The sequence below is a fragment of the Strongylocentrotus purpuratus genome, unplaced genomic scaffold, assembly GCF_000002235.5.
Source record: "Strongylocentrotus purpuratus isolate Spur 01 unplaced genomic scaffold, Spur_5.0 spur5_scaffold_2, whole genome shotgun sequence".
Classification (NCBI taxonomy): Eukaryota; Metazoa; Echinodermata; class Echinoidea; order Camarodonta; family Strongylocentrotidae; genus Strongylocentrotus; species Strongylocentrotus purpuratus.
Window position 1 is genome coordinate 41,821,803 of NW_022145605.1, and position 137,059 is coordinate 41,958,861.

At 37.6% G+C, this 137,059-nt stretch overlaps 4 protein-coding genes across 14 annotated transcripts in view; 2 read left to right on the forward strand and 2 right to left on the reverse strand.

Annotated features, from left to right (window-relative positions):
* The window catches only part of LOC756725 (5-hydroxytryptamine receptor 1A-like), a 30,512-nt gene extending 15,879 nt beyond the window's left edge, over positions 1–14,633 (reverse strand). Inside the window, exon 1 of the mRNA XM_030991317.1 lies at positions 13,008–14,633. Coding sequence (XP_030847177.1) covers positions 13,008–14,109 — 1,102 coding nt within the window. The 5' untranslated portion in view covers positions 14,110–14,633. The remainder of the gene's footprint in view (positions 1–13,007) is intronic.
* Positions 14,634–18,572: 3,939 nt separating this feature from the next.
* On the forward strand, positions 18,573–88,929 carry LOC756734 (neurofibromin). 5 transcript variants are annotated; one of them, XM_030992470.1, is made up of 57 exons: positions 18,573–18,723; positions 30,306–30,449; positions 31,630–31,713; positions 33,624–33,811; positions 36,382–36,488; positions 36,821–36,888; positions 37,362–37,437; positions 37,912–38,057; positions 39,244–39,483; positions 40,028–40,216; positions 42,581–42,700; positions 43,938–44,069; positions 45,072–45,268; positions 45,885–46,068; positions 46,541–46,727; positions 47,061–47,134; positions 47,821–47,982; positions 53,311–53,384; positions 53,798–53,893; positions 54,378–54,435; positions 55,030–55,143; positions 56,487–56,632; positions 58,122–58,203; positions 58,500–58,633; positions 59,028–59,144; positions 59,955–60,136; positions 60,791–61,002; positions 61,825–61,914; positions 62,744–63,021; positions 63,665–63,789; positions 64,641–64,812; positions 65,214–65,360; positions 65,851–65,949; positions 66,420–66,587; positions 67,843–67,966; positions 70,360–70,494; positions 71,147–71,317; positions 72,015–72,116; positions 72,395–72,529; positions 73,024–73,089; positions 73,478–73,681; positions 75,275–75,372; positions 76,195–76,369; positions 77,437–77,553; positions 77,765–77,882; positions 78,359–78,499; positions 79,095–79,300; positions 79,965–80,026; positions 80,658–80,895; positions 82,010–82,150; positions 82,697–82,823; positions 83,354–83,441; positions 84,004–84,595; positions 85,281–85,378; positions 86,235–86,371; positions 87,225–87,271; positions 87,636–88,929. In XM_030992470.1, the coding sequence occupies exons 1-57, from the start codon at positions 18,664–18,666 to the stop codon at positions 88,005–88,007; spliced, it is 8,346 nt and encodes a 2,781-aa protein (XP_030848330.1). In that variant the 5' UTR covers positions 18,573–18,663; the 3' UTR covers positions 88,008–88,929. The 5 variants fall into 5 exon arrangements, with proteins under 5 accessions (XP_030848330.1, XP_030848331.1, XP_030848332.1 ...); XM_030992471.1 differs by having other exon boundaries at positions 61,825–61,908; XM_030992472.1 differs by lacking the exon at positions 61,825–61,914 and having other exon boundaries at positions 18,574–18,723.
* Positions 88,930–91,799: 2,870 nt separating this feature from the next.
* On the reverse strand, positions 91,800–101,384 carry LOC756740. Of its 7 annotated transcripts, none has more exons than XM_001196442.4 (8): positions 101,187–101,384; positions 99,392–99,576; positions 98,952–98,991; positions 97,986–98,094; positions 97,317–97,388; positions 96,822–96,897; positions 93,323–93,399; positions 91,800–92,648 (listed from the first exon to the last, which is right to left on the reverse strand). In XM_001196442.4, exons 2-8 carry the CDS (start codon positions 99,512–99,514, stop codon positions 92,570–92,572), a joined length of 576 nt encoding a protein of 191 aa, XP_001196442.1. In that variant the 5' UTR covers positions 99,515–99,576; positions 101,187–101,384; the 3' UTR covers positions 91,800–92,569. The 7 variants fall into 7 exon arrangements, with proteins under 7 accessions (XP_001196442.1, XP_011673394.1, XP_011673393.1 ...); XM_011675092.2 differs by having other exon boundaries at positions 99,392–99,553; positions 101,187–101,317; XM_011675091.2 differs by having other exon boundaries at positions 101,091–101,314.
* Positions 101,385–101,435: 51 nt separating this feature from the next.
* LOC115926883 (ADP-ribose pyrophosphatase, mitochondrial-like) lies at positions 101,436–134,354 on the forward strand. Its single transcript, XM_030992475.1, has 8 exons — positions 101,436–101,644; positions 117,171–117,805; positions 126,611–126,868; positions 127,516–127,614; positions 127,993–128,079; positions 128,544–128,655; positions 132,134–132,277; positions 133,012–134,354. The coding sequence occupies exons 2-8, from the start codon at positions 117,186–117,188 to the stop codon at positions 133,240–133,242; spliced, it is 1,551 nt and encodes a 516-aa protein (XP_030848335.1). The 5' UTR covers positions 101,436–101,644; positions 117,171–117,185; the 3' UTR covers positions 133,243–134,354.
* Positions 134,355–137,059: the final 2,705 nt, after the last annotated feature.

The window sequence follows — 137,059 nt, forward strand, 5'->3', positions numbered from 1 at the left end:
CAGCTAATCTTTAGTTTTGACAACGGAATTGAATTTCGGAAGAAGCTTGCTGGTATTAATTTTGAATTGTTTATTATACATGGTATGAGTTGCTTGGAGAAAAAAAAGCTATACAAGAAAACGATGTATTGGACATGTTGGTGGAAATTAAACTGAAAAAAATCCAATGAGGTCACATGCACATGCGTCCAAACTACACTAGCTGGATATCCATGTCTCTCTCTAGGCATACTCATTACCGAACTCATTTTTTTTCTTCTATATTTCTGCAAAAAATCCTTTTAAGAGATTGCAATTGTAATCTTGAACATTAAATATAAGTTCTGTTGCCAGCTGGAATTTGTTTGGTTTTGTTTGCAACTGCCAAGAGACGGTGGAATGTAAATGATTTAAGTTAGGACTCTTCTGACTCTCAACAGAATGTCTTATCAGGTTGGGTCGAAAATACATTCAGAAAATTTAAGGCGAAATACGTCAAACGAGAATGCTTTTCATCTAATAACGAAAGATGTATAATGAAAAGTAGGATACTCTTAAATCGTCAAGCCCCTCAACTCTGCTACATGTTTTTGTTTATCCTGTCATTGCGTTTTGGTCTCGTTTGGCTTGGTTTCCTCTCTATTTCAAATTTGTTTGTTTGTTTTCTTTTTGTTTATGTGGTTGGTTTGCTCATTTAGGTGGGGATGAACGCACGCAGCATTGCATGCGAATCGACATTATCTCAAGTAACTTTAACCAAAATGCAATGAAAAATTGTTTACATGATAATGACAAGTTCCTGATTACATTAGAAATGTCAGATGTGTGACGTCTCATCAAATTGATAGGATATTGACCGTCCGCGAAGTTGGAAGGTTCAAGAACTTTGGAAAATCATCAATTGTGAATTTTTCAGAACATAGACGAATATCGAGTGTTCCTATTGGAATCGTGCTAACCCATATGCCATTTTAGCAGTCTGGAGTTATTCTAGGAAAGAAATGGAGCGGGAAATGAAAATGTCTTCCTGTATCATTTTTCAAAAGTTAAGTAATGAAGAATAAGAAGGGGTCGAAGAAAGAGTGAGGGCGAGAGACTGAGAGAGGAAGAGAGTGGGAGAGGGAGAGAGAGGGAGACAGAGATATGACAGACTCAGAAAGAGAAGAATAAAAGAGATAGAAAGATAGATAGAAAAATGAAGGGGGCGAAATAAAGAGAGTGAGGGAGATGGTGAGTAGATGAGTTAATGAGAGAGTAAGACAGAGAAAGAGAGAGAGATAGAACGAAGCGATCACGGGATGAGAGAGCGGGATGGGAGACATACGGAGGGACGGAGACGGTGGCACCTCTAATGGATGGTAATCTCGAGGGCCATTATTCTGTCAGACTTTAGCTCAGATATCGATATAACGTAATGACATCAAATGACACCACATTCGTCTCGAGACACAAAGAAAGTACATGATAGCAAAGAATATGACAACTTCTTCAGGTTATCTACCCTTTCCCACATTAATGGGGGACGTTCCCGCCAGTGTAGTTATCGGAACATGCCATCTGCGTAAGAGCCGTATTCTGTTGGTGTCAATAGGCAGCTATATCACCGTCCGCAAGCGCGTACGTATTTTGAACGCCCTCTGGAATATGGGCAACATGCCCCTTTAAGATCATTTCGAACAATCCCTCACAATCCCTTCCCCTTTGTTTTTCTACCCTTGCGGGTTCTTTGCTCGACTCATGGAAGAATCCCTTCATTCTCATCTCATCTAGTCCTCTGAAGATGAAGATGCGATCCATTGCACATGGAATCATCCGATGTAAAACGATACGACTGTCACCAGATAGGGATTGTATGACTGCTCACATGTCGTTGAATATTGTTTACTTTTACCCGGAGGTGAAGAATGTAATAAGACAGTTTTGAATTCTGCAACATTCTTTCAATCAAAGAAGATGAAATACGTATTGACATTGGTGTCGACATTTCTTTGGCTCGTCGCGTTAGGTCTTATTGGTGGCCCAAGGCTGATCCAGGGGTAGACAAAAGACGGCCAGGGAGCGACTAGGGTAGCACCCGGTAGATGATAGGATGCTCAGAGACCTTTATACAGCCTCTTTATATTGTTATCATGATTATTAGGACATGATAACTATGAACTTGCAATAAAATCGCCATTTGTACAGTATTCCGGGCAAGATGGACAAACTCCCTTCTCATCATTTCAATAAATTACTATTTTACAAATTAAAAGTACAATATACTTGACAGAAAGACTGTGCAACACCATGATGAAACGAATTTACATGATAATCTAGTTTCATTTAAGAAAAGAAAGAAATAGGCTACACACCTTTGAGATCCCTACCCATGAACATGAAGGGCAAAGGGGTTTTGGTCGTGTGTAGGCTTGCTATCCTATCTAGAAATAACCCTTGTTCCCTCCACGAGCGAGGTTGACAAAAAGCACATTTTCTAACTCTGGCATTAAATTAACACCGCAATTCTAAGTTATTCAGAAAAGAGAATGAGAATTAGAAATTGGCTAGACAGGCTCTTTTTATTGAGTAAAAATGTAATGAATATCGATATTGAAATGTTTGTTTTGGGCGCGTCTAGTGTAGATCCTCTTACATCAATGTGTCTGGTCTGTAAGCGATTTCTTTTTCTTTTCTTCCGTTTTTTTTTTACTCGTTCTAAGTTTAATCAAGTCCGATATCACTTTCAGGGTCGAGCAATGGTCACATGACCGAGGTTCAAGGACATGGTCACGTGACAATTGGCTGTCAATCTTCATGATTGGTGTTCAGGAGTACTGCAAAACAAACAGACTTCCTCTCTCTCTCTCTCTCTCTCTCTCTCTCTCTCTCTCTCTCTTTCTCTCTCCCTCTCGCTCTCTCTCTCTCTCTCTCTCTCTCTCTCTCTCTTTATGTCTCTTGTTAGTTTATTCTTCGATATCTCGCTTTCCCTTGTATTTTGTCGCCACCAAATTATTCATGTAGTAGCTTGCTATTTTGCTGATCATTCACAAAATCATCGTTGTATAATTTTCATTCCTTTGTAAAAATTTTAATTTTAGAATTGACTCTATCAATCTAAAACATACACACACAATTTTACGGATATGAGCGTCATTTTCACTCGTACTTGAAAGAAATGGCCCCTGTGTTTAGCCTATGATAATGAGATTATCTAGAAGTAAGCGTGTTAACCTACTGTCAGCAATTGCTGTTTTATTGATTAATAAAATCAAAGAAAGAGAAAACCAAAGAGAAAAACGAGATCATGATAGCTTAGATTGTTGATCATAGCCATTCAAATATATAATAGACTGGGTACGGACGCAGCCTCTTGACGTAGAGGTGCACTGGCCTTGCGTCAAGCCCACGAGTACATGATGCGTTATTTTGCTGACGCAAGGCTGTGGCATCTATTTGGATGGTCTCTGATGCGTCATACAAATGTGACAATGCAAACAAAAGTGAAAGCTTAATGAATCAGTGAGTGGAAACACAGCGCTGAAGTGCTGGCGTGGATGGGATATTTAACTTCACGGACTTCATTAGCGCAGCTAATCAAGTAACGAACGGTAAAGGTAAAAGACGGTTCGTGTGTCACAGGTAAGGTTTTGGTGTTAGTCCAGAAAGCGGTGTTGACGGGACGATGACCTCGTAAGTCAGTGAACCTTCCAAATCAAACTGCACACCGAACAAACCAAATATTGTGGCGGATAACGTGGTTTGGGTTTGTGGGTGAGATGATGATGTGTAGCTGTTGATACGTAACTAGAACATGGGGCGAGTTTGTGGTGTGATAGAATCACAGGGGCGAACCTGGATATCGCATCGCATCTCATTCCATCGCCCTCATGGCAAACCGTTTTGCTATTTAAAACTTTTTTTTTTTTTCACTAATTTCATTTCGTGATATCCCGAATTCGAATTTTTGATATCACGAAGTGAAATTAGTGATATCAAAATATCATTTTAAATAGCAAAACGGCTTGCCTTACGTCCTCATGTTTCCGTTCTCACACACTCCCCTTTTCCCGTTTTTGGTAGCGAGCGGTCCGTTAGCAACAGTGGGCAGGAGATTAGTGAATTATAATTTATTATACGACTTTATGTTACTCCACAATGAGGATAATGAGACAATGGTTAATGGATAGCGACAGTATGCATAGGTTTCCATTGTCTAAGATTTAGAAATCCCTTTTATTGTTAACTTCCATTTTGCTCTTGGGCTCATGTCACCTAGGGACAGTATGCAGAGTGGAGGTCTGAAAAATTGGTTAAACCAATGAAAATGAAAACTGTCCCTCCACTCTCAAAAGAGGGCTTCGTGCTTTAAATTGCACTCCGTTACAATATTTAGCGTAATCTTTATAATTATGTTTACCGTTTACTTTCCATGAATTCTTTTGAATCAAAGAACGATTGATGCTTAACGTCTCTTGTGTAGCTGGCATCGACGTAATGAACAAAATGTAAGATTTCTTCATTTCTATCAAACCTTATACATCGGGGACGTCACACCAATCAACTCAAAACCACAACCTCCTCTCCAAAAATTAGGATGCATCAATGAATAATGATTTCTTCCTTGTTCATTACCTTACGTATACATTTCCTTCTTTTTTCTTCTTCAAAAATGAACGTGTACCTCCCGCAGCGAGCTAGCGATCACCGACCTCCTGCTTGTTTTCCCGCCATGATAAGTATTCCTGTAACCAACTGTCGCCTGTAATTGTTCTCCCCGAGCCAATCGCTTCTCTCTCCGCTCTCTTCCCCATCTTATTAATCTTATCTCGCCGGTCCCTCGCTTCGTCTGGACTCCGTCATATCGATGTCACTTAAAGCCAGTATCACTGCCTTGTGAGTGTGTATTATCCGCCACTTATTCTTCTTTAAACTCCCTGATCAATCACATTAACCATCCCTTCGTCTTATCATCAGTCCTCTACACAGTAAAAACGCTGCTTAAAAAAGTGATGTTCACTTAAAGTTGTACCCTATCTTAAACAACAGTTGAACAAATTGTAAACAATGTTGCTCGAAACGAAAGTAATTTTGTTAAACATTCGCTGTTTAAAATTTAATGACTGCTTTATTTACTATACGAGAGCTTTTAGACAGTGTTGTTTACATATGACGTCATGTGTCACGTGCCAGTAAAGTGCGCGTTGGCTAAAAGATTTGTTTCAAATCATGGCCAACCAAGCTGTAGACGTGTCGTGGATGAGTGGAAACGTCGCCGGACTGTCGATCACAAGGTCCACGGTTCGAGTCCCGCCGCGGAACTAATGTCCTATGGCAGCCTAGCATAGCCGGGTAATGTTGGAGCGCCTTGAGGACCTTGCAAGGTCGATACGTGCGCTATATAAGAATCCAATATTATTATTATTATTTAACAACAGCTCCTTTTTAAACAACTTTCTTTAAACAACCCAGTTGGTGTAAACAACCCCCACTGAACAACAGCTCCTTTTTAAACAACTTTCTTTAAACAACCCAGTTGGTGTAAACAACCCCCACTGAACAACAGCTCCGTTTTAAACAACCGTCTTTAAACAACACCAGTTGTTTAAATTGTGATTTTAAACAAGTTGTTCAAAATGTTGATCAACTAAGTGTTTAAACTTTAAACAACTCGAGTTGCTTAACATTTTAAACAACTCTTAGATCAGGTCACCCGTTAATCAACAGTTGTTTAAACTTTTAAACAACATGTTCACTAAATTTTTAACTGTGTACAACAGGGCAGGTCTTGATGACGTATATTCAATTACCGTTATATAACGTTTATTACCCAATAGTCATTGTGCTGTCATTCTGGGGGGGGGGGGGAGTTTCATGAAAAAATTAGTAGGTGGTTTTCACCGACTAATATCATGTTCACTGACAATTCTTTTGTCACCGACTATTTTCCAGGACTGTGATTGGTCAAATTTAGTCAGCACTGACTAAATTGTGGGTGAACATGATATTAGTCGGTGAAAACCACTGACTAATTGTTTCATGAAACGCCCCCTAGAGCATACCTCGCAGGGTCGCATGTAACAGGGTTACCACACTTGTTTCATTTTCTGAAGAATGAGATGGGTCCTCGGAGAGGGGGGGGGGGGGGGGGTGATGAGCAAGTAAGGCCTAGATCCGGTAGTTTGCTTATCTTCATGTCTTTTATCTTTTTCCCTGTTCTTAGTTGTCCGTATTCCTATCCTAACTAGTCGTCGTCCCGTCTGACGCCATCGTGTGTAAATGTTCTACTTATCAGCCTATAAAAATACGCAACTACTAAATTTATAAATTATGGAGTCCTCGGCCGCCCGTGGCCGGGTGTTGAAGCCAGGCGCGGATCCAGGATTTCTTAGGGGGGGGTGGGGCAAATTTGAAATTGTGCGAGCCAAATATTGGTAGGTAATGGTGACCAGCAGTGCGTAAATGGAGGTGGGTGCAGGGAGGGGCGGGTTTTTCCCCTCCCTCCTCTGCGGAGCGCGGAAGCTTTGACATTTCAATAATTATTAGAGAAAGAAGACAATTCGTTGTACCGTTCCCAAAAATAATCCTCGTCTGAATTATGTTTCCCCCCCCCCCCTCCCGCGCAAAGCGCGGAAGCTTTTACGTTTCATTAAATCATTAGAAAAAGAAGACGATTCGTTGTGTCGTTATCGACTCTTAATCCTTGTCTAAATTCAATTTCCCCAGGTCCAGTGTATGTATAAACTCTGTGAACAAAAACCCTACGGAGCGGATTCTTAAAATAATACAGAATAATGAAATTATAAAGATAATAGGCAGAGTACCGCATAAAGATTCATATATTGTTAATGTATCGAAATACCTAGCTTGTACATTAGATAAATATATATAAGAAACGGGCACAAATATCAAAACAGCTCCATAAAAGAAATATGGTCGTGTATCTTCATATGTTTGATACAGAGAGAGGCTTGATTAAAACATTGGCAACTGTTTTTAAACCAGATTCTGTTCACAAGTTGCTTACAGAATAGACACTCATGTCTTTGAGCACGGCGATTATTCATAAAGTCAGAATACTGTCTGTGATGTTATGTGTAAGGGTGCGTGTGAGACAAGGGGGGGGGGGGTCAGAGAAAAACAATGGGAGAGGAGAGGGGGTTGACAGAGGCCAAGGAGAAGAGAAAGAAAGAGAAAGAAAGAGAGAGGGGGAGGGGAGAGAGCAAGATGAAAAGCTTCCACAGTGAAATATAAAGACAAAATATGCATGGGCATGTATTTATGGATGGAGACAGAGAGTGCCATTGCATAGGAAAGTCATTACATCAGTAGTAAACAAATTGTTATTTGAATATATCACCCAGTGAGTGAGTGAGTGTACATTGAACAGAGATTATACAGCGCTCATATTTAAGTCATCAGGAAAATGCTCAACTGAAACTTGATCCTAATTTTGAAATCATACACCACTGCTTACATCTGAGATGAATGCCATTTTCTTTCAAGAGGAGAAACAGGTAAACATCAGATGAGAAAAATAAGAAAATCCAATGGAAGAGGGAAGGTATACAACTGGATATAATTTAAAATTGGACACGATATTGAACCACGCAACCTTTTATATCATGAAACATGGAAGAAAATAAGAGTCGATTTTCTGGTGATGTTTATAGATTATTTGCATTGACAGATAATGTAGTATTCTACCAATATAGCCAACGTCGGCAAAATAATGATTGGTTTCTTATTGTATTATATATATTGATAAAGTAACTCGGACAAACAAGATTCTACCGCCTATAAGGTCTGGGAGAAATACCAATAAAAGAAAATAGCATTATAATAGAGATGACCCGGGTTGCACAATATTGTCAACCTGTGCTTGCTTGAACACAACGAATATAAGGCTCACTTTATTTCTAATTCAAAGTTAATGAAGCTCATTTTATTCATCAAAATCATTACTACGTCTATTTTTAAGTTTTGACCTTCTCCATATTTCTGTTCTATTCACTTTGGATTAAAAAAACTGCGGGGGAAGGGGGACACAAACACAAGTTTGTGCAATTTCTTCGCCGATTTTGCATAATGTTTCTTAGCCCCCCCCCCCCCCTTTCTCTCCCTCTCTCTCTCTCTCTCTCTCCTCCTCATATCTTTCTCCCTCTCTCTTACTTTTTGTTATCTCATTTACTCACTAATCGTTATTTTCTGGCTATACTGGTGCGTACGTTCCCCAATATCCCTTAACAACTCCACTGTTTTTCACTGCACAAGCTACATCAGGTGAGGTTGCACGAAACATGTTCAAATAAAAAGACATTCGCAAACATTCGAAAATATTCGCAATCTATCACTATCGTGCAAGCAATCCGATCTCTTATTTGGAGACGAACTCAAGACCTCATCCACCCCAATCCACTTTATGTCAGCACATCCATCTACTCTCTCTCTCTCTCTCTCTCTCTCTCTCTCTCTCTCTCTCTCTCTCTCTCTCTCTCTCTCTCTCTCTCTCTCTCTCTCTTAATGGGGACTATAGGTCATTAGACACAAACATCGAAAGATAGTGATCAGTATGATGGGGTTGGTATTAATATGCTCAACTGACAAAAGAAGCATCCACATTTTGTTTTGCTAGAACAGAGACGTCGCGCAGAGACGTCCAAATATGAACTACCAGATTGCATGCAGACGAGAGGGAATCTTAGGCAGTTAACCGACTTCAACAAGACAGATATCTCAGGAAGTTAGAAGTCCGACCGATATTTATAAATGGGTAATCCTAAGGCATTCTAAAAGCAGAGTGATTCATCTAAACAGACTGGCGTAAATTTCGTAGAGCTCTCCGAGTACATCGAGACACTCGGTGAAAAATAAGGATAGCAGATATAATATGTGGCCAATCCGCCCTTAATGAAAGCATCAGACATCAGAGGGGTTTGTTATTCTGACTTCGAAGTTCGTTCATTGCTTATAGCCGTAGAATGATGAATGGGTAAGGAACAGTGGCATGGAATAGGGATGTGTGGGGTCGCGTGTGCCCCCCCCCCCCATCGAATAGGAAAGAAAACTGACAAATTGAAGGGAAGGAGGTAAGAGGGTAAAGGTAACGTAAAAAGGTGATATGATCCTTTCCTTCATCCTCCCCCAATCGATGGCCTTCTTCATTCACATTCATCCACCAAATAAAAGAAGCCCATTACCCCCCCCCCCCCCCCTCCCCTCCCCACATCGAGTCAGTGCATCCTTGATGTCTGGTCCTACGCTACGCCACTGCGGACTCAAGACATCCTTATCAAACCGTATGTGAAGCATCAGGGGTTTATTGTTCCAATATCTACATAAAGAGCATGCATGGCTCTTGGCTGTTGGATAATGAATGTGTTAGGGTAGGCCATCAGGCTATGGTGTCTGATTATTTTATTACACTTCAATCTCTTAAATCATAAAATGTATGCATTGCAAATGTTTTTCGTTTTCACCCCTATCATTACCCATGTACCATTTTCTACGTCATTTTTAATGCAAAATAAATCGAAGACACGGCTAAATTACGTTTAAATAGCCGGATAAAATGTGAGTATAACTCCTTCCGAAAAAGAAAAAAATTAGTGTCTTTTATCACAAAAGGTCACCCAAAACATATAGCACCGTCTCTCGCTTTCAGGGGCTTGGAATCACCATAAAGAAACGGGCATTAGGTTATAGATACATTTTTAAAATTTCTATTTCCAATATCTGATTCAGTCTCAATCTGTGATTCATACAATATTTCCATAGAAATTTTAGTAAATTCTGAAGCTTTGGAAGCATGTGGTTTGCACATGGTCCCATTATTTTTAGGTTAATGAGATGACATATGGTGACAGCCGAGAGTAATCATTGTACATCACGTGATGGATGAATGATTGTCCTCGTAGACAGGGTGTGTGGATTGATTGAGAAACATGGAGAGATAGAAAGGAAATATAAGGGGGAAGAAGGAATAGAGAGAAAGAAAAAACCGAAACACAAAATAAAAACAGAATTTTCCAATGATCGAAATATGATTATCTGTTAAAAACAAAAACAAACAGATGTGACAGTAACAGTACAATTAATACTAGTAATAACAGTAGAAGTAGTAGTAGTAGTAGTAGTAGTAGTAGTAGTAGTAGTATAGTAGCAGCAGCAACTGTTTACAGTAAAATTAGTAGTAGTATAGTAGTAGTAGTATCAGTAGCAGCAGCAGCAACAGTAAAATTAGTAGTAATAATAATAGTAGTAGTAGTAGTAGTTGTAGTGTAGTAGTAGTAGTAGTAGTAGTAGTAGTTGGAGTAGTAGCAACAGTAGTAGCATCAGCAACAACAGCACATCGGCGATAGTAGTAGAAATTGAAGGATGAATATTACGAAAAGAAGACCGATCATCAACACATAATGAAAAAAACTTACTCCTGTTTGGGTAATACTTTAAATTCATAATAATATGTTATAGAAATATCAAGTTTCGTTAAATTATATGTACATTTTTTTTTTTTAAATGACATGAAGTTATCTCATAATTTGTTTGTATATCTTATATTATACCTTATGTTTATATGTTCTTTGTTATTCTGTTATTATATTTGGAAAAATGCAGAAATAAAATAAAATCAAATATCTAATATTTGCAATGCTTGTGTGTATCATGATTGTGGCATATCCAGACGGAGCTAGGATTTTGAATCCCCCCCCCCCCTCCCCCTCCCCTTCCGAATCCCCTTATCGGAGAATCTTGGTTCCCACCCTTGGTATAAAATTACCTTGAATCGTGTTTCATAATAATCACGTGATTACACAGTACTGCTTCAGTAGATGTGAACCTGTTATAATGATGATGTCTTGTTGAGATGTGATTACGTCACCATTCACAACTTATTTGAAATGGAAATTAGTTTTCATGGAATCTCGCACTCGAACGTACACCTACGTGGCTAGACCTATAATCTATTGAAAGCCATGATGACTTTAAAGCCAGTTATTTAATTGTATATCTAATGACAATTTGTCCCGCAGCCGTAAAACTGGAGTGTAGTCCCTCAAACAATTACAGATGAAAATAAATCCATATACAATAACACGTAACGTGAGCAAAACAACATACTTAAGATGATAAAACTGTATGCAATTAGGCATGGTAAAGATGACTTAAGTACGTTTCTCCTCCAATAATTGTCTCATTTTCCGCCCGAATGAAAAGAGAGAAAGAAAAAGAATAGCCAGTGACGTAGTGTTTGTCCATCCACGGACTCGATTTGGGGGGGGGGGGGAGGAGGGGCATTGATGGAATCGTGGACGTAAGTCTTGAAAGGCAAATGAAATGAGAATGGACAATACTTTCGGGTAGAGTGAGTGTGTAAACGGGTATGAATCACAGGGTTTTACCGCTATAGCACTTTCTTTCTCTTTATTCTCTCAGGTTTCTCTTCGTTTACAATGTTAACTTTAATTCGCTGTTCGACTAGGAAACATATACCCCTTCCCCCCCCCCCCCCATCAGTTACGCAGCAAATGATATCAGTTACAACTGCATATGATGAATAATAACAAGAAATCTGGCGGACTAGGTACACGACTTGTAACTGATGCACGAAGTTACATCACATTGAGTTAGCTGAGAAGATTAAAGGAAGCATCACCCTCGGTTTACTTAACGATCCTGCTCATTATGGCCCGAATTCACAAAGGAGGTTTGTCGACAAACCGAGGTTTATGTGCGTCATACGACGCGTTTCGACCCGTTTTTACAAACCTTGGTTTGTATAAAAAAAAGGAGGTTTGTCGAAACAAAAGGAGGTTTGTGAATTCGGGCCTATATGTCTATTCAGTCTCTCAATCTATCACTCAATACAATAAATCGTTTAAATAAGCCGTTTGCTCGTGTGACATTTTCTAGTGTGACATATCTACACCTCGAAGAGGGAGCAGTGATACAAACAAACATGTTTTGCTCATTAGCGTTAGCCTGAAATGTTTGAAGGGATTTAATTGCTACGATCAATTAGGTTAGAGATTGTTGTTGAGATTCAACGCGATGTTATTTGTATGCAGAGAAACGAAAAAAAAGCACTTAATTGTGATGTTTTGATTTGTTACCGAAATATTTATTTAAAAAATGATGACTAGACTACTGTAGATAATGGGTTAGTGATTTCGGTTTTACTCAATGAGAACCGTATGAGTATACACGATGCAACTGAAGAAAAATTAAACTATTATTTACATTCTTTATATATTTGTATTTTTTCTCTGTACCTCAGTCTCTCTCTCTCTCTCTCTCTCTCTCTCTCTCTCTCTCTCTCTATTTTTTCTCTCTCTCTCTCTCTCTCTCTCTCTCTGTCTCTCTGTCTGTCTGTCTCTTTCTCTCTCTCCTACTCTCTGCAATTCTCTCTCCTTCCCTCTCTTTCCGTCTCTATCCCACAAATGATCTTAAGAAGAAAAAAGAGTCATGATAAAGAAACGTTATCCATGTCCTTCGAATTGAAGTTGGCTCTTAACATGCTAAAAACGGGAAAATAATTGCAAGGGTGTATAGTATTGCGTAATTAATACAGAGAACACAAAACTGTCCCAAGCATAATGCAACCTGGTTATTTTTTTATCCCCCGTCTAGTGGTGATCGATGTCGTCTGTTTATGCTCAGCCTGATGAGTAATATAAATTCGATGATCTTCCAGTACTCACAAGGTGACAGCGGTGGGATATGATCCAGTGCCCTCACTTTGACTGATGGCTCAAATATCAGCTAATCACAGTAATAACAAATGATGTCGTGCTATATGTTTCCAATACGTCATAGGTGGTTTATCATGTTTTTATCCAAAAGCAATCATCAAACGAAATAAAAATGATATGGCAATTTGAATAAGACGGTGGTGTTACCAGAATAAATCATTTAATTACTAAGTTGGCATATCAAGAGGCTTTCATTTTGAATGATATAAATAAGACCTGACTGGCATACAAGACATTATTGCACGAAATTAGTACTAAGTAAGTGCTCTGAATAATGCAAGAATGACCTTGATAACTTACCTAAAGTTTTGACCGTCTTGACCTCAGTAAACCTCTTCTTGTTGTCACATCGCCCTTGTGGATGGAATGTAAATATCGAGGTTCGTACTCTCCGTAACACTGGTTTAGTCACTTGCACATCCTCAGGTTTCGAATATCCTGTGCAAGCAACCTCAGCAGATGCCGCTACTGTTGAGTTTGCCCTTCCGGTACAACGTGAATTGTGTTCCATCCTGTATAGGTCTGGTCGCCTTCTTGAAGGGGGACAAGAATGGACCTGGTCGTAGTGGGTGCGTGTTTGATAGAGAGACTGGTTATTGATCTTTTGTTGATTTTGTTGGTGGTGGTCATTTAGTTGGGGGGCAGAGTTTCGCCTGAATTCGGCGCCTCGTCGAGACACTTGGTAAATCCTAGTGTAGACAATCACCATGACTAGAAGTGGTATAAAGAATGATCCACACGACGAGTACACAACGTAGAGTTTGTCGACATCATACTCACAGAGTTGCGCTGATCGATTTCGGGAATGTGGCCATCCGATGAGGGGTGGACACGCGATCAAGAAAGATGTTATCCAGACCAGAACGATCATGACCGCTGCTCGACGAAAGGTCTGTTTCCTGACGTAATGGAGCGGAGACGTGATCGAGCGACAACGGTTGATTCCAATGGTACACAGATGTAGGATTGATGCAGTACAACAAGCAACATCGGTGAAGATAAAGAGATCACAAACTCGAGGTCCAAGATCCCATTTTCCGCCTGATAGCTCTACCCGAACAGACAACGGGAGAACCAACATGGCAATTGACAAGTCAGCAATAGCAAGCGAAGCGAAGAAGAAGTTTTCAAAGGTCCTTAGCTTCTTTTCCAAACACACAGCTAAGACTACGAGAGAGTTTCCCAGCGTGGTTAAAGCAATCATCAAACACAAGATGGCTCCTTCAAAGATCTGCTCGGCCGTATCCAGCGAGGTCCATTCTGATCCTGTGTCATTGTCGGATCTGGCTGTGGTGATGTCCAGTGTGATATCTGACATGTCTGACCATAGAGCCTCGGTGTAGGAGACCGCTAGGCCAGGCTTATTGGTGACGGCCAACAGGGTGGGTGAATCCATTGCCATGATTGACGATCATGCGTTACTTGAGGAAGGTAGTAATGGATGGAGCAATAACTAAACATGTACAGAGGTCATCGTGAAGGAATCATCAATATTATCCCTTTGAGATAGGCTTGGGTGGCTAGCAAATTAAGTGTCAACAGCACTTCTCTATTCTGATCACAATCTATTCCATCTACATTAAGTTATGTTTAAAAGAAGTAATCATGGTAACAAATACCAGGAAGATTGGATTATACTATAAGATCTTTTCCACCTCCATTTACAAAAGCACTACTTCACTAGATAATTGTAAACAAACAACACAAACCATTTTCCTTGGTATTATGAAGACGATCTGAGTAGGATATGAAAAGATTTGATCTCCTCCAAACACATCACAGCAGTATTTCGATTAATTAGTCTAGGCTGCACTTCAATATAAGAATATATGAAGATAAGTACTGGCATTAACTCCGAAATGACTCGACCTAATGGCAATGGACCTCAAATGTTAATCATCCACAGTAAAATTGATGATTATAGCGAACGAATCACGGATGAACACAATTAGTCGTTTTATTCCTTTTGTATGTCCTGCAATAAATATCTACACAGTAGATTAACATTAATGTTCCTCTCTTAAGACTGTAGATAAATCAATTCGTGAAGATGGATGTATATTCTGGCGCCAAGGAGAATGCTAAATCTAAAAATACGCTTTCTGGATAACTTTTGTCACGAAAGACTGAGCGGACCTCGTTTCACAATGATGAGGAAGTTTTGATGCTGTTTTTGTTTGGTTCCTATTCACAAGTCATGTAACTCATCCGTCTTGACTTATCGACTGACTAGCGTACGTGGTTGGTCAGTCATCTCGTTGATATGACGACCAAATACCTACCTCCTCCTCCTCCTCCTCCTTCTCCTCACTCCGCATCATTGATAAGCATGAATGACATTGTACACTGCGGATCGAGCAGACGATGAAGCCGAGATTTATTTTATGCAAGCAAAACTACAGCGTGTTGACCCGCTCTAGGCAAGGACCACTATTATGTTAAGATCTATCCAGCGCCCTCTTTTGAAAGCAAAATCATAATTACATGTGGGAAAGTACACTTTTTAAAAAGGCGTTTTATAATCCATAATCTGATTTAAAATTATCCATGATTTCGTTTCCTCTTGCTTATTTTGCATTTCCCTCCCTCTGTAGTAATTTCGGTCTGTTAAACCGTCTTTCTGCGAGCTGTCTGTTTTCCCTCGGGTACATGGGGGGGGGGGGGGGGCGATGTTTCTGTCTCCCCTGGATAATAGTCCCTTTGTGGCAAGGTGTATTTTCATCATCATTAATTGAACACTCTCTTCTTCACCACCACCATCTTTATCACAATCTTTACCATCATTACCTTCATTATCATCATCATCATCATCATCATCATCATCGCTTTCATTATCAATAACACCATCATCATAAGGATCATCGTCATCATCATCACCGTTATCAACGTCACCATCATTATCACCATCATTGTCTTCATCATCATCACCATCAACGCAATCATCATCGTCATCATCATCATCGTTATCACCATCACCCTCATTATTCCCATCATTATCATCATTATAATCATCATCATCTCCTTTATAACCATGATCATTATAGTCGCCATTATATTCCCGTCGTTCAACCGATCAGGCTTTGCATTGAGACATTTTTAGTCGTATCATCCCTCTTTCAGAGACTTGTTTGGAAAGAGGATGACTGCGGGAGATTGCGGGAGGCAGGTCCGTCACTTTGGCATCCTTAATCATGCTAATAGAAGACTTCGGAGCAGGTATAACAACAGGTGAAAATGTTAAAATATCAAAGAGAGGGGGGGGGGGCGCGGGTCTTCATTATAGGATGTGAGTAGCAGAGTAATAATCATTCTATGTTCCCTATAGCAACACCTTTAGTGACAGGGACAGTTTTTTTTTAACCCGCTCATAGATTTATTTCCTTTTCTGAAATCAACATAATCGCAAAGACAAATTGAAATGAATTGTTGCCTTTAAGTCTTCCTTACATCACAGTTAAGCCCACTTTTCAATAAATATAAATAAGCATCATGGTTCAAGGCATGGCCACACAGAGGATTTTTTTCTGTTGGGGACCGGGGGAAAAGGACGTAGGTCCCCTAGTTGGTAGACATATAGTAGCATACACATGCTTTAGCAGTCACGCAAAATAAACACTCACCAATTATAATTTAATAGAATCTGAGAAGGTATACTTTTATCTAGATCTTTTAGGAATAAATCATTGTCAAAATTATTCTATAAAATTGGGATAAAAAACACAATTTCACCTTGATATAAACCAACAGTGTATATAAATGATATCGCTACTTTTAAGAGCACGACACATTTGACCAAGAGATGGCGACATTCATCGAACATATAACTGTCATTACAGACCCTCTGTCAGTGAATCGAATGACAAACAGGGTTTTTTTTATTGATCAGAGGGGCGACTAGAATTTGAGTGTTAAGAAAAAGGACGGAAAGGACATGTATCTTAGAAATACGCCATAATTAGCTTAATGTAATGATATCGCACTCAACTATAAATCTGTTAATTCATTTTAAGTGTATTCTTTTATGTCATGAATATTTTAAAGAATGCTCTTATTTCATTATTTTTGGTTATTAATTCATGCTTCGAGATTCCTCAAGATTCCATCAACATTCATTTCCTTCTTATAATCCAACTGAAAATAGAATAAAATGTATATTTACAATTTTAGAAGGAGTTTTTAATTTCTTAATTCATTTTATTTCCATTTATGTTGTTCTTTCTTTTTGGGTCGATTACCAATGTGTGAATAGATTTTGAATTGCTAATCATCCATTGTCGTTGTTACGTGTGTATTAATTTATAATAACAACAACAAATAATCAAGAAAAGAAAGAAGGAAAAAAGAAAGAGAAGAAAAGAAAAGATGGGGTGCCTCGTAAGGTAAATTGGCTAGGCCCCGCCGCCTGTTTTTTTTTTTTTTTTTTTGGGGGGGGGCACCAGTGGCATTGGGGCCCTGGTCCCGACTGGTCTCACTCGATGGATAAAGAGAACAAGGCTGGTGATTGAATGAGGGGATTTACTTTACCTTCCCCTAGCCCTCCCGCCCTTAAGCGAAAACTATATTTATAGGGAAATTTGAATAAAATACTATGCTCGAAAAAATCATTGATTACAAGCTCTTACTCAGATTTTATTGAAGTCAGGATGGACTTTTATTATTATTATTATTTTCTCAATTGAAGTCTGTTTTTAACCTAAATCGACATAGAGACGTAGACATAGAGGCATGTTTCTAAACTGATAGCCACCAACGTAACATATACTGTTTGCAAACCCGAACTTGTTGAATGTAAAACATGGGAAGCAAGTTAGCTAGCTTAGCTACAGGACGTACCCCAGTGGCTAGTTTCTTAACGTGCAAGGGTGGTGACTCTCCTGTACACGGGGCCTCCATTTAACGTCCTATCCGAGGGACGGAGTGTTTTCCACTTGACATAACCTGCATCTATGAACAAGGGAAGGGGCACGTTAACACACAACGCAGGCTTCAGTCATCCGCCTGGGTGGGAGTCGAACCCGGGATCTTTGGTTCGACAGGCAGACGCTTTACCGACTTAGAAACATGATTAAATAATATATTAACCACCAGGACGCAATATATTATACCCTATTTTCATAATATGTTCGTGGTATAGACTACAGGCAGGTAGCCACGGGGGGGGGGGGGGGCAAAAAAAATTCCAAGATCGGTTGAACTTTTTTAGACCCCTCCCCAGGACGTCGATCAATTACATGTATGTGCCCTCCCCCCCCCCCCCCCCCCCCCCCCAAAAAAAAAAAAAAACTCTGGCTACGGCCCTGATAGACTTATGCATGTTTCCATGTCCCAATTCTTTATTCCGTGTTCACTGTTTCACTGGGATGCTCCCCTCACCCGAGAGAGTGGGAAATGAAATAAAATCGCTCCTTGGACAGTTAGACAATAGTAATTGTTTGGAAAGACAACAATTCAAAGAGGAGCCGCAAACGAAAAGCCCTAAGGGTATAATGATAAAGGGGAGGGGGGCAACATTTCACCCATCCTTACGGATATCCCCAAATCTAAAGTTTGAGCCTGCCCTCAAGTATGACTGGCCCAGATTTCTCTGGCCCACCCACTCCTATTCAACATTTTGGGACTTATTGACAAATAAATTACAAAATGAATTATGGCTGGGTCCACGGAGGGGGAGGGGTGGGGTGGGAGGTATTTATCTCCACCATTTAAATGTGTTTATTTAGGTTCCTTTTTTTTCTTTTTCAGAGAACATTCATTTTCGCTCTTTGCACTTCCCCTATAATCTTTTAGGCAAAATCGATTTCTCAATCTATATAGTTTCAAGATCAAGTCAGGATTTCACTTCCGAATACGATTCCACTTTCAATCACAGAGGGCGCTTTATTCTATAAATAATTTTTCTGAATGAAATCACCGCTGCGCTGTCGCCCATGTAGAAATTCGTCAAAATTACCACAGAATGGCCGCCCAAAGGCCGATAGATTGGGTGGCACTGCTCATTCTACGTTTTGAAGATCAGGTAAGATGATTGATTGTATTTATAGTTTGATTTAAGGGTACATTGGAAAACTGATTTTATGTTAATTTAGTCGACATCTTTTTCAGCTACCAATTTGCATTGGACATTGCATTGCCAGTGCAATGAATGGATAGCATCTGCATTGAGATTGTGCACAATCCTGGTCGAACTGACTACACATCATGACATGGACCGTGCAGTGCAGTGCTAGTGCTCTACTCCTGGCTGTAGATCTAGTAAAAGTAATGTTTCAGCAGTATTCAGCTTGCTATGTACAGGGTAAATTCTGCTGCTGGAGTCTGCAGACCAATAAGTCAATGAATGTTAATTGTAATTGACAATGACAATCATTTGATTTGAGTGTGAGTGCAGTGCAGAGAGTGAGAGTCATGAGTATGAGAGTTCACGCGTCCTGGGCCGGCATAATCAAACGTGTAAAATCAGACGATTAATTTAGATTCAGAATCCTTCTTTGCTCCTTGAAAAGTATAAAATTAGGCAATATCGTGAAATAGGCCCCGCAACTTACCCGTCTTGTAATCGATTACAAATTATCTCAGACTTCTAACTTCACTCTTCAGCCAACATTTTCATGACGGTAGGCACATTCATGGGGCACTAGAGGGCGCTTCGCGAGCGTACGAAAATCTGAATGGCCTTGCTGCGGTGGGTCGGCAATAATCAGCCCAAAACTTGGATATGGGAGGGTGGAAGGATATATCTTTTTTATAATGTTATCCGGTCTTACCCCTAACCATCCTATGTTTAATCTATGTAGAAATAACATGCGAGTACGATAAGAGAAACATCGGGCCCATTACTGATGCAACTTTTTAAATATTAGCCTAGAAATGACCACCAAACGGAAAAAAATGACATTTTTTTCCGACAAATCTTCATAAAATCTGAGTTATAAACAACTCACAACTAGGCTCGGTAATGCAAATACGATTTTCTGAAAATTCAGGTGTGATTTTTTAAGTTTCTTTCAAGTATATTTCTGCGCATCGCAGCGCAAATTTTCTTCACTGCTTCAAAATCACCCTTGAAATTTTTTTTTGCAACGAATTTGATACGGGGTCCGCGAGTGTTCCCCGTTCCTTGCGTGTTGAAAGTTTGGTAATACAAAGTTTGCATTGACTCGCGCACGAAAAAATGGCTCGAAAACAAATGTCAAAACGAGAAATAAACAAGCTTTTGTATAGTTATAAGAGATCTACCGAGGTTTCTTTGTCGATATAATTTATTATATAGTCTCAATTAGAATTCAGAATTATCTCACTGAAACCGACGATGTTCTCGATCGTAGTTTTTTTCACTTTGCCAGCAGACGTTCTAGCGTGGTTTTGGCAAAAAGCTAGCCCGCCACCTTCCCACCTCGAACCTTTCGAGTTCCGCTAAAATTGTGCGCTGCGGAGCTCCGAGGGTGCGTTGGTATCGCTGGCAAACTCTCGGCCGGCTAGCTCCCCACGACGGACCATTCGCGGTATGGCGAGAGTGTGTGTGTGAGATACGATTTTGGATTCGAGAACGCACGTACCACAACCGTGCGCGTCATTTTCAGCTGTCGAATGTCTACGACCAATTTTACATGTACGATTTTTAGTACAGATACTTGGTCAGTTTTCTTCTTATATCTTTGGTTTACAACATTTAAAAATATAATTTCTTCAAATTTGCTCCTGACTCGGTTCAGACTAATTGTCTGATGTGTTTTCAAGTCAATTTCTTGAATATATTTTTTTGCATGAATTTGCCTAATGACGGACAGCAATAAAAGGGAAATATTTTTTAAATAATAATTAGGAGGAGGGGGGGGGGGGCTGGCCCCCCCAAACAAAAAATTAAAAAAGGAAAAATATTTAACTAAAAGATAAATTTAAAGAGAGGGGGGGGGGCGGGGGGGGGCCCCCCCCAAAAAAAAAAATTCAAATAAAAGATAAATTCAAAGAGAGGGGGCCATAATATTTATTAAAAAAAACGAAAATATTAAAAAAGGAAAAATATTAAAAAAGGAAAAATATTTAAGAACGTAAAATATTAAAAAAGGAAAAATATTAAAATAGGGTCTACAAGATAAATTTAATCATTTAAATGGAACCCTTTTAATCATTTGCTAGCTCTATTTATTAAACCTCAAAACACCCCCTAAATTATACTTCGATGAAAGAAGCCCCACTACCGTGCTGTCCGTCTTGAAAATGCATAGGATGGGGCCTTGTTCACGAGTATACAGTATAGTCGTGATACAGGCCCCATGTCCGTGTTGTAGAACATGCAACGCCGTTGCGCGGGGCCTGTATCACGAGTATAATATAGCGAGTTGAATAGCAGACTCGCTAATATATACTCGTGATACAGGCCCCGCTGCTGTGTTGAATTGTGCGCGATGCCGTAGCGCGGGGCCTATATAACGAGTATATAAGTATATAGTCGTGATACAGGCCCCGCTGCTGTGTTGAAGTGCGCGCGATGCTGTTGCGCGGGGCTTAGATCACGAGTATATTATAGTGAGTTGGCTGAAGTTAGAAGCCTAGTATAAAATTATAATCGATTCAAAATAGTTGCGGGGCCTATATCACGAGTATGCCTAAAATTATTGGTATTCTAATGAAATTAGCCACACATCATCGACTCTGTACAGTAAAAATTCAGTGCATGCAACTATATTGTAAGCTTACAACACACAGTTTCATGCAACACGCAAAACAACATGACTAAATTATCTTTTTTTTTGCATTGCTGTGAGCAAGGGAAGAACCTTCTTTTTAATGCCAAGCTTTCATGTAGCTTAAAGCTACTTTCCCTGAATATGTAATGTCGGATGTTTCGTCAATCATTTTTGGACAAACATTACAAAACGGCAAGCGTGCTTGCAATTGAGCGAGCAAAAAAAGAAATTAAAGCATATTATCAAGATTATATGGTTTGGTTTCTTTTCCTCACCTCTTTGCACAGTCTTCTCATTTGCAATGTGTACATTTGCACAAAACACTGGACACTCGAGTAGGCCTACGATTTCTCGTACTCAAATACTCGGCCGCCATTTTTTTTTCTCGCCCGTACACCTGGCACTGTCCAGGCCAATGCTTACCCATGCCCAGCGCCCAGGTGAGCGCCGGCATGGTATCGTGGGTAAAAATGTTTCTCAGCTCAATCACTGTCAACTCATCACTCAGAAACTGGGACCAAATGTCAGGATTTCTGTTTGGACTCGGAGGAAAATGGATTATTCTGTCATCTTTAGTTTTTAAAACAGCATTGTTTACTATTGTGCGTGCCCGGTATTGCCAACGAGCGTACAACGCACTGACTCCGTGCGTCTTTTAAAGGCGCATGTGATAAGTGCGTGGTCCGTGCTTACTCGCCACTTCCCCAGTTCAGCTATCCAATAAGCACGCAGAACTCACGTGGACCGTACCGAGTAAGCACTTACAACGCACGTTGTTCGTACTGATTTATGCAGTACATGTATATAGTCTCTTTGGTGGAATGGGCGGCATATTGAGGCAGCAACAGCTGGGACTTCTGGAGAACATCGGAATGTCGTCCTATATAAACACCGAGTTCATCGCACGTGCACGCACTTACAACATGCGAGTGAGTAAGGACACCGTATGTGAGCAGCACTTGTAAGTACGGTCTCCGTACGATAACGTGGCAACCGTACGGAGACCGTACGTTGTAAGCACGTACAACGCACTTACCACGTGCGCAACGTACGATGCACGCAACCGTTCACGGCCAGGCGTGGCGTGCGGGCCACGTACTTACACAGTGCGTGTGATGCGCGTTGCCGGTACTCCCTTCCTGCCTTTGCCACTCCCTCCCTACGTTTTCAGAAAAACGTGGCGGCCGTGGCCTCCCCAAAAACCGTACGGACTAAAAACACGCACGGTGGGATGTGACCAACGCTTAAGCCTGGGAGTGTACTCGAGTACCTCATTACATTACATGCACAGCCTTAATTAAGATAGTGTGCAAAATAACCTATTTCCAGTCTTGTTTCGCTCTATGACAACCTTTTTAAAACCGTATAGAAATCGTCCATTGGAAATAATTAAATTATCCTGAAGCCTTTGGCATCTAGGTTATAATGAATATGAAGTGACACAGGGACATTATTTGTGTGGCATTCAACTAGTTTACTAGAGCTGATGTTGGCCAAAATGTTTCGTCATATTGAGAAGAAAAAAATCTTTCTCCTTGTCATGCTAGACATTGATGTGTGCATGGCTCAGATACATTTACTACAGTGTAGGTATCTTCTTTATAGAAACAAAATAAGTCTCCTGCACATAAAAACCATGACATGAAATGGTGAAAAATACTTGTCAACTTTGACCATCTTTTTCAAATTGTGAAGAATGAGGGTGATTTGAAAAAAAATGTGAATGGAGAAAATGTTAGTCTCCTTGTCTCATTTCTTGTGGAGTTGTTGTTGGTATGATTTATTGGTATTATGAGAGCAATGGTAATGGCTTTCTCAGAGTAAAAAAAAATCTTTGCAATTCAATATTTTCATACAGAAGTAAACTTTCTCACACGAAAAGAGAGGACACTCTGTGAACACTAATAGTGTCTGAGGAGAAAAAATATCATGATCAATAGCAGCACTGTTTTATAAGAAATTTAGTCCCAGGTGTTGGGAAATGTGTTTGGAAATAAAGGTCTGCAAAACAATTACAAAACAGTTGTTGTGAATTGAATCAGAAAGTAACTAAAAGAAGATTTTTGACCGACCGCTTTTTAGTGTCCCATTGTCCAATTTGTTATGATTGAATTCCTGATAAAAGAACATCTCCAATATTACAAATTCAAACCTAAGTTACAAGAGCAATGAGCATGAATGAAAATCATCGCAATGTCCTACATCCGGGAGTTATGAGCATATCCAAAGTCCATGTTATCAACAAAATTCAAAGGAAAGCAGATTTGCCCATTTTTTGGGGTCAATGTGGAAGATCTAGTACATGTACATTGTAGTCAGCAAAGTTTTTTTCTCCTGATATACATGTAAGTACAGGTCTATGTGAAGTAATCAAAATAAATGACAAGAACATTTAAGAGGACACCAAGTTATTAGCGTGTCAATATAAGTGAAAAGTTTAGTTAGGAGAACATTATAACTGTTTGTACCTTTGTAATGCAAGGCACTACAGGTTTGAAATTCATGTGCGAATCCTTTGGAGCACACCTGTACATGCTGCTCTTTGGCAGATAATTTTGTATACTCTACTACATGTATATGAACTTCAAATTTAACCTAATATCTTGTTGTCCTACCTGTACTATAATAATCACTTTGAAATACAGCAAATTTTGTTTCATCTGTGAATGTAATGTTTGCAAGTTACTTGTGAGCAAGTTAAAGTGTTGATAGGGTGCCTGAAGGCACCTTCAAAGATCTAACATGCACAGTGGGAACCGACATCCTGCATAAATGTACATACTAAGGCTGCGACGAGTTCAAAGGTCAAAGGTCACAGGGCTCATTATGTATGCAAAAATAGCTTGTGATCACACTATCATTAGAAGTTTAGAAGTAATCGACAGGTTACTTTCAAACTCAAGACATGTATGTATCTTGCAAAGCCAATAAATTGATTAGATGTTGGGGTCATGAGGTCAAATTTCAAAGGTCATGGGCTCATTATGTACATGCAAAATGGATTACAATCAAACTTGAATTTTAAAAATTGCTTCTGTTTTGGTTTGTAAAATTGCTCCATGGCAGAGGCATCATTTTTTACTACGCGCAGTTGAAGGTCCATCTAGTTAATGTTTGGTTTGCCCGTCATAGGGCTCTTGACTTGACTTGACTGACTTAAGTGCACAGGACGGAGTGTCCCCTTGTGCTCCTACGGGTGGTCTGCCTCCATTCATTTCTGTCCTGGGCTTGGTGTTGGGCAGCCTCCAGGCTTAATCCAGAGTCTTGGCGGATTTGGTCTTTCCACCTCGGGAGGACGTCCTGGTGGCCGTGGCACAGTAAAGTCATTGGTGTGGACTTGTATCGGTAGGCGTCCCTGTGGCATATGCACCACATGTCCAAACCATTTCAGGCGGCGGTTGGATATTTCCTCATTTATTGTCTTGGAGATCTTCAATGACATTCTGATGTCTACGCTTCTAATTTTATCTAGAAGATAGACTCCTGCTATTGTTCGCAGACATCTCATCTCAAAGGTCTCCAGTTTATCCCGGTCAGTTTTCCTTAGCGTCCACGTCTCTGACCCGTAGGTGGCTATAGGACGAATGAAGGCTTTTTAAATCCTGACCTTCAGGGCTCTTGAAATATCTTGGTTGGTCCATATATTGTTTCTCAGTCCACCAAATGCCCAGGAAGCTAGATTTGTGCGTCTCTTGACATCTTTGGTAACCGAGGGGACTACACTTCCAAGGAAGACAAAGTCTCCTATCTTCTCTATAGGGTTGCCATCTATTGAAGTTTCCTCATCGTCGTTTGTCATGATTCTGCATTTAGCTGTGTTGATTTTCATTCCCCATTTACCACAGACTTCCACCAGCTTGTTTGTTGATATTTTGAGTTTGTCATAGATGAGTTCAAGTAGAGTGGTGTCATCTGCATAGCGGATGTTGTTAATGCGTATGCCACCCATCTGAACTCCACTGTCTAGGTTTTTGACATCTGCCATCACGAACTCTAGGAAGATGTTGAACAGACTTGGGGACAGAAGACAGCCTTGCCTGATGCCTGTCATAACTTGAAACCATTCCGTAACTTTACCATTTACGATGACAGCACATTTGGTCTGATCATACATATACATACTTAATGAGGTCAATCAAGTTCTTCTCAACTCCTATTGAAAGAAGGCACTTCCATAAAGCACCCCTCCAGACAGTATCAAATGCTGCTTTGAAGTCCACAAAGTTCAGGAGTCCATAAAGTCCATAAGGCTCTTGAATTATCTCAATGTATAATGCAAAATTTGTGAAAGGATATTTTCTTTGGAGATGCATAGTTTCTGGTTCTACAGTATTATTAACGGCCTAGTTTTCTCATTATTAGTACAGTATATAATTTGCTTACCATTAACCTGTAAGGAGGCAGTGGACTCACTGAACTATTTATGTTTAGCTTACTCTTTCAAAGGAATTCTAAAGATTGTACCTACCGTAAATCTCCTTGTATAAGGCGCACCTGTGTATAAGGCGCACCCCTATTTTGAAGACACAAACAAAAAAACAAAAAAACAAAAATTGGGGGAAAAAGAAAAAAAATTCTGGAAAAAAAAATTCTGTCATCTTTAGTTTAAAAAAAAAAAAAAATTATTACTAGGTCTAACTTAGTTCACAATCACTTCAACTGTGCCTCGTAATAAAATGAAAGTATTTTCAAACACTGAAATGAGAGCCGATCTGATCTGGTTAACTAAAAGCCAAAAGAGCCACTCAAAAGCTTTTGGGGCTGTTTTGGCTTTTTGTTAACCAGATCAGATCCGCTCTCATTTCAGTGTTCGAAAATAGTTTCATTTTATTACGAGGCACAGTTGAAGTGTTTGTGAACTAAGTTAGACCTAGTAACAACGTTGTTTTTAAAACTAAAGATGACAGAAAAATATTTCTCGCGAGTCCAATTTGGGCTAATGTGAAGGCCTTTTAAGGACTTTAAATTTGCAACACGTTATTAACTATAAAATATCCTGCATCATACTGTATTTAAATATGTTACTTTCCTTCATAGTACTCACAATCTATTATCCATTTCAACATCATTTCATCCTTCCTCTCTACTCTCTCATTCTGTCTCTCCTCTCTCTCTCTCTCTCTCTCTCTCTCTCTCTCTTTCTATCTCTCTCACTCTCTCTCATCCTCAATCTCCCCCTCTCTCACTCTTTCTGTCTTTCCCTCTATCTCTAAATCTCTCTCCTTCTCATCATTCCTCAATATTGCTACTGCTTCTGAATCTATTAATCATCTCATTATCCCTTCATCCTCCTTCTCCCTTCCTCCCTCCCCCTCTCTCTTTCTCTCTCTCTCTCTCTCTCTCTGTCACTCCCTCTCTCCCCCAGATCTCTCTCTCTCTCTCTTCCTTGGACTGCACATTTCCCACAGAGCCTGTCAATTGACAGTCGTTAGCATTTGTGTAAACATCCGGCAAATGTCACGTATTGTCCTCTGCGGACGACCCATTTCCGCTCTGTATTCCACCCACACGCATGTTCCAATGTTTCGCCCACTTGAAATTAACTACATGGTAACCGGTCCTCTTGCGTATAGCATACTATGTGCATATAATGTAGATATAATGCACTTGCATGCTGTGTGCAATGACTGTATCGAGCAGCATTTTGTACAGAACATAATACAGAAGTTATTAACTTATTATTTTACAGAAATCCACTTGAACAGATTTGCAGCTGGACACAGATATTACTGGATTTTCGTAAATGTTAAATGTCCACTAACATTCTGTATCTACTCGCAGATCTATCTAAATGATTGTGTAGCATCTCGTTCACAGTTCTTGTGCCCTTGCGAACTGCATTTAGGTGAACAGTTACAAAAAAGAGAAATGTCTATATCGGGAATGCACTTACACTTGTACACGTATAGTAGTATGAGTTCATTAATGTACAATATGCATCAGCGGTGCTTGTTTAGTAGCATCTACAGTGTATAAACTAATTTACGAAGCCCCCTTCAATATTTTAATTCAGTAATTAGATCTACTAGGTCCTATATTGTTAAAGTCAATCAAAACTACATTTGCTTCAGTCCATTACATGTACATATAATACATTGCAGATATTATTTTTGATCTCTCATGGTTTATTGTCCTCTTCATACACATATAAATTTATTGTACATCCCATATCTTTATCATATTACTAGGTTTTAAATTCAGTAAATTGATATCGAATGCATGTTTCCTTTAGGGAATAACCATTCATAGTCATGTACATGTATGTACAGTACATGTATGTAGCCTATATTTGAATGTACATGTACATGTGTAAAGTATGTTCTGCACATGGTTTGTAGATTGACCTGCATAAATTTATCTTGGCCAATTATCATATAGATACATGCACATACAAAGATGACAAGCGAAGATTTTGTAAATGAAATAGTAATAAGTTAAATTTATCATCTGTACGATGCACATTGAGGTGAACTTGATCATGTCGTTTTCATTGAGCTTGGCTAAAGGTACATGGGTGAATAAATAGCGCACTTCCCGTGTCCTTGGGGGATTGACGATGCCATGAGGGAGAGGGAGAAAGAGAGGGGGAGTGAGAGAGAGAGAGAGAGGGAGAGAGAGAGGGAGAGAGAGAGAGAGGAGGGGCGCTTAGATCATGACAATAATAGTGCAACTGTTACCCCCCTGTGGGTGCCGGAAAGCCACATCAATGGAATACCTTGTTGCAGCTGTATTATGCCAGGAATTTGAGCCATGATCACAAGTCAGGTCAATGAACTCTGTAACCTCTCCAATGGCAATATACAGCACTTGAGTGTTTTGGGTCACGGTGATGTGATATATGTTATACATCACTATGCTTTGATTATATATACATGTACAGTATTGTTGATTGTTTAACGTACATGTACATTAGATGTCTTTTGTACGTTACACAATGGTCATAAATATAATACCGGTATGTTATTATTCTGAGTTTCACCTTCATCCATGTAATTTAATAGTGCATGAGAATCTTAATTCAAACTGTTTTTTTAAAGAATTTTAAGCCACTTTTTATACAGATGATAACTAAATTATACTCTGTACATTTTTTCCAAATGAGGGTTATGCATGTACACAAGTACATGTGTACATTAAGCTTAAAAAGATCTACTGTAGTGCTTGTCATCACCTTTTGAAGTTTTTGTTATTTTGAATTATAAAGTTTGAGCATCCAGTTGGACCGTCATAATTGCACAAAAATTGAGAATATTGTATTTGTTTTTAGAATATCAAAGATCTGTAATTTCAGTTCAGTTTTGGCCCTCCCCCCCCCCCCCCCCTCCCCTCAACAAAATGGGAAAAAAAGTAAAGGGAAGGATAAGAAAGGGAGAGAAAAAAGACAGTAAAGAAATGATATCACACTTGTGTACCTATGCAGAAATATCATTATGCATTCATTTCTAATTTACTATTGGGCTTCTGAATTCTGTTTCTGTCATTCCTACTGCGTAATTTAATTGATTACGGTGTGGTTCATACAATGTCAGTTGTAAGTCTGCTTTTAAGATGACTTTCAATAGACATGGGTCCAGTTTCTCGAAACTGTCATCAGTCTAAGTTTGTGGAAATCCCATACATGTAGGATTGCGTGTTTATTTAATAACACACGTTTCAATGGGATGTCCAAGAAGTTAGACTTATAACGGTTTGGATAAACGGCCGTTCATCACTAATTTTATGCATTCGTCTTGAACAAAGATTTTCCTTGACAACTCAAAAGCTTGCCAGGTATAGTGACAGCTATTGTTTACAAAGTATCTATAGAGATGCCAGTACCAAAGGTTACTGGTACTAAACAACAGAGCCTGTGCATGAGGTTTACCATGAACTCATTCAAGCAACAGTCACACTTTGGTACTCTATACATGTAGCAGGTGAATTAACAAGTTTGTAACCAGGGGGTTCTTGAGAGAAACATGCATATAAACACATTAGTAAACAAGTTTCGATAGAAATACTAGATTGTAAGGCTGTGCACAACAGTGTAATGAGGTACCCGAGTACACTCCTATGTTTACAAGCGAATACTCGAGTATTCGGACGCCATGTTTTTTTTTTTTTTTTTTAATTTTTTTTTTTTTTTTTTTTTTTTTAATTTTTTTTTTTTTTTTTTTTTTTTTTTTTTTTTGCCACCACCATACATACCACCGGAGCAGTATCCCAGTTCTGTCGCCGAAAAACGCATGCAATTTTACTTTGAGTTGCAGTTGAAGGCGCCGATTTAATAATAATAATAACAGTGAACAATGCTGTTTTAAAAACCAAGGATGGCAGAATAATCCATTTTCCTCCAAGTCCAAGCAGAAATCCAGACATTTGGTCCCAGTTTCTGAGTGGTGAGTTTGACAGTGCTTGAGTTGGGAAACATTTTTACCGACGGCACCATGCCAGCGGCCGTCGCTCACCCAGGCACGGGTAAGCGTCGGTCTGGACATTTTTTTGCGGCCGAATATTCGGGTACGAGAAATCGTACCCGAGTAGTTGTCAACCGTGCGGGTACTCGAGCATTCGACTACCCTTCACAGCCTTATTAGATTGTAGAGGTGTCGTGGTCGAGTGGAAACGTCGCTGGACTGTCTATCACAAGTTATGTGGTTCGAGTCCCACCGCGGCACTAATGTCCTTTGGCAAGACATTGATCTACATTTGCCACACTCCACCCAGATGAAGTAAATTGGAACCTGGTAGGGATATATTCCTTGAAAAGCAGCGCGCGTGACAGCTGTGATGCTACAGCCAGGGTCATTATGCTGCATTGTTGTAGAGCGCTTATAGACTTCTGATAAAGTAAGTGTTAGGTGCTAAGCAAATATAATTATTATTAATGATTTAACAAATTTCTTTCACTCTACATATATTTTCTCTTTAGCTTCCGGGTCGTCCTGGGGGTCAGGCAAGCCATGCCAGACAGGACTTGGAACGGAACAAAGAATGTCTGATCAGAGTCAGTAAGAATCTCTTCTCTCAGGTCATCAGTGGCCTTGCAAACATCCTCAAGAACCTCGCTTCCATTGTAAGTTCACAAGCTTTGCATAGAACTCTTGTAGTAGTCATTGGTAGGATGTGTATTTAATGGGATAGATGAGGGATGGGGAAATGAAAAAGGTTTAGGATGTGACAAAAAGAGCTAGATCAAGATAAGAATCAGCAAGAATCTCTTCTTCTGGTCATCAGTGGCCTTGCAAACATCCTCAAGAACCTGGCTTCCATTGTAAGTAGACAATCTTTTAATAATAATAACAATAATAATATTCCGCTTTTTCCGCTTCCGGCTGCTATCGACTCAAGCATCTTCGCTTATGATAGTTGGCTTCTGCATTTATCTTGATTATTTTTACTTACCTCCATACTTTCAAGCTTTCAATTATGCATTTTTTTATATTTGTGTGTATTTCAGTTGTCGCTCTTTATGTAAATCAATTATATTATATTCTATTATTGTTATTTGAATGTTTTATATTTGATTTATCAATAAATGCAGAAACATCTGCTAAAAAAAATATATTTCAAAAAAAATATGGCGCCCAATACATCGATACAACGGTGTGCCTAAGCGCTTTACAGATATATTATTACCCGGTCATCGGATTCAGGCTTACCTGCACACAATGTATGCAAATGTTCCAGTCCCTGGGGAGCATTTCAGCCAGTAGCCATATTACAAGCGCATACTTGCTCATTCAACCACATGAACTTTTGCATCCTACCTTCATAGAACTCTTTTGTTTTAGTCATTGGTAGGATGTGTATTTAATGGCATAGATAAGGGATGGGGAATGAAAAAGGGTTTAGGATGTGACAAAAAGAGCATGATCAAGAGTATCCCTAAGTATCCCATCTGCTGTAAGTTAACAATTCCTCTTTGTCAGGGAAAGAACAGTCCACTATGTGGTATTCTCTCATTGCTTCAATAGAATTGGTGTGCTAGCACTAAAGTTCCAGTTTATGAAATCTGCAATACACAATGATGCACACATACTGTAGATGTACATGTACAGTACATGTGTGTCATGCACATACATGTACATGTAGATTCTTCAAAATCCATTTTTTTTTCCTCCTCTAAAATATGCTAGTAAATGTTTAACAAAGTTTTTATGTATGTACACTGTTTAGGTAATGTACCCTCTTTATCTGTACATGAAAGCTATAATTCTCATTTTTCTCTCTTTGTTGTGTTTTTTATATTGCAGAAGGGGCTTAATCCAGACCAAGAGAAATGCCTTTTTCAGTCGCAGCTCATCATTCTGGATACACTGGAAAAATGTCTCTCAGCTGTAAGTTCTCATTTCAATTTTACAACAGTGTACTCTTGCCCCTTGTCCCTCCGTCTTCTGCCCTCCCATCTTCTCCTCCTCCCTCTCCCTTTCTGCCCCCCCCCCTTTCCTCCCCTCCCTCTTCCTTCCCCTCCTCTCTCCTTCCCCTCCTCTCTCCTTCCCCTCCTCTCTCCTTCCCCTCCCTTCCTCCATCTCTTCCCCTCCCCTCCCAGATCCCTTCCCCTTCCCGTCTCTTCTAAATAAAACCACAACCAATGACCCTTTCATTAATTTCCCCCGTTTTTACTCAGTTCATTAGTAGCATTAATTTGGAAACATTATTCAGAAATATAAGTTTTCAAAAACTCTCAATATATTGTAGTATAATCTTGCACTTACAATATGCACCATGTATTATGCTTATATTTGTTTTATGATAATTCAGATTCATGATCTATTTTAGGCAATAAACTGGTAGTTATCTTATATGGGGCACTTAAAACTATTAAAGAATTCAAATATTGACATAACTATCTTTGGAAATACATAACATATAAAGTTAGCGATAATACATCAAGCTTCTGTTGACAAATACATGTAATACAAGTCATTCTTTCATTATTCCCTGCTTGCAGAATGCATTCAAATGTAGTAACTAATCAAACTCATTGCATCAGTGATAAGTGATTGTAATCAGAGAATGGGAGGGAATAAATTGATATATGATGAGTAATCTGTGACCTTGAATCAACAGTGTACAAAGTTTTACAAAGTGAAACTTAGAATACTGGGAATTCCCCCTTTGCTCAATGATGTACTTTACCATGGCGCCATACTCTTAAACCAATAACATAACCACAATAATTGCACACAATTCACTACGAAAAGGAAACTATTATTTATTTGAAATATGATAATAGCATCTAGTTTTATAATTTTAATATCAATTGATACTCGCTTTGTAAACAGACTTTGTACAACAGTTTTGTATTGATCTAACCTATTAAAATGTATGTGTACATATAGAAATTATACAGAAAATAATTCTTGTGATATTTCATTTAAACTTGTGAATAAAAGCAGCATGTTATTGGTCTTAGTTGCTCAAGAAAATGGAGTCATATATTGAAGAAGAAAAAAATGTTTTTCAGTCTCATTTCGTTCCACTATTATTGCCACCATAAAGACACTTGGCAATAGATGTACATGATAATTGTATATGTAAATTGTGGAGTTTATGAAGTGAGAATTTGAAAAATTCAACATTATTATTTCTGCTTCCCCTCCCTTTTCTGCATTTTTTCATTCTTTGCATCTGTTCCCCTTTCTTATATTCCTTTTATTTACAATTGTAATCAAATTATTTTATCTACTTCCGTAATGGAATGGAAGAGAAAAAATGAAATCCATCCCCAATTTGTTTTGTATACGGTAACACCTGCTTTAGCAACCACCAGCTGTAAAGGCCACATTTCTCATTTTCCTTGATCATGCTCTTACTGAAAATAGCCTGAGCATACGTGTCAAGACCACCAGCTCTTAAAGACTGCTTTTCTAGTCTATCTACAGGTTTGACTGTATCTTGTATCCTATAGCAACCCAAAGATGCATCCATCCCAGAAGAAACTATGATGATCAACACCCTTCTGCCCAAAATCTACATTTATGGCTTGTGGTATCTTTATTTAACACCAGTAGTGCCATTATGAAAATGCTCTTTTGGAATAAATGTAAATGTAAATTATTGTCATTTCTTATTGAACCTATAGCAACCCAAAAAGACATTGCGTTCAGACGAGACAATATTAGACAAGTCCCTTTTATCTGTATTTTCTGCGACTCCTGTACATCAGTCTTTCTATGTTAAGTTATAAAAAACACTTTTGCGTAAGAATGTAAATCGTTCTTATCGATTCTAATTAAACCTACAGCAACCCAAAGACACATCGCGTTCGGACGAGACCATGCTGGTCAAATCCCTTCTACCAGAAATCTGTCAGCTTCTGAATGTTATCTCCGAGAATCCTCTCACCCATCAGCTTCGGACATCTGCTTCTAGGGTCCTGTTTGCCCTCAGTCTCAACAACTTCAATGCAGTCTTCAGCAGGATATCAGCTAGGTATGTAGAACTTAAACTTGCTTTAGAAATCACCTGTTTAAAAAGGCCATTCTTTTTGTCACCCTTAAAGATGCAGTTGAGTTCTGGTCATGCGATTGCATTGTGAAAGAAACGATGTGGAATCGATTATAAAAAGTTGATCGTGTAGCAAATAATTATTGGTGTGAATTGCAAGGTTCTTGAATCATCAAAATGATAAGAAATTTGGCCCAGTCTTGGTGAAAGTAACAAGCACTCTACACAGAAAGATGTGGCATAAAAAAATGAGACCCACATTTTTAAACTGTTCATGTCATATTTAATTATGAAATCATTTGAAGAGCCATGCCTTTCAGGGAACATTTTTTCTCTGATGTTCTTCCACTTGCATAATATACAATAAAAACGCTCACAATTTTTGTTGTTGATATAAACTCATAACCCATTTTAGCTACATGGTATTATTCCCCATTCAAGTACACAACCATCAATACTGTTATTATGAAGCACGGAGAGTGGGAAGGAAATGGATCGACTTGTATTGGGATCATGTTTCTTGTGTATTTGTAATGATACGATACTGTGACTGTGAATAGATACTGATGTTTATTCGTAATGATACGATACTGTGACTGTGAATAGATAATGATGTTTATTATGAAATTTAATATTTCCTTTCTGCACAAGCTCAATGTCAATAACTAGTATTACTCATATTCTAAATGGAAATGGAGCTATATATACATGTACATGTATCTCTCGTCTATTGATTTTGGCAGATAAAAAAAAATTGACCAGATGCTTTATTTAATATCACCCATTTATAAGTAAAAAAAAAAAAAAAAAAAATTAAATATATGTGATATCAGGTGGAACCTAAACATCAGTTCTTTTATATTTTCAATGCGTGGGAGATATGAAAGGCAGTATAATTGTGAGAAAAAAAATGAAGGGTTTGGATCGAAACATGAGTTATAGATAGAGAATGACATAGAGAGAAAGAGGGGTGAGAGAGAAAGAGGCCTCTCAAACATCTTGGCAACGTTCTGTTTAGATATCTGGTCTTCCTGGTAACAGGGAGGTAACTGTCCACGTTGAGGAGCAGTGGATATATACTGGGAAGGCTAGTGAGGGTAATACCTGATTGATTTGGGAAGCTTTCATTTATTGTCAGGAAGGAATCAATGACCGATGATGGTGATTTTATGAGCAGATCATGAGAGGTTTTAGGATGTGCGCTGAGAGCGCTGAATCAATGACCGATGATGATGATTTTATGAGCAGATCATGAGAGGTTTTAGGATGTGCGCTGAGAGCGCTGAATCAATGACCGATGATGATGATGATTTTATGAGCAGATCATGAGAGCTTTTAGGATGTGCGCTGAGAGTGATGTCAACTCTCATTATCATGTTCTAATTTGTAATCATGATAAGTTAGTATCTTATATCTGTATGTGAAATTGTGTAGGGTTGATCAACTTGTAATTCAGGACACTTAAAAAAGTTAAAGGAGTAGACATGGGTTTTGTTGTGGAAAGGTTCCCCCCCCCCCTGATTTTTTTTTGGAGTGATATTGATAAAAGGAGGGGGGAGATCAAATTGTAAATGTTTTTGTTTTTTTGTTGTTTATGGTATATGAGAGCTTTCTTATTCTAAATATAGATAAATTGTTGCTGTCTGTCATAAAAACACTAATATCTTGTGACAACTGTACACATACATGTACACACATGATGTACATGAAGAAAACAATGCATATAATTATTAATGCATTATAATACATGTACCGTAGGCATGGAATTTAATCAGAAGGAAGGAACAAATGAATACATTTTAAATTCTGAAAACACGTTTGAATACATGTGGTTTTGACAGAAGTGTTTTGTTGATGAAAAGGAAGGAAACAATGGCCTACTTCGATGCTTGGTTTATTGATAAATTCTCTAAAAATGTGGTAGAATTAAGGATGCTTTAGGAGATGATCTCATAGATTTATATCTGATACAGGCACTTCCTCTTTCATGGTTAGAATATTCATTTTGTGCATTCTTTGTTACAATACAGCATACATAATTATATATACATTGAATTGCAATGAATATAATATGTAAAACAAACAACCCTTTAATATGACTAGAAGTATTTGAATTTATATCACATAACAAAGCTGTGTGTAAGACTCCATAAGTATGTAAACTAATGGACCAACAGTATTATTATTATTTCATGAATCTATTGTGTCAGAATTAAGTTTTGCCTTTTTTGTTTGAGTTTTGTTCAACACATTCCAATCAGTTTGGTTACATACATTTTCTTTTTTACAAATAAAAGTTAATGTATTTGTTGACAGTGTATATTGTTAACTTGCCTTGAAATCTCCACTCATAAAATAATGATGAAATATGGTAACTTTTTAAAGGCTAAACGTTGTTTGCTTACAAAGTCAGTTATATCGATGTAAAATTTTAAAATGACAAAGTTTTATTGTATCATTTGGAAATTGTGTTATATCGTCTTTTTCTTGATATATATATAATTTGTTTCCCCCAAATCTCTATTTTCTTTTCTTTGCCTATTGATTTCCTATAGATTGGATGCATTGAGTAAATCAAGTGATGAAACATGTGATGAGAGTGATATAGAGTTGATACAGCACATCAATGTAGACTGTGCTAGACTCACAAGGTTACTAAATGGTAAGTTTATTTTTTGTGTAATTCATCTATTTTGTGGAAAAATCATAATAAAAAGTGGTTATGCATCAAACATTCACATACAGGTGTACTTACTATTTTCCATTTTGAAAATGAGATATTTCTTATTTGTTTAGTTTCCTAGTATTCCGATGAACGATTATATCTGGTTCAATATATTTGAAATGTTTGTATTTTCATCATTTCAAAAATAATAAAATGCTTGACATGTTTGTATTTTCATTATTTCAAAGTATGGTAAAATGCTCGACATGTTTGTATTTTCATTTCAAGGTATCATTTCGTTTGTTTTGTGTGTGTTTTGTTTTATCTAGAAATCATCAGTAAATTCCACACTTTGAAGAGAAATGCTATGACTGTATTAGCACAGAGCCTTGAAAAGGTAATCCATTATCAATCATTTATTTGGTATTTACTACTTGTGTAATATTGAAGAGATAATGTCTGTAGATACAGGCATGGGATACAATTTTTTTAATTAATATGACTTAGCAAGCAGGATTTTATTCATGTGATTCTATTTCAAAAATCATGAAAGCAGTAAATACAAAAATGTAGAAGTTCAAGAGTGTTATGATAATGCTGGGAATAGAAAATGATTAAATAAAGTTAATCCAAAAATCTTCTTGTCAAACCTTGACACTAGTTATATCAACCTTGACAGCTGTACTTTTGTTCAGCTCCCCCCCCCCCACCCCCCTTATTTATACATTTAAATGTATGCTTCCTATAAGTCTGCCTTCAGTTGTTGTTGTATAATTAAGGGTGATTAACAAAATAGGAAGGGGCATTTTTGTTGATGTTGCGAGAACATTTTCTTTCATATTTGTTTATTTGGCTTATTACATGGTACAGGCCATCTGGAACTGGATGGACAACTACCCCGTGGAATTCATGCAACTTCAAAGGTACCAACACAGAGACAGTGATGGTAAGTCTTTTATACAGTGAAACCTGTCTATAAAGACCACCTAAGAGAGACACGAATAGTGGTCTTTGTAGACAGGTGGTCACTAAATCAGGTTTGACTGTAGATGTATATTATGAAGTGTAGGGTAAATCATTGATGTAAGTAAGTGAGTGAGATGATTGTAATTAAGGCACCATTGTTTTCCTAAATGAAGAAAACAATTATTGTTATTAGATTGAGTATCATTGACAGTACCTGAAATTGATGAATCAGTTATTATTTGCATATAATGGTAGGAAGTAGAGAAGGAAAACAAATTAATTGGGAAGAGCGATACTTATACATGAAAGCAATTTTTCTATTTCATGTATGTTACCCCTGCTTCCATTAATCCATTAAATTATTGTTTGAAATAAAACAACAAAATTAGTAGAATAGACCTAAGAAATGTAAATTCTCAATTTTCCTTTTTGATTTGCTTCATTGATCATACAGGTGTGAACTCTCGGCTTGGACTTACCCCACACCACTGTGCAGAGTGCTGTGAGAAACTCTTTGACTTAGCAGAGAGTCAACAGGAATCAGCCAAACGAAAGAGCTCTATGCTTCTCCTACAGGTCATGCTGCTAGTATTATGCCCTGTAAGTAATACTCACAACTCTCATCAGTTCTGTAACGCATGCTCTGGAAGCTGTTGCTCTGCTTTCAATTTCCTGGGGGGTGTTTCACAAAGATCCTAAGTTGAACTTATCTCTAAGTTGGACTTAAAATTTATGGGAAGCCATTAGCATCCTTGAAAACATTTTGTAATTTTTTTTTTAGAAGGCATAAAATGTTGATTCAAATCATTCATATTTTCTATTATCATGGGAGATTTCATGTTCTTGATGTGGAATTGATGAAAAGTATAAAATACTCCAATTTTTGCTTTTGAATATATTTCATTTTAAGGCTCCAATGGCTGTCCATACTTTTTAAGTCCAACTTAGTGTTAAGTTCTACTTAGGATCTTTGTGAAACACTCCCCAGTGGACTTACTGAATTCCTAAATGTCTATCCTTGGCCCAACTCTACACCTAACCCTTGACCTAAACATTACTTGACCTAAAATCCAATCACAAGCATAACCCATACCTGTTTCATGCTGAAAGTTTGCTCAGAACAAGTTGCTGGAGGGAAGGTCCCATTACCATCTTCTTTTGTTTTAGAAAGATCAGTTGTTTGCATATGAAACACAAACTTTCGTTGACTATGTTGATATTAACAATCTTTCCAATAGAATCTAACACTTTCTGATACTAAACAATTTTATTTGAAGGAGTAATCACATTTAATGACACTGACAGAGAGGGAAAGAGTGATTTCAGTGGTATTCCTGCAGTCTATTCTAATGGGTGCTCCTGTCGATGAAATGCGCCTGTTGATGAAATGCTTCTGTTTTTCTTTGTTCAAAGCTCTTCTATAAAGTAGTATTTCATGCATGCCACTTTTCATGTAAGATCCTTAATTTCTGGCCCTTGCAAGTGTTTTCATTTCATATTTAAGGCCTTTCTATAGTATAAGAAAGGTCATTGTAAATGATTTCCAGGCCCTCTAATTACTTTTGTAGATTGCTTTAAAAATGTCCTCCAAACTCATTTGCTCAAAGCGGCTTTCCAGTAGATTTACTTTCACTTTGTTGTTTCTTCATTTTTTGTGTATTTTCGTGTGCTTGTACTTTATCTTCTCCATTGCGCCTCGAACACATTAGTTATGTGGGGTTGGCGCATTACAAATACTCTATATTATTATTTATTATTATTCTCTTTCCTCTTCTCTCACTTTCAGGGTCCATTAGCTGAAATCCTCCATTCAAATCACTTGAACCTATCACCCAAGCAAATGCAGAAGAAGCAGTTGCTTGACTCTTTACGTCGCTGGCTTGAGTCTCCTAGCAGCAGCAACAGACAGCAGATGGAATGGGCCGTGGTGGCGTGTGTCAAGCTCTGTAAGGCTGCATCCTATCTGCAGAACTCAGAAGGGAACGCACTCTATGATTGGGTGCTCAAGATGCTCACAGATCTAAATGTGAGTAGACGCAATTAAGGATGTACCTTTTAAGAAATGCCAGAGGATATAGACCTACTTTCTAGCATTTTTAAAGAACAGTTTAATCCTGTTATAAAAGACATGTTTTTAGTTATGCCAATGAGTTTTAAAATTTAGGAACCAAATGACCTTTTAGGGTCCCATTCAGTGAAAAAAAAAATATATATTACGGGGTCTCCATTTCCAATGTTTTGTAAATTTCAGGGGCTACTTTTTCATAAAGCTTCTTCTCAATAACAAAGGCTAAAGTTCTACGACAAATTTGCTCTCAGCCAATACAATGCAGTGATTTCTGTAGCTTATAACTGTGATTGATAAAAAAAAATTATGAAACAGGGACACGGTCCAGGTTTCCAGATTTCTAAAGGAAATTATTATCCATTGTATTTGATTAAATCATGCAGTTAATTATTTACTCTGTGTTTGCTGTTAAATTGTACTTGTGTATCATTGAATAGACGTTAATCTTTTTGTTTGAATCAAAGAAAGCGCATTGACAATTCACCCTCTCTCTCTCTTACAGCTCCAACTGTTCTGCCCTTCACGTCCCCTACGCTCTCAGGTAGATGTTGAGCTGCTGATAGACAGTGCTGTAGCTTGTTACAGACTAAGACCGTCAGTACCAGAGCATTTCAGGACCTGTCTCCAGGCTCAATCACCTACTGTATTCCATCTGGTTCTGGTCCAGTCTCTTCATACTATTGTAACAAAGGTATTTATGCCAGCTTATTTAACTTTCAAAGGATGTGCTTGTATATAGATGAGGTGTCAAATCACACTAGACTCTTGTTGGTAAATTTTAGATAAAGTGTTCTTAAATCTGGCGGAAAAGGGTTAATTTGGAGAACCAGCAATATTCAAAAAGTTCAATGATCAAAGTATAAGAAAAGCATTCGCTTCCTTAAACATAGTTGAAACTTGAAGGTTATTCATAGATCTTGTATGACCGTTGTAGACCGTATTAAAGAGAAGGTTGAGTTCTGGGAAGAGGTGAAAATAATTTGTGAGCATTACTCATTCTTATTATGCAAGTGTGGAAGAACATCAGATAAGACATGTTCCCTGAAAAGCATGGCTCTTCAAATGCCTTCATATTCTAAATATGTCATGTACATCGTAAAACTCGGGGGGTAGGTTTTTTACGCCACGTGTTCGTGTAGTCCCATATACATCTTTCTGTGTACAGTGTTTGTAACTTTAACAAGACTTGGCCAATTTCTTGTCATTTTGATGATTCCAGAACCTTGCAATACACACAAATTCTTATATGCTAGATGATCAACCTTTTCTGGTCGATTCCACACCGTTTCTTTCACAATGCAATCGCATGACCAGAACTCAACTTCATCTTTAACCCTTACTGTACTGGGCTATTTCGAGCACTCTCTGACTGGGGGGGGGGGGGCCTCGGAGGCCCCCCCCCCCTATGATCTCGGCCGTCGAATGTCCGATGAACGCGAAAATTTGCATGATTGTAGATATTTATGTAAGGAACAAGATGGTATAATTAGTTTTTTCCTAATATGCAAATTTTTGTCGTTATAGCCTAATTAATTATGCAAAATGCTAATTTTATGCATTTTACAGAAAACTCTACATATTTGTCCGTAGACTTGTGAAGAATCTTGAAAATGTATTGAATAAATGTTTCCTTCATCTCAAATTCATGAGGTTTCATTATTTTTATGATATTTGAAAATGCATAGGTTAATTTGCATAAATTATGAATACGCAAATTACGCATTCATGAATATCTAATCTGGTAATATACAGGGAACTAGAATCATTACAAAAATTGTCAGACTCCACTTTTGTCATGTTGAAACTCATTATTCATATGAATCTTCTTTTCTAACACAAAAAATAGTTATTTGATGTAATTAATAATGATAATTTATGCAAATTTGATGCGATTTTCAACTTTTTATTTTCTTTTGTATTTCATTGTTTTTTATTTGTTATTATATCTATTGTTTTATTTCTAATGTATTCTTTTGTTCTGAAATACATCAAGTTACTTTGAGAAACATATAAAAGCAATTTGATATCAATTCATATCTTCACATTTCTGCTTGTACATGAATATATGCAATTATAGCACTTTTTTGATGACATGCGCATACTAATTGTTATGTAACACCTTACAGGTATATCCGATTTCGACGAAAATGGTATCAAAATGTGTGTAAGACTTGAAGGAAAAAAGTCATGAAACGACAATTCAAAATTCCGAGCGGTTGCGGCGCGATCTCCAAAAATGTCGAGGGGGGGCCTCCCAGGCCCCCCCCCCCCCCAGTACAGTAAGGGTTAAGAGTTAAAGATAAATTTGAGTTCTGGTCATGCGATTGCATTGTGAAAGAATCGTTGTGGAATCGATCAGAAAAGTTTGATCATCTAGCATATAAGTATTGGTGTGTACTGAAAGGTTCTGGAATTTTCAAAATGATGAGGCCCATTCTTGGTAAAGTTACAAGCACTTGGGGTGTTTCACAAAGCTTCTAAGTCGAACTTAATTCTAAGTTGGACTTAAAAATTATGGAAAGCCGTTAACATCTTTGAAAATATTTTTAAAAATTCATTTTAAAAGACATAAGATGTTGATTCAAATCATTCATATTTTCTATTATCAAGGAATTTTTATGTTCTTGATGTAGAATTTATGAAAAGTCGAAAATACTTGAATGTTTGCTTTTGAATAAATTATATTTTAAGGCTACAAATGGCTCTCCATAATATTGAAGTCCAACTTAAGATCTGAGTTAAGTTCGACTTAGGATCTTTGTGAAACACCCACCCTGGACACATAAAGATGTATATGAGACTACACAAACATGTGGCATAAAAATCTGTACCGATTTTTATGATGTTACATGTTACATTTAGAACATTAAGGCATTTGAAGAGCCATGCTTTTCAGGGAACATTTTTTATCTGATGTTCTTCCACACTTGCATAATACAATGATAATGCTCACAATTTTGTTTAACCTCTTCCTAGAACTCAACCTTCTCTTTAACTCAACAGTTTAGAATTGATGACACTTTTCTTGTATGTTCGTTGTTTTATCTTTGCCTAGTCTCACATGCCTTGGTGGCCCAAGATTGCTCAGCTCTACTGCTTCTCTGAGAACCTGAGAAGATTGTTTGAACACTATCGCAAATGCAACCAGAACCACAACACTGCAGTCAGGAACCCGGTAAGTCCCTTCAGAACTAAACTAGTCTTAGGGAGTGTTTCACAAAGACTAAGATCAACTTTAAGTTGGACTTAACTATGGCAGGCTGTTAATACCACTAATTGCTCTCACTATTGGTCTCTCAATTATGGTCTTTAGATAATATTTTTTCCTACAATAATGAACTATCAAAAAATGTAAATCCTGTAGATTTCTGACAACGATTGGGATGTCCCTGGATAAACCAATGCCACTAAATAATAAGAGAAAAAAGTGGTTTGAACAGCTTACCATAGTTAAGTCCAACTTAAAGTCGATTTTATTCTTTGTGAAACACTCTCCTGGGGATACAATCAACAGTGGTGGTGGATGTGAGGTTGCAATGGCAAGAAGATGCAGATTGGGATGAGTAGAGTTTAATAAGCTGGCCTCGATCCTAGCTGCGAAAATAAAAGGCAAGATTTAAAAAGCTTGTGTTAGAACAGGGATGGTGTATGGTTCAGAAACGTTGAATGTGAAGACAGACGAAGAAGGTATCTTGAGGAGAACAGAAAGAGCCATTGGAGAAAAAGAGAGAAATTTTGAAAGGTATCAGACGGGATCAAGCCAATGATATAAATATGTAGTATGTTCACTTCCAAAGAAAAATAAGCTCATAGGAGCAAAATATGGAGCACCCTGCTGGTGAACATTATATGATGTTTTTAGGAATCAAGGAAGCAGATGACATACTGACATGCACATTGTATCTTTGCCACATACATGTACATGTATGAAGATATTGAGATAGTGGGTAGCCATGCTACATATAGCTCCTTAAACTGCTTAAACTTTTATACATATTCAAACTATTTGATATGGGCAGAAAAAGGATGACTTGATGTATCTATTATCTCATGTATGGTCTGTATGACATGTTATTGTCAGAATTCCTCAACCACGTAAATGACCCACTTTGACTTCCCTATCAAAGAATGAGTAACCACGTTTGCTGATTTTTAAAAAAAAACATACATTGCTCCATATGGAGGCATTTTATCTATGCTGTACATGATCTAATATTGTAAGTATGTATTTTATTTTATGTATTTTCAGATGTTTGGCATTTGTGAAGAAATAAATTGAATTGGAATTGGAATTGGAATTGGAATTGGAATTGGAATTGGAATTGGAATTGGAATTGGAATTGGAATTGGAATTGGAATTGAATTGAAATTGAAATTGAATTGTCTTTCCTATATTATTGTACCTGTTACAGCCAAGCTTGACGACACTGAAATCCAAGATGCCAGGATGGAAGTCAAGAGACAAGTCCAGTGAAGACTTCCCCAGCGCTGTCTTACTCTGGCTCGTCAAACTGGTCCATGCTGATCCAAAACTCATGCTGCATGTAAGTCATATGGTTAGACTGATAGATAATAGCTGGGTGGAGATTGGCAAAAATAGACAGCAGCTTGCCAAAGGACTTTGGTTGGTGGTTATTTTACCTGACTGCTAAGAAAGCATAAATGCTTGTAAGTGAGCAACCAGACGGCCGACGGCTTTAGGTCCTCTCCGAGGGGCGTGGTAATGAGGATTAATGCCTTACCAAAGGACACTAGCGCACGACTTGGCTTCGAACCTGGGTCACCGGATTAAGGCACCACTGCTCTACCGACTGAGCTATTTAGTAATACCTACCTTAAAACTTCATGATAACTGAAATTAAGAATGTTGGCTTTTAATTTTTTTTAGTGGTGTATGCTGAAATGAGGAGAAAGCCATTGCCAGTTGATGATATTTCCTTTTTTGTGTTGCAAAGTTTTGTGACGACTGCAAAATGCAAGAAATTCCTGTTGCAATGAATTCATCGAGACCATGACCTTACAAAACATTTTGTTATAAGTGAAGTGTAAATTAATAGGATCCACCTTTGGATTATTGGTAAATATCACTCCGAGAAACATTGATTTCCCTTTGAGAATGTGGGATATTGAAAGAGGATGGGGGAGTGAAAGAGAAGGAGCAAAGAAACAGAGGCAGGAACAAAATAGGGAGTCATGAGGCCAGATATTATACGCTGAATCTGGTGGTGAGTTATACAGGATGATATTCCAGTATACCCGATATTCACAAGGCAATGAGCATAACGTGTCCATATCCACTAATATCCTTTGGCAAGACATTAATCTACATTTGATATACTCTACCCAGGTGAGGTAAATGGGTACCCGGTAGGAAGAAATTCCTTGAATGCTTGAGCACCTTTTAATGGTAGCTCGGTTATAGCCAGTGTAATAATATGATTGCAGAGCCCTCGGGGAGAACAGTATGAATACTGATGAGGCTACCCTGGGTTAACAAGACATACATGTATTATTATTATTATAATTATTATGATAACCTCCTACAGAGCCATGGATCAGCAGGACATGTCATCCAGAACAACACATACCAGCTGATCACAGGACTAGTAACTCTCATGTGCCAGTATTCAACCATTCCTGACATCTCAGTAGAAGCTATGAAAGCTCTCCTTACACTCCATCAACCTGGCAATGTAGAGCTATGGAACCCTGAGGCACCCATCGCAACGTTCTGGGACATTAGGTAAGTTGTCTCTCCTTTTTAATTATTCTAAACTTGTAGTAGAAGCTATGAAAGCTCTCCTTACACTCCATCAACCTGGCAACATTGAGCTCCGGAACCCTGAGGCACCCATCGCAACGTTCTGGGACGTTAGGTAAGTTGATTCTTAGTAAATGTTCCAGTAGAAGCCAGGAAGGGTCTTCTTACGCTCCATCAACCTGGCAACTTAAAGCTCTGGAACCCTGAAGCATGCATTGCAACATTCTGGGACATTAGGTAAGTTGTCTCTCCTTTGTAACTTTTCTAAACCTGTAGTAGAAGCTATGAAAGCTCTCCTTACAGTCCATCAACCTGGCAATGTAGAGCTTTGGAACCCTGAAGCACCCATTGCAACATTCTGGGACATTAGGTAAGATGTCTCTCCTTTGTAACTACACATATCTACATTAATATCAACCTCATTTGCCATCCGTCAATCAAGTTTTCGGTTCAAAGTAAAAAAAATTGTTGGTCGTTGAATTCATATTTTGAAGTAGATGGGTGTCACCAAAGTATAATCATGCAACAATAACCAATACTATAACCTTCTGAAGAAGCTTTACATCAATGTGTTTATGTTGCTGATTGTCTTGTGCAGCTCTTCAGTGTTGTTCTCAGTGGCCCAGAAGCTTCTCACCCAGCAGATAATCAACACCACTGAGGTTCTCAAGTGGCTCAGTGAGGTGCTCTCCTTGAGAAACAGATTCCTCAACAAATACAAGGACCATGCGACAGTAGATTCAAACATTCCAAGAACAAGGGAGGCACAGAACAAGCTAGAGGTATGTTATATTGAAATTGGTTAAATGGCAGGCAAGCAGTAAGGAGTTTGAATTTCACTTCAGACTAGTATTTTGGCATCACGATTCTAACCAATATCACTCTGATTTTCCGCGATCGGGAAGTAACTGGACTTAAGGAGGAAACATTCAATGGTTTCAGGAGGGGGGGGGGGGGGGGGTCAAATACAGAGCAGCTTTGCCAAAGACCTGTTGAGTGTTTATAACAAGCTTCCATTGGTCTCTTACTGCTCATTGATTATCATGCCCAGTCATGTTATCCAGGCTTTATTTCATACTTTTTCCTTATTGTTTGTCAAGCCCACTGTCCATCTTTGTACCAGCATCTCTGTCACCAACTCTCTTACCGATTCTGTCTCTGGCCGCATGTTTTTTTCTCATGATTAATATGTTTGTGTTTGTAAATGTACCTATGTACCTATGTCACTGTATTTCCTTCTCTTTGTCTTGATAGTGTGTATTCATCATGAACCTCTGGAGCTGTGACCAGGAGGCTACATCCACTGCCCTGTCCTGCCTGGGCCAGCTGTGTGAGGAGGCAGAGATATGCTGTGGTACCGATGACTATGCCCTCACTCAGGTCGTACCAAACTATGGTGTCTACACAGAACTAGCGCGCCTCCCACAAATAGGACCACAGGGTAATGATGTAATAGGAGGGAGATGATAGAGAGGAGGGGGAGGAGGATGATGATGATGATGATGATGATGATGATGATGATGATGATGATGATGATGATGATGGTGATGATGACGATGACGACGACGACGATGACGACGACAACGATAATGATGATGACGATGACGACGATGATAATAATGATGATGGGAATGATAATAATGATGATGGGGATGAAGACGATAGTGATGATGTTGATTAAAATGATGACAATGATTGCAATCATATGATGGGAGGATAGTAGTGATGATATTATGACTAACTTTCACTCTCCTCTTTTTCCCATCTTTCGCAGAAAAAGGAGCACAGAGGAAAAGAATATTTGCCTCTTTGAGGAAGATTGAATATGTAACCGATGGCAACAGTCAGGTAATTTACGTTGATGTTCTTTCGCATGAAAACAAATTCACCAAAATTACCTTGTTTCTTCCGTCTTTAATATTTAATATAAATATTTATTATAAGCTAATATTGAAAAACTAATGACAAATGTGCTCTTTTGTTAAATCGTATAAAATTGTACACTGTATAGCATCTGAAGTACCATACTCAAGTACAATTTAAAAGCAATGGTACAGATGTCTATAAATTCCTTCCATTGAGACAAGAGACTGAGATTGAAGAGGTTTAGTCCTGCCTGTAAAATCACAACAAGGAACTCAAGTAATCTAATTTGACTTATTATGGAATGTGTGATGGGATTGTACCCTTTGTGTTGATACAGTTATGGAGGACGAGAAGTTCTGAATGATTGACCCATACACCCTTTTACGGTTACAAGAGTGAGCATGCGCAGACATGGGCGCTATTTTGATTTACCGGTAAACAAAGTCGTTTACCCGTAATTTAAAATGGCGCCCATGTAAATATGATGTGAGCGCACAGCGCAGGCAGTGACGCAACAATATATGCGCATCTGAAAACATTGATGACGCAAAGTTTACGCGCAAATTAACCTGGCGGCCTTAACCGTGTAAGGGTGTATTGAGTTACGTTTGTATTATGGTATTAACAAATCTAAAAACTGAAATAAATTTTACTAATTATTTTGACAGGCATGGGATGAGACCTATTCCCTTTGGGAGACGTCCACACGATCTTTAGGATTGTACAAGGGTAAAGGAGAGGACAGTGCATCACTGGATAGTAAGAGGAACATGAGACGGGATGGGAAGGCATCACACATTGTGCCCCAGCCAAGAGAACAAGAGTTTGATGTAAGCCATCCATTGGTCGTGTACCATCCTCATTGTCTTCTCATTCAACTTGAGATAATAATAATAACTAGAATTTAATTCGTCACGAAGACGAATAAGGTGGTCTGTCTAAGTCTTATGATAGATTATAATATTTACTATAATGAGAAAGGGAAAAGTTATATAGACATGTAAACAATGATGATCATCATGATGATCATGATGATGATGATCTTGGTAGTAATGGTGATGACGATGATGATGATCATGATGATCATGATGATGATGATTATCATCAACAGACTACGATGACAGACTGAAAAAAATGAGAGAACATTCAGATAGTATATAGTCTCAGCTACAACATACTCAAAAATCAACAAAAATCAAGCCGAAATAACGGCGATATTGCTCGCAAAAGACAAGAATGTAGAATCAAGATTTGAGAAAAAGTCATCTTCCATAAGGATTACACGCAAAAAGTAATGAATGTAGTGATAATAGGGTAATAATAAAGCAAATATGGTTGTTTATTACATTATTTGCGATTGTACGTGTTTTAATATTCAAAGGAGATGGTAGAGTGAAAGGTCAAAAAGAAAAAAAAGTGAAGAAAAAAAATTGTTGGAGACGCCCGGACTCGAACCAGGGACCTCGAGGTCGGAAGTCAAGTGCGTTACCGATATACCAAAACATTTCCCTTAGAGATTACACGTAAACGGAAAATGGAATTATCAAATCCCACTTTGTAAGTGAAATATGAGCATGATCCCGGCATCTGATCGAAAAATAAAGGGCACACTTGTGATAGCTTATTTTCTCAGCTACAACATACTCAAAGCTCAGCGTAAACAAAGATAAAACGACGGAGATATGGGTCTGATTGTGACGTCACAATAGAGTTCGTGTATGGTGCGCATTTTGTTATACGCGTAATATACATTGTCATTGTCACCAGCAGCTGGTGCGCGATGTTATTTACAACTGGCTCGATTATTTCTCACGAGTTTGACACGCAAAAAATTATGGGGTCAACTTGCATCCTAAAGAGCTATAATGTATTTTGTTTAGGCATGTTTTTGACCATATATGCTATGTATTACAAGAGCTCGCACGCACAGACATTTACCTTAAAAGGACGCTCATTTCCGTATTAATGGTCATAAAGAGATAAACATGGTATCGAATTGATCGGAAAAAAATGGGAAATACTATGATAGACAAAAAATGACTATTTAAGGTTGCGTTCGACCATTACGAACAAGAACGTGCGCGCAAATTTTTGCGCGCTGAAAGGTGTGCGCACGCAAAATTATCGAAATGCTTGAAATGGTCTAAAACGTACTCTAATTTGATCAAAAAGTGATTATGAGCATTTTTTTGTTTTTGCGCGCACCGACGCGCGTACGGACGCGTACGCGCGCGTTTATTGACCTAAGTTGACAGGACGGATATTGACCATAATCGTTATAAATATGAAAGAGAAATGATTTACGGTTATGAAGATATGATCATGAGTTGATTCTCAGAGCACTTCACGAAATGGCACCTAGATGACGTCATGATATTTTGATGAACTTGAAAATGTTCCTGTCACGTCTTAAGATGATGACCTATAACTGTGTTGAATTTGAAAGAAATTGGACGGTTCAATTTTGAGTAATCGTGCACACAAAAAAGTGGTCACAAATTTATTTTAATTAAATTGTGTTTTTGTACAAATTCAATTAAAATACTAGAAAATTAATTCGTCATGGGGACGAATTAGGTGGTCTGTCTTTAATTCTTATGATCATGCTCATCTTCAATTCAATTACCCCATGAAATGATGTTAATGTAAAATGATGTATTGAGATATGAATTGATGAATGAAGTACTGATAAACTGATGAACTGATAAATTGAACTAATGTAAAATGAACTGAATTGATAAGCTAAACGGATGAACTGATGAACTGAACTAAACTGATGAGCTCAACTGATGAACGAAATATTGAGCAATTATCATGATGATGCATAATTAAGTAATATTGACTGCCTTCTGGGCAATACGACGTATATCGCCCGAACCGAAGGTGAGGATGATATATGGCAAGTCGTATTGCCCTGAATTAGGCAGTAAATATTACTAATATTAACCACATCAGACATATAGAACAAACAAGAAACTCTTACTATCTTATAAATTATAAATTATAAATTACTATCTTATAAATTATGTAGCCTACACTCCACAGGATTTCCTAGCATTAGAAGTTGCAAAAACATCGTCAAACAAGCACTGTGCATCCAGTGCTTGACGAATGTTCGATACACTGCATACAGTGTGCCAAGGGTCTGATTGTTACGTCACAATACAGTTCGTGCATGGTGCGCATTACATTGTCATTGTCACCAGCAGCTGGTGCGCGATGTTATTTACAACTGGCTCGATTATTTCTCACGAGTTTGACATGCAAAAAATTGTGGGGTCAACTTGCATCCTAAAGAGCTATGTATTTCGTATAGGCATGTTTTTGACCATATATGCTATGTATTACAAGAGCTCGCACGCACAGACATTTACCTTGAAAGGACGCTCATTTCGTTATTAATGGTCATAAAGAGATAAACATGGTATCAAATTGTTCGGAAAAAAATGGGCAATACTATGATAGACAAAAAATGGCGATTCTAGGTTGCGTTCGACCATCACGAACAAAAACGCGCGCGCAAATTTATGCGCGCGGAAAGGTGTGCGCACGCAAAATTTTCAAAATGCTTGAAATGGCCTAAAACGAACTCTAATTTGATCAAAAAGTGATTTTGAGCATTTTTTATTTTTGCGCGCATAGACGCGCGGACGGACGCGTACGCGCGCGTTTATTGACCTTAAGTTGACCGGACAGATACTGACCATAATCGTGTTAAATATGAATGAGAAAAGATTTTCGGTTATGAAGATATGGTCATTAATTGATTCTCAGAGCACTTCACAAAATGGCACCTGGATGACGTCACGATATGTTGATGAACTTGAAAATGTTCCTGTCACGTCTTAAGATGATGACCTATGACTGTAGTTAATATGAAAGAAATTGGACGGTTCAATTTTGAGTAATCGTGCACACAAAAGAGTGGTCACAAATTTATTTTAATTGAATTGTGTTTTTGTACAAATTCAATTAAAATACTAGAAATTTAATTCGTCACGAAGACGAATAAGGTGGTCTGTCTAAGTCTTATGATAGATTTGAGAATGGGAGAAGTTATATAGACATGTAAACAATGATGATCATGATGAACATGATGATGATCATGATAGTAAAGGTGATGATGATGATGATAATGATAATGTTATATGACGATAAAAACGACAATTTGTATGATGATGATGATAATGATCATGATCATGATGATGTTGATGATCATCATCTTCAGACCATGATGATGATGGTGACATTGATGATAATGATGATGATGATATTGATGATGATGATGATGAGCATACATGAGCATGATCCTGACATCTGATTGAAGAAAAAAAAAGGAAGTATTTAAATAGCAAATAGTCCCAGCTACAACATACTAAAATTTGGGAGAAAACTGTTGAATAATAACCGAGATACTGGACAAAACACATTGTCATGCAGATACATGTTTTTGACAAAAGTGACCTCCCATAGACGTAACACGCAAATATGACAAATTATGCATTGTCGCCTTTAATCGAATATTTCACTATGATGACGTCATTCAAATGAACAATAAATGGCATATTTCTGGTAGAGAATTATTTCAGCTACAACATATCGAAATCTGGGAGAAAATCGATTACTGATAAGCGAGATAATCTCAATTAAACAAAGACAAAAATGACGTCATCAACAAAATACATTTTCTTTAGTTTAGATGCAAATAAGAAGATTCTGTTTCACTTTGTACGAGTCAGGGTGGTATGAAATCATATCTCCAACTAATGCTCTTTCCAACCATGATATTAAAATTGAGGGTCGACGGACTATCTGAAGAGCTATTTCGATTTATAAAGTAGCATGTTTTTGATCAAATTTACATTATATTGCCCATAGCAGCACGCGCGGAATTTGAACTTTGACGCGCGCTCACGGCCTTATGAAAGGTCAAGAGTGACTGAAATTAATGTAAATTGTCATTAAAGGTAAGAGGAATCTAAATCATGTAAACAAATTGAATTTAAACCTTTTCCGCGCGTTGTGAGCGCGCGCACCGCGCGCGGGGACAAGTACGGACGGAAATTTTTGAAATGCTTAAAATGACCTGATTCGTACTCTCGTTTAATAGTTAAGTGATTTTGAGCATTTTAAAATTTTGACGCGCGCGTACGTGCGCGTCATGACCTTTATGTGACCGTTGATGACATGACTTGTTGACCCTTGACCTGAAGTATATGTGATATGAATATGAATGACCTTTGTTTATGCATCATAAAGATATGATGGATAATGTGATTTCACAAAATGGCGCCTGGATGACGTCACGATAACCTGATGACTTTGAAAATGTTCCTGTCACGTCTCATGACAATGACCTATCACTGTGTCAAAATTGAAAGAAATTAACACAACCGATCTTGAGTTAACCGATAAACAAAAAACGGGAAGAAATAAAAATAAATAATAATAATAAATAAAGAAAGAAAATTCTGACGAAATCAATAGGTGGTCTGTTGACAACAGACCACCTAATAATAATAATAATAATTAATTACGTTTATAGGGTGCTTTATACAGGTGTTTCTAAGCGCACAGGTGGGGCTATCTAACTCAGTAAATTCAATAGCTTATATAGATAAGAGTGCTGACAAAAGCATTCAATAGTGACAATTCATGAGTAAATCATATTTTTTTTAATTCAGCCAATAAAATATTTTCTGTATCTATTACATGATTGCTGGTTCCACATTACCACTTTGTTTGCATAATGCATTTATTGTCTAAATCTGTAATTTTAACATGGCTGCAATTTTCTTTTCATAGATGTTTAGACTGGATTACATGAATCCCTATGGATAGGCTTTGGTACACAAAACTTCCAAAATTATGTGCTGTATCATTTCTTATCATGACAGTAAAACACTAACTTTGCATCATTGGAGTTGAAATTCATTGCTGTGACTAAAACCCAAACATACACATAGTTACTCTTTAAAATAGCAAACGGTTTATATTTGAATTCTGAGAAATCATTTCAGAAATAATGTGGTACAAGTAGGAAAGCAATTATACAATTATATTATAGTGAGAAAGCTTCTTTGGTGCAAATCCTACGATCATTTGGAACCACTTACAGTTGATGTTGTGTTACTGACTACTTATGGTTATTATTACAGGAATGGAAGAACATGACTGGTTTCCTGTGTGCATCTGGTGGTATGTGTCTCAAGTCAAGGAACAGAAGACCAAGGTATAAAACTGTCATTTTCTTGCTTAAAATATATAATTGAGACTAAACTATTAAAGGCCTTACTAGTTATCAAGGCAAGTACATGTACTAATCAAAGACAATGACATTGCAACTTACAAACTAACTTTGAATAGATAGAGAAAAATAGTGTAGATAGAAATGCCTTGTGTAAGAACAAGGCTTGAACACTTCATCCTAGTAAAGTGATTAAACCTCTCGACTACCTCACACTCTTTCATGTACAGTCAAACCTGCTTTTAGTGACAACCTGTCTACAAAGACCAAGACCATATTATTTGTTTCCCTTGATGGTTTTTCATTGAAACATGTACTAAAGGAACCTGTTTACAAAGACCACTTTTTGTGTTTCCCAAAGCATCACTGTTTTCACCATTGTGGTATGTTTTTCCTAGGTTTGATTCACCCTGTGAAGCTGGTCCCAGACACATAGGAGCCCCAGTCCTCTCATCATCTCCAGTCACTGAGGAACCTACAGATCAACTCAAGAAGTGAGAAAAACTACTTTGACTTCATTGAAATATGCAGGCACCCAAGACCATACTTGATTATGATCGATACGATCACTTCCTGTGAAGAAATTTCATGAATTAAAATCTCTGTCTGTGGATTACTTTCCTATTTGAGCATCCACAGTATTACAAGTCAAGCAATACTACCATTTATTTCATTTACGTATTTGTCAAGACTTTGAAGAAAAATGTTTATCTTTCGTTCGTATGCTCTTTAGAGAGTTCTAGCAAAACAAAACATGCTTTTTAGAATAATGAAACATGTAGTGAAGTAATACTTTGAATTCTACTCTGTTGTTTCACTATGGGGTTATAAATAAAGTTTCTTACAACAAATTGTGTTGCAAGATTCATTGAAATTTGTTTGAAGGGGGTGTCTATAGGTGTTCTTATGCCAGAATTCCTTTTAATAATCTTACAAATGTATTTCATAGTGTTTTTCGTATTCCTTTTTATTTTTTAGCTTCATGGCCAGTCTGCTGAGATTACTTGTGTGCAATAATGAGAAGCATGGTGCTAAGGTAAGTTAATCCCTACTTCTTTCCTCTTTTTGCTATACTCTGTTGATCTCTCTTTTTTTTTAAATCATCTTGATCCATCTTCCACTCTACTTTTTGAAGTTTATTTGTTTATTATTTATTCCACATTTTACATAAAAAAACAGTTTATATTCTTTTTATTTTTATACAGACGTATATTGTATAAGAGTAGATTTCACACAGGAAAACAAAATTAAAAAAATTAGAGATTTCAAATTAGGTATAATGTACGGAAAATAAGTACGACATTTCAAAATATGTAGATATAACAGGCAAGGTAAAACAATGTAAAATGTGGGGAGCCTAAATAAAAAGCATAGCTTGTATGTGAGTAGGCTCAGTCAACAAAGTATTCCCTTTCTAACCCCCCTTTTGCCTGGCACACAGTGGAAATATATTCTAAATGTTTATAAGCAACTAACTTTCAGCTATGATGAAAATGCCATTTACATCAACTATTCAGTTTGTTTGTTTACAACAACTGTTGCACTGATTAAATAAAATATTTTGTACAATGCCACTGTCTTCACTGTCTTGATGTAATCCTGTCCACTTCATATTGTTTCATGGTTACAGGCTAGAGACTGTGTGAAGGAGATGATAGGAGAGGAGCTTGATCCAGCGCTCTATCCTCAACTCTTCCAGCAGATCAAGGAATATGTTGATAAATTCTTTGACAGTAATGGGCAGGTATGACCTAATCTTAATCATATATATCATATACACTATGATATCATTGATTTTGTCTTTTTGTTAGCAGCATCTTCATTTCATTTTCATTTATTGGTTCAACCATTTAAAAAAAAAAAAAAAAATCAAATATTACAAACGATGTTTGGAAGACATATACAAACATATTTAACATACAAAGTAAAAAAAAATGGATAGGGAATCCGAAAGAAGCTTTAGCTTGTAAGTAGGGTTCCCTTTACAAATAAACAAGTAGAACTGAATAACAAAATCCAGATAATAATGTGAACATATAAGCTAAGACAAACTATCGTATACATGTACTAATGGTTTAAGCTACAGTCCCATATACGTCCCGGACCGTCCCGGACCATCCCGGACCCCATCCGGGGTGATCCGGGATTCGGTCCGTGTTGACACCGTGTTGGCACCGGGGTGGTCCTGGATGGTCCTGGATGGACCTGGATGGTCCTGGATGGTCCTGGGCGGTCCGGGAGTCGACCCCGAATGTTTTTGACGGTCAAAAACTGCCGGGGTGGTCCGGGACGGTCCGGGACAATAGTTTGATCCGGGGTGATCCGTGTAGCCACCGTGCTGGGTCCGGGGTCATCCGTAGTGGCGCCGGGGCGGTCCGTGTTGATCCGTGGCAGTCCGGGAGTGAGTTATTGACCGCCCAGGACCATCCAGGACCATCCAGGACCACCCCGGTGCCAACACGGTGTCAACACGGACCGAATCCCGGATCACCCCGGATGGGGTCCGGGATGGTCCGGGACGGTCCGGGACGTATATGGGACTGTAGCTTTTAAAGCATCACACTTTTTTGAACAAAACATCCCGGACCATCCCGGATCACCCCAGACCATGGTCCGGGATGGTCCGGAGTGGTCCGTGCTCGTCCGTGCTGGTCCGGCTTTATATGGGACTGGGGCTTTAGGTCTGTGTTCTGTAAAATTACATGCAGCTTGAAATACGAAACTAAAAGTGATGACACAACCAATGGAACGCTGAAGGGATTTTGAAACTGAAAGAAGTACCTATAATGGTATTGCCTATGTGAAGACTAGAGTTACATGTACTTTTTCTTTTATTTATGATTTAAAATGTGTGGGGTCTCTATTGTTTATGTAGGGTTGGTGTGATATGAAAACATACAATTAATTTTGTGCATGAGAAGAATGCTCCACACAGATATATTTTTTATATTGATTTAATGTCTGTTTTGAGCAGGTTGAGACGACAGAGATAAACAAGTTGTTCATCAAGCATGTGATTCAGGTGCTACGTCAGGTCCTTGCACAGATACATTGATAACATTGATTTACGGTATCTTTTTTGATCAGGTTGAGACGACAGAGATAAACACATTGTTCATCAAGCATGTGATTCAGGTGCTACGTCAGGTCCTTGAGAATGGGCATGAAGAAGAAGAGGTTGCTGAACATCTAGGCATCGTCAGTATAGAGGGTCTTATACTCTCTATCACAAGGTATTACTGGATGGTAGTCATGATAACGATAATGATGATGGTGATACTGGTGATCTTATTGCTGATGACTGTGATGATGATGATGAGGATTATGACAGTGATGATTGTGATAATGATGGTGATGATAACGGTGACAGGGATGACAATGGTAGTGATGGTGGGATGACAATGGTAGTGATGGTGGTGATGATGATACACTGATATAAGTTATGTTTAATAATAATAATAATAATAATAATAATAATAATAATAGTGGGTTCTTGTATAGCGCTCATGTTTGTCAGACTTGACACTCCTGGCGCTCCCGATTAGGAGGATGATTACAATGAGGATTGTGATGATGATTACAATGAGGATTGTGATGATGATTACAATGAGGAGTGTGATGATGATTACAATGAGGATTGTGAGGATGATTACAATGAGGATTGTGATGATGATTACAGTGAGGATTGTGATGATGATTACAATGAGGAGTGTGATGATGATTACAATGAGGATTGTGATGATGATTACAATGAGGATTGTGAGGATGATTACAATGAGGATTGTGATGATGATTACAATGAGGATTGTGAGGATGATTACAATAAGGATTGTGAGGATGATTACAATGAGGATTGTGAGGATGATTACAATGAGGATTGTGAGGATGATTACAATGAGGAGTGTGATGATGATTACAATGAGGAGTGTGATGATGATTACAATGAGGATTGTGAGGATGATTACAATGAGGATTGTGAGGATGATTACATTGAGGATTGTGAGGATGATTACAATGAGGATTGTGAGGATGATTACAATGAGGATTGTGAGGATGATTACAATGAGGATTGTGAGGATGATTACAATGAGGAGTGTGATGATGATTACAATGAGGATTGTGATGATGATTACAATGAGGATTGTGATGATGATTACAATGAGGATTGTGAGGATGATTACAATGAGGATTGTGATGATGATTACAATGAGGATTGTGATGATGATTACAATGAGGATTGTGATGATGATTACAATGAGGATTGTGAGGATGATTACAATGAGGATTGTGAGGATGATTACAATGAGGATTGTGAGGATGATTACAATGAGGATTGTGATGATGATTACAATGAGGATTGTGATGATGATTACAATGAGGATTGTGAGGATGATTACAATGAGGATTGTGAGGATGATTACAATGAGGATTGTGATGATAATTACAATGAGGATTGTGAGGATGATTACAATGAGGATTGTGATGATGATGTTAATGAGGAGGGAGAGGAAGCTAAAAGGGAGAGAGTGGGTGAGAAGGGGGAAGGGGATTGGTCATGATTGGATGTGGTTATTCTAAAATTGAATCTAATTTGATAATGGTAGTACTGTTATATCGAGGTGATTTCACTTTGATTAAAATAATTAGTGTGAAAGTTTGATTTATAACATTCTTTAACCCAGAGTTTTCAAAATAGATTAATATATCTTTGTCATCATGCAGGTATGTGAGGAGACTAGACCCAAGCACTGCCAATGAGAATGTAGTACAGATCAAAGTCCAGCTATGCAAGCTTCTGTCCATGGTGAGTATATGTATATACCTAGATGGCATTTTAAATTCTTTTTTATCGACTGGATGGCTACATATTTTTATTGAATTATTCTATGCAAATCACCTTTCAACTGTCATTACAAAGAAGACTGTATTCATGGGCTTTGTGATTTATGGTCATATCAATTCCATCCAGGTGCACTCTCCAGGCTATTGTACTCACAGATTTATTTTATCTGACAAACTTGATGAATTATTCATGATGACAAGAATATGATGTAGATACCATCAAATGATTTTGTAAATGTCTTTGATTGTCCTTAATAGATGATGAAGAGGAGAGATTGTTTATCCTTCAGGCAAGAGATCCGTTTTAGGAACAAGCTTGTAGACTATCTCTCTGATTGGATCTTAGGCTTCTCAAATGATGGTGCCACAGATGAAATCAAGTCACTCACAAGGTAGGTGTCTTCCGTTTGTAGATCCGTTTATGGTACTGGGACTATGCAGATAGTGACAAAACTATTCAAGGATTTTCATATTAAGTAGATTTGTAATTAATTCTTTGAATGGATTTCAATTTTGCTTAATACGGATTATCGTCTCTAAGTGCTTTACACATATTTTTATCCCGGTTCAATCATGTACAATGTGCACCATCTCTACTACCTGGGGAGTATTCCTACCATATGGTCACTGTGCGGGTATAGGCAATTACTTACACAAATGCTTTCATCATCCTACCGGGTCCCCATATCTCTCTTGGGTAGTGAGTGGCAAATGTAGATGAATGCCTTTCTTACAATAGCAATCAATCAGGAATGAACATGATTTGATATTTGTTGATGTTTGCAGAGAACTTGATGAAGCTAGCATGGAGGCCATGGCGGCTTTATTAGTAGCACTCCCTCTACAGCCAGAAGAAGGAGATGCCGGTGATATCATGGAAGCCAAATCAAAACTATTTCTGAAGTAAGTTTAAAGTCTAATTTGAAAGTGATTCCCTTTTGCCAGATCAATTAATAATAAAATCCAATATATGCGAACTTGTTTTAACTCATGATCTTGACATTTTATGTATCACTGAGGTTATTTTAGCACTTAGAGACTTCAGAGGAAAGCACTTTATGAGCACCATTTTATTATTATTATTATATTTGTTATAACACATACTTTTAATACATAACATTAGTACATGTAGCTTGACTGAGATGTATGTGTTTGTTAGGTCAGTGTATCAGAAACAGTTTAGTACTTTCAATGCAATTGCCTGTTCTACTGAAATTCATTTCACATGGGTGCCCACAAATATTCACAGTTGTAGGGCTGTATGAAATCAAACTCTAGAAAATTATATACTCTCTCATACCACACACTTTTGCATCCATGCATATTTGATTTCAAAAATCCCTGAGTGGTCAAGATTCACAAAAGTTTCATGCCACTTACTATCTGAAACAAAACACTGATTTGTTGAACAATTTGTGATTTTTTTTTTTTTAAACAGTACTTCTCTCATAATCCTGATAACTGTAGAGAGTCATATTGTATGGATATTATTTGGACAGTGATACTTTGCATTGTATATCGATAAGGGGCACCAAATCATTTTTATCTGCTAATAGCCATTATGATAACAATTACGGTTCCCTTTCTTTGCCAGATATTTCACATTATTCATGAAGCTACTGAATGATGTGATGGATAAGGGTTTCAAACATGTTGGTTTATTGAGTCATAGCTATAATAATGTTCAACACCTTTTCTTTCTATCCTTGGCAGATATTTCACATTATTCATGAAGCTGCTGAATGATGTGATGGATCGAGAGGAAGAGAAGAGCGTTGAATCAACAAGGTCTCCTACTGAGACTAACAATCAATCATCACTCAGGAAATGTACTATACAAGCTATGTCCAATCTGCTCAGTGCCAACATAGACAGTGGTCTTAGACATTCCATAGGTAAACCCATCCACCTTTCTCATCATTTTAATTTCCATGTAAGGTTGAAATATGTACATTTACTGTCTTCTCGATTTTCCTGTAATGCTGTTTTCTCTCTTGTTCTTTTTTTCTATCTGTGCGTAGATTTTAATCTGTTGTGTTTATCAATTCTTCTGTGAATGATGACGACTTGCAGTGCTTTAGATAGAGAGCAAAGGCTTTTAAACTCAGAATGTTCACCTCAAAATTTGTTTTTAAAGTCTTCTTTACTTAGTGATCATGATGGTTATGGATGTTGGAAGGAGGATACTTTGGATGGACAGTCTGCAGAAATTGTTGGAAGAGAGAAGAGTGAAAGAACTGGGAGTGGTGGTAATAGCGATGGCTAGGAACCGAGGGTTGTGAAACAGCATGATCGCCAAAGTCAATAGATATGGCACTTAGAGAGAGAGATGGATGTTGTGTGACTACAAATATTCAATGTGTTTCATTTGTGAGATTGAAAAACTACTGTGATGAAATATGCAGTTGTTTTACCTGTCTGCAACTCACTCGCAAACATAATATACAATATATTTGTACATTAATTTCTGTGTACCGGTACTTGTACATTAAAAGTTATGTGCTTTCCATATATCTACTGCATCCTCTTTCCATTGTATGTTCCCTTAGAACTGGGCTATCACCCTGATGTCCAGACGAGGGCAGCATTCATCGAAGTCCTGACCAAGATACTCCAGCAAGGGACAGAGTTTGATACCCTAGCTGAGACTGTTCTAGCTGATCGGTTTGAGAGGCTAGTGGGTCTCATGACCATGCTGGGTGACAAGGGGGAACTCCCCATCGCCATGGCCCTGGCTAATGTCATTGCTTCATCACAGATGGTAATGTTTTATCTTCCCCACACAAAAATTAGTTTTAAAAAACCCACTTTAGATATCAGATTTTTATTGATAACTAGCAGTACTTGTAAGAAGAGTCCCACATTTAAATGGTTTGATGCTGCTCAGATGATTTTGTAAGTCTTTATTGTATTATTTCTTTCTGCTTCTTTAAAAAAAAAGTTAAATAATAAAGCATCTCTATGACATTAAACTAAAGAACTTTATCGAGCGCACAATTTTGGAATGTTTAGATGTATACTTGTATTGGAGAAAGGTAAGATTGCATGGTGAAGAAAGGGACTGGATCTTCTCCCTTTAACATTTATTGACATGTCGGACAGGTATGTGGCAGTGGCTGGAAGAAATAGGGATGAAAATCATCCTTAATGATCAGATTCGTACTTTCTTCTGTCCTCAGTTGATGAGAGTTTATCTAATCCGTTTTCAAACTGTTTACAGTCGAACCTGCTTTAGCGACCCCTGTCTACAAAGGCCACATTCTTTTTGCCCTTGAAAATGGTTTCTCATTGAAACATGTACTATAGGCACCTGTACATAAAGACCACCTGCCTTTAGAGACCACTTTTCTTGTCTCCCTTAGGAGGTCTTTTTAGACAAGTTTCACTGTATTAAGATCCCATGTTAAAGAGCTACCTTTATCTATTTGTAGGATGAGCTAGCCAGGGTTTATGTGACTCTGTTTGATGCTAAATACTTGTTAAAGAGCTACCTTTATCTATTCATAGGATGAACTAGCCAGGGTTTATGTGACTCTGTTTGATGCTAAACACTTGTTAAAGAGCTACCTTTATCTATTCATAGGATGAGCTAGCCAGGGTTTATGTGACTCTGTTTGATGCTAAACACTTGCTCTACCAGCTTCTCTGGAATATGTTCTCAAAAGAGGTAAAGGTATATACTTGATGTTGAATGGAACTAACTCAGGTTGAGTATTACATGTTCAATGTGCATGAATGTTGGGTAACTAGAGGAGCCCTTAGGGAGGAGGGGGACGGTGAAGGGGGAGAGGGGGAGGGGGGTTTCATGATAGCATAAGAATTGAGCAAGGAATATGGCATTTATAGAGACTGCTATCCTCTAGATTTCTCCTAGTAGCCATTAATGAATCTCAACACATTTGATGTAACTCAAATTCCATGTTTCTGATATACATGTTCATTTTCCTACATCCAATACCTCTTTCAAAACCCACCAAAAAAAAAGACAAAACCTAACTAATTTGACTGAAGGGTAGGTTTCCTGGAGGTTATTAATAGCATTGAGTGATTGAAGGGAACCTGTACTTGTATTTGATAGTGATTGTATTGTGTATATATGTGCGTTGTTAAGGTTGTAGAGCATAATAATAGCTGGAGGGGGGGGGGGGGGGGGGGGGTAAGGCCTACAATCAAGTAGATTGCAACAGTTATACCTAGATTGCATGCAAATGTGAATACTTGTGTAGTGTTTGTTTTGAAGAGGAATTATCAAGAAGTGAATATGACATTTGGATTTAATAATAATAATAATATTTAATTTTTATATAGAGCTTAATACAAATGTCTCTAAGCGCTTTACAAATATATACTATTACTATTTCACTTTTGATATTTTCTTTTAACTAATTACTCGGTGAAATGAGACGAAGACATTTCTCATCCCACTTCTTGATAATACCTCTGACAATCCAACCTACTTTTGAGCACATTTAATGATACATAACTCACCCACCATCGTGCAGGTTGAGCTAGCAGACTGCATGCAGACCTTATTCCGAGGCAACAGCCTAGCGTCCAAAATCATGGCGGCTTGCTTCAAGATGTACGGTCAGAACTACCTCAAGCTTCTACTGCATCCCTTGGTCCAGGAGATGATGACCGGTCCAACCAGTCACGTCCGCTACGAGGTCGACACCGCTCGTATGGAAGCTCATGAAGAGGAGAACCTTCCTGAGTACCAGGCGAGCCTCATGCAACTGGCCAAGAAGTTCTTCAAGGCCATTATAAATTCTGTTGATCAGTAAGTGTGGAGTTGAGGAAACTTGAAATATTAAAACAATGAAAAGTTACACGCATCTATTCAGAGCATGATAGGTATTAACACTGTTATGTGAGTTACTTCGCATCAGGCCTCAATCATATGAAATATTAGAACCTTATGAAAATGTCTGACTTACTCAAAGGATTAACCCAGATGAATTGAATGATTTCTGGTAGGAAGAAATTCATTGACTATCATGATGCCTTTTTAGGGCAGCAGAGCTATAACCATTTTGGCAGAACATTTCTATAGAGATATATGATATAATGATGCAAGAACAGAATAATGTTGTTTTGTTTTTATTTGAGGAATCACTGTTCTATACTTCTATAAACAAGTGGGAAGATATATTCTGCAACCTCTAACACATCTCTGATTTCAGTCATTCAAATGATTGAGTTTCTACAATCAAACCTGCTTTAGTGACCACCTGTCTACAAAGACCACATCTTGTGTTTCCCTTGGGCGGTAGCTATAGACAGGTTTGACTGTAGTAGCTTCGATTTCTAAAATTCTTGTCGGATCATTATAAGATTACCTTACAGTATTATTGAAAACTACAAGTTGTGTCCATACCTGTGTAACAGTAATTTTGACTGATCATGTTATCATCCTTCAATAGGTTTCCACCACAGCTGCGTAGTGTATGCCATTGCCTGAATGAAGTCGTAGCTCAGAGGTTTCCAATGAACTCCTTGGGAGCTGTGGGAAGTGCAATATTCCTCAGGTTCATCAATCCAGCCATTGGTATGTTACCCTGTCCTGGAGGTTGTTTCATAAAGCTGAGCATAAAGTTACGAATGACTTAACAACTGATTTGAATATGAAGAGCCAAATGGGATGCCCAAAGTCTTTCCTGACATTTTCACACAGTGGAACTGTATTTCCCATAATCTCAATTAAATTGTAGCCCAAAATACACTTTGCATTAAAATGTTTTGTTAATACTCATAAGGTTAATCTACATCTGCATATTTGAACTTTTGCTTATGCAATTAAAAGGATTTGAGAATTCCATTAAGCTCTTCATATTCAAGTCATTAGTAAAGTCATGCGCAACCTTACGCACAGCTTTATGAAACTTGCCCTGTTTGCTTTGTGTGTACCTGTCTGGGTATAGGAAGATAAAGATTTATAAGTATGATCTATTTAATAACAGATTCATCTTTTGTTAAGCAGGTGTTTGATAAGATGTATTTTCTGCTTGAAATCTGATAATCCAACGTTTGCTCAAGGGTTTGATTCATCGAAGCAATGAGGTAAGGGTAAACATTGCAATGGTTAGGGTTAGGTGTAGTGTCCAAGAATTTGAATTACATGTATGTCAGAATTTCACTGAGCAAATGTCATCAGAGCATGGGGATGTTTCATAAAGCCTTCTTTCAATGACAAATGACAACAATCAGTGACAAATCTGCTGATAACCAATCAGAAGCAAGGATTTCACTTGCTTATAACAAGAACTGTCATTTGTCACTGATGACAAGTTTTGTGAAACATCCTCCATGTGTCACACCTTCACACAGTTCATACATTTTGTTTGAATGTTGTATAACTTGTTTTGATTTATATTTTTGTTTGTATTGTTCATTCCCCAGTATCTCCCTATGAGCATGGGATTGTAAACATGAAGCCATCGTTGAAGGTCCAGAGAGGTCTGAAGCTGGTCTCTAAGATCATGCAGAATGTTGCCAACCAGGTCCAGTTCAAGGAACAGCATATGATGCACTTCAACAAGTTTCTCAGTGAGAACGCTGGTAGGGCGATCAGGTAAGCTGTGATCCACTGCAACAATGCTTTTAGTTATTCAGAGTTCATCAACAATTATGAGAAGTACATGTAGAATGTAACAAATAGTTTAATGTGGGCAGGTAAATAGGCCCATGAGATAGACAAAGCCTGCAATAAATATAGTTACTGCAATAACTAGTGGTGTTTGTCGCTGATGCTGCTGCTGCTGCTGCTGTTTTCATTGTTGATGTTGTTAATGTTGATTTGTCATGATCTAGGATGGGAAAAGGGACCTTATTCAATGTGACCCTTGGTCTCTCTTGAGGGGTAATGAGACCAACATTTTCGATCTTGTGGGCTATTATTTCTGTACAGTGTACCCAAGCAGGACAAATCAACAACTATTTGTTTTCATGTTTAATCATTTTGTTCTCCTACAGATTCTTTCAGGACATAGCTTCTGACTGTCACACCATTGAGAATGTAAGCAACACCCCTTCCTACATCTCTGATGCCAACGTTCTTGCCCTTCATAGATTACTATGGAATCATCAAGAGAAGATGGGTGCATTCCTTTCCAGTAGCAGGTAAGAATCCTTGAGAAATCACTTAAGACTCTTAAGACTTTTAATCTCTAAACAAGAACTTAACTATCAAAATGTCGTTCGAACATCTTTGTGTCAATAATTACAGATGTATTTATTTCATTAGAGTATGTTGAGTCATTTTAAGTTGCGTACATGAAAGAACGAAATCAAGAAAGAAATTGTTTTAATTCCTTTAATAAGCTGATTACTCTCTTTGCTTACACTTGTATTCACCCTTCTGAACACACTAGATTTCAGATAAATTGTTTTGTGGTTGTGCCTGATATTTTGTACATCATTATAATTTCCTTGTTTTATGCAGAGATCATAAAGCAGCAGGACAAAGACTTTTTTATAAAATAATTGCTCTCTTGCCGTACACTTATATTTATCCTCCTGGACATACCAAATGTTTGGAGAGAAAGTGTTTAATGATGGTCCTGATATATGTTGTAATCCATATTCATTTTCCTTTGATTGTTACATGCAGAGATCATCGAGCAGTGGGACGGAGACCGTTTGATAAGATGATCACCCTCCTGGCTTACATTGGTCCTCCAGAACATTCCAGACTGGTCCTTGACTCACAGTAAGTCTGTCATCAGGGCCCCATTTCACAAAACTTGTCATCAGTGACAAATGACTGTTTTTGTTATAAGCTACTGAAATCCTTCCTTTTGATTGGTTATCGGCAGATTTGTCACTGATTTTCGTCATTTGTCATTGAAAAAAGGCTTTGTGAAACAGGCCCATGAAGGATAACATTGTAACAATGGATGTTACAAGTAGAGTTGAAAAGGACAAAATGAAAAACTTTCAGAGCTTACACTGGAATAGAGAAAGATTTGATAAAGATGTGGTGGAAGACAGAGCATTACATAGCCACTCTATTTCATATCCAATGTAATACCTTGTAGGTACTCACTGATTTATATTATAAATTTTAAGAAGGAAGGGCTTCATAATAAATTGTAATAGCTGAAGCAATCTGAGCCAATCATTTATCTATACCAATGTACTCCATCTCAAAACTGTAACTGTCATATGTTTAATTATCAGTTTTGGGAGCATGGACCTGACAAGTAGCAGCTTTGAGGAGATGATGGCAAGAAGGAACATCTTCAACGAGGAAGACTTCAAGCGTCTTAAATCTCTCAACATCTTCTATCAAGATGGCATCTCAAGAGCAGGCAATCCGGTCTTCTACTATGTAGCAAGGAAATACAAGTGAGTACTGTAAAAGTAGAAATATTTGCAGTACATTTATTTTCGCGGATTTTGCGCTAAATCGGCAAGCGCAAATTTTAGAACTCGCAAAAAATATAAGCAAGACTTCTTATGCGTGTTATAAACGGGCTGGGGGTCGCTCAACGCAAAAGTAACAGCGTTTACAGTACTCAATCTTATTATTTGAGCAAAGTATACCTTTTCTCTTCCCTCCCTCTCTCTTTCTCTTGTTCTCATGCCCTCACTCACTCTGTCTTTCTTGCCCTCCATATACATGTACATGTTTATTGCTCTCTGTCTCTCTCACTTTATCTCTCTCTCTCTCCCCCTCTCTCTCTTTCTCTCACTCCCTCACAAATAAAATAGTTTGCAAGTTGTATATTTGCTTTATATGTAGGATATTTATTTCAAACCATGTTGAATTCTCTTAACCCTATTTTAACTGGGCTATTTCAGACCAGGTTTTTACTGGGGGGGGGGGGTCAATTTGACCCCCCCCCCCCTAAGATCTCGGCCGTTTCACCGCCGATCGCCGCGAAAATTTGCATGCATGTCAAGTGAAGTGTATAGAATACTATGGTAATTTCAAATTTTTGAAAAATTCACTCATTTGCATATTTATGGTAATTTATGCAAATAAGGTCATAAAATTCACATTTCGGCCCATAAATCATAGATTATTCATATTTAAGTATTCTTTTTCACTACATATATTTATTAGACCATTTGGAATAATAATACAACACAAAAAATTGGAAGAGCCAGGTTATTCCTTATGTTATCTCTTGTTTTTATAATTTCTTATGTATTTCATTGTTTTTTTAACTTATGTATTTTATTGTTTTAGTTGTTTTATTTCATTTATAACTACAATTCAACTATTTTGACCCCAAAACAAACATCTAAACTTTAAACAAGACTGAATAACCAATGTTTTATCTATTTTTAGGAAAAATGACTTTTACATATGTTTTGTACACAAATCACGAAAATGAGCGATTTTCGGGCTGACATGCAAAGACAAAAGGTCACGCGACCTTGTCACCGTAGGTCCGATTTTCAAAAAAATTGTTTTAAAAGATGCGTAACACTCGAAAGTAAAAAGTCATGAGAGGAAAATTTTATATCTGCCGCGGTTTCGGAGAAGTCGCAAAATTTCTACAGGGGGGAGTCAAATTGACCCCCCCCCCCCCCCAGTTAACGTAGGGTTAACTTCTGACAATTCTGCATTGTTTTTCTTTTCTCATCAATGCAGGTGTTCTGAGATAGACTTTGAGCAGCTCATGTATCATATCCTCCTCACTCTCAAGCCGTTTGATAAGAATCCATTTGAGGTCGTTCTGGATTGCACCAACTTTGGTCCTGACAACCGCTTCAAGGTACGTCATGGATTGAGATTAATCATAATGATCATAATATCAAGTTCTTGTATAGAGCTCATGTCTGACATGATGCCACACCTGGTGCTCCATTATTAGTAAGCGGTTTTACCAAGGCAGCCATTACTATTTACAGCGCTCAAGCATCTTACCTTGTTAACTTCTAAATTATCCCAATCCCATAGACTTAACAAAGGGACCACTCCGTTCCAGGATGCAATGGGTTCAGAAAGAGTATCATGAAAATAAAGCATGTTCACATATTCCATGCTAAACTAATACATTTTTTATAGTTTTTTTTTAAATAATTGTTCGTACTAAATGATTGGCAAGTGGGGATTAAAAACCGGCATTCATATGAAGAAAATTCATTGAGGACTTTAAAAACATACATGTGCGTTTTTTTTATTATTTATTTATTTATATTTCACCAGGGTAGCTCATTCAACAAAAAGTTGGTCTTCCATGAGGCCCTGTAAAACATGTATATACAATTAAAAAGATAAAACAAACAATTAGGTATGAATACATTAATAGAACAGTATTACATATTGAAAATAAATATACAATATCAAACATATTAATCAGTGTCAATTATGATGAATGCTATTATAAATAGATCACTTGCTAAGAGAGTAAAGGATTAAGTAAAAGAAGCGAGAGAGAGAGCTTAAAGAAAAATAGAGGCAGACTAGCAGTAAAAAATAATTTAAAAAAGGTGTTCCTCAAAACCTATCCTGATTCAACAGCAAGGTGGAAAAAATATTTCTTAAGTGCCAATTTGAAGGTCTTTACATTACTTATCTGCTTAATATTAGAAGGTAATTTATTCCATAGAGAAGCACCATCATAACTTATTGCATTCTTAAGGTATTCAGTATGACATTTATCAATAATCAGGTCATGACGAGTACATTGCCGTGTGTAAAAATTATGTTGAGTTGATACTTCTTGAAAAACATCTTTGTGAAAGTCTGAAGATAAATCGTTAAGACATTTAAAAACAAATATACATCTAAAATATTTAACCCTCTCTTGAAATGGTATCCAATTCATGCGAGTAAATAATTCCTTTGATGGGGTATACATATTACAGTTTAAAATCATTCTTGCAGCCCTCTTTTGTAGTTTAGTTATCTTATCTATATGACTTAAAAACCTGTTTCCCCAAATTTCACAACAATAATCATTTTGTGATTGTATGAGACATGTGTATAATAATTTCAATGAAATGTCATCTACATATGGTTTAACTCTTCTAAGCATGGCAAGTCCGGCAAACACTTTTCTACATAAATAATCTACATGATCAGACCATAATATGTTTTCATCGATCATAATACCTAGACATTTAAAGATCTTACATTGTTCAACACATATATCTTCATACTTTAATGTAATACTGTCATTTTTAAAATGGTTTAATCTTTGTTTACTTCCGATGATCATAAATTTGGTTTTATCAACATTCAAATAGAGTTTATTACATTTTATCCATCTACATATAACATTAAAATCACTTTGCAATTTAATTTGTACATCCGAAAAGGTGGGTCCACTTACATATAGTGTCGTGTCGTCGGCATACATTACAATTTTTCCATGTTTCAAAACTTCTGACATATCATCTATATAAATCAAAAATAGGAGCGGGCCCAGAATAGATCCCTGTGGAACTCCAACAGAAATACAGCGATCAGTTGATTTAGAATCATTTATAGCAACATATTGTTTTCTATTATTTAAATACGAGTCAAACCAAGCTAATGATAACTTACTCAAACCTATTTTCTTTAACTTATTTAACAAAATATCTGGATTAACCGTATCAAAAGCTCGTCTTAAATCAATAAAAAGAGCCCCTACAATGAGGCCTTTATCTATGCAGTGTAACCAACTGTCTGTTAAAGCCCCAAGAGCCGAGGCTGTAGAATGACCTGGCCGGAACCCGAACTGCGTCTTACTGAGGATATTATGTTCTATTAAATAATCATACAATTGCTGATGAACAGTCCTTTCAATGAGTTTACTTATTGCAGGTAAGATGGAAATTGGACGAAAATTACCAATATTGTTAATGTCGCCTTTTTTGAATAACGGAAAAACCTTTGCATACTTCCAATCATTGGGAAAGACTCCTGTTGAAAAAGACAAATTAATCAATTGAGTAATGGTTGGTACAATAAAAGCTTTAGACTTTTTTAGGTATGCGTTAAAGACATACAATGACTGCCCATGAGAACTGCATGAAGATTGGTGTTAGTGTTCATATGGAGGTTATTGTATTGAAAGAACAGGGTTATTCCATATTTCTCATCAAGATTTTATTAATTTTTGGGTCACTTTAGTATCATGCAAAGGTTTAATAATTCATATCATGCTCGTCTCTCCAGCCTCAAGTGCTCTCCCGTGGTGTGCGTTTCCCAGAGCATGTCACTCAGAACCTGTCTGCTGTATATGTCTACAACTGTAACTCAAGACTCAAGGAATACATCAAGAGAAATGAAAGGGTCTTCGTCCTCCTCAAGGTAAGTGTTTACTATATAATAATAATAATAATAATAGGCATTTCTATAGCGCCGTCTATCTAGAAATTCTATTCCGGGGCGCATTTATTATTACCCCGGCTTTAGCTTAGCTGCCATTACAGCACTCCAGCATTTCAATGAATTAATTCCTGCCAGGTACCCATTTACATCACCTGGGTTGAGTGTGGCAAATGTAGATCAATGTCTTGCCAAAGGACATTCGATCCACTCGACTACGACACCTCTACATGGTAACAACAAATTGAAATTGGCTACATTTGTTTTGTCTATATATCCATCCCAGGGGATGCTCAAGGTGCCTTCAAGAAGTAGCATTATTACCCTGGCTTCAGTTCAGCTGGAAGCATTCAAGATATTTTTCATTTAATATCAGATGATTTTATCCATATGATTATGTGTTTGAGACAGTTATCAATAAGTCCTATTATCAATAAAAGCACTGAAAACATATGTTCACACTCATCCTGCCTTTGGTTAAAATCATAAGATTTAGAATCAACTGGTGTTATAATATCTTTGTGATATACTGAAGTTGAATATAATATTTAATCTGATTTTTTTCAGTAACTGACTATACAGATTATTTCATACAATGCATTATGAAAACTGTCATATTATTGTATTTTTGTAGGGTACTCGACGGATCATATTCATTGAGTCAGTAGCTAAGCTGGGTGAATACATAGAGCCTGATCAACAGAGGTTGCACAAAGCTACACTAGGATTGGATGAAGATCTGAAAGTATTCAACAATGCTCTCAAACTATCAGACTCACACAAGGATATCAAAGTTGCCATCAAGGTAAGGAGAAGACATAGTTGTTTTTTGTTTTTTAGCAGTGCATGATTATCCCCTTTATTATGGATCAGTTTATACATGCCTTCTGTTGAGAGGTAGAAGGATGTTAATCCTTTGCAAATTTGCCTCCAAGCATATGATACAAGCATACAGGTGGATGTGCAGTTTGATGACATACATTATGTGAGTTGGCAGTGGAATAATAATGTTAAATCACATAGAAAAAAGGAAATAAATGAGTATTGAGATTCATATTAATCCTTTTGGTAGTCGTTGTAAAACTTGAATGCAAGACGGATAGTCAACCTGTTCGAAACATCGAGCCACTCCCGCCACCCATCCTCTCCAAGCGCTATAGTTCTCCTTAGAACTAAAAGCTAAGAGAGATAACCAACAGTCTTTTTCAAGACTACACCAACTGTTCGTTTCAGGACTACACACCCTCAAGAAAGATTACCGAGAGTCCTTCTCAGGATGCATTTCAGGATGCATGGTGCATCTTCAAGCCTACTGTTTAAGAATATATTGTTTGCCAGATCAGGGCTACTGAATCATTGATACACTATTTTCAAAAGCATTCAAATCAACTTGATGAGGCTGCATGACATGCACTTTGCCATGAAGGTCTTTTTCAAAATTGTTTTAGCCTCTCAGAAAACAATTGACTGTATTTATAATGATAATCTATTTATTGTTTCAGGTTGGATCCAGTGCAATCCATGTGACATGTATGGAGAAGACGAAGATCCTTGTCCAGCCTGTCTTACTCAATGACATATATCTAGCTTCAGAGATTGATGAGGTAAGCACTATACAATGCTAATGGATTTTTTGCAGTAAAAAGCGAGTTGAAAAAGCAGCATGATAAATTCTACTTGTGCTATGTGATTTTACAATTGTAAATTTCATCATGACCTTTGTATAGTTATCTGTATACTACGATTCCAAAACCTCATCTTCACCTTTAAACAAGAAAAGTGTTGAAATTAATTGATGAGTCAGGTACCCTTGTTGATTTGTATGGACAAATGAATGTAACTTATCCTGTGGACTCTATTCTTTCAATCAATGTATTGATAGGTTGCTTTAGTGGATGAGAACCAGTTCACAGTGACGCTTCAAGAAGGTCGTCTCTTATCCTTCATGCATCAGGAGTGTGAAGAGGTCGCTAAAGCTATCCAGCATATCAGAACAAGATGGGAGAGATCACAACCAGTAAGACGAGAATTCACTTCATGCAGAACAAATGAATGAAATAATATATTATCTATTACTGTACAATATAAGATATCATTATACGTTGAAAGAGACAGATGCCTTTCAGCAAACATTAGTTATGAAGTAGAATTATCCCATTGGTATCTTTTATTCATCAAGTGTGAAATGTTAAAAGTACTCATTCATGTAATTTGTGTATACAGGTTCACTCTTCATTGATGCTACACAAATGTACTCTATGATTCCTTATATTACCCTACGGAGCATTAATCCTGAAAGAACTCTGGCTTGATGCTATTGAAAATGTGCGTTTTCTCCAAATCAGATAATGTTTAACATGAAATATAAACTATCCAGACACAAACAAATCCCCATGCAACAAGATTGTGATAGCTTGGATGATGTTATCGCTTTAGAAACATTATTTGAAGACACCGTTGTGGATTCTTGTATCTGACCAACATTTTTATAACATTTTGTCATTCTTACAGCAAGAGACAGTAGCCGTACATTCCAAGATCAAACCCATGGATGTTCCAGGTACCCTCCTCAATATGGTATGTACACAGTACTTCTTTCTTAAAAACAGAAAAACCTCATAAATTATACATGGACTTTTATGATTAGTTATACCCTGTTCTCAAATTTGATCGTTTGTTGTCATGTTTATTTTTGTTTAGTCGTGTGTTTATGTGTAGTCATTTAAACTTTATAGACATGGGCTTAGTGTAATCAATCATAGGGAGTTTAGAAGGATTTTACTTTAATTATGATCTTAGTTTGGAAATGAGCAAAGTCGTATTGTTTGCATTGTGTAAAAAATGAATTTCGGGAAAAAGCATTTTGTTGTTAAGAGCCAAAATACTTTCTGAGAAGTCTTATTTAAAGAAGTAATTTCTTTTCCTTATTACCTTATTAATATTTTGTCATCATGTTTACTTATAGGCCTTACTGAACCTCGGTAGCAATGACCCCTGTCTGAGGTCAGCTGCCTACAACCTGCTGTGTGCTCTGACGGCGACCTTTAACCTCAAGATCGAAGGTCAGCTGCTAGAGACATCTGGTCTATGCATCCCTGCAAACAACACTATCTTCATTGTGTCTATCAGTAAGACACTGGCTGCTAATGAACCTCATCTCACACTAGAGGTAGGTCTAAACTCCGTCCAGATTACATGTTGCATTTAGAAATACAAATTGTCATCTTGTTTTCCAATTTTTGAGCCCTCCAAAGGCTTTTTATGCCTCCGTTACGAAGTAGCCGGAGGCATTATGTTTTCGGGTTGTCCGTCCGTCCGTACGTACGTACGTACGTCCCGTTCTCGTTATCGCGTTATCTCAAGAACCTACTGATGGATCCGTACCAAACTTTGGTCATGTATGTAACTTGCAGAGCCAATGAACTGATTAGATTTTGGGGTCATGAGGTCAAAGGTCACAGGGCTCATTATGTATGCAAAAATAGCTTGTGATCGCGTTATCTCAAGAACTGACTGATGGATTCGTACCAAACTTTAGTCATGTATGTAACTTGCAGAGCCAATGAACTGATTAGATTTTGGGGTCACAAAGTCAAAGGTCAAAGGTCGCAGGGCTCATTATATATGCAAAAATAGCTTGTGATCGCATTATCTCAAGAACCGACAGATGGATTCCTACCAAACTATGGTCATGTATGTCACTTGTAGAGCCAATGAATTGATCAGATTTTGGGGTCATGAGGTCAAAGGTCAAAGGTCACAGGGCTCATTATGTATGTAAAAATAGCTTGTGATCGTGTTATCTCAAGAACCGATTTATTGATTCCTGCCAAACTTAGGTCATGTATGTATCTTGCAGAGCCAATGAATTGATTAGATTTTGGGGACATGAGGTCAAAGGTCACAGGGCTCATTTTGTATGCAACAGTAGCTTGTGATTGCATTATCATTAGAACCGATGGATGGATTACCATCAAACTCAAGACATGTATCTATTTTGCATTTGGGGTCATGAGTTCAAAGATCAAAGGGTCATACATGTATATGAGAAAAAGCTTGTAATCACAATATTCTGAGAACATGTTAATGGATTACAACCAGACTTGAATTTGAAATATTTCTTCCGTTTCGGTTTGTAAAATTGCTCTATAACGGAGGCATCACTTTCGACTGCGCGCAGTCGAAATTCCATCTAGTTATTAATAATCTTCACTCAAACAAACAAATCAAATATATCTGCATTTTTGAACAAATGCAAAATAATCTTTCTACACAAACAACAATTGTACTTGTAGCAACTGCCACTTTACAGCAAAATGTCTTTCCATTCCAGATAGACATACAATATATTTTTCATCTTTATAATATTGTTAAACTTTCTTTTTCAACATATCAAAAAGCGGAACAAATACAAATTATGCCTTGAAATGTTGAATATTTGTTATGCTGCAAGTCTCTCTCGTAGTCTTCTCTGCCAAGAGCATACCAGTTATAAGGCTCTGAAGCAGTTGTTAGCAGTATGACAGTGAAATTTCAGTTGTTGGTATTCATATTGTTTAAGTGTCATATTCAAGGGTTCTCGACTACAGGATCATATTAAAAGTATGTTTGAGTCCATTTTATTCAGAGAATGATGAATGACTGTTTACAAGACGAATGATTTTAAAAGAAAGCTCTGACATGTTCCTATTTCTTATTTTATGTATTCCTGTACGTACATGTATGGATCTCGATGATTACATTGTTATTCTCTTTGTTGCAGTTCTTGCAAGAGTGCATCACTGGATTCAGTAAGATCAGCATAGAACTGAAGCATCTGTGTCTGGAATACATGACGCCATGGTTACCTAACCTTACAAGGTAAAGCTCTATTCTGTTGGTTGAAGTTTATTTGTAGGAGCCAAGAAATGGTCTCATTCGAGGGAGGCTAGCTTTTTAAGGCATTTCACAAAGCCTTTTTTCAATGACAAATGACAAAATCAGTGACAAATCTGTTGATAATCAATCAGAAGCAAGGATTTCAGTAGCTTATAACAAAAACTGTCATTTGTCACTGATGACAAGTTTTGTGAAACGTCCCCCAGGAAGAGCATTGCAAGATGGAAAATTGTACGAGATATCTTCCTATTTTGAGGATATGTTTTTAACATGTGCAGGTATTTTTATAATTGGCATGCTGATTTAATATAAGGAAAGACAAATGTGAAAGATGACCTCTGATATGATCTGGGGTATTTGTTACATAGAGCAGGGATGAGATTCCTCTGCCTTACTTTCGAGATTTCAAGGCGAGGGGGGGGGGGATTAAACTTTCAGATTTTCATTAATTGTATATCTAGCATTGACCTCACTACCAGCAGCATTTTTCTCTCATCTGAACAATGTTATAGAGTACCTTTAAGCAAGACGGGGTAACAAATATTCCCCAAATTTTAGAATTCAAATGCAAGGAAAACGTGTCCTTTTAGTAAATATATGCTATAGTTTCTGCGGACCCTGGACCCCCATTTAATCTTCCTCCTTTTGGGGACTTCTCACCATCTCATCCCTGGTAGAGAGTATCATGAAATATTTATGAGATTAGAATTATACAGCTGTGAGGATCAGTAGGCAATGTAATACCTCGTCATTTATCTTTGAAGCATGTTGATTATCGTGACCTTTGCACTTTTCATCCTACAGATTCAGCAAGAGATCTGATGAGTCTAAGAGATACAAACTAACCGTTGTCCTAGACAAGCTGATCCATATGACCATCACTGAGAAGCAGATGTATCCATCCATTCAAGCTAAGGTTTGGGGGAACATAGGTCAGGTGGAAGATCTCATTGACTGTGTCCTGGATAGTTTCATCAAGGTAAGTACATCATGATTCTACATTAATTGATATACCAGGCCTGATAAAAACCCGATTTAAATCGGTTTCCCGATTTTTTTGATTTTTCCCGATTTTTTCCCGATTTTTTTTTCTTCCCGATTTAAAAAAAAAAAAAAAAAAAAAAAAAAAGTTTTTTTTTTTTTTTTTTTTTTTTTTTTTTTTTTTTTTTTACCAGATTTTTTTTTTCTTCCCTTTTTTATCCTGATTTTCCTGATTCCCCCCTTATTTTCTCTATTCTTCCCTATTTTGCCCTATTTTTTTCTCCCAATTTTCTTACTCGAAAGGGGGGAATGTTGTTAGATGCCGTTTTTTCCTCGCGAATCGCCTTTTTTTTTTTTTTACTCAAGGGGGGCGTGGTTGAGGGGAAAACAAAAAACCTATTTTTTTTTTAGTGCTCACTATCACCCCTGATATACACAGTGTGTGTGTGTGTGTGTAATTGGGTTTTTACAGACGTGTATCAATCAGATATGATTATTTACGTCTGGGGACCAACCTTTAACGTCACCATCCGAAAGACGTGACTCAGATTTAAACCTGCATCCTCGGCTGAATCAGTTTGTAACTTCCATTTTTAGCCGGATTACAGGCGCACACCACACCACAACAGTTGGTTAACAGTTTTTTTATATGTACCTGACTGCTAAGAAAGCAGTTTGACATTTACCATAGTCAAACAGACTCCATACCAGCCGATTTTGGGCTACTAGTGGTAATGCGATTTTGAGTTTGATCTGTTGTCAGCGTTATTTTGACTGGAGTTTACATTTGTAGGTAAGTGACTAGCTGGTCTCTTTTAATAGGGGTTACATTTGATCAAAATCAATGGTTACTCTTTCAATCTATCACAAATGAGGAAGAATGAGCAAGTAATTAAAAATTTTGCTATGCTATCAGAAAACATATGTTCATGATACACTGCAATTGTAAAGAAGTATCCTGTTTTGATATATTGTTTATCAAAGATGAATCCAATTTTCTTTGTATTTTCAAAATCCCATTGAATTGTTATTTATTTTATGCTTTGTTGTTTGTTTGTGTTTCAGACGAGTGTATCTGGTGGAGGTCTACCCAGAGCAGAGGTGATGGCTGACACAGCGGTGGCGCTAGCATCAGCCAACGTCAAACTAGTATCGGCCAAGGTCATTGAGAGGCTATGCAATGTAAGAACATATCGCAATAGTTGTTGTAGTTTGATTGATACCAAAACTATCTAGATGTTTTGAAGCTTTGTTCTTGCTTATGTATTTTTTTTCTTCAATTTTTGATTCATCAAGACTTCCTTGGATATACATTGTCAATATAAAGATTATGTGTCCTTGCACTCCTGAACTTATAACTTATGTCCTTGATGCTTAACCTTATATTACTCAGATCCTAGAGAAGACATCCTTGTCACCCACGGCAACCCTTGAGAAGCATCTGATGTGGGATGATATCGCCATCTTGACTCGTTACCTTCTCATGCTTTCCTTCGACAACTGCTTGGATGGTGAGATATTCAACCATTCTTTCTCTCTTATATTTTATGAAGAATTTGAAAAGATTTAATCATGTTCAAATGTGTTTCAGTTTTGATACTTATGAAAGTGGATAAGGGTGTTTGTGCACTTGGGTTTTTACAGATGTGTATCAATCAGGTAAGATTATTTACATCCCTAAATAGGCCTTTAAAGTCACAAGACGTATATAGTGATATAACCCTGGCAGGCCATAGAGTTGACCACTTGACCAAAACACATCTATTAAGAGACATTCAGAAAGCAACAACCCTGGCAAACCAAAACAACCACACCAAAACAAAGACTGGAGTTAAACAAGCAAATTAACAAAAGCTTTCAATTATTTTGTGTGCAGTGCATTTCTGTATTTGAGTAAGCAATTACAGTTTATCTTTGCATAATGTTTGAATTGCCCTCATTCAAATCTAGGTTAAAATGAATTATATAAATCTCTTCTTTTTTTCAGTTGCCAACAACCTGCCAGCTCTGTTCCATATCATCACAATGCTGGTGTCAACGGGACCACTAGCCCTGAGAGCCTCCATCCATGGGCTAGTTATTAACATCATACACTCTCTCTGTACATGCTCACAACTCAAGTTCAGTGGTACGTAATACCAGTAATCAAAATCGAACATGTACCTTGTTTAATATTTAACAAATAATGTGTTGTAAGACTCAAATGTGTAGTATGAAAACTGATATTCCAGATGCAACATATTATAGCAATGTCTTAGAGTATTAGCATTTATTGTTCATGTTTAGTACCGTAATCAAAACAATTCTAAGTAGTAAGGCTTAGTGCACACAGGATGTGCTTTGTTATCACAAAATTTGCAAAATATTGTCCACTCTAAAGTTTAAAAGCTCTATTTTCATGCATGCAAGGGCCTTGGTGTCTGAACCATGACAAGGCTGAAAGTCTATTCCCTCCTCCCTGTATGAATATGGCTTGCATGAACAAGTGTATCTTTGATTGCATTACACTTTGTTTTAATGGGGATTTCCCTTACCTAGGACTTCATTTGATATTCAATCTGTTATATCGTACATGCTTGTACTTACATACAGTGTTAGAACCCTGATAGAATCTCATGTTAAGCTGCAAGATCAAAGTCTGTACATGCTTCTTACTTGTAACCCATCAGGGTTAAAGACTTGAAACAATATTTGTAATTAGTTTCATAAACCTTTTCTTGCAGAGGAGACACAGAAGGTTCTCCATCTTGCTCTCACTGAGTTCTCTCTGACACGCTTCAAGAAGATGTTTGGTATCAGCAAGGTCAAATCAGCTACTGTAGCAGCCTTCAGGTCGAGCTACAGGGAAAGACCTTCGGGACAACAGACTGAGATCATGCCTCTGAGTAGCTTGGAAGCCATCACTGATGCTCTGCTAGAGATCATGGAGGTGAGTTAGAAGAAGGGGAGAAGGGAGGAGAGAGGGGGAGGGGAGGGGAGGGCGTGAGGGAGAGAGGTAGCAGGCTTTAGGTCGAGCTACAGGAAAGACCTTCAGGACAACAGACAGAGATCATGCCTCTGAGTAGCTTGGAAGCCATCACTGATGCTCTGCTAGAGATCATGGAGGTGAGTTAGAAGAGGGGGGTAATGGAGAGGGGAGGTAGAGGGCGAGAGAAGGGGAGGGGGAGGCATGGGGAGGAGGAGAGAGGTAGCAGCCTTCAGGTCGAGCTACAGGGAAAGACCGCCAGGACAGCATACAGAGATCATGCCTCTGAGTAGCTTGGAAGCCATCACTGATGCTCTGCTAGAGATCATGAAGATGAGTTAGAAGGAGGGGTACAAGGGAGGAGAGAGTGGGGGGGGGGGCAGAAAGGGGAGGAGAGAGGGAGAGAGGTGGTACAGTAGGAAGGAGTTGTTGAGGACAGGAGGAGATAGGGTGTAAAAAGCGAAGAGAAACAAGGGAAAAAAACACTTGATAGCCGACAGAGAGCATGAATTCTCAGCAGTGTGGAAGCCATTACTTATGTACTACTAGATGCACTTTTATATATATCATCATGATTCTTTGATATACCCAGTAATGAATTTGAAATTCTTTTCCTTTGTTTGTGCAGTCTTGTACGAAGGACATCCCAACATGTGAGTGGCTCAAAGAATGGACAGAACTCACCAGAAAGTAAGTGTGATTATGATTTATATTACATATTCATCTTTCAATGTGCAATGTAAACAAAATATACCATTCACAATAACGGTATCATTTTGTAAGCCTATATTGATGAGTAGAACATGTCTCCTGAACTAGGTATAAATTGATTTATATTCAGAAAGTAAAATTAAACCCTTCTGTGCCTACCAGTCTTCGATCAGTTGTCATTAATTAACTTTGGACAGAATACTTTTGATATGCAATGCATTATTTCATTGCTGCTATTTGGCATTAGATTAATTCCATAGGAGCAAACTTAATAATAATAAAAACGTTGCTTATAAAGCGCTTACCACCGAAGTCTCTAAGCGCTATAACAAACAATATAGACTGATAAACAATTACATATTAAACAAAACAAAAAAAGTGCAAATAAACCTACAAATTACAACACATGGAATACACATCAAAGTGAACAGAGTTGAGACTAGTTTTGAATAGGTTAACAGTTTGACAGTTTTTGACATTTAAAGGTAGTCTGTTCCAAAGTTCAGCAGAAGCTTTGCAAAAAGAGCTTCTCCGTTTGCCATGGCGCATTAAGGAATTAATCAACTCTACCAATTATTTGAAACTCTTGTATGTTTCTCCATCCTACCAGGTTTGCATTCCAGAATAACCCAGCTCTGCAGCCCCGAGCCATGGTAGTCTTTGGTTGTATCAACAAGTCAACATCACCTAAAGAGATGCGTAGTCTCCTCCTCTTCCTAGCTCATGCTGTACATAATGCTATCAATCAGAAGGATTGTTATGGGACTGGTATTCAGCAGAATAGCTCGCTGCTCTACATCGAGTCTATCGTCATTGCTATGACCAGGTTACAACCTTTGCTAGAGAAGGTACAATTAATTTACTAATCTTAAAAGCTTCTGTACCGTTTTAAGCTTTTCGCTTGGAGACAGCGTAGGTGTAGAATAGCGTATACACAGTCCTTTATTTACACATTGTGTAGAGCAGGTTGCCATTGGTAGAATTTACATCCCAGGATGGTTTCTGATTTATTTTCTACTGCTCATCTGTTAAATAGTTCACTTGAGAAGGAACAACCCTCACAGCTGCTTAATATTGCCAGTATCTTCCTTTTTATCATCCTAAATCAAAGAAATCTGATGAAAAGTTATTGAGGGCTTTCCTAAACTATACATAACCTTTGAATAAAGCCTTATTCACACAATATTATATTAAAACTGCTTTCGAAAAAGACCCCTCAACAAATGTCATGATTAACATGTACAGTGCCTTCATAAGCAAAAGGAGTGGAGAAAGAGATTACCTAAATTAAAATAGGTCCGGTCTGATTCATGATGGGTTTTTTACAAAAAGTACTGAACTCCAACCAATGGTCCATTGGTAAATTTTATTTATTTTATCATCTTGATACAGGTTATTGTGAAACATATAATGGCAGTGACTCTCTTATATAACCCTGAAGATTACAATCATTTCTGTTGCTTTTCTATTGCTTTTAGTAACACAAGTATTCAGATTGTGTACTTTTGATCAAACTGGGCACTTAAAGGCTCGCTTAACAATGTGAAATCTGAGATGCACAGCCCTACGTGTTATCAGTGTCTGTGATATGGTGTAACATTAAAGCAAAAAAAAAATTGCGCTTCAAAATGATCAAGAAGTGCCTCAAAAAAGTAAAAATCTTTGAGTGACCAGTTTTACCATACTCGTATCCCCAGTAGACTGTAGTGTTATGAAATCCGTTTGGTAAACGGTTTTCAAAATTTGTAATTCCAATCATAAATATCTTGATAATCAGACAAGCGATCGGCTTGTAAAAGTCATGGGGTTCTTGACTGACCTAAAGGTTTATAATTATCATTGCAGCATGAGCTAAATCTAGGATTTTGTTTCAGAATCTGAGACAAAGTCACCGGATCCCTTTAATATAACAAATTACAAAGTTTTGCTTTAATGTATCATTATTTGATATGTTTCATTTAGGATTCTCCAATGCACAAGCTGTTGTTCTGGGTATCCATAGCTGTCCTTCAGTTAGAGGAAGCAGCTCTGTATGCAGCTGGTATGGCCATGCTTGAACAGAATCTACACTGTCTAGATGAACAAGGACTCTTTGAAGACACGGTAAGTTCTCTTTCAAGTAGAAGGCTAACTAGGATATTAATCTTTTTATTTCTTGCATGTAAGGTAATATTTTTACTTGTCGAATAGTATGTGAAATAAGAGCTTTCGACCTTCAATGTCAAGCAGAGATGAAAACACAAAGAACATGAATAATAGTAAGATTGAATCGTGACAAAATTGTTACAGTCATTTTATATTCCCATTCTTTAAAAGAGTTTGAAGGAGGTCTGTCTTACATTATTTAGTCTAGTAGCAATTAGTTATACTGGGAGGAGAGACCAGAGGGTTACAGTGATTCAGTTCACTTTTTCGCTTCCCAGGCTCAGGTGACGTGAAATACTTAATAATAATAATAATGATAAGTTGTTGGTATTAGAAACTTATAACCTATTTCTTTATTAGCTTCTATATACAGTTGTATCATTCCTTGTTTTCTCACTTAACCTAATTGTAACTGTCAGGATAAAGTCAGGTGTAAAGAAATGTTGATAGTTTTCAATGGTTAACAAATGATGACTTAATTGACATATTTATGTCTGTAAACAGAGTCCTGAGGTCGTACTGATGGCTGTTAGAGAACCTCTTGATTTCCAGTTCAAGCAGATGGATCTAGCAGTTGGTCTTAGCTTCAAGTATAACTTCAACTTTGCTCTAGTGGGGCACCTACTCAAAGGTAAGCAATGTCAGTTTATCCCCTATTTGTGTATATAAGGAACATTCTCAATCTAATACTTGACACATGTGCTTGTATGTGTCAAGTATTTCTTTGATAGCCATTGAAGCTCACATCTGTTGATTGCTTTGAAAAACTTGCCATGAATGGGCCTGAAATTGGCATTAAATTTACCATGGGATTATGTTAAATCACAGAAGAATGATACATTGTTCTCCAAATTGACTTTTTTCACGGCAACTGCATCACTCTTTCTTGAAAACAATTAACACATATATGCTACAATTACAGGTGCTTTGGATAATTTATGTCATGCATAGATCTTGGACATTATGATAATTTATGTAATGCATAGATCTTGGAATTTTGGGTAATTTATGTAATGCATAGATCTTGGAATTTTGGGTAATTTATGTAATGCATAGATCTTGGAATCTTTGATAATTTATGTAATGCATATATCTTGATAGATCTTGATTTTATAATGAATATTATTTCTACTGTGTTTCTCATTTCACATTGTGCTCTAGGTTTCAGGCATCCTACCAGCGCTACAGTTTCAAGGACAATACGCATCCTCAACCTGATGCTAGACATCGTTTGCAAGCACAGAAATTGGTAAGAACCTAATATCGTTTTTGTTCTTTTAGTTTTGACTTATCTGTGTGACCTTGCAGACAATAATGATAATAATAATATACATATATAAAGCACAGAAACGATGCAAATATATTCTACTGTGCTAGCAAGAGCACCTGGGCCCCGTCTTATAAAGAGTTGAGATTGATCAAAAAAAATCGCAAGTTTGCAATCTCCTATCTCTCATGTGCGTAGTTGCCATTGATATCAATCACAAATAAGTTGCGATGTATATCAATTCTTTATAAGACGAGGCCCTAATGTCCATAAAGTTAAATAAATAGATTTGTTGTTCGAGAGTGGCATTGGAATTTACCTTTTGCCTTTCTGTTAGGTAATGGTATGATTTTTAGGGTTTTTGAGATATAATTAATTTATATTCAGTTCCTAGCAAATGAACATAAGATGGCCTGCATGATATTGCCATCAAACTATCATGAAAACAATATAAAACTATTTAAATAGATTTTCATTTTCCAGCATAGGTTTGCTCACTTGTAATTGGTCTTTCTATTTGATGTAATATTGATTCCTCCCCTAGTGACAAGTTTGATGTGAACATGGAATCAGTGGCATACCTAGCAGCCCTCTTACCTGTATCTGAGGAGGTGAGAAGCCGCTGCAGCATGCGTCGTAACTACCCTAACCTATCCCCAGAGGCTCTAGAGCTGGACAACTCCGTCTTCGTCCAAGTCCAGTACGTCTATCATCCAACTCAACAACAGAGGTCGCCCTCCAAGAAGCTACGATCCCCACACAAGACCCCAGGGATCACGAATGCCGCCGTGAAGACGCAGCGGAGCCTGGATTCAGCGCTGAGGCAGCAGCAAGGGACCGTGACGATAGACAAGTCGCCGTTGAAGCAATACAAGAGCTTGGATCTGCCGCCGCACAGCACTGGGAGAGGGGTGCGCAGTCCTGAGGTGGTGGTCAGTGGGGCGTCGTCAGGGGGTAGTGGTGAGGGAGGGGTAGGTGAGAGGAGAACGAGGCATGAGAGGAGGACCAGTGGGACAGGGATGACCATCCCTCAACCTAGGAAGGAGAGGAAGGTCTCCACTCCATCAGAGAATGTGCTTCTCAATGATGAGGTACTCACAGAGTCAGGTGTACAAGCTCTGCTTCTTACTGTTCTGGTAAGTACATGTATTTAGTAATTACATAAGTCATAGCACATAATATTTGCTTTACTTGTATCTCAAAAAAAAACATTTATTGTGTTAACTCTTTAGCAACTTAATCACTCAAAACCGCCCCTCCATTTTCAACGCGGTATAGTATCCTTCTATGGGGTCTACAGTAATAATGTTATACGGGCGTAATCCTTACAATGTCTACAGTAGGATTCTGCATAGAAATATAGTGCATGTTTCATATTGCTAGAGTAATGTCAAAATGAGAGCAATACTGCAACATCTTCCAGTGAGTAATAGGCCATTTTTTTCCAAAATCTCTAGTTGCTAATGGGTTAAACATGGATAGTTCAATTTGCAAGCCTACATTTATGTGAACCATAATACATACCAGCGCATTCTTTATACCGATTCCATTCTAAAAACAAAGAATGGGGCCAATCTTTTTTATTGTCTTTGATAATTATATTGTATTTTAATTGATATTATTTGAAACATTTGTGAAAGAAATATGATGTTTTTAATTTAAATTATCATGCAATTCAGCCAAGGCTGCGAAATGATGATATTAATAAACTGAACTGAACCTGAACTGAATGAAATCTTGTTTTTATTTCTTATTATTTCAGACATTATTTGTTTCAAGTTTGTTTAATCACCATACTGATTACTTTCTTACCCCTGATAGGCGACCCTTGTACGTAACATGAATGGAGGAGGTGTGGGCATCCTCTATGAATACTTAGCTGAAGCAAGCCAAGTCTTCCCACAAGTGTTTCCTACTGTGTAAGTATAAAGAAGATGTGCTGCTTACCTATATCTATACCCCAGTCATACCACCAGACTCACTGCAAAGACACAAATAACTGACAATATAATGGCCAATCAGAGTAATGTAATTCTTTGTTTGGTCTACCATGGTTCTGGTGTTGGTCTAGTTGGTATAACTAGGTTATTAGCATTTTAGTATACCTTTAACAGGCTATTCATATTAGTAAGTTGTAAACATTAAAAAAAATTATGCCCATGTCAATCCTGGCTGATATAAATATGTAGATTGCTCATTTACTTCATCATTCACAAGCTAAGATTTCTGTATATTAATTGAAGCAGTGACAAAAGTTTACTTGATTTGAGAGTGATTCTGCTTAGGAAAGCTTTAAAAAAGCAACTAAAACTAGATGTTAAGAATTCAATCTAAGTAACCACTTTTTGTATTGAATTCTGGAAAGAGCTCCCTTAAATGAAGAAGTTAGTTTTACATGGTCAAGAAGCAATGAATAGCAAACAGAATCCAACACCATGTGACAAGCTGCTTGTAAGTACATTGTGGAAAGAGAAGTAGATAATGTCATTAGTTTGTTGTAAACCAGAATGTGTTCTTGTATCTTCAATGAGGCAGATGTTTGGTTGCTAAGTAGCTCAGTCTGAGGTGAAAACTGTATGCATCCTGTTAGGCAACATAAGATACAATTTTGCATTACTTATACGTTAGTTTGTCAGATTTACATTTGGAACCTTCCTTATGACTCTCATATGTTGAGAATCATAAGGAAGTGATTTATTAGCATTCTACATAGAGTTAACACCATATTGGAACTAAGCAGATTATTTAATACATGATTTCAATATGTATTTTTAGGTATTCGCTTCTAGACTCCAAGATCAGCCATGTGTTGAGGACATGTGACAACCAAGCAATGCTAGCAGCCGTACAGAGTATAATACAGAACACATTGGCTAGCGAAGAAGGCCAACAACAACCTACAAATCTACAAGGTAAACCTCTTAACACAGTACAAAGAATTCTTTGATGGGCAGGGGAAGGGGTAGGGTATATAAGAGGGTCTGTGTGGATGTAAGGGATGTATCATCCAATACGTATTAGCTAGTGAAGAAGGCCAACAACAACCTACAAATCTACAAGGTAAACCTCTTAACACAGTACAAAGAATTCTTTGATGGGCGGGGGAAGGGGTAGGGTATATAAGAGGGTCTGTGTGGATGTAAGGGATGTATCATCCAATACGTATTAGCTAGTGAAGAAGGCCAACAACAACCTACAAATCTACAAGGTACACTCCGATGTTAGAGGTTTCTGTGATAGACAAGATATAACGATTGAGTGGGTATGGGATAGATAGGAAAAAGGGTGATGTAGAGAATTTGATCAGGAAAGATGAAGGTTTGTATTTTCCAGAGTACATGGGGTCATGGCATTGGCCAGGAACAGCTTGGTAATCTTTAAGGTATGCTGCATGATGTTTGTAAGAAGAGTGTAATGCAGTTGGATGAGGGTTGATGAATGGGAGAATGTAAAGGGGTCTGATACTGTGAAGGGGGAGCATTGGGGTCCAGAAGGGGTTTAGTAATTGGATTGTGGGATGGGGTAGGCTCTAGAAAAAGGATGGAATGGGCTGTGATGTCACAGAGCCGAGGGGGAATGGATAAGGAAATGACGGAGTGGTGCTAGGAAATAATCATTTTTATTATACATACTTTTTTCAAAACTTCTGAACAGATGATTTTTGTTAAAGTTGTTTGTATGAGGTCAGTAGTTTAAAGTTCTTTCGTTTAACTAATACATGTTTCAAGTTTTACAAGTTTTTCCTTTTTTTCCCTTTTTTCACAGGCATTGGCTTTGGAGGCTTGTGGCGCTTCAGCAGTCAGTTTCCACAGGTGAGTAACATGCATACATTAAGCTACATAGAAGAAACTATAAATTATTATCACCATATAAGGTATCCACAACACATTTTAATCCCATCGACCAAGTTTTGATGTCACACGGAGTGGCATTTTTCTTTAAAACTTTCGACGGCAGGAAGTACTAGTAGTACTAGTAGTACATCTTTTACGACTGATTTATTTGAATTGGACTGTATTTTTAGCTCAGCTATACCGGTGCTATAGAAGACACAATTATTGTAATTATCTTCATTGTTTGCAATTATTTAAATAAGTGATTAATGATTTCCTCTTGCAGTGTTTCTTGGCACCTGATTTCAACTTTTCTCTTTAATTCCCACTTTTATATTTCCAGAAATCTGAGATCCGAGGTACATCGGATCACTTTGTGAAGCTGTTACAGGCCATGGCTGAGCAGTGTCGTACAGGAGATGACAGTGATTGGCTGTCTGTACCAACCCTTGAGTTCTTCTCTCTAACCACACCCTCGGTGATAGGTAACCTCTCAAACTCCATGTCATCTCTCTGCTCCTCACACTCTGCATCAGACGTAGAGCAGCTCTCATCATCTCACAGTGCTCAGCTCTTTGCAGTGCCAACCCAGCGGCTACGGCACTGCTCTGACCATCAGACCATGCTGACCTCTACCAGCTTGACCGGGAACGTCCAAGCCAGGCCTCATCATCGGAGCAGCTTCAAGAGAAAGAAGCAACCTTCCAACAGGTAGCACTCATCTAGCACCAGATGTCTATATTTATTCAAATCATTTCCCTATTTAAAGACTTGTAGATATGCTTCTGCACCTATTACAATTTACAATTCTAATGAATCTAGAATTTCAATGAATCAAATGACATATATATAAGAAAATTTATTTAAAATTACAAGAAGATTAATGGAAGCTCTCCATAGCAGTGCAGTATGGTAATGAGAAAAAGAAGTGAGCTTTATTTTTAAAAGACATCAAGAGTATGGCGTAATTATGTATTCCAGTAATGATGAGGAGAATGGAAAATGTGTGTGTTGAAAGCAGGATTTTATTCATTGTACTTATCTTCTAGATTAATTTTGTATTACTTTTGCAAAAGTTTGTTCTGAGTTACAACATAGTTCCCTTTTGTAGTAGATGGTATGCAAGCCAAGATACAACAAGCCATTACACCGGAAGTACAGAAATTACCAATTGAATGGGGTAATGAGAATTGGGAGTCTTGCTTACATGAAAATAAATTGCATAGGTCTGTGGTCTGAACAAAGTAGCTTACCACAGAGGGGAACTTCATTTTCTGTTTTTATTAAAAATACATATTCTAGCAATCATAACACAACTGCAACCTGTATGTTCCCCAGGGGGGTCACTCCCAACATGACTTGCTAAGCACCCGTGTCCAGAAAAAGTGACGAAAGGGTGTCATTTTCAGCTATAGGGCGGCGTTGTCAACGTTTTCCTTAAAAAGGGGTCGTTTTTCAAGCACTGATCGCACAAAAAACAAATAAAGGGTACTTTTTCAGGTTCACAGGTTTTGACGCTTTCTTAAAAAAGGGGTCATTTTAGAAAAAATGTGATACGCCATTAGGGTCCATTTCAGATGTTGATGGACACAGGTGGGTAGCATTTGTGTATGAGAGTGACCCCCTGGGGTATGTACATGTATGTCTTACAATGCAGGCTTATTTCATCAGTAGATTTCAATCATTGTTACAGTAATAAGTTTAATGACCACTGCTGGATTATGGTGCTTGCATTTATTTGCTCTTATTTTGTCAATTTCATATTATACTGCCCAACACATTTACTGCTTCTATTTGAAATCATGACTGCCTTCCTGTTTATCAGAACAGGGTTTTATTTTAAAACGGTGTACAGTACAGTAGGTTGAGAAAGATAGAAATGTTTGGATGAGCTAAGATGGTCCAGAAGAACCTTCCAAGTAATACTAGCATTATACATCATTCCACTAGAATGGCAAGAGCTCAGTAGCACCTACATTTAACAACTAAATTATTCATACCCATACCAAGTTTTGTAATTTCTTCTAATTGTGTTAAAAATTGATTTGGCCTGATTTATGTTTCTTGAAAATGTGACAAATTAAAGCTTACATCTATTAGAAGGTATTCAACCAAGTCCTTAATTCATCTTTTTCATTCCTGAGTTGCGGCAAAAATCAAAATCAAAATCAAATTTACAAGTGGTATGAATAATTAATTTGTTAACTGTATAATGTGTCTGGACCCACAGAACTGATGACCCATGCCTTAAACATATAAATGACAGGATACAGGCTAATACATGTAGGTTATAGTTATTTTCAGAATAGCAGATAATATGAACTATGCTGTATGAACACACTTTTTCTTTCTTTCTCTTTTCTTTTTCTTATGTTTGGTTACAAAATAAGAGAACGTACATAGGATTTAGAGAATTTGAAATATTATGTTTTGGTATGATACAGAGTGAGATGATTTTTTTTCTTTCTCCAGATGTACATGTAGTGAAGATACTTAATGGAAGTACATGAAGAAGCCCATCTGCACTGTAGAACTTTGACCTTTGTTAGATTGTAGAATACATGTATGTACAAGGTTGTAGAAAATGTATTGTACAAAATGTGAATATATATATTTATGTACAGGGCCATTGCTACTGGTTCAGAATCTTCATTGTACAATTTATTGTATATACTTGTAGAATTGAAAATGAATTAGAAGACAGGAAAGGAAAGAAATTGATAATTTGTACAACTTGCCAGAACTATATACCTACAGTATCGTTATGTATTTTTAAAATGTTTAATATGAATATGCTTTGTTTGATATGCAAGAGTGTGGATTAATTGTTTGGGTCCTTGATAATGTGTATTTGTATAAGGTAGACACGTATTGTAATTTCTCAGCTCAGCACTAAATACCTGTCCAATCAATGCTTTCCTGCTTGTGTAACTTTTCTCAAATCGCAGATTCCTTCATTCGATGTACAACCTATGATTCAATCTCAAGTCATATATTAGTTTGTCTTATATTGGTTTCTGTGACTCATTTTTGGTTCAAGTGTTCAATTTCTTCACATTTTCATTCTTGTTCAAGACATCGAGATTCTGTGTGACAGAGCTGTGACTGCCTTTAATCTTGTTATTGATTTAAATTTACCAAAATTACAAACCAAATCCTGAAAATTGAAAGTCATATGGACAGAGAAATATAGGAGTGAAAAGAGGCAGGCTTCATTCAAATCCTTTCAATTCATTACCCCCACACCTATGGATTAAACATCCTGCATTTCTAAGAAATATTACTTCACTTAACTTCTTCATAAACATCTGAAAACATACCTCTACAATTCTTTATAGAATAGAGGACAGCACCTTGTTTCCTCTGGAAAAGGTGCATCGTAATTCCAATTATTATTAATAACTACAAATTTACTTCATGGTTAAAAGCTTTGGAAATTCAGTTATGGGTGTCAGATTAAAAAAATCATGCTCAAATTATTTTGAAATCTAAGTTTTCTTTCATCGATATCGTGCTGTGGTATTTTTCAGTTATAACTCACTTCATCAGTCTCTTCCTGTTCAAAATCATTTAAATTTGATAAACCAATTACATGTACATTTATTTTGATTGTAGCACTCATCTCTTGGAAGATCAGTTAATGTATTGGTGATTCACCTCTTAAATGCCAATGAGGTGACTAGTGTATAAATCCTTAGTATTTATACAGGATAATCAATATCCTATTCATTTTGATTTTACTTGTGATCATATACCTGTTGTATAATGTCTTGTTAATTGTACACAATTCAATGACAACTCCCACACAAACTGTCCACTTTGTCAATTATGATTATATATGAAAATGGCATATATATTTTGTGCTTATTAAATGAAAAACAAAACTAAAATGTTTTCTTGCTCGTTGCTCTAATGTTTTGTGTGTCCGTTTGTCTGTTTAAAACTTCAAGTGTGAGATTTTGATTCTTAATGTTTGGGAGTTTCAGAGGATGTAGCAAGGGTCTTGATATTAGGAGGTCAATGGTTCAAACCAAATAATGTTTGCGAACATCCCTAAAAATTGAAGTGCCACCACCAAGGAGTCGGGTTTCTAGTAAAACCCAATCTGACAGATACCTAAAGTACACCTGAAAATATGGTAAACCTCTCTTTAAGTTTCTCTTTCATCTTTATTTATCTCCGTGTCTCTTGTTTCTCTCTTCTTTTTATCTTTTGGATTAGAGAATATTTGGACTCCCTCTATCAATACTGAACTAAAAATGGTACTATAATGAAGCCTTGGCGTTATTTATTTTTAAGTTTAAAAATTTTCCTAATCAATCGGTCAATTTCATTGCATTTACACGCACACATTCATAACCTTTTTTTTGGTAAGATTTTGGTAAAACCCTTTGAGGGTTGGAGCCATCTCTCTGCTTAATAATTTTTTCAAGTTAAAAAAACATCTACAGAAAAAAAAGACTGAATGACACCAACATCAGTGAAATGTATCAAACACAGAGGACTTCATTATTTGAATGTACAGTCTTATATTTTAATATACAAAATCTACACATAATACAATACAATTCACAGAGACATGGACATTTGTACATTATTCACAAAGCAGGATGAAAGAAAATGCCATGCAATTGCAGGTCATCATATTTACATTTTAGTTTGCTTAAATTATTTTCCTTTACTTCTATTTTAGTTTTTACATTTTATTTCAAACAAGTCTACATTCCTAACATACTTCTTGTGACAGTCTGTGGCATAGCAGTGTTTGAGGGGGGTAGGGAAGGAATGACAAAACAAAGAAGGAAAGAAATCAGTAATAAGGGGAGAGAGAGAGAGAGATAGAGAGAGGGAGAGAGAGAAGGGGAGAGAGAAAGGGGGCAGAGGAGGAGTTCAAAAGGGGAAGGGGGGAGAAAGGGAGAGGGGGAGGAATGAGAAAAGAAGATGCTGTAATACTCCCCTCCTCCATCTAAGCAGTATCCCTGTATAATCCCATTCATGCATCTACCGTGACCAGAGAACATCCTGTGAGAGAATTTAAATTAACTACATATCTACGCCTGTCAAATCTGTTGTGACCCATTTTTATCATTCCACCATCAATTACTGATCGTTTGTGTTTATACATGTATATGTAGTATGTACTCATATATATTACTTTGTTAATACAAGTTTTTCAAGTCATGTGACCTACATGTATGAATTTCTATTTTTTAAACTTTGTGCTCATAGGTATTTAAATATTAGTTTTAGAATGTTAAACATAAACTCTGTAACATATCATAATTGGGACTTTTTCTTTGTTTTGCTGGCAGCTTTTTCAAGTTCCTCCAAGATTTCTTCCTTTTCTTGCACTGTCCTGTAAGTGAGAGAGGAGGGGAAGGAAGAGACAGAGAGAAAAGAACAGAGATAGAAAATTAAAACAATTGTAGCAATAATCAAATTCATGGCATAATAACTTTCCTTTATATTTTGAGAAATGTACATGTATATGACCAAGCCAAAGTAGCACACAATACGACTGCATTCACTGTCAATACCTGAAATACAGTAATTTTCTTAAATTTCCCTCGTACAATACAAAGCCTCTCTCTGACACTTTCCAAGCTTGTTATCTACCATTTCTCACAGTAGTTCCTCCCTCCCAAGCCTGTCAGGGTTTATACAGTCAAACCTGCTTTAGTGACCACCTGTCTACAAAGACCACATTTTTAGTTTCCCTTGAAAATGGTTTCTTATTGAAACATGTACTAAAGGAGCCTGTATACAAAGACCACTTTTTAAGTTCCCTTGGGCCGTTGCTATAGACAGCTTTGACTGTATATCTATTTTCTTACTTTGCCATTTTTTTAACCATTTATTTCTGAAAGTTGCTCCTTGACATGTGATGTGTCTACAGCCCCCTACCACCCCTCCCATACACCTTTTGTTGTTAACCCGTTGCCCATGGAAACTGGGTGGTCCCTATATTAAGCCTATGGTAGTCACAGAATTCAGTAGTCAAGGGGTTAATATCCTTGTCCTGCTTCTTACCTTGTCATCTGCTCCACCATCTCTGATAATTGTTCCTCTTGGTTTAACGCTTCTACGACTTCACTCTCTAACTTTTGCTACAAGAAATACAAAACACCAAGAAGCATGAAAAAAAAGTACTTATACCTACAATGTAGCTGTGAGCCACATCACAACAGACAATGTAATTCTTCTCTGGTTTATTTGTGAGGCCTACTTTCAGGCGCGGATCCAGGGGGGGGGCCGAGCGGGCCTTGGCCCCCCCCCCCCCCCCCCGCAAAAAAAAAAAAAAAAAAAAAGAGAGAAGAAGAAAGGAAAAGAAGGGGAAGGGAAAGAGGAGAGAAAGGGAAAGAAAAAAGAGGAAGAAAAAAAGAAAAGGGGAAAGAAGGAGATCGGGGGGAGGGGGGGGGCCGAAAGAGCCTTGCCTCCCATGCTGTTGACCCCCCCCCCCCCCCCCCCCCCTCCAATCAAAAAAATAAGAGAGAAGGAAGGAAAGGGAAAGAAAAAAGGAAAAGAGGAGATACTGGCGTACGGATAGGGGGGGGGGGCTTGGGGGAAATCAAATTCAAACGTGGTTTATTTCTAATTCCACAACGGTGGATTACAAATAATGCTGAAATTACTTAATTTCCGAGATTTTTCCTCACTTTTTAGTAAATTATACGTTTGTATGTGTTTGTTGGAAAATGACAAATTCCTAAATTTACAGCAAGGCATGAAAAATGATTCTTGTGATTCCTACATGTCAGGGCCCGAGGTACGGCAGGGATCGGGAGCCTCGAGCTCCCTCCCCCCCCCCCCCCCCCCCCTACACTTTTTTTGAAAAAGTATATTAAAGAGAAATAAAATAGAATGAGAGCAAGAAAGAGAGAATAGTTAACTGCCAGTGTTAAAAAATAATGAGGCATCAAAATATGCTCATCTGACCGGGATTAAATGCCTAAAACCCCTAGGCTTCCGGGGCTCTGCCCCCATGGACTCCACCTATAGGGCCCTACGGCGGGCCCATAGATGCTTATCTGACGGTAATTTAATGCCTAAAACCCCTGATTTTGGGGGGCTCTGCCCCCTGTACCCCACGCCAATAGTGTCCTGCCAGTGTCACAAAATAATAAGGTATACAAAAAAAATGCTCATCTGATCTTAGTTAAACGCCTAAAACCCCTGAGCTTCCGGGGCCGGCTCCGCCGTCTCGACCCCACCAGGGGCCCTAAGGCGGGCCCCTGAATGCTCATCTGACCGTAATTTATTGCCTTAAACCTTGCGGGGTCGGACAAGGTATCAAAATGTGTTTATCGGACCGCAGGCACGTAGCCAGGGGGGGGGGCGTAGGAAGAAAAAGGAGCAGACAAAGGATATCTTTGAAATTCAGACGAGGATTAAGAATCAAGAACGGTACAGCAAATCGTCTTCTTTCTCTCTTAAGCTTATGAAACGTCAAAGCTTCCGCGCTTTGCGCGCGGGAGGGGGGGAACCTGAATTCAAACGGGGATTAAGAGTCGAGAACGGTACAACGAATCGTCTTCTTTCTTTAATATTTTAATGAAACGTCAAAGCTTCCGCACTTCGCGCAGGAGGGGGAGGGGGGAGACTGAATTTAGACAAGGATTAAGAGCCGAGAACGGTACAACGAATCGTCTTCTTTCTCTAATGATTTAAGGATTCGTAAAAGCTTCCACGCTTCGCGCGGAAGGGGGAAAACTGAATTCAGACGAGGATTAAGAGTCGAGAACTGTAAAACGAATCGTCTTGTTTCTCGAATGATTTAATGAAACGTCAAAGCTGCCGCGAGAGGGGGGACCTGAATTCAGACGAGGAATAAGAGTCGAGAACGGTACAACGAATCGTCTTCTTTCTTTAATATTTTAATGAAACGTCAAAGCTTCCGCGCTTCGCGCAGGAGGGGGAGGGGGGAGACTGAATTTAGACAAGGATTAAGAGTTGAGAACGGTACAACGAATCGTCTTCTTTCTCTAATGATTTAAGGATTCGTAAAAGCTTCCACGCTTCGCGCGGAAGGGGGAAAACTGAATTCAGACGAGGATTAAGAGTCGAGAACTGTACAACGAATCGTCTTGTTTCTCGAATGATTTAATGAATCGTAAAAGCTTCCACGCTTCGCGCGGAAGGGGGAAAACTGAATTCAGACGAAGATTAAGAGTCGAGAACTGTACAACAAATCGTCTTGTTTCTCTAATGATTTAATGAAACGTCAAAGCTGCCGCGAGAGGGGGGACCTGAATTCAGACGAGGATTAAGAGTCGAGAACGGTACAACGAATCGTCTTCTTTCTTTAATATTTTAATGAAACGTCAAAGCTTCCGCGCTTCGCGCAGGAGGGGGAGGGGGGAACTGAATTTAGACAAGGATTAAGAGTCGAGAACGGTACAACGAATCGTCTTCTTTCTCGAATGATTTAATGAATCGTATAAGCTTCCACGCTTCGCGCGGAAGGGGGAAAACTGAATTCAGACAAGGATTAAGAGTCGAGAACTGTACAACGAATCGTCTTGTTTCTCGAATGATTTAATGAAACGTAAAAGCTACCGCGCGGGAAAATCTTAATTCAGACGAGGATTATTTTCGAAAACGGTACAACGAATCGTCTTCTTTCTCTAATGATTGAAAGAAACTTAAAAGCTTCCGCGCTTCGCGCGAAGGGGGGGGGGGGGACCTGAATTCAGACGAGGATCAAGAGTCGATAACTCCACAACGAACCGTCTTCTTTCTCTAATAGTTAAATAAATCGTAAAATTTCCCGCGCTTCGCGCGGGAGGTGAAAAACTTAATTCAGACGAGAATTTTTTTCGAGAACGGTACAACGAATCGTCTTCTTTCCCTTATAATTTAATGAAACGTCAAAGCTTCCGCGTTTCGCGGAGGAGGGAGGGGGAAACTCGCCCCTCCCTGCACCGACCCCCCCCCCACATTACGTTACTGTTGGTCACCATTATACGTACCAATATTTGGCTCGCAAAATTTCAAATTTGGGCCCCCCCCCCTAAGAAATCCTGGATCCGCGCCTGCCTACTTTATTATTGTGAAGTGATCAATTAAATAAGCTAGCATACACTGAATAGATGTTTTGAAAGGGTACAAAATGAACTCCAAACAACAGGAGCAATAGTCATGAGATGGCTGGAATACTGAAGCAGTAGATAATGGATAACTATGGAATGATGAGAACTGCTACAGAACCGTTAATGTCTAGAACAATAGAAGCAATCATGTTAGCTAAATCCAAAAACGTGAAACATATCTATATAACACAGCTTTCAATATGTGTCTTTCATATGGTAATACCCATCAGGCCATAACTAGAATGAATCGCTAAATCAAAGGAAAAATTCATTAATGTTTAACTACATCTAAAATATTGACACAGTTCAAGTTCATAAAGTAGGGGTCTATAGCTAGATCAAAACTATTTTGTAAGCATTTATTCCTAGCTAAACCCACAGACATTTGAAAACTCAATCAAAATAAACAAAATAGTAAATAAAGATAGCATGAAACTCACACAAGCGGCCTCTAGTGTGTTGAATTTAGGGCGTTTAGTTGCAGGAGCCTTCAGATTCCTGGACTTGTCCAGTATCCTGTAAAGAAATTATAAAAGCAAAATTCCAGTTGTCTAATGTTAGGAACTAGAAAAAGGGCAATCCACCCTTAATAGCAAGTTGACTAATAAATGTTTGTTATGACTGAAAGATCTTTGGGTCAGAATAATCTCAAACAAAATTTGAGCCATCCATGTTATATTATTGGGTATATCTCTCAAAGAAAAAAAAATCCTATTTTGGTACGAGGCAAATGGGAAAGTTGTTCTTGATCAAGTCAAATGAGGTTCACATATCTGTATGTTTAGAACTATCAACTTCAAGCATAATTTTTTTTCTAGTTTTTGTCCAATTTTGTTCAGCCTTGTTCAACCTTTTTCAACAACAGATTTATTTTTCCTTTTTTTCTTTTCATCCAGCTTCCTAGCATTGATATGGCGTAGTTGTTCTTTCCTTACCTTTTCTTCAGACTATTGAGAACATCTCGCACATCTGAATATGCCACAGAGCTTGTCTCAGAAAGCACCGATCTGAAATGTATCAAAGATTTTCAAGTCGTCATTACAAGGATAGACAGCTGTCACATGAGAATTAAGAATTATGTTACCCTGACGAGGGTGAGCTTTTCCTTTGGTGTTTGGAATTCAGGTACACCATGAAAAAGTTGAATAAAGTTCTCTTTGAGCCGAGACATAAAAACCAGTAAGCTAAATTGTTGTTTTTCCGTGACAACATCAACGTTGCAAGGGGGATTGGGGATTGCCTTAAAGACCCCAACAAAGTAAAAAAGGAAATATCATTTGACAAGCTTTTTTCAATAATATTGGGTTATAAAAATGCTTTAAAGGACTTGCATTACATTCAATTTCAGACTAAATTACCCCCCCCCCCCCTTCCCCTTTCTCTGTTAATAAAATCAATCATTTAATCTTTTTGGATATCATCTGCAGTTGAACCCTATTAGACAAAGTTGTTAATGGTTGTGATGAGATTCATCATGATGATAATAAACGTGATGACGGTAACGACAGTGGTGCACAATGATCATGAGAAATGATACTGGTGAAATAGAAAAATTGCTGTAGAAAGAAAAATTCTTTAAATTGTGTTGAGTCCCCTATACTCACATGATGGCACTGTCGATTGTTTGAACAAGTAAAGCCTGAGATGATTTAGTGATGGGTTTCCAATGTGAGAAGGTCCTTGCAGATACTGTGCGCTCCTTGAACATTTCACCTGAATAAAGTTATATTATTATGAATGATAATCATTTCATTCTTTTTTCAATTTTTCAATTCTTTTTTCACAATTTTTTTTAAATAGATTTTTTTAATAAATTATTTCATTTTTTCTCCACTTAAAAAAAAATCATTCCATTCTGTATTTGTATGTTTTTAATTTGTTATGAAGAGTGTTGAATATACTTTGAATTATTTTATCTGGTTTTATATATACAATATATATATTTAGTTGAAGTTAAAACCAAACTCCTGTCAATGGCATAGGGGAACATGCCCCTAAATCAAATGGTAAACATAAGAGATAACAGAAGAAAGAAGTAAGAAGGCAAAATAAAAAAAGAAAAAAAAATCCTTGTATATTATCTTCCTTGAACATGTCACCTGATTGCCAAGAGAAAATGAATATAATTATTCTGAGAATCAGAAGGGTGTTGTCGAGTCAAGTCAGTGAATTCTTACAACTGGCTCTTGCAATACATCCATTCAATAAGATCTCTCCCCCCCCCCCCCCCCACACCCCCTGCCACTAAACAGGAAATACAATGTTCTACTTCTGCTGCCTGTCTTGAGCTGTGACTGATCATGATTGATCTCAGATCCTCCAATCAAACCCCTATCTCTTTAATACACAGGAGCAATAGATTTTTGAAGTTGCAATGGATTGGTAATCACTGACAACTCCTAATACCGGTAAGACAGGCATGTGAAGACACCAAAACAAGAAAAGCATACTGCAGGTATAGATGGAAATGAATTGAAGAAATGATAGATGGACGGGCAAGGTCCTGTACATGTTTGGATAAAGCTCTGAGAAGAAGGAGCTCTGAGAAGTTCTAGCTTCAAGGGACTTACCATCACCGTTTTGTGCTTTCTTTCTTTTGGACTTGGAAATCTGTACAAAGGGAGAGAAAAAAAGGAAAGATGTCACTGTTGTCACATTATGTTCACAAAGTTAAAAATTCTAACTTGCATTTTATCTGCATAAAACATGTAACCCCCCCCCCCCCCCAAAAAAAAAAAAAAAAAAATCTTATTTGGTTGAAACATCGACCAAATAGTTTGTCATTAAAAGATGTATTAAAGAAACTTGTACAATTAATGGTAGTAGAAGTAGTAGCAGCAGCGGTAGTAGTAGTCGTTGTAGTAGTAGACTTAGACTACATGTACTTTCTTAGGTAATTTGCTTAGCAATCAAGCTAATCTATCACAAGGTCCAAAAACATGAACTGCCCCAAAACAAGACCAATTTTCATCTCCCTTGTGTAATTTTTATCTATAAATACATGTATTACCTGGCTGACATTAACAGCTGTCCTAACGATAGGACTGTCGCTGCGAATTCGTGATCTTGACGTTGAAGCCTTCTGTTGGGATTTCTTGCCTGTGCTTGATGTCTTCTTAATAACCTTAGGCATCTTGACAATAATGTTCTTTCTTTCTTCCGAGACAGGAATCTAAATAAGATTTACAAAGGCATCTATGGAAGGTGAGATAGAGAATTGGATACTTATTGGTAAGTAGAATCTAATCATTTTCTCATTATGCATTCATACATGTGGCTGAGGCAGACATACTGGCCTGAATTCATAAAGGAGGTTTGTCGACAAGCCTAGGTTTATGTGTGTCATATGATGCATTTCAGACCAAATTTCAGACCAAAGTTCAGTCAAACCTTGGTCTGAAATGGGTCGAGACGCGTCATATGACACACATAAACCTTGGTTTGTCGACAAACCTCCTTTTTGAATTCGGGCCACTTTCTCAACAGAGCATATTTCCAAACAGAACAGACTTAATAGCCCACATCTGCGCTACAGCCTTCAGTCATTATCAAGATCTTCCTTTGTAAAGGGATCGAGGCACTAGTTTTTTTATTTTATTTTCCTTCTAGAATTTGACAATTTTTTTTTTGCTATCCAATTTTGAATACCTGCACATAGAGACGAGTATGAACTACGAATATGATGGCCGACGCTGACAAAGTGACATGGTATTGGTTATAACTGCCCAAATGCCTTATGGGCTGGGCTAATGGCCCCAAACTTAGCCCAGGGTCTTTCGGGTCTCATCTCTACAGGTTCTTGAAATTGGGTAGACTAGTAAAAAAAAGAATAATATAGGCCCTAATAAAAAAATAAAAAATTTAAGAAATGCACCATCACAATCACACTCATAACTCAAACTCAAAGCCATATAGTCAAACACATTTAATACTCCTACACAGAGCTACCAAGTGCCACGCATTAGGCATGACATCACGCATTTCGAGGGTCTGAAAACGCTCTCACGCACGACGCGCGCGTTAGATTTGTAAAAAATGCTACAGTATACCTCATTATACGCGTGTTATACCCTCGCACGAATAATGAAAATGTCACGCATTGCAGATCTTTGAACTTGGCATCTCTGCCTACAATGCACAAGGTCAAATTCAATGGTATGTGAATGGTATGTACCGGAAGTCTGTGTGTGGCAGCAGATACTTGTTATTTAATGTTAACCCCTCAAAAAGTATGGAAAACATGCCATTGAGCAAGAACATCATGAAAGATAAATCAAAATCAAAGACAAAGTTTCAGAGATGCGAGTCTTGAATTTCTTGCATCCAGATGACCACAGAGCTTTGTTGATGAGTGTAAACGGAAACCTTTAATTTATTTAGTCACATTAGACCTTAGACCGAAATGTCTGTCTCTTTCGTTCGTTAGCCTCTGATTATTTTGGGTAGGATCGGCTCTAAAGAGAGGAGCCGACCCTCCCCGAATCAGAGGCTAACGAATGAAAGAGACAGAAACTTTGGTCTTATATAATAGGCGGCATAGATCTAGGCCTAGACCTATTCATTAAACATTAAGTTAAAGTTACCTCACTCGAAAATACCGGAAAAGTGCATAAACAGTCAGTTCAGCTCGATCAGAATCAGATGTGGTCAAAATTAGTAAAAGAAGGCTACAAAGATCAGATAACTTTGTTGAATGACGTTGGGGATACCTTCAAAATTCAAATTTAGCGTGCCTTCTTCTGATAATTATGACTTCTTCGTTCTTTTCTCGAGTGTTAAACTTGAGGTGACAATGAACTTCTTACTCTTGTTGTTGAATTCCTCCACTTTAGCTTGGCCTTGCGAAGAACTGAGGTGAGCTGTGCCTGCTAGATTCGAGTATTTAGCTAGCTAGCTGCGAGCTGAAAGCTTATACCTATACGAAATCGCAAGCTAGGGGCCCGGGCGCGACAGGGGAACGGGCTAGCTCTGGCTATAGGCTGCGTGTTAGCAACACAGCACTGCCTATCTGTGTAGATTTCGTTTTCGGCGCCGCCGTTAAATTGATTTGTCGCCCTCATGCGTCAGATGCATTGCAGCAAATGTTTGTTGGACCGCCCATTTGGAGTTTCTCTGAATTCAAGGAATTAATCAAATTACCCTTTTTCATTTACGAGGCACTAACGTCTGATATTTTAAATACGTATACAGTATTCGAGCTTGAAAAACCCCAATTTTGACGACAACCTGACCGCCAGATCAGCACCATTAGTTCCTTAAAAAGGTAGGTACCTCGATCAGTGTGTGTGAAACCTGAAAGTGAGTTTCGTTTGCATCAACCTGATGAATGAATGGTAAGCACAGCGGATCAAACAGCGAGCTAGCTGGAGCTGGAGCCAGGCCAACCGATTAGGCCAGCGCAGGCCACAGTTATGGTCATGCTCATGACATGGCAGCTGGCCGTGCTGGCAGGCTATACGTTTAGTACTTTAAGAGAGTAGATTTGTAGTCAAAGGTCTAGGGCTAGTCATAAATTAGCTTTTCCACATTGCCCATGAGTACTAGTTTTGCTATATCCCACTACTAGGCCTATTGCCATTTACTATTTAGGCCTAGACCTAGTCTATGGAGGAATCAAATTTTTATTTATGGACAGTGTAATGACGGTGACAAATTGGCATTGGGTGACAAAAGTTCACAGATATTTTGAAAGATATGAGGTCTAGTCTACTCGTACTTTAAGTATTAGGAAATGTGATATTCGATCCATGATTTCTCATATTCTACACAAAATTTAGTTCAATTATTACCAAATTGACCGCAAGTGCAAGGTTTTTATTACAAATCGGTGCAAATAGAAAATTTATCGTCGAAGAAATTTCGAAGATATCGCGATCTCAAAATTTGATGTCAGATCAGAATGCGCTGCATTTTTAGAAAAATTCATGAAAAAAAGAAGACCTTGATTCACAGCGTTTCGCACACTGAAGTTTACATCTGATTTATCACAAAAAGTGATCAATCAAATATAGACGGTTAGACCCTCTATAGGCTCTAGGTCTATTTAAGACTTTAAGTTGAAGATAAAGACCAGTTATGGTCATGTGATTGCATTTTGAAAGAAACGTTGTGGAATCGATCAGAAAAGGTTGTATCGGTGTGTACTGCAAGGTTCTGGAATCATCAAAATGATAAGAAATTTGGCTCAGTCTTCGTAAAGTTACAAGCACTGTACACAGAATATGGGACACGCCAATTATCTCTCACATCCCAGTAAATAAACTAATTTACCAAATTAGTTGGCGGTTTCCCGGCAAAGTTTTATCGTCATGTATTAGTCAAAACATATTCTTTCACATGATTGGTAAATGGTAATAAGAGCTTCCATCTCATTTTTTGAAATTGGGGCGTTTCCAATACTGGTCTTTACCTTTAAGATAATTGCATATTTTGCAAGGCGAACTATACAATGAGTTGGTACCACTTTTTACATGACATCTGCTCTCAAAAAGATTTCCAGACCCTTGTCGGTAGGTTCATATGTTTTTTCGGGACGGACGCAAAAGACTGCAAAATTCACCATATTTTCATAATTTCACACCCGATTCCATAGAACATTTTGTCGCTAGGTAATATTATTGTTAAGTATCTCTTTCCAATGGTGGTTTCAGATTTTGTGAGAGAGCGAAGCAAGGTCAAGCTCGAACTATGGTCGCACATCACACTCATTGTCACACCACCAATACCGTACTTACTAGAGTCATACTTAGTTGTTGTAACAAATTACTAATATATTTATTCACTTTTACTTGTTTTGTTTAGATCTACTGTATATTACTTATGAGGTCTTGTAGATCTACAAATATAGTGACTGTTTTTTTGGACACAATTTTTTTTCTGCTTCAAGTTTAAGCCTTTATTTTGATTTTCATTGTAGATCTAACGTTACATTGAGCGGCATCGCAGTTGCAATCCTTGATATTGGCTTTGGCTCTATTAAGGTTCATAACTTCATACTCATTTACTGACTTGATTTTCCAAATCATTTTAGATCTACATTTGATCTAATCTATTTTGTTGACAGTAGATTATTATCTAGCAATTTCAATCAGACAACATTTTTATCAATTTTCTTGTTCTTCTTCTTTGATATAAGTACAGGCCACCGCCAGGTGTATTCTCGTATACTCTGTAACTTGCTTTGTTTTAACTGATAATTTTATCTTGAAATTCCTGCTCATGGAAAGTTATAAAAGGTCACCCTTAGGATTTTACACCTGCAGTGGCCTATTGAACATAATGGGTTTTATTAAAACACAAAACTCATTTAAAATAAAATCTGGAAGTGATTACCGGTAGGCCTACTCATTGGTATGACAATTTGAATGGTGCCCTTGTCATTGCAGTACGTGTCAGTGTTGAATGTTGATACAGTATAATTATGATGTCAATCTTTGTGTATTGAATTGCCACCTGTGTGTGTGCATGTATGGCTATCTCATTAGACGTTGGAACAGGAATATTAGTTAAACCAGTTATGAGAGATGTACATGTATGAGAGCTACACCTAGAGGGAGACATTGATCTTCACAATGACAATGAAATCTATTAATGCATACTGTAAGATGTGCCCATGGTTTGTGCTTAATTTATTGTGTGAGGAATGTGTATAATCCACATTGTACATGTACGTAAACAAAAGCATGATGACCAAATAAAGGAAATCCTAAGTGAATTATTTCTTCTCCAAAAAAGAAGAAAGATGGTAATTAGATTTTGTTGAACTAGTTTTAAAGCATACTTGTATTTACCATTTAAAAAGTCATAAATTCTCCTTGGAAATTATGTATTCACAATTTCTTGATCAATTTTCTTCAGTGTACAATTACACAATTGATATTTCACTTTTGGAAATGACTGTGAGAAGAACTGTTCTTAAATGGAAAATTTCCTGATACTTAATTTTTGTTTTATACAGTAGGTTTCTATCTGAGTGTTGGTAAAATGCAAATACAGTACATGTACTGTACTTGTAGTTTCTACCTTGAAAGGATCCATAAAATGCTTCAATATGAGGCCAAACTACTACATTGTACAAGCAACATAAAATGAGAAAGTCATTAAAACTGCAATATATATAGTTGTATATACAGTGTACATGGTACATACATGTAAAGGTGTACTTTCATGTTAAGTAAAATATTTGAAAATCAAACAGTATATAGTACAAAGCTCAGGTTCATGTACACTGTACATGTACATGAACCTGAGCTAGCCTGAACATGACTGAACCACTTTATATTTTTGGAATTGGGAGGACTTGCTCTATATTTTCTGTGTAATTCCTGTAGAGGGCAAATTCAACGTTTAGCACAAAATGGTTTGGAACCAGCATCCTTGGCATCTTGGCTAATATGACGTCACACTTTGGTACTCTATATGGGTTCCATGACACATGCTCCGCCGACGATTGCTCTGCCGACAGTTACTCCGCAAAACGCGACATTTGCTCCGCGACATTTGCTCCGACGTCAAATGCTCCGCCGACAGGTGCTCCGCCGACAGTTGCTCCGCCGACAGTTGCTCCGCCGACAGTTGCTCCGCCGACAATTGCTCCGCCGACAGATGCTCCGCCGACAATTGCTCCGCCGACAATTGCTCCGCCGACAATTGCTCCGCCGTCAATTGCTCCGCAAAACGCGACAATTGCTCCGCCGACATTTGCTCCGCCGACATTTGCTCCGCCTGAAGCGACACTTGCTCCGCCGACATTTGCTCCGCCGACAATTGCTCCGCCTGAAGCGACAATTGCTCCGGTGACATTTGCTCCGCCGACAATTGCTCCGACGAAATTTGCTCCGCCGACATTTGCTCCGCCGACAATTGCTCCGCCGACAATTGCTCCGCCTGAAGCGACAATTGCTCCGGTGACATTTGCTCCGCCGACAATTGCTCCGACGACATTTGCTCCGCATGAAGCGACACTTGCTCCGGTGACATTTGCTCCGATGACATTTGCTCCGCCCAAAAAGTGTCCCATTAAATACAAATGCTACTAGTACTACGACAAATGCTTCGCCGACAATATTTTTTTTTCACGGGTTGTTTTTGTTTCTTTCTTTTTTCTTCATTTTCTGAATGCATTTCATGAAATTATGTAAATGAAATGAAATGAATGAATGTTGATGATGTGGGAGGAAAAAGCAGTTGCCTAAAAGTCATTTCGAATATACTGAAATAACTTTCCATCTATCACTGTACGTCCCACATAATGTACACTAAACACTCATTACATGTCATGGGAAGTTTTTTTTTTTTTAAGTAGAGCAGCAAGCCACATTTCAAACAGCTCATCAATATGTAAGACCTGAAATTACCTCAATGAAAGAAGACTAATAACATGAGAGGAAAGAAAAGAGCAAAGAAGACAACCGTTTTTTGCTATTCCCCATAATGTTTGATTTAAAAAAATAAAAAATAAAATTATAGCTCCTTACGCAAGTTCTCCGGCGAAAGATAATTACTGGCCGCTCAAAATCTGTTTCATGTATTACTCATTAGCTGATCCAAAGCTCAAGTCTATCTCTCTCTCTCTCTTTCTCTCTCTCCCATGCTCCTCCTTTTCCTGTTTACACCGTTTTCTTGTCTTCTTTGCTCTTTTCTTTCCTCTCATGCTATTAGTCTTCTTTCATTTCCATCACTTCTTCTCTGCTCCCTCTCTCGAGTTCTATTTCTCTCGTGAAATTGAAACGTAAAGTAATACAATCATGTAGTACATTCTTGTTTAGAATAATATTTTCAATAATATCCAGTCCATTTTCTAAAGGTTTCTTTCCTTTAGTTAAGTGTATGTAGCTTTAATATATATATGTTAGTGTGTAAAACACTCCGTTTCATTCGAGTACTTTGTTTTCACTGAATAATTTAAGGGACTCACGAAGCCACCGGAAGAAGAGCAATTGGCTTATCATGAAGAACTAACATCAAACTGCAACAAAATGATTTGTATAAATGTGAATAAGCAGAAAGGCTGCCATCTCATTTTCCCGTCTGAATGGGTTCTCTTCCTTACGTATATAAGTGCCCTTATTTTCTAAACTTTTTTTTTCTTTTTTTTTCTTCTTATTTTCTAAACTTCCATGATGACCTAGTATATTGTATAATGCTTTACCTAGTAAGATGCATTGATCGAGGTAATTTCAGGTATTACATATTGATGAGCTACTTGAAATTAACTACGAGGTATGCGCGTATTGGGGAATGTGGCTTGCTGCTCTACTTTTTTTTAAAATCTTCCCACGACATGTAATGAGTGTTTAGTATACATTTAATATTTGGGACGTACAGTGATAGATGGAAAGTTATTTCAGTATATTCGAAATGACTTTTAGGTAACTCCTTTTTCCTCCCACTTCATCAACATTCATTCATTTCATTTCATCTACATTATTTCAAGAAATGCATTCAGAAAATGAAGAAGAAAAAAAGAAGCGAAGCATTTGTCGTAGTACTAGTAGCATTTGTAGTTTATGGGACACTTTTTGGGCGGAGCAAATGTCGTCGGAGCAAATGTCGGCGGAGCAATTGTCGCTTCAGGCGGAGCAATTGTCGGCGGAGCAAATGTCGGCGGAGCAAATGTCGGCGGAGCAAATGTCGGCGGAGCAATTGTCGCTTCAGGCGGAGCAATTGTCGGCGGAGCAATTGTCGGCGGAGCAAATGTCGGCGGAGCAAATGTCGGCGGAGCAATTGTCGCTTCAGGCGGAGCAATTGTCGGCGGAGCAATTGTCGGCGGAGCAAATGTCGGCGGAGCAAGTGTCGCTTCAGGCGGAGCAAATGTCGGCGGAGCAAATGTCGGCGGAGCAATTGTCGCGTTTTGCGGAGCAATTGACGGCGGAGCAATTGTCGGCGGAGCAATTGTCGGCGGAGCAATTGTTGGCGGAGCATCTGTCGGCGGAGCAATTGTCGGCGGAGCAACTGTCGGCGGAGCAACTGTCGGCGGAGCAACTGTCGGCGGAGCATTTGACGTCGGAGCAAATGTCGCGGAGCAAATGTCGCGGAGCAATTGTCGCGTTTTGCGGAGTAAATGTCGGCGGAGCAATCGTCGGCGGAGCATGTGTCGGGTTACCTCTATATGATGTCATGAGGGAAGCAATAGTTAGCAGGATGTGCTCGTCTTTGACGTCATCAAACTTTCAAGAAATTGCTCTCTATTTTCTGTGTAATTTCTGTAGAGGGCAGCCTAACACAGACATGGTACGAGAATGTCCAAATTAGGCACTCTGTTTCAAGATGATGTCATGAGGGAAGCCTGGTTAGCAGACAGGATGTACTTCTTTTTGACGTCATCATACTTTGACGTAATCAGTGGCGATAACTCGAATACAGTGTAGACTTTGTTAAATGATGTCATTATTCAAAACGTATCATGATGTCATACAGAGGGGCTTCCTATTTATGAAGCAGTGTTGGATTGACGTCATAGCATGAGGAAGTTTTTGGTTATAAGTTAACCACCCTGCTCAAAACTGTCTGTGTGAATGTTGGAAGTGCTAATAAGGTTAACACTGCTACTCTCTGCTCAAGGCTTAAACTCTGTCCTTAAAAGTTTTTTAAAGTTTTAAAGCTCAATATTGCCGTTCTTCGACTTACAGCTTCAGATATTCAGAGTGAAGTCAGTGCATGTAAATAAAGCAGCAAGATTGAAGTGACTGCTTTCTTTACTATTGTCAAGTGTGAGTATATTGAATGACTGGATATTTTCTTATTTTATGGAACAAATCACATGTATATATACATGTAGAAGTAACTGGTATATATACATGTATACCGGTACTACAGTGTTAAGAAACAAAATCATCACAAATTTCATGATACTATCAAGCAGTTAAAAAGGATTAATGGGCATACATGTAACTGGGAAAATGATTTGAAGTATCATCTGTGGAGAGCCAGAAGGGCTTTAATAAGTCTCTGTTAAAGTGTAGGAGTTAATGCCCTTTTGGCTTCAAGCAGAATATCAAGGGCACCATGGAAGTGAACTCACAGCCAACTTCCAAGGAGACATGGAAAAGTGCAACACTTTCTTTACACACAAAGACATAGTTTGTGTAGCTTAAACACCTTTACTGGTAATTAAAAACATCCAACTTCCGATCTACGTCATCTTCGTAGATGGTTAAAAAATTCTTATTTTAATCATTGAAATCTTGGAGAATTAGTTTTTAAAAATTCATCATTGCTCCTCCTACAACTTACTCAAAGATCACATAACGAACTTGTCTGACTCTGCAGCCTTTGGGGAGGTGCGTAAACAGTATCCTGTTTCAATGTGCTCTTGTGGGATCTAATCATGAATACCATTTAATAGTTTAATAGAAAATTGTCGCTAGGTTGTGGTGTTGTTTACAGGGGCCATAGCTATCTGTTTTCACTGGATGTTTAATACTCTTTTCTAACTGCACTCTATCGGAGTCACACCGATGAAAATACCGATTGAATTTTCCTTATGTAAACAAAGGTGAAACCGCAGTTTTCCCCCTGTCGGTTTCTAACTGCCGGTGAAATTCACTCGCTGTGGCGAGCCCTTGCCGGAAGTGAAGAATTATTATGTAATTATTATGCCCGCGCTCCATCTAGCTAGCATGCAGCATGTTCAACCATAAGTCAACAAACACAGCTGGTTACGATAAAGCGCGCGTACACTGCGACGTTTGACCATTTTAATCGCTGTTTTAATCGCCTTTTTCTCCCGAACGTTTTCTAACTGCACGTTTCATCGGTGTCACACCGATAGAATGAGAATTTCTCCTGCTCTTGAGCAGGAGAATTTAATCGCCTATTTCTCTTCTTTTCATCGGCTATTTAATCGCCTTTTTCTCCTCTGTTGCTTTCTAACTGCCACTTTCATCGGATGCGTCCGGATGCATCCGATGAAAATCGGTGCAGTTAGAAAAGGGTATTAGTCTGCACTCTGCAAGCATTAAAAGAGTTGGTGATGGAGTACTTTAACTGTCAGTCAATAAGATGATGTTGTACCAATAGTTCCTCTTCTTGAGCTCAACTATTCCAAGGGAATTCCCCTGTCAATCTCAATTTTTTTTTTTGGAGGTCACTGAACTTCTGAGGAAAAAAATTGTATGGTTTAGTCAATCATTTTCCAACTGTTTTGTTCAGTCTGATGTGTTTGTGCCTACATTGTACATGTACATGTATTTTGAACTGGAAGTAGATTTGTAGAGGGATAGAGATTTGTCTCCTAGTGACAGTTACCAAGACTTTCCTGTTTTTCAAACAAACTGCCTGAAATACCAGACTGTAATGAGTTGTATTGTTTTTGAAATGTTATCTGTATGATGGGTTAATAGAGAAGTCACATGACCGATCAGGAGGGCCAGGAAGAGGGAAAGTGATGTCATGACCCCAATCACGTTGAGGATCAGTTGTCAAACCTCTAGTCTTACATTGCAGATAGGTTTCCATTATTGTAAACTATTTGCTATTTGCGATGAGAAAGTAATGTTGTCTTTGGCGAGTTATGCTTTATTTATAATCTGAATTAGTTTGGTATACATGTAAATATAGGACTTTGTATGAAATACTTCTTTTTTTTCCCCCAAGTTGAAGCGTAATCAGTAAATTGCCTTGGCCTTTCTTTCTTCAATTCCAACGCTTTGGTCTGGTTGATGCTGTTCTAGATCCAAACTTCTATCAAGCGTCTTAAATTCCAGTAGTGCTTAGACTATTTGGGAGTCTGCCAGGCCAGCATGTATTCCTACTGGATCATGTCTATCATATTGTCATTCCTCCCTGCCTGAGATATCTCATACCAGTATATGTCAAGGTAACGATCACATGCATCGACATAAACTGTTCTGGAGTTCGGTTTAGTTGTGATACGCAATACAACAGTCAAGTACATCTGTCTGCGGTGTATGGAAACATGCATACATGAATCACATTAGGATGAAAGCTGTTTTGTAACTACATACAGGAAGAATTACATTCTGTTTTGGCTGGCGTTGACATTTATACAGTCGAAACCTGGTTTTACTGTGATGTTCTAGTGAATGAGAGTCTTATTTCTGAGGAGAACATTGCACTTTGGAGAACTTGTGTCAAGTTGATTGGAAGTTTTTCAAGGATATAGTGGAGTTTGTAAAGTGGCAGGAGTTTCTTGGATCATCATAAAACCAAACATCATGGGATGGTGAGTTCAGATCAGTCTTGACTAGTTGACATCTTTAGAGCAGAACATGTACTAACAGTCAAATGTTTCTTGCTGGATATACATGTACTTGTGATGCTTGGCTGCCCCAGACCTCCACTCTCATGCATGTGCTTCTCCATCTTGCATTCTTGGATCATTTTTGTGTGCTTGCACAGTGTTGGTTATTGGTAATATGGCCGTTATTTGTACTTCTCCTTTATGTTTGATGATGAGTGACCAAACTTTTATACAGTATTGTCATCCTTTGCAGTTTGCTTCCTATATATCCTTGTTTTAACATTACTTTGAAATTTTATCATTAGAAATGAAAAGTGTTAAACTGTGAATTGTAACTTTGAAAACAATTTCCATGAGTTATTGGTAATTTATATACATTATGCTGGTACATTGTATTAACTTCCAGAACATGTGATGTGACATCAATACCCTCTGTGTGTACCTGAACATGAACATGTATATGTATAGATAGTTAAATGAAGGTTTCAAGCAGTTAATATCCTGTGTCTCAAGGGCACTTCAGCTTTGTAAGGAGGGAGAAAGTACTGGAATTTAATTTTTCCCCCTGCAGGATCAATGATGGTCAGGTTTCTAAGCTTTTACAAATAATCGCCTGCGGATAGTGTATTGAACTCTGAATATCTGATTGTACTATTTTTGAGATATGGTCCAGAAATGTATGCTTTCTTCCAAGTTTCTTTGAATACATATTTACTGTAGGTGGCTTCAGGTTATTAAAAGAGTATTTTAATATGATTTCAGTTGTTAATTATTTCCATTGTTCATTTGATCTACATGTAAATTCATCCTTCCCATTCCAATTTTGTGTAGATTGCAGTTACATGTACATTGATGTATATTTCAAGTTTTTATTAGATTATTTCATGCCCATCAATAAGAACAGCTGTAGACTAGGAAGTTCATGTACAGTATAAGATATGCATATTCAGTATTACTATTAGACCTTGATGAAAATAGAAGTCACTGGCATAAAAAGCTCACATCAGAGTTTCAGAAAATTGATTGGCATACCAGTGCAAATTAACCAAACAAGTCAATCATCATGCACAGCTGCTACCACAGTGTAAACTGTATATGAGAGAGAGAGAGAGAGAGAGAGAGAGAGAGGGGCAGAGACATTGAAGTTGTTTACATTATCAACCATCAACATCTTGAATTTCAATAGGAGGAAAAAAACAATTACTGTGTAGGCGACTAGGCGTAAACTCACCAAACAAAATTCTTTTGAACTTGAATCACACATTCCAGCGTACTGGTTGGCTTAAACTCCTACATGTACATTGCCTACTGAAAGCTAGAATGGCATGAACTATGTCAAAGTATGGGCCTACACACCCACCTGTCACACCCATCTGTCACACCCACCTGTCACACCCACCTGACACACCCACCTGACACACCCACCTGCCTCTCCATTCTGTAATGTAGTTGGCATTCCTTTTTAATCCAATTTGCCTAATCCATTTAAATGTCCAATGTACCTAGTGTATCAGGCTATCAATCATCTGTTTATTCTATTTTATTCTTTTTGAACTATTTTAGGGGCTGTGGGTTGTAGAAAGGGCTGCATGTGCAAGATTGTTTGTAATATTTTAAGCGTACCTTATACATGCATGTCAAGATGAGAGTCTCGACTCTCAAGTATTGAATCGTGAATACTTTCACTCAGTTTGGCCCATGATAAGGCTCTCAGGTCTTCTCTAGCCTAAATCTGTTGAATAATACTGATGTATCTGTTTTGAGTATTAAAGCAGTGAGCTCAAGGTTGTACACTGTGGGCAGGAATCAGGACTGTACATGTACGTTTCTCCTTTTTACATGTTGTCAGGCCTATGACTGGTATGTACAATGTAACTCTGATGGCAGTTTGGTCAGGAGATCATGTCTTGTTGGCTTGTCTTGTACATCATCAAAAGTTTAACTTTGCACTGGTGATATTTTTGACTTGTGAATTAGTTCCCATCTTGCTCTGACTCTGAGTTCATTGTCATTGATCCTACAGTGTATTTGTTCAGTGAAGCTTCTTTGTAGTCTGTTACATGTACTTGCGTGTACATCGAGGGACCACCCTTAGCAACAGGCAGCCATCTAGCTTCCAGAATTTCTTTAAAACTACAAAAGTTTGAGTAAACTGACTTACTCAAAACTGACAACTTGGTGTTTGAAGGTGTTCTTGAAAATCGTTTGACTCTTTCTTTACTCAGTGTGTAACTGTATAAAGTACATATTGATATGATGCATCATTTTAGTTTAGATCTAATGTACATGCAGCCATACATACAAAATGTAACAATGTGTGTAATACATACATGTACATTACAAGCCTTGTAATACCCAGCGGCAGTAAATTTGATAGCTCATATGAGTATATATTACTCCATAGGCATTACATCCCAGGCATCAAGATTGTATCATGTTACAGGGAGCGTTGTATCATCATGTAGGCATGCATTGAGTCATTTACAAAGTATGTCCTCAAGTGACATGTATTACAATGTAGGCTCACATTGTGTACAATGTACCGTGTAATTGTTCATGTAGGTGAAGGTGGGGCCTATTGACTTTGGGTGTTATTAAAGGCACTGTGGTATTTTTCTTCTAAGAAAAATAAGTAATGTTTATTATGGGAATAGAAATACCATACACCCCTGTATTTACTTTACTAACAATGACACAAATTTTGCTCATAATATACTGTCTGTACTATTGAGGGTCATAAGGGCATCACCTTTGTGTCCAAGTATGCATGGCTCTCAACAGACTACAGATAGCTCTGGGCCCCGTCTTATAAAAGAGTTGATATCAATCGTAACTTATTTGCGATTAATATCAACTACATGTATGTACATACATGTATGTAAGAGATAGGAGACTGCAAACTAGCGATTGAATGGAGGACTTATGATTGATTTGGTTCAATGATCGCCACTCTTTATTAGACAGGGGCCCTGGTATCTTCCTCTGTTTTGTTTCATTTATAAAGGTGCACATGTTGGTTGCTAATCATACATGTATGCCTAAAAGAAATAATACAACATCCACAGTGGGTAATTAATTTCATTGCTTTCCTTTGAAAGCGATACATATTCTTGCAAATGTGTATCAGTAAAAGGAGTAGCAATTTGAAAGGAAATCGTTGGAAATCATAAAATCATGTTTTTTATTACATTTTTGGCATTTGTGTGTTTCTTCAAATATTAACTTCATTTAATAGTACCATCAAATGCAAGGCGTTTGACTCTCCATGTACCTGTACATTGTAAGCCTATGTACCGGTATGCATAAAATATTGGAAAGTGAGGGGGGCTGGTTTTTATTGACACCACTACTTAAATTGGTCCTACCTGGCTTCACAAAAGGACTTTTGTTCAATCTAAATATCAAACATTTGCTTTCCAGGCTTCCAGCACATCACTCATGTGGTATTGTATAGATTGTATTGATCACTAGTATTGTATCTATGAACATTGATTGCACGGTATCTACCAAATGAAAAATAAACACAAGGCATTCAGATGCAGATGAAGGCATTATTCAATTTACTAGCAAAACACAGCTCATGTTTAATATACAGGTATACATTTGCTTTTGGAAGATTTTATGAGTTACCATAGTGTGTCCTGTATGACATAACGCTATGCGTTTTATCCGTACATGTATATTTTATTCAAATATAAAATCACTAGATATAACTTTTGAAATAAAGTTTTTTTTCCGGTATCACTACATGAACTGTACCACAAGTCAGTGCTCATATGAAGAGAATTTTCATTTCCATATGAAATAAATGGATCAAGGTCATATGAATTATCATACCATAGGACATACATGTATGTACATGTACTGCGTGAAATCGACCCTTTCAATGAAAATGTGACAAAGATTATTGAGAAGATTCATCCCATCTAATTTTTGATGCAGAACTTGTAAGTACTGCACTGAGGCCACATTTTTTTTTTAAAGGTATTTTATTTCAATCTTCTCAGATTTGCTATTTTGAAAGCAGAGAGTTTCCAGAGCTCTTTTAGGAACTGCCAGAAATAAAGTTGTCTTGCAGTTGCAGTTCTCTCAGTCCTGTTTTATGGGGTTTTTATTTTTCTTTACTTGGCACATACAGGGTATACAGTTATTTCATAAGCTTTTGAATATTTTTGGTAGAATTTTATTTCTTCATTACAGCAAAGTAGAATATATTTATGTACATATAGTAGATTCACTATGTTTTTTTATTTCCATGTAACTATTATTATTATTATTATTATATGCAGGCCTGTAATGCCAAGGTTAAGAGATCCGTCCATATACTACTGTAAAACATCTTGCACATCATACCAACCAGCATATTGATTTTATAATCAATCACTGGTTCATACACAGAATCATTGTGGTTCTTATTTCATACATTTTTCAATGATCAATCAATGTTAGGGCATAGTTTTTATCTACATAAATCTACATACATGTATTTCAATAAAAACACAAAGAGTGGAAGCCTACACCAGTACATATATACACTGTAGCTGCTCTTCAAAGCTCCAAGTATCTCTGTTTATGGGTAAATACTTCTTTTTTCATTACTTTTATAAATCTGTGAGTATTATAAAAAGTCATGTTGAACTTAAATATAGACAATAAAACAGTATTTTTAGATTTCCAGTTTTCATACTTTGTAATGTACATGTAGCTGAAGTAAATGTTTGTGAAGAATTTACTCTGTGGGTAATTTATACCATCGACCCTAAAAAATGGCAGCATTTATCATTTATTACTTCTGTTTGTATGATCTGGGCCCAGTCTTGTAAAGAGTTACGATTGATTCCAATCAATCGCAAGTTTGCAGTCTCCTATATCTTATGTACATAGTTGCGATTGATATCAACTCTAATAAGACGGGGCCCAGGTAGTGACAGATTGAAGTACATGTACATGTACATGTACAGTGTACATACCTGTGCATGTGTATCATGCATCACAATAGTAAGCAAATATTAATCGATTACGAGGGTAATGGTTCAAACTATCATCGCCGAGGTGATCTCGGGGCTACTATCTTCCTGAGCCGCAAGGCGAGGGAAGATGGTAGCCCCGAGATCACCTCGGCAATAAGGTCTATTTAAAGTGAATTTTACATAATAATAACTGATTCTGCAGACAGTTTAGCTTCAGCTAGATTTTACAAAGCGCAACATGCATACATGACATACAGTCGATGCGCGCTCATTTGACATTGACTTTGACATTTCGCGTAACCTACTTTGCTATGCGTATTCAATGGGCAAGGGTGGGGTAGCAGCAAAAAATAACTTTACAATAAGTACTATCTCAGGTAGATAGTACTTATCTATACCTTTTTCGTGCTCTGTACAATCGCAATGCAAACAACTATACATGAGGGATATAACAAATATTAGATGAGAACCTACATTTTGCATAGTGGCATCTTGTGTACATGTAGAATTTTCTCATGATATAGGCCTATACATGTACATAACATAGATTGTATGAAAATAATTATAAATGAACACAGCTTATTTTATTTTTGTAGAGGTGGCAGTGATGTGTTTTTATATTTATAGAACAATACAAAACAACAGGAAATATTTGTGAAGAGCAAGCAAATCTCAAAGTTTGGTGAATAATTTCAATATTTTTATTGTCAGGTGACTAATTCATGTGATTTCCTTTGTGAAAGCTTTGCCATTGTATTTGAGCAAGAATAATAGGCAAAGGTTGGGGGTTATTTCCTTTTCTTGAAGGACACAATAAGGATGGGTAAAATGTAATATTTTAATTTCAGAAATGACCTGTGAACAAGAACAAAAAAGGAGTACACAATAGTTTATGTTTATATTCATTTAGGAATGTGTTCGGATCAAAATCAAAATACATTGGAAAAACTGCAAAAAAACAAAAATAGCTACAACTACATGTACATATGATTGATGTTCCATATCATTATAATGCATGCAAACTTGTAAGTTGCCTTTCGTTGTATAAGTTAACGTTTCCACATTTTGGCAGCAAACAATGGATATTTATGGCATTAAACACATTATATTTATTGGCAGGTGGTGTACGGACTGAACCTTAGCCTAACCGATCAGGAAATCGCGGTTTCCTGGTTTCTATCTTGTTTTCACCCACAAATCCTAAACTAATCTAGTATTAAACAGCTTTATTGATCCATGAAGAGCCAACCCTGTCCTGATCAGATGACAAATGCGATATCATAATTCAGTTCAAACATGATATTGATAAAAACAGATTGTCTGAAACTGTAGAGGTAGAATTTGTGCTGTAAATGTATTCTTAGTTGTAACCTATCACATGTAGTTTTTGATATAGCCTTTAGTCTAAGTTCCAATTTCAATTCATTAGCCTCAGTAGGATCTGACATTTCCGATATAGCAATTGATCAAAATTGCTTGTGCATGCACTTTACTGCTACAGTATCAGATTGTTCAAACTGTCTCATAATTGCAACAGTTTGATAGTCAGTCAGTAGTGTTAGCACTTTATCTCTTTTCTTCTTGGAATTCTCCTCTCCTTATAATCTTCATCATAGTCAGATCAAGACTTCATGAAGACCCAGCGTAACACCCGAGCTATGGCTAAGAGACAGCAGCCAAAGGACTCTAGGAAGCGCCCTGTCAAGGTCACCCAACCCTTGACAGGGGACATAGTGGTAGCTGCTATCACTGCCCTCAGGAATGCCAATGGTTCCTCTGCTCAATCAATAAAGAACTACATCAAGACAATACACGGTGACATCGGTGAGACACCTTCCCTGGGTCGTGCTCTCAAAGCAGCTTCCAGGAGAGGCGAGATTGAGCTAGTAGCGGCAGGGGGTGGTCTATTAACCTACAAGTTGGCTAAAAAAGGCAAGTCAAAGACCTTGCGGGCCAGGGGAGCTGCGAAGAAGAAACCTAGCGCTACCAGTGCCCTGCCCAAAACGAGAAGCGAGACGCTTGCTACGAAGAAACAAGCTAAAGATGCTATTAATAAACCTGCCAAGAAGGGTATCAAGAAGGTTTGCAAGGGACCCACAACCTTGAAGGCAACACCGTCTAAGAAGGCCTCTGCCAAGAAAACGACAAAGGGAGCTCCAAAGAAGCAGGGTGCAAGGAAGCCGCTCAAGAAAGCCACCAAGATAAGAGATGACGAGGAGACATCACGTGACAGCAGGGAGACCAGGGAGAAGTAAACATTTCTTACCTCTTGTCTTGCAACCTTCAAAATCATATTCTTTTGAATCATTTGCTTCTACTTATTAGAATGTGCTTGTTTAAAATTTTATTTTGTAGAATATTCTTGGTTGCTTCTGCCATGGGCATATGATCATCTTAGTTAATACTTAACATGGATGCTATTTCTAATGGTTGCCAGCAAATGACATGAAAATTGCATGCCAACAGGTACCTGCTTTGTAAAATTATGATTCAGGTACCTGCTTTGTAAAATTATGATTATTTCTGAATTTCTTACAACTTGAGTTTGACATCAATCGCAACTCTATAGAGCATAGGGAATTGTAATATTGTGATTCAGATTCAGATTCAGATTAATTTCTTATGAATAGGATGACTCTGCAACCGATAGGGATTAGTCTTGGCATACACATACATGTATATGTAGTTTGCAAAGCAGCCTACTTCACGGTGTATTCACCAATCAAAGACATTTCTTTCATATCTACTAATGAGATTTCATCAGACATTCAAAATTTTGTTAACTTTTTCTTTGCCACTAAGTTTACAAACATGCATCACAACTTAGGATTTCATTAGGCTGGTACGTCATTGTTCATTTTTGTCATTTTTTCATCTTAGACTCGTAACAAAAATCTTTGTCCTATTTGTGTATGAGATAAAGTATAAAATTTGAATGGTTAGAATGGTCTACATGTACCGGTAGATGCCTCTGTAGGTATCGACCTGATAAGGTTACTCTAAGACTGCAAAAGGGGTAGAACTGGTCCATATAACAATAGGACTAGCTCCATCTCAATAATCTTTCATAGAACAAATTATGCATATAATTTATTTTTGTTAATCATACATGAATCATGTGCATGTAAAGTAAATGAATCCATCAATCATATGATACTCTCTGAATTTATCATTAACTCATAAAACTACTAACTTGTGCATTAGCTGCATGATGCATGGAATGGCATTTCAGTGCATGTATACACAAAGGATTTCTTGAGTATTGGTATGCAAATAACCTATTTCATTTGCTTTTTGATTGTGCATATATGGATAACCATATGCACAATGTCAATGAGTTAGACCAGTTGAAGTTCTGTTCCTTGACTGAAAGTTGGTGGTTGACTTGGTCAAGTTGGTGCACTACATAAACATCAAAGTTTGTCATCTCAAACTTGACTGTTTTTTATTCCTACTAAAAATTACAGATGTGGCTTCTCTTTTTGTGAAGCACAATTTCTAGCTTCAACTGTGATATCTCATGACAAAAGTGAATACATAGGGCCAATATTTATAAGATGGGACACCAGCATGGCACCATAAATTAGTAAATTATTTACTCTGTACAGAATGTTTGGGTAATTCAGGAGTTAAAACAATTCAGGGAAATATTTAACAGCATTCAATAATGAAATTACATTTATGTACATATCACATAATTTAACACAGAAATTTACTAGCCTGACCCTCGCATTTAGGATTGGTTTCAGAGACAAAAACAAGAATTGTTTTGTTAATTTGAAATTAGTTTCACAAATGTCTGAGGATTGTTCAGGTCATGTGTCTTAAATATCTCATGAACTTGTGACAGGAAGTGGTGTCTAGTGTCAGGTCCAAGTTGCAGACATTTTGTGCTGATCTCTCTTGATGTCTTTTCCAGTGCGAGCTCAGTCGCTAGAGCATATAGCCTTTAGAGTCGGTGGGTTATTACATCCAGTGGTTCGGTGGTCATAGAATGCACTCTTTAGGCCTGTCTACATCAGCTCAAGTTGGCCAAATAGCCCGCTATTTCTGATTCTGGAAATTAGCCCGATCAGGAAATAGCAGGCTACTTGGCAGGTGAAGACGCAAATATAGTGAGCCATTTGCTCATGAAATCTTTCCAAGATATCTTGGGCTAGTTTGCCAAATCGCCCTCTATTTGTCTGGTCCATCTACATGTAAACCAGCACCAAAAACTCGCACTTTGCGGGAAACACTGAGCAAATTTCTTGAGCTCTAGTTTCTAGCTGATGACGCGATTTATAACTTCAGGCTAATTTTCCAAATCAGAAATAGCAGGCTGTTTGGACAACTCAAGCTGATGAAGACGAGCCTAATACTTATGAGGAGCTTGGGATGAACTTTATTTTATGTTTTCAGGGGAAAGTAGATATTTACATACATGTACATTTATGTGACAGCAATTTAGTTACTATGAAACCTTAAGCAGCTGTTGCATATGACAGAGCCACATTTTATTTCATAATTTGTGGTCATAATACAAGGATGACATCACACATCTGATCTTAAATGCAAAGTGTGGAATGTAAATCACTCATGTTTGTCTCATCTGTGTCAATAGCAATATAATTAAAAGGTTAATTCATAAACCGACATGGAGACACCCACCTTTCTAAGGCCATTTTAGACCAGATGGTTACCTACATAGATGCGAGTGCATATCTAATTGACATACATGTGTGCTGATGATTTGGCTTTGTAATTAATGTGAAAGCTCTTAGTGGGTTTTCCGCTAATTGGGATCCTGAAAAGTCTATTAATTGCTATGGCAACCAATTTAGACAGAAGAGGCTGTGAGTGCATGCTTTCATTGCTAATATGAATGAATCATACTCTTTCATCTCTTTGCACAAATATAATCCCATATGTTACGTTATCCTGACTTTCAGGAAAGAAACAAGGTTATTAATACAAGCTTGTAGGCAAGAAGGAGACCTTCAGGCTACACATATAGCTTTTAATCTGATCTGGGGCGCAAGAAATGTTTGTAATTGCCAATCAATGTCTTTCCATTGGGCAATGGTACATTTACTTGGTTTCAAAATTGGGACCTCCAATTAGTACAAGAACATTTTTCTCCTCCAAAGTCATTATAGATTAAGAATAAATTATGCAATAATTAATTATCTCTTGTGTTCATCATGTGATCAATGCAAGGAATAGCAATGTAGTTTTCTGCTTACATACATATCAAGATCCTCCCCCCCCCTTCCCCTCCCCCTTCCCCTCCCCCTTCCCCTCCCCCTTCCCCTCCCCCTTCCCCTCCCCCTTCCCCTCCCCCTTCCCCTCCCCCTCCCATCCAGACAATGCTTTAGTCGGGTAAAATACAAGTTTTGCTTTGCAATAATAAGACAGGAGAAAACAAGAATAATTGAATGATTGCGTGATAGAAGAACAGCTTGAATTTTCACCCATCGGGCTTCCTCAGGAAATCAAGCTGTTTCATGAAGTGTGGCATGGATCATTTACCAACTGGATGTGCAATGATTTTGTTTTACATTTCCCAAGCAGAGAGGAATCATGGTGCGTAGCTGGACTTTTTCCATTGTTTCTGGGGAAGGAGAAAGGTTTCGTAAAACACCGGGGCCTACATCACATTGTTTTGAAACTCTACATCCTGTTTCCCCATCAAAGGACCCATGTGGATATGAGTCATGAATGTACTCTGAAGAACATATCAGGGAGCTATTGCCATGTGCATAATAAATATATATTGTACAGCTGTACTTATATTCAAAAAATTCTCTGGCTTGGATTATAGTTGATGGAAGTTGTAAATAGTAGTTTCTTTATGCTGGACTGCCTATTGTATTTCTATTGAAATTGAGTGTAGACTGTCTATAATATACCTGTATTGCACTTCTCGTCTGTGTCGCTGTATAAGGGCATTACCTCTGGGTCAAAGTACATGAGTTAATGGTAATACCATTCTTGCTTTAAAAAAAATCCATTTCTTGTGTAGTGATGCTTGTCCATGATTTTGAGAGCATATGACACCCTATGACTGTACATGAACCTCTAATAATACTCCCCATAATACATTTTTATGCCTCCGCCACCGAAGGTGGTGCCGGAGGCATCATGTTTTCGGGTTGTCCGTCCGTACGTCCGTACGTCCGTCCGTACGTCCGTCCGTCCGTCCCGTTTGACCGTTATCACAATATCTCAAGAACCATTTAAGATTTAAACTTAAGACTCGGGAATAGTATTCATCACCATAGGAAGACGATCTGATTAGATTTTGGAGTACGTAGGTCAAAGGTCACAGGTCACAGAGGTCAACTTATGAAATTCCTTGTATTGAGTTTGTTAGCGCGATATCTCAAGAACCATTTGAGATTTAAACTTCAAACTTAAGGATAGTATGTATCACCATAGGAAGACGATCTGATTAGATTTTGGAGCACGTATGTCAAAGGTCAAGGGTCACAGAGGTCAACTTATGAAATTCCATACATTGAGATTGTTATCATGATATCTCAAGAACCACTGGAGATTTAAACTTCAAACTTAGTGATAGTGTGTATCACTATAGGAAAACAATCTGATTACATTTTGGGTCACGAGGTCAAAGGTCAAATGTCACAGGGCTCATTATGTATGCAAAAACAGCTTGTGATCGCGTTATCTGAACAACCGATTGATGGATTCCTGCCAAACTTTGGTCATGTAAGTATCTTGCAGAGCTGATGAACTGAGTAGATTTTGGGGTCATGAGGTCAAAGGTCAAAGGTCACAGGGCTCATTATGTATGCAAAAACAGCTTGTGATCGCGTTATCTGAAGAACTGATTGATGGGTTCCTGCCAAACTTTGGTCATGTATGTATCTTGCAAAGCCAATGAACTGATTAGATTTTGGGGTCACGAGGTCAAAGGTCACAGCGCACATTGTGTATGCAAAAACAGCTCGTGATCGCCTTATCTCAAGAACCGATTGATGGATTCCTGCCAAACTTAGGTCATGTATGTTACTTGCAGAGCTGATGAACTGATTAGATTTTGGGGTCATGAGGTAAAGGTCAAGGTCATGCGGCTCATTATGTATGCAAAAATAGCTTGTGATCGTATTATCATTAGAACAGATTGATGGATTCCTGCCAAACTTAGATCATTTATGTATCTTGCAGAGCCAATGAATGGTTCATAAGATCAAAGGTCATGGGCTCATTATGTATGCAAAAATAGCTTGTGGACGCATTCTCATTAGAACTGACAGATGGATTACTATTTAACTCAGGAAATCTTGCAGAGCCAATGAACTGAGTAGATTTTAGGGTCATGAGGTCAAAGATCAAAGGGTCATATATGTATATGAGAAATTGCTTGTAATCACGATATTCTGAGAACATGTTAATGGATTACAATTGAACTTCAATTTCAAAAAATTTCTTCCGTTTCGGTTTGTAAAATTGCTCTATGACGGAGGCATCATTTTCGACTGCGCGCAGTCGAATTCCATCTAGTTTGTTTATTATTCAGTTGTTTACACTCTATTTAATATCGTATTGATAAGTCCTTGATTCTGCATACCAATGGTATTGACCATACATTTTTTTTCTTTATTATTCAATTGTTTACCGGTACACTCTATTTAATATCATATTGATAAGTCCTCGATTTTGCATAATGGTACTGACCATACATTTTTTGTTTATTATTTATTTGTTTACACTCTATTTAATATCGTATTGATCAGTCCTTGATTTTGCATAATGGTACTGACCATACATTTTTTGTTAATTATTTATTTGTTTACACTCTATTTAATATCGTATTGATCAGTCCTTGATTCTGCATAATGGTACTGACCATACATTTTTTGTTTATTATTCATTGGTTTACACTCTATTTACCGGTAATAACAACTCTTTCGGTGGTATTGATAAGTCCTTGATTCTGCATAAAGGTACTGACCATGAAGGACAGGTGCATGTAGATGATGTCTGTTATCACTTCCTGATCAACCTTGATCAACCTGGAGACTGAACTACATGTACATGGTCAGTGTAGGCCTATATAGGGTGCGTTCAAGCGATTTTTTGAAGCTAGAATCACAAATATGAATCACAATTTAAAACGCTGTTAAAAAACACGGTTACTGCGGGAGAGCGTTCAAGCAATTTTTCATCAACGCTGATTCTCGCTCATTTTAAGCCCAGCCACTGCTCATCACACTGCAGTTTGACCCAAGAAGTTTAGGTCCACTTCGCCGCATGCTTTCTGTCTGTGTTTACGGTCGACTGTCGGTCAAACTGGAACGATAATGACGTCATAGAATCATGATTGAGATCTCTGTTCACTCAAGCGAATTTAAGCGACGATACAAAATGCATCTTTTTCAGCGTTTCATGTTTGTGTTTTTAAACACGTTTATTTTTACAACCGACAAAAAAATTGCTTGAACGCAACCGTGTTTTAAACTAAAAGTCTTTGAAAAACGTGATTCTAGGGTGAAAAAGTGTCAATTGGAAGTACCCCAATTCACACAAAAGGATAAAGGTTTTGAAATATGGTTTAATTCCCCTGGTGTTTGCACCTGTTCACACATAAGATATTATAAACACAATTTCCTATTCTCACTTAAACTGACCTCTGATATAGCACAGAAGACAAATGGCAAAGTAATGACAAAAAAAAAGCAGTATTTATGCAATTTGATTTGTGGTTCATATCTCACTCGGTCAATACCAATTACTGCTACCTCACACACAATCACACATAATTTGAAATTTCTAATGGACTTTATAAAAAAGCTTTCTTCCAGCAATTTTTCAATCACACTTCTTGTCCTTGTGTGAATGAGACTTCCATGGTCATAATACATGGTGGTTGATGAACCAGATGTGGAGGGATGCGCATGAAGGAATCTACTATTGACTGGCTGGCTGGCTTCTGCTACAGAGAACTTGTCCTCATTTCAGGGTTCTACACATTGTAATATATAGCTTCTATACTGCTATTCAATGCGTTTCCCCCATTTGTCTGTCTTCAGTTCATCATCTGGAATGTATATTTTATTGAATTTGTGGAAATGTTGTTGATGTCATCTGTGCTGGACAATTCAAAGAGTCTCTTGATACTTGGTAATAGGAGTAGAAACACAGGATCCTTAGCTTAGTAAGTACATTAAGTTATCAAGGTTGAGATTCTTTGATTGATTTGTGGATGAAAATGATAATTTTAACTGGAAACAAGCTTAGGCCTCACTGTACAAAACTGCTGCGTTGAAAAAAATTCCTAAGGAATACCATGTACCTGGTACTCATGAAGGGTTTTTTTTTTGTTTTTTTTTTAATAGCAGGGGTGGTGGGTGGGTGAAGAGGTAGTTTGTCTATTTATTTTTTACTTTTTTATCTTAGCTTAAAAACCTCAAATTTTCATTATTTGTACATACTGTAGGTCATAATTATTGGATGTAATTTGTTAAGTATACATGTATTTAATTTCCTTTCTGTAATTTACATCCATGTACATGATGCATAATTATGTTCACAAAATTGTTATTGATGTTTTTTGTTTTGTTTCTGTTTATTTGGAGGAATAAAAAATGAACCAAAAAGTGGTTGTGGGTGAGAGAAAGAGATAGAGAGAGAGGGGGGCATGGTGGAGGGGAAGAGTATGAGGGTGGGGTGCATGGAAATTTCAATCGCTGATGCTGAGTTATTTTTCATGGTTATAGATAGAAGAGCGAAGTCTGTTTTCAAGTTTGTTTCATAAGGTTTCTTGTCTCACCTTTCCTGCTTCCGGACAGACAGTATGAGGAAGTGTAGTCACGATTCTTGGATAGTTGATATGTGTAGCTCTTTCATACTTAATATTTTACATAAAGAGGAGTTTGCAACTTCAATGAAATATAAGACACACTTATGATAATTTTTCACATACTGTACATGTAAATGTAATTCATTAAATGTCTTAAAAATATTGCTTTTTAATCCAAAGGAGAAATGTTTAAGTGTATTTGTTAAACTGAATCCTCGATAGGAACAAAGCATAATTTATACATTTTTACAATACAGATGAAATCAGGCATTCAAATAGGGAAGTGGTATTTAAGTTACATCTCATGCATGAAGATTTGTCAAGTTCTCATTATCGGTAGATGACTATTTAACAATAATATGACCAAATAAGGAAGTTTTGAAGTAGAAAAGGCAAAGTTTTGCTAATGCAAAAACTGAATCCTCAATAGGAACAAAGCATAATTTATATATTTACATACAGATGAAATCAGGCATTCAAATAGGGAAGTGGTACTTTTAATATTTACATGTCATGCATGAAGATTTATTACCGGTATTATTATTATTTATCAAATTCTCATAAGATGGCTATTTAACAATAATATGACCAAATCAGGAAGTTTCAAAGTAGAAAAAGCAAAATTTTGCAAATGCTTGCCATTTTCCACAATTTGCTGATTGTTTCAGGCATACAAAGTATTTCTAACGAGAGGAGTGGTATCAACAATTACTAATATGTTTAATTGTTATTTGAACATAATTTCTAGGAAAACTGAATAATAATCCCAATCTTGAAGCACTAATTTCCGTTACGAGGACTCCACTTAAATTTCTAACGGGATTGTTTTCAGGAAATGACAAATATAAAAGAGTTCCTGGTTCCTCCTAAAGACAGTATTGTTGGAGCTCGTCCTTGTGTACCGTGCGTTTTATTACAGTTTGCTCCCAATAGTTTGCTTACTGCATGTTTGAATCTCAAAATTTTGTAGGCGTTGCTGCTTGGACTCCAACGCATCCAGGGATTGTGTGACAAGCATCCAGTTTTTCAGGAGAAAAAAGTAATTTGAAGAAAGTTCACAGCTTGGACAGTCATTCTTTCATTGTTACATATGATGCACATTATTGGTAGATGCCAGACCTGCTCTTCCGTCATTAAAAAATTGACAAAAACTGGAAGCCTTTAGTATTTTAGATGGTTATTTTCCCTTAGACCCCTGTTATTTTGCTCTAATATTGACTTCATTCCTCATTTTGTTTTTTTCTGCTGCAGCCTCTTCTCTTCCGTTGGCCTCTGTGGACATTACTTCCATCTTCCGAAGGTCACCCGTGGTGGGTCGTCCTCGATCACACCCGCCACCATGATACATACCAAGGCTAGACACACCATCTATCCTAACTCTACGGTGGGTAGGTTACCAGTACCAGATGATAAGGTTCCTTGGAAGGTGGAATGGCCGGAGTATAGCCCTGTCAAATACACATCAGATCATGTCAAAGCTGGACCTGTCTGGGCAGATCCAGATATCATGTGAGTACACAAATTCATCCTTTATTTTGTTTTCATTAAAAAAAATGTTTTTAGTTATTATTATTTCTATTTCATTTCATTTTTTGGAGGGGGGGGGGAAGTCGTTTTCATGTAATCTGTGGACTAGAAAGAACTATCAGTAAGGTGAAAAGCAGTTCAGAGCAGATGCTCAAGAATTTCCATCTGTTCTCAGCCTAAAACCTGAAGAAACTTGTTATAGTGAACGTTACCCAGATCTTAATTTATGGAATATAATAATGTTATTACATTTGTATTAAGTATTTGGCACCACCCGAAAGAACATTCAGATTTCTTGAGATAGCCACAGTGTTAACGCAGAAAATAAGCAGAAGTAGCTGATTTCACTTTGAATGGTACATGTATGATTATTAAAACAAATGTATACATGTATCAAAATTGAAATGTGGACTCATATAATGTGATGTACTGGTATGCAATCTTTACCTAACTGCAATGTTCACACTCTTCAAAATACACTGTGAAGCATTTATTTATATATGGATGCTTGAATACAGGTAAAGGTTATGCATCTGTTTGTGTTAGCTTAGCATAATGTGTATCATTTATCAAGTTAATTGTGGATTTTCATTCTCTCATTTTGTTTTGTTTTATTTCTACCTATCTAGGCAAAAGGGTAGTCCATCATTAAACTTCAACAGTAAAGATGGGAAAGTGAATCGCCGTAGCTACATAGGCGACTATGGTTGCGTGGACGGAGTACCAAGGTATGCAGTCATTTAGACAGGAATTCATGGTTAAAAATGCAGCCGGCAAATTTTGTTGTCGTTGAAATTGTAAATGCACAAAGGCTCATTTAAGCATCTGTAGGTGTTTGCTGCTGTTTAAAAAACTGGTGCAGCAAAATGAAAACAGACAAGCATAGAGTGCTTCACATTTGCCGTAACTTATAACAAACATATGATGGAGTATTGTATGGAGCCTTTGTTGCATAAAGCTATACATTTGTAGCACTACTAATTTATTAAAGCTTTCATGAAAACCGATGTCAGCAGGTTGTAATGTAAATCTCTGAACATCATAGTTTTGAGTAGCCTTCGCAAAAAAAAAGATAAATTGTTTTTCCATTTCTGGTCTATCCCCAGGAATCCATGCGGACGTACTGGAATGATGGAGAGAGGTTTATTAGGGAAATGGGGACCCAACCATGCAGCTGATCCTATTGTAACCAGGTAATATTATGATTCTAATAGTGGTGATGGTGATGATGATGATGATAACGATGACGACAAAGACAAAGACAAAGACGACGACGATGATGATGATGATGAAGATAAAGATGAAGGTTATGTTGGTGATGATGCTGGTAGCTATAATAGTGGTAATGGTAGTGGTAGTGGTGGTGGTGGTGTTGATGGTGATGATGATGACAGTAATTATTGTTGTGATGGAGATGATGGTGGTGGTGGTGGTGGTGATGGCGATTGTGATGATGAAGATAATTGTAATGGTGTTGTTTTTGATGAGGATTATGATAACGCTGTAGCTGATGATAATTCAAATGTTGAATACCTTACATAGAAGTTCCAAGATATCCAAGAAAGAATTTGAATTGGACACAACTTGCTTTTCAATTAACTTTGTCTTCTTTAGGCATTTCCAAATAATGATGTACTTGATGTCTGTTATCTTTCAGGTGGAAGAGAGATTCATCAGGCAAGAAAGTTCTTCACCCTACCTCAGGCAAACCCATACTTCAATTCATCTCAATTAGGAGGAAAGATTCAGGAGAGTGGGCGATACCAGGGGTAAGTGGGTCATTAAGAGCACAGTTATAACAAAGGTTAAAGGTCTATAAGAAGGTGATTGTGGTAAGGGCGAGAGAGTGGCGAGAGAGTTATAGCAGGGGAGGTGTAAGATCTTTATAAGAGGGTACTTCCAGAGAGTCAGGTGAAAGAGCTAAATTGTATTGTGTAATAGGGTCACGTCACCTATATACTGGGGGGAAATGATCTATACCAGGGCTAAGCATACTATGAAGGTTGTGTTAGGATTAAAACAGTGTATGGGAGGGTTGTAACTGGGATAGAATATAGAGGTGTCATGGTCGAGTGGATATGTCACCAGACTGTCGATCACAAGGTCTGGGGTTCAAGTCCCGCCGCGGCACTAATGTTCTTTGACAAGACATTTATCTACATTTGCCACACTCAACCCAGGTGATGTAAATGGGTTCCTGGCAGATATTAATTCCTTGAAATGCTAGAGCACCGTAATGCCGTACTGCGTTTAGCCGTGCTAAAGCCAGGGTAATAATGAGGAGCGCCAAGAGTGTCAAGCAGCGCTCAAAATACACGGGGGCGATGGGCGATTCGCCCCCGTGAGCTCCATAATCGCCCCCGTCAGGTTGCCCACGGGGGCGATTGAAAAATTAAAAATCGCCCCCGTGGAATTATAAAATAAAGATTATCTTTTCTGATATAACTTTAACACAATATTGAGTATCAATTTTCAAACCTTAAACCAATGAAATGGAACTTAGATGGCGCTTTCTCTCCCATCTCTATGAGTATTACCGATACAAACAACGGAAGCTCGCAGTACAGCTAGTGCGGCCCTCAGCAGTGGCTATACTGCGCCGGTAGTACCGGTGTGCACGCTGACGCCCAATATCTGCTGGAGCTGGAGACGATCGCGCAAGGACTGAAACATGGAGAAGTTTTTCGTTGTGAAAAGTGTGAATCCTCTGAAATCTGGTTATTCTAAAAGGCCAGCAAATAATGTAACTCGACCAGTAAATCAATATTGAGAAGGAGATCACCAAAGATGTTGCAGGGTGTAAAGTTGTGTAATGTTTTATTACACGACTTAACACAACCCGTGTTTAAGAAGTGAACCATTCAATGTTGTGTAAAGTCGTTACACAACGAATTAGCAGTGCACACACATGTAAATCTGAGATTGTTCATTAATATTATGTTATTAAATACAGTTTGCAGAATCATCTGTAAATAACTATGTTAAGCATTGACAGTCTATAAAAAATAGTTCCATAAATTAATATATCTCTGTGTTTGGATCAAGCAAAACAAATGCGTTTCCGGAAGCGAGAAAAAAAAATATGGAAAGAGGGGAAGGTCGAAATCTGTTTACGTGCAATACTTTTAGTGCACCGCGAGGACAACTATATTATGTCAAAGTCATGTTAATCCAGATAAGGTTATTCGAGGAATAAACTTTCAGATTCATATTTAAATCCCAATAAATAATATGTAGTCAAAATTAAATATAGTAAGGTACAATCGACATGTCTACGGGTGCTTCCACTAAACGACATGACTTGAAAAAATAATAGAAAAGCACGCACGTGCAACGAGGACAAAATAAGAATAAGGTAACAGCCCAGTATATACATCATCCATCTTTCGAAACTAACTACGAGGGTGGCGCTAATTTTCTCTTTCGATTCATAATTAAATAGAAAACAGGATGAGCTCAGAGTTTTTATGTCGACCATTACCATTAAAACCATTTTTTTCTCCTCCTGCGAAATCAGGGGGGGGGTCTGGTCTAGGTCTCTACTTTTCTGAAGAGGAGTGTTAATTACTCTTGTGTAATAAGATTGACAAGGTATTCATGTCTTTTGTCCTTTTTGCTATTAATTCTGAATAGTTTAGGGCAATTCCACGGTAACGGAAGGACACTCAGACAAGATTTTTGAACTTCAGGTTCATACTAAAAGAACTGTTTTATTAGTATAAGATGTGAAACAGTACAGATATAATACCTATATAAGTGCCTTTAATTCTCCCCTAAAAAATTGTCATTATAGTTAAGTAGTTTAAGAATGTGCATATTAATTATCTCGGTAACGGAAGGACATAAAAATGGACATGGTTTTTCCAGTTAATTAGTGTTTATCCAAACTTTGTGAAGTTGATGAAGCTTTCCACTTGACTGAAACACATTTTGTTCCCCATAGTTTAATACATACTAATAAAACATTTCTTTTAGTATGAACCTGAAGTTCAAAAATCTTGTCTGAGTGTCCTTCCGTTACCGTGGAATTGCCCTGTAGTTGTGTTTTGTGGCCAAGTTTCTATTTCGACATCACCCCCGCGTGAGAACAGTGAAGATATATATTTTCGAGCTCAAGTACTTCCATATTTCAGCTTTTAATCAACTACAAAGGCGATATGGGCGCGACAAGAAAAATTAACAAAATAGGCTAAAGTTCAGTCGATTGCAACGGTTTTTCCCTCTGGCATTCACGAGTGTTCATAAAATTATATAATACTTGTATATGTTTAAGAGAACTAGTCCTAACGAACAAAGGAAACTCCAATTTGACTATACTACATTGCGACGATCATATCCACTATCCAGATTGAGTAATACGTATGTATACGGGCTTGGACCAGAAATTTCGTACAAAGGGAAGAGATCTGACCATTAGCTGCATGTTATAACTTGTAAAGTTGTAAGAGAAATAATGCCGACTATTAATGATAATGATGAAATAGCAAATAATTTAGGAGTTTCATGGGTACCACCAATTCAATGGAAAAAGAGCCCCCGTCTGTACTAAAAAAGCCCCTGTGAGAAGGCTCACGGGGGCGCTTTTTATTTTGGAAGAGCCCCCGTGGACAAAAAATTAATTTGAGCCCTGGTGTCAAGTCTGACAGACATGGGCGCTTTACAATATTATTATAACAGGGGGGGGGGGTAGGAATGTTATGCTAGAGGTCAGAGTGCTATGTTAGGGGTAAGAAGGACTGGACTCTGTAGGATGTAAGAGAGGGGTTGAGATGAGAGGGCTGAGAGGGGGGCCATACCAGGGTGGAGGGTTCTACACTGGCTCTTGGAGTAATCAAACATGTACCAGTGATAAGTGGCCTATACGTGAGTGAGTGAGTCTGCGCTTGTAAAAATGATGCCTGGCTGGAATGCTCCCAGGGAGTGGAGAATGTGCATACATTGTGTGTGGGTTAGCCTGAATCCGATGACCGTGTTAATTATATATCTGTAAAGCGCTTAGACACATCATCGATTTATTAAGCGCTATATAAAAGCTAAATATTATTATTGTTGTAAAAATTGCAATATTCTAATTTACTATGTCTAGGAGAATTTCGAATTTTGTTTTTTGTTTTTTTGTTTCTTATGTCTGTTACATGTACTTTTCTCTAAGCGCCATGAGCACCGAAAGGTGGACCTGTGCGCTATACAAATAACCATTATTATTGTTATTAAAAGTGTCTGTTTCTATTTGTGTGTTTATTACAGGGCATGGTGGATGCTGGAGAGAAGGTATCACAAGCCTTGAAGAGAGAGTTTGGTGAAGAAGCGATGAACTCATTATCATTACAGGACAAAGAATGCAAAGCTGTAGAGAAAGCAGTAGCTAACCTCTTCAAACATGGTGTTGAGGTGAGTAACTACCCACATTGTCAGTCAAAGGATGATTAGGGTCATCCCTTAATGCCCCTCTGCACTAGTCTAGTTTGTTCAGGGGATTAGACCTCCTTGTAAGGTCACTGACAGGTGGTTATCACATCAAATCAGCTCTCATTAACATAAGTAAAAGGGGATCATGGGGGACCCACAGTCACCGATTAGGCATTGTTCGCTATATAGAGGGCGCAAGTAGCTATAAGAAGTGAATTGGGGCTTTAAAGGAGGGGTTGGTTTCTGGTGTACATCTACTTGTTGTCCGAGGGGGTGGGGGGTTTGTCAGGGGAAGGTAGTTGTTCCCTTTGGGATACGGGTAGTTGTTTGAGTTTGATAGTCTAAGGGATAGTTGTCCCCAATTGTGTATGTGAATTAAAGGTATGACATCAATGGCCACTGAGGAGGAGCCAGAAACAAAATCAGGGTTACTTTGGGTAGTAACGTCGTTTATAATTTTCTTAAAAATGCAGAGAATTGGAGTTGGTGAATTTTTTGGACACGGCACTATTTCACTATTCCAGCATTGGTTAACATGTGGAACATGCATAAAGCCTGCTTTTGTCAACATATGCCAATTGTACAATGTTTATTGAAAACTTTCTCCAAATAATTTGGCACTCTTGAGTTTAATTCATTTTAGTTCATGGCAAATAAAGAATAAAACTAAGTTTCATATCCATATAGTAAATTGACCCTACTTGATTTGTTTCTAGGTGTACCGAGGCTATGTAGATGATCCACGGAACACAGACAATGCCTGGATGGAAACCATGGCTGTCAACTTCCATGACGACCAGGGAACAAGCGTTGCTAAGTTCTCTCTTCATGCCGGTGATGATGCTGCTGCAGTCCAATGGCACGATGTCGGGTCAGAGATGAAACTCTACGCTAGTCATTCGTCTTTTATTGAAATGGTCACAAAGAGAGTAGGGGCTCACTGGTAATACACTCTGCTAATAGATCTATGTCATAGTTTTTTTTTACTGTGTCTAGTGGATAGTCCAAGTGCTGTATCGTTCGGGTCATTTTTTAATAAAAAAAACATATTCTGGTTAACCTTCATGAAATAATCCTTAAATAATCTTCGATATATGAATACCAATAAGCGTGTATACATTACTTTTTTCACAATCATAAACAATAAGCATTTTGCAAAGTAAAAAAAAAATATGCAGATATTAATGAAGATACAAACCTTAAGATTACAATCTTGATGTCAAAGTAGGTTAATTTCAAAGACATTTAATGAGAAAAAGTTTCCATTAAATTGTCATGAATTTGACATTACTGTTTAAACTATAACAAAGATAGAATGTACATGCATGTTTTTCAAAATAACAGAAATCATGTCGTTGAGACTCACATTACATGCAAGCATTTTCTTGTCACATTATTTCTTAAGTTTACTTTTTATCAAGTGGATTATAACTTTGAAATAGGGCAATTATCTTCTGCAATATAATTGCCTTCCAACTGATTTGTGTACATGTATGTATATATGGGTGCCGTGAGATATTGTCTAGTATTAGTGTATAAGTACAGTTTTGTTATGTGTACGGTGACAATGCAAAGCTGATTAATGTATTGTTTATAGTTGTAATTCAGAATGTGCTTCAAATTTAGACTGAATATTTGATTGTGCTATTAATAGAGAATACAACCTTGATAATACGTTACTCTGAGTGAATGCAGATAAATCAAGAGAACAAATGAAATCGGACGAATGATAAAAAAGTTCATATTTTTCAAATTTGAGATCATTGTTCATATGGGACCTTCAAATCAACATATTGGTAACGTTACTCTGATGTATTGTCAGACAAATCTTGCTACACACAAAATCATCTTTTTTTCAGTAGAACAGTATGTCTGTTTATTGACAACACTTGTGAACATAAAGTAGTATTTATTGAGTATAGCATTCAGGGAAAAGGTTTATGAAGGGGAGAAATGGAAATTAATTATAATTTCGTGGACGACAAAAGGGAGTATTAGTCACAAGCGACCAACCAAATTGCCAGTTTGAAATTCACATAGACTTAGTGATGTCCTCTTTGAAATTTACATCTTGTTTCTCATATTTTTCTGCTTTCACACAAGTCAACTTATACAAATATTGGATTGCCCTTTAAAGATAAAGTCAACATTATTATTCAAAGGATTCATAGCAAAATTGACCAAGATGAAATAAATTTGTAATATTCTTTGGTAGTTTACATGATATGTACAAATGGGCGTGGTACTTAAGCAGATTTATTTGATTCATTTAATATTATTATTGATTATATATTGATTATATTGAAATACTAAGTAATGGAAAAGCAGGCACAGAATGTTGTTTGATTTATGGTTCAGTCAGTTTGGTCAGGTGGTCAGTTAGAAGGTATGAAGGGCATTCAAAGCTCTAACATGTATACAATGGCAAAGGGGCATGGCTCAAGGGGGGGTGGGGGGTATACTTTGTCATTTTGAGAGGAAAATTATGAGCAAGTTGGTATATAGTGTAGCAAGTGGAATAATGCATCTCTCACTTCTTGGTAATTGGAGGCATGGCTACTTTCTGTCTATTTCTTTCTCTTTCTCTCTCTCTCTCTCTCCTCCCCTCTTTCTCTCTCTCTCTCTCTCTCTCTCTCTCTCTCTCTCTCCTCCCCCACTCTCTCTCTCTTTCTCTCTCTACTTTTTATCCATTTCTCTCCCTCTCCCTCTCTAGCTTGCTTTTAATAGATGTACATGTACCTGACATAAACGTCTCTTGGATTACTAAAAGAACTTGGGCTAATGCAATTTCCTTAGAATGCAATGATACACTGTTTCTGATAGGATAAGAGACAAGCACGAGCAGTATTTAACTGTATTTGTTGGACATAAGATGCAGGGAGTAAGTGCTAAGGTTGTTTTTTTTACTTGATTTGAGAATGTTTTATGATCATTTTGGTCTGCGTTGTGTCGTTCATGAGTAATGAGACCATTTGATGAAATCTTCGGTAAACAAGGGAAGAGAAAATCTTTATTATTCAGTGAATTCTTTTTTAATTTAGATGAGCTTTTTTTTTACTGATTGTATTTGATAATGATGAAAAGCTGTTTTTCAGTGCCAAATTGTTTGTTAGTCATGTGGTACTTGTCAATTTAGATAATACAAAGAAGATGGCTCATTTTATAACTGAAGTATTTCCTTAATTTCTTCCAAATATGTGGAGTGAGTATCCCAGTATGTCAGATGTGTATAGTAGGGTACAGTCAAACCTGCTTTAGTGACTACCTGTCTACAAAGACCACATTTTTTGTTTCCCTTGAAAACGGTTTCTCATTGAAACATGTACTAAAGGAACTTGTCTACAAAGACCACTTTTTGTGTTTCCCGTGGGCATTTGCTATAGACAGGTTTGACTGTATACCGGCTAGTAGTAGAACAAATGAGTCAGTATTGTGGTACATACATGTGACACTGTCGTACATATTAGCGTCTCTGTAATTGTGGGTACTAGAGTAGATATAGTGCTGAGGTGACTGTTGTGCATTCCGACTAAGCATCAGGAATATCTACAAAACAAGACATAAATCATTTATTTGCAAATAAATTAAAATCAGGTATTTATTGAAGATTTCCTTTCACGAATGATATAGATCATATTTACTTTATTTTTTATATTTTTAAATAGACCATACTAAAGAAAAAATGGCACAGTAGAATGATATGAAATAAGTGTACCGGTAGATAGACAAAAGAATCTGTCTCCTTGGGGGAAATTTTAAACTTATTTTGTCTTTTGATGCTCTCCTCCGAGGATAGGATTCGGTGAAGCCAGACATAGTCTCAGCGAAACTTATCCCTGAATAAATAGACTGGTTTTGAGTGTAAAGCAAAGAGCACTTGTGGAGGGTCTTTAGTGTCATGTTGCCTCTGTCCCTCCCGCCACTATGGACACAAAGTGTTTTTTATTGCGCTGCTGCAGTTTTTGATGAGGTTTATTGCATCGTGTTGGATTCAAGCCTAATATAACATTTGATAACATAAGCACACTTGTATGGGTATCTAGTGTTAACAGTGTAAGCACTGAATGGAGGGATTTTGACAAATGACCATATAAATGACAAATATTAATATTTTGGGTAATTTTTAAAATATTTTATCTCATAATTTCAAGCGAAATGGTTGCCCCTCGATCAATGGACAATGTAGGATGTTTCCTAGTCATGATCACCACATGCACAAGAATGTTTTATATGGAAGAAGCATACCTGTCGTGTGTTTTAAAAGTGTCTTTTTAATTGTTTTCAATGTAGTATAATTCTTAGTATATAAACATTATGGAGGAAAAATGTAATCTCCTTAAAGACTTGTTAAACATAAGAGATTAAAAGTCTTGATTATTTTTATATTCTCAATTTGCAGTACTTTCAGGTGTGAATAATCTTTTTAATTACTGTTTGATGTTAAAAATTACTTGTCGTCATAAATGGTTAATGTTGAACTACCCGAGATTGTGATGACATACGGTACATGTATCATGTGAAATGTATATGACTGTTATAGTACACACATCTATGCTAATTGGCAATTTCTACTCTGTACTAGTTAGTATTCATCATTCAAGACTTCAGATATATTGTGAAGTGGTTCCAGTCTAGTTATGTATGTAATAATTGCAAGAAAGACGTATGACATATTTGTGGTCTCTGTGCTGTTATAGAAAACAGTTAAACTGGAGAAAGGAAAGATCCATGTACACATGTAGATGTGATATACCGGAAGTCAAG

Excerpts from the sequence above, each read along its gene's own strand:
- LOC756734 (XM_030992470.1), top strand. The coding sequence starts at position 18,664 with ATGGCCGCCCAAAGGCCGATAGATTGGGTGGCACTGCTCATTCTACGT. Across the intron at positions 36,889-37,361 it reads TAGCACAGAGCCTTGAAAAG|GCCATCTGGAACTGGATGGA; the intron begins GTAATCCATTAT and ends TACATGGTACAG. Across the intron at positions 66,588-67,842 it reads TATGTAGCAAGGAAATACAA|GTGTTCTGAGATAGACTTTG; the intron begins GTGAGTACTGTA and ends TCATCAATGCAG.
- LOC756740 (XM_001196442.4), bottom strand. The coding sequence starts at position 99,514 with ATGCCTAAGGTTATTAAGAAGACATCAAGCACAGGCAAGAAATCCCAA. Across the intron at positions 98,095-98,951 it reads GAAAGCACAAAACGGTGATG|GTGAAATGTTCAAGGAGCGC; the intron begins GTAAGTCCCTTG and ends AACTTTATTCAG. Across the intron at positions 93,400-96,821 it reads ACACACTAGAGGCCGCTTGT|CAAAAGTTAGAGAGTGAAGT; the intron begins GTGAGTTTCATG and ends TATTTCTTGTAG.
- LOC115926883 (XM_030992475.1), top strand. The coding sequence starts at position 117,186 with ATGAAGACCCAGCGTAACACCCGAGCTATGGCTAAGAGACAGCAGCCA. Across the intron at positions 117,806-126,610 it reads AGCAGGGAGACCAGGGAGAA|CCTCTTCTCTTCCGTTGGCC; the intron begins GTAAACATTTCT and ends TTTCTGCTGCAG. Across the intron at positions 126,869-127,515 it reads TGGGCAGATCCAGATATCAT|GCAAAAGGGTAGTCCATCAT; the intron begins GTGAGTACACAA and ends CTACCTATCTAG.